At 37.4% G+C, this 128,711-nt stretch overlaps 11 protein-coding genes and 1 long non-coding RNA gene across 14 annotated transcripts; 5 read left to right on the top strand and 7 right to left on the bottom strand.

The window, feature by feature from the left end:
• The first annotated feature begins 27,423 nt into the window (after positions 1-27,423).
• LOC112164073 (putative disease resistance protein At3g14460) lies at positions 27,424-31,710 on the top strand. Its single transcript, XM_024300314.2, has one exon. It carries the CDS (start codon positions 27,640-27,642, stop codon positions 31,708-31,710), a length of 4,071 nt encoding a protein of 1,356 aa, XP_024156082.1. The 5' UTR covers positions 27,424-27,639.
• Positions 31,711-38,150: 6,440 nt separating this feature from the next.
• Positions 38,151-40,108, bottom strand: LOC112179873 (sterol 3-beta-glucosyltransferase UGT80A2-like). Of its 2 annotated transcripts, none has more exons than XR_002927949.2 (3): positions 39,930-40,108; positions 39,539-39,617; positions 38,151-39,134 (listed from the first exon to the last, which is right to left on the bottom strand). XR_002927949.2 is itself a non-coding variant. In XM_040512711.1 (3 exons), exons 1-3 carry the CDS (start codon positions 40,096-40,098, stop codon positions 39,098-39,100), a joined length of 270 nt encoding a protein of 89 aa, XP_040368645.1. In that variant the 5' UTR covers positions 40,099-40,108; the 3' UTR covers positions 38,151-39,097. The 2 variants fall into 2 exon arrangements, 1 of the variants encoding a protein (XP_040368645.1); XM_040512711.1 differs by having other exon boundaries at positions 39,554-39,617.
• Positions 40,109-55,221: 15,113 nt separating this feature from the next.
• Positions 55,222-57,320, bottom strand: LOC112181621 (DNA-directed RNA polymerases I and III subunit RPAC2). Of its 2 annotated transcripts, none has more exons than XM_024319995.2 (4): positions 57,182-57,320; positions 56,670-56,788; positions 56,339-56,415; positions 55,222-55,548 (listed from the first exon to the last, which is right to left on the bottom strand). In XM_024319995.2, exons 2-4 carry the CDS (start codon positions 56,768-56,770, stop codon positions 55,403-55,405), a joined length of 324 nt encoding a protein of 107 aa, XP_024175763.1. In that variant the 5' UTR covers positions 56,771-56,788; positions 57,182-57,320; the 3' UTR covers positions 55,222-55,402. The 2 variants fall into 2 exon arrangements, with proteins under 2 accessions (XP_024175763.1, XP_040368442.1); XM_040512508.1 differs by having other exon boundaries at positions 56,670-56,784; positions 57,182-57,289.
• Positions 57,321-61,215: 3,895 nt separating this feature from the next.
• On the top strand, positions 61,216-66,865 carry LOC112174171 (malate dehydrogenase [NADP], chloroplastic). Its single transcript, XM_024311905.2, has 14 exons — positions 61,216-61,537; positions 61,642-61,735; positions 62,186-62,272; positions 63,081-63,165; positions 64,227-64,408; positions 64,496-64,566; positions 64,667-64,757; positions 64,855-64,929; positions 65,013-65,114; positions 65,204-65,326; positions 65,751-65,819; positions 65,902-65,970; positions 66,346-66,399; positions 66,488-66,865. The coding sequence occupies exons 1-14, from the start codon at positions 61,374-61,376 to the stop codon at positions 66,539-66,541; spliced, it is 1,320 nt and encodes a 439-aa protein (XP_024167673.1). The 5' UTR covers positions 61,216-61,373; the 3' UTR covers positions 66,542-66,865.
• A 1,324-nt stretch (positions 66,866-68,189) lies between these two features.
• Positions 68,190-71,817, top strand: LOC112186176. Its single transcript, XM_024324532.2, has 3 exons — positions 68,190-68,305; positions 68,877-70,015; positions 70,361-71,817. The coding sequence occupies exons 2-3, from the start codon at positions 68,878-68,880 to the stop codon at positions 71,410-71,412; spliced, it is 2,190 nt and encodes a 729-aa protein (XP_024180300.1). The 5' UTR covers positions 68,190-68,305; position 68,877; the 3' UTR covers positions 71,413-71,817.
• A 416-nt stretch (positions 71,818-72,233) lies between these two features.
• Positions 72,234-75,414, bottom strand: LOC112164052 (uncharacterized abhydrolase domain-containing protein DDB_G0269086-like). The gene is made up of 6 exons (XM_024300298.2): positions 74,705-75,414; positions 74,488-74,619; positions 74,071-74,403; positions 73,865-73,993; positions 73,208-73,713; positions 72,234-73,006 (listed from the first exon to the last, which is right to left on the bottom strand). The coding sequence occupies exons 1-6, from the start codon at positions 75,362-75,364 to the stop codon at positions 72,406-72,408; spliced, it is 2,361 nt and encodes a 786-aa protein (XP_024156066.1). The 5' UTR covers positions 75,365-75,414; the 3' UTR covers positions 72,234-72,405.
• A 7,170-nt stretch (positions 75,415-82,584) lies between these two features.
• Positions 82,585-95,563, bottom strand: LOC112181990. The gene is made up of 17 exons (XM_040512873.1): positions 95,381-95,563; positions 93,219-93,315; positions 92,903-92,950; positions 92,501-92,668; positions 92,281-92,388; positions 90,892-91,041; positions 90,654-90,782; positions 90,370-90,415; positions 90,238-90,264; positions 85,654-85,719; positions 84,291-84,374; positions 84,089-84,213; positions 83,932-83,991; positions 83,649-83,825; positions 83,456-83,548; positions 83,123-83,180; positions 82,585-82,936 (listed from the first exon to the last, which is right to left on the bottom strand). The coding sequence occupies exons 2-12, from the start codon at positions 93,301-93,303 to the stop codon at positions 84,090-84,092; spliced, it is 1,035 nt and encodes a 344-aa protein (XP_040368807.1). The 5' UTR covers positions 93,304-93,315; positions 95,381-95,563; the 3' UTR covers positions 82,585-82,936; positions 83,123-83,180; positions 83,456-83,548; positions 83,649-83,825; positions 83,932-83,991; position 84,089.
• On the bottom strand, positions 85,748-86,527 carry LOC112181991 (ATP-dependent DNA helicase PIF1-like). The gene has a single exon (XM_024320414.2). It carries the CDS (start codon positions 86,525-86,527, stop codon positions 86,012-86,014), a length of 516 nt encoding a protein of 171 aa, XP_024176182.1. The 3' UTR covers positions 85,748-86,011.
• A 1,490-nt stretch (positions 95,564-97,053) lies between the features above and the next one.
• On the bottom strand, positions 97,054-98,237 carry LOC121050937. Its single transcript, XR_005804438.1, has 2 exons — positions 98,000-98,237; positions 97,054-97,392 (listed from the first exon to the last, which is right to left on the bottom strand). It is a non-coding gene; the product is annotated as an uncharacterized LOC121050937 (long non-coding RNA).
• A 1,470-nt stretch (positions 98,238-99,707) lies between these two features.
• On the top strand, positions 99,708-102,665 carry LOC112191382. Its single transcript, XM_040514021.1, has 7 exons — positions 99,708-99,847; positions 100,011-100,127; positions 100,336-100,407; positions 100,818-100,916; positions 101,612-101,727; positions 102,011-102,097; positions 102,462-102,665. Exons 3-7 carry the CDS (start codon positions 100,389-100,391, stop codon positions 102,600-102,602), a joined length of 462 nt encoding a protein of 153 aa, XP_040369955.1. The 5' UTR covers positions 99,708-99,847; positions 100,011-100,127; positions 100,336-100,388; the 3' UTR covers positions 102,603-102,665.
• Positions 102,666-107,464: 4,799 nt separating this feature from the next.
• LOC112192205 (putative receptor-like protein kinase At3g47110) lies at positions 107,465-110,723 on the top strand. The gene is made up of 3 exons (XM_040505767.1): positions 107,465-107,480; positions 107,527-110,169; positions 110,344-110,723. The coding sequence occupies exons 1-3, from the start codon at positions 107,465-107,467 to the stop codon at positions 110,721-110,723; spliced, it is 3,039 nt and encodes a 1,012-aa protein (XP_040361701.1).
• A 3,352-nt stretch (positions 110,724-114,075) lies between these two features.
• LOC112192212 (NAC domain-containing protein 53) lies at positions 114,076-118,934 on the bottom strand. The gene is made up of 6 exons (XM_024331871.2): positions 118,593-118,934; positions 118,212-118,489; positions 117,882-118,109; positions 115,137-115,724; positions 114,947-115,061; positions 114,076-114,791 (listed from the first exon to the last, which is right to left on the bottom strand). Exons 1-6 carry the CDS (start codon positions 118,756-118,758, stop codon positions 114,388-114,390), a joined length of 1,779 nt encoding a protein of 592 aa, XP_024187639.1. The 5' UTR covers positions 118,759-118,934; the 3' UTR covers positions 114,076-114,387.
• Between the last annotated feature and the right edge of the window lie 9,777 nt (positions 118,935-128,711).

Genomic DNA, 128,711 nt, shown 5'->3' with positions numbered 1-128,711 from the left:
TACAACAACCCCGTGCTTAAGTGAATTACTGGTAAATGTGCTTCGTGGTGCTTCGTGGTTATGCTTCGTGGTTGTGCTTCGTGGTTATGCTTCGTGGTTGTTAAGCTGTGGGCTCTAGTCCCTTCAGATAGTGCACTATTATACTCTTAGGAAGGGTGCTTACTTTGAGTATACATACTTTGGAGGGTGTCCTTGGTATGCTGCGGCTTACCCATGCTTTGGTATTATGGACCCTAGCATGTGGTTTCCCGTGCTTTGGTATTATGGACCCTAGCACGTGGATTTATGATTTGATACCAGTCAACCTGGTTTTCCCGTGTTTTGGTATTATGGACCCTAACACGTGGATCTGTGATTTGTTACCAGTTAATCTGAAAATTCACTAAAAAGAGAAATGTACTTATGTGAAATTGATCAAATATCTATCCATGATATATTTTGAATATGTGAAGGTGTTAGTGAAATTGATCAAATATCTATCTATGATATATTTTGAATATGTGAAGGTGTTTGTGAAAAGAAAATCAAGCATGCATTACTTTAATGTTATTTCACATATTAATGTTGCAATATTTGTTGGTTGAGATCAAGTATGTGTTGCTCAAATGTTATTTCACATATTAATGCTGCAATATTTGTTGATTGTTTACCTGAGTTATAATAATTGCAATTTAATCAATCAATAGTTCTTTCTTGTTTACTCACGAGCTGTCAAAAGCTTACCGGGTTTTGTGTTGTTGCAATTCCCGGTACACTATTCAAATTGTGTAGCGGGTAATCTCACAGGTCAGGAGAATCAGGGCAGTGATCGTGCGGTTTAGAGTATTAGTATTAGATTTACAGCATTTGTTTTTGTGAGGAGAATTATACTCATTTGAGTTTTACAATTATATTTGGTGAGAGTGTGCTGTAATAAGTAGCTTGAGGATTTGGTTTATGTAATATTAAGAGGTGTAAGGTGTGGTTGTTTCTGAGAGAAAAATTCAGAACATTATTTGTATTGTTATTAGTCATGTTCCGGATTTGAATCCTTATTTCAAAATTCGGGGTGTGACACTTCATCCAGCTCATAGGGCTGTTCTTCAGTGAGACACAGATCCATGTTTTGATTCATTGCCAAATAGAACTCGACTTGGTTCTTCCACTTCTTGTAATTCCAACCAGTCAAAAGCTGAATCTGTCCTAAGGTGACAACCTCAGTTCCTGAAGTAAAGCATAAAACATAAGTGTAAGTCCATATTCTGTGTATTATTTATACTGCATAAATTATGTGTTTGAATCATCAACACTGAAATAAAATAGATGACAAAAACACAACTGAAAAAATTCCATATTCTGAAGATATACCAGATAACACCTTTGTGGCATAAAATCTGATAACTAAATTTTCTATATCATTATTCCATGTTCAACAATTTTACATATATATTGAAAACAGTCAACATCTTTGGATAGAGAAAAGTTTCAACATATCAGAAAATAAAATCATAGAACATGCATAATACTGCTACTGTATTTAAATCTACATATGTGAACACTCCTTTGGGAGCCAAAATATAAGCAATTTAATAACAGTAGCACAGTTTTGATCTTGTTAGGCTGAAAATTTTCTAGAAACAACAGTGAAGGTTACTTTGTGCAACAGAATCAATATCATCTCTAGAAACTCATAAGACCATAAGTTAAAACTATAAGTTCTACTGCGAAGATATCAACAAGACTGCAACTTTAAAAATGGGAGACATTTATACTTAATTCTTGTCAAAGTTCACAGTAGCATAACCAGATAATCATCATATATAAATCATTGCAAAATTTCTGATGAAATATAAACGCACCTGAGTCTCTCCATCATCAGCTGCAGAAAATATTAGCGGAAGCAAAATCGAAAGAGAAACACAGATGCATGATTAATTGCAGTTTACTGTTTTGAAAACATGAAGGTAACTATATAAAAAAAATATATATATATATATTTCTGAATTCTCCTTAATTCTTAACTCAGGAAGGACCGGAAGCTTTATTAACTGTAAACCAGGCAGTGCTAGGCATGAAACAAAATAGTACTGAAGTCTCTTCTAAATAGACGCACAGACTAGTAAAGCTACCAGTACTCCAATTTCTTTAATCATGAAACGTGCAGAATTGTGCTTGCAGTGACAGTACTTTAATTTTAATCAGAAGAAGGGCAGCATTTAAGGCATCAAGATTTCATGTATTAAACGAATAGACTAGAATTAGAACCAAGTCAACCAACTAGCAATCAAGCCTTTACGTACAAAAACATGCATATATAGATAAAGATAAATAAAAGTCTTGTGTCCTTTTATAAGCCATGCTCTGATACCATTTGTAGGACCAAGTGATGTAAAGAAAACAAAACCAATACATCAAGAGAACACAAAGTCAATAGCCATAGGATATAAATTTCATTGTGGTTCATTATGATTACCATTGTTTAGAGGTTCACTGTATTGTCCAGCAGCCATCTCTTCTGTTCTTTAGTAGCAAAACCCAGCAACACCTTGACAACCACAACGTCCCTTGTCTGCACTCTGCACAGCAACTCCAGAAGCTAGGAACTCCAGCAAGGTTGCTAACTCCAGAAACTTCAATGCAGCAACACCGAACCAGAAACAAAACGAGAAGAACAAGTCTTCTATGTTATACTACTCTTAGCACTACTCTTAGCTTTCAAAATGGGACTGAACTCAATGCTAGAAACGTGTAGTTAACACAGGGACTTAATCTGCTATATATAGGGGCCAGTATCAATCTTGTGCTCATCCCATAAGGAGTCCAAGATTTCCTAAAGATTTCATCTGCAGATACTTAATGTTTATCATGTATATATCCTTAATGTTAATCAGGTTCATTAACAGATAAGTCTCCTACTTCAAATGAGACATAATTTCAAATTGATAACAGAATAGAGTTTTAGATATGCATTTCTGTTAATCATCTTCTCATTAAATCAAAACTATTATCTGAATACTTCTAGATAATGATAAGTTCAAAATATTTTCCAACATAAATTCCATTCCAATCATCCCACTTTCTTTTCTCTCACGCCCAAGACCCTTATCACAATTCCATTCCTACTTTTCTCTCTAACACCGAGAACCACACCACGTACCCATTTTCTTATGGATAAAAACCTCAAATGGTATGTGAATTACTGTAAAATGTACTTTTTGGTACTTATGAATTTTTTTTACCTCAAATGATGTCTGAATTATTGCACCGTTATCAAATATGGTACCTCCGTTAACTGAAAGGTTAAATCGCTGATGTGGCATGTATTTGGAGGGGCAAAATGGTATGTGCAGCCACATAAACTCTTGGGTGGTTATAGTTGGACTTCCGAATTTGATATTTGGACATCCATTTTTTTTTAATTATCAATAGATTTTGTCAACTTATATGAAAAGACAAATAAGGATAAAGAGAAGAAAAAAAAAAATCTTCTTACCTCCCCTATAACATTCAATTTTTTCCCGAAATTCCTTATGTTACCTATATAACTTTATAATTTACCTAAAACAATTAAGTAAAGATAATTAATTTCTATACAAGGCCCTATCATTAATACAAAAGTAAATTAAAAACAATATTAATTTAAAATTTTCTTAAACTAAATTTATTGAATATCTTGGTGTAGTTATTACTAATTAAGATCCAAGCTTATAATTAGATTTAATTGATGTATATATATATATATATATTATTTTTCTAAGAACCAAAGTCTTTTCTAGAACCATCCATATTGCAAAACAAACAAACAAAAAACTATAATCTGGATTAATAGAAAAATTTTTGTAATTGTCTACTTGTTCGGATCCTCCAAGAATCATTTTCTTGTTTCGTCATTGAAAGTACACCAAAAATATAGGCAGCTTACTCACACAATTCTTCATGATTAAATTGATAGAGATATGAAAAAAAAACAATAAATGGTTGAAGATACATATTTAATTGGTCAAGGGTGTTTTGGTAAAATTAAGGAGGTCAAGGGTGTTTTGGTAAAATTAAGGAGGTCTACTTAGTTATTTAAGTATTCAAAAAAGTGAATTGGAGGTTTAATAAGTAGGAGAGGTCCAAATATCAAATTTGGAGGTCCAACTAGAACCTCCCTAAACTCTTCCCTAAAAAAAAAAAGTCCTTCCCCTCTAAAATGACAAATTGTCCCTCCAAATTATCACTTCTTGATTTCCCTTCTCACAACTTCCACCAAATTGCACGAGGCCATCAATTGGGGTTAACTAGAACAAATTTCTAAATTAATTTTATAGATAGATATATATATATATATATATATATATATTTGACACATCATTGTTAGAAATTTACTATTTTGCCCATACCTTATTTGCAAAAAAAAAAAAAAAATCCAAATACATGCCACATCAGCGATTTAATGACAAATTTAACAGAGGTACCGTATTTGGTAACGGTGCAATAGTTCAGGTATCATTTTAGATAAAATAAATTCGTAGGTACCAAAAAGTATTTATCGCAATAGTCTAGGTACCATTTGAGGTTTTTACGCTTTTCTTATTCTTCTCTCCTCTTTCCATTTTCTCTCATTATTACTCACACCCATCTATACTAATCCTCATCAATTTGAAGGAAATTCGAGGGGGGAAGCACTTCAAACATAAGGGGCTTAATCACCACTTGGGTAAAAGTGGGAAGCTATAAATCAAGACTTGTCATTTTTGCTCTATAGCAATTGTGACTTGTTCTTGTGACTCCCCACTTCTCTTCACATTTTCCCTCTTTAATTGATGTATATTGAAATTGATGTTGTTTTGACCATGGGTAGTGAGTAGAAATTTTGTTGGGGTCCAGGATTGTATGCCCTAGCCCAAAATTTTATGTGAAGGATGCCTATTTTAATGTAATGATGCAATTTACTTTAATGGATGCTTATATCAATTTTTGTTGGGTTGAAATGCATGTCTAGGAGCCTAGTAAACTCTAGGATATGTATTTTTAGCACGTCTGGGACAGAGTTAGAGGTTTGACTCCATCTAATTCCTAAGCTAGAAACCCTCAATTTCGTATTTGAGGGGTTATAAGCATGGTGATTTACAGTCGTTGCATGATTGCGCGAGCAAGTCGCTTAGTAGTCTAATTCCTCGATCTCTATGCCTCTTGATGTGACTTAGTGACCCTTAAACCAGCTCAATTCATGTCCAATGAGTTCTTACGACTCTTGAACCGGAGTAGGAATATAATGAAAGGGAATTTCGGTCCTTGAGCCTTAAACCGCCTTGGATATGACTAACGCCAAAGTAGGATATTTTCATCTACATTAGATTAGCGTCCGACACATAAGATTTGGGTGAAGGAGCCTCTCTAGCACTCGACATTCCCATCTATTTGGTTACGCTTTAATTAATTTCTTTGCATTTTTTATTAATTGCTTTACATTTCATTACATTTTGTTAATCTAAAATCCTCGCTCAAAATATTTAAACTCCGACTCATTGTAAATAATAATCACTAGGCTATTAGTTTTGATTAGGCTTCAATGAGAACTAAAGCCGAGCATTGCTAATGCTTGGTGCTTTAGAGTAATTTTTTTTTTGTTCTTCTTTTGCATGCTAAGTGTCTTTAGTTCCGACTACCCAAGGATTGTGGGTTAGCCACTAATCCTCGTGGTATGATAATTTTGGGCGTAATACTTCCCTATCTTGATGACGATTCGTACGCTTGCGAGAGTTTATGCATCAAGTCAGGAATCATGTGTTTCAGATCTAGGATAAGAGATTTATACAAGATGCAATAGTAATTTCCAAGAGTTATGTGCTTATTGTTAAAAGTGGTGATTGAGAATAAAGATTGCAAAGAATAATTCTCTATTTTCTCATATATGTTTAGTAGAATGTATTACAATTATATATAAAGAAAAGAAGATTCTAGAGATTGAGAATCAACATAATTACAACAAGATATGACAATATTAATTGCCAGATTTGTAAACTATCAATTACAATAAAATCCCAACAATTAACTTAATGTAATCAAGCTAATAAATCAATGATACTCATTGTGATTTTCAACACTCCCCCTCAAGTTGAAGCATCAATGTCTAGAATGCCCAACTTGTGTGAATGTGAATGGAAAAGTGTAGCACCTAGGGGCTTGGTAAATATGTATGCAACTTGTTGGGTAGATGGTGTATAGACTGTTGAAATCACTCCCATTTGAATTCTTTCACGAACAACATGACAATCCATTTCAATGTATTTAGTGGGCTCATGAAATACAAGATTTGTTGCGATATATAGAACAGTCTGGTTGTCACAAACCAACTTGCAAGTTCTGGATGATGTACCTGTAAATTTTGAAGAAAATATTTCAACCAAGTGAGTTCACAAGTAGCAGAGACCATAAAACGATACTCTGCTTTTGCCAATGAGCGAGATACAAACTTTGCTTCTTAGATTTCCAAGAGATAAGAGAATCACCAAGGAAAACACAATAACCAGAAGCTTTCTCCTTGTTGTGGGGCAACCACCCTAATATGCATCACAATAGCCTTTTAGCTTTAAAGAAATTTGTGATGGAAATAATAAACCCTGACCTAGTGTGCCTTATAAATATTTTAAAACTTGTGGTGCTGCCTCAAAATAGGGTTTTCTAGGTTGATGCATGAACTGACTAAGGATATGAATTGAATATGTGATGTCGGGCCTTGTGACTGTGAGATAAATGAGACGACCAACCAACCTCCTATATCGTGAGGGGTCTTTGAGAATCTCTCTATTTGTTATAGTCAATTTCAAGTTCTGCTCCATAGGAAATTTTGCTGGACGTGCACCAAGTAAACCGGCATTATCAAGAAGATCAAGAGTATATTTTTTTTGGGAGATAGCAATGCCTTTCTTGGAACGAGCAACTTCCACACCAAGAAAATATTTTAAATTTCCAAGGTCTTTGATGCAAAAGTTGTTACCCAGGAAACTTTTGAGATTATGGATGACAGATTCATCATTCCCTATAATGATCATGTCGTCAACATAAATCAAAATAACTGTAAATGAATTTTCATGTAACCGAGTGAATAATGAATAATCTGCCCTTGATTGTTGAAACCCTGCATTTTGTAAGGCATATACAAATTTTGAAAACCAATTGCGAGATGCATGTTTCAACCTATATAAAGCTTTGTTAAGTCGACACACCATGTTCTCCCCATGTCGACGTAAGCCTGGAGGTGGGACCATGTTCTTCAACCAAGTCACCATGGAGTTGGGTAATAGCCAATTGTGAATGGAGGCAATAGTTAAGAGGCAACTGACAGTAACAAGTTTGGCAACAGGAGCAAATGTCTCTTTATAATCTAGTCCTTCCCCTAGTATACCCTTTGGCAACTAAACGGGTTTTGTAGCATTCAATGGAGCCATCAGAGTTGTATTTAATTTTGTACACCCACTTGCAACCAATTGCATTCTTCCCTAGGGACAAAGAGGAAAGTGTCCAAATTTTGTTATGTTCAAGGGCCAAAAGTTTTGCTTGCATAAATTTCCTCCAATTAGGATCAAGCTCAGCCTGAGAAAAGGTTAGACTAGAAATACTAGTAACAAAGGAACAATATGATGGAGATAAAGCAGCATATGAAATAAAATGGGATAAAGGATAACGATACCTGACCCCGAAGAAGATGTTAACCTAGGAGCATTAAAAATAACTTGTGAGTAATGAAAATCACGGAGGAGTACTGATGGCTGAGGTTCGCAGGTACTACGGCGGGGTACAACTTCAGAAGAAGGTGGTGATAGGTCCAAAGGTTCATTTGGAGGAAGGATAGGTACGGGTTCATTGGGAAGGGATTCATTTAGAGTGATCGTAGGTGTATTTATAGGTGGAGGCAGAGTAATAGTAGGAGGATTTGTAGTTGAAAGATCTGTGGGTGAAGTGATAGTTGGAGGATCTGCAACTAAAATAGTGGTAGGAGGATTTGTAGATGGAGGTAGAGTGATGGTAGGAGATGGTAGAGAGACATCAAGTACAGGTAACGGTAACGTTGCATCATTGTGTAGGTCGTGTGGCATGGTGGAATAGGAAAACAAATTTTCATGAAAAACAACAACATGACTATAGAAAATTGCTTTAGATATTAAATCATACAACCAATAAGCTTTTTGAACCCAAAGATAGCCCACAAAAATACATTTTCTGGCTCGTGAATCAAACTTTTGAGAAGGTTTAGGGTTAGTGGCATAACATAAATAACCAAATACACGAAAATGTTGGTACTCAGGTGCTTTTTGGTAAAGTACTTCAAAAAGTGAACGTTTTGAAAAAAGCAATGTGCGCAAACAATTAATAATATATGCAGCTATTTGGACACACTCTCCCCAAAAAGTTATAGGGAGATCTGCTTGGAAGCGCAAAGGACGGGCAACATTTAGAAGATGACGATGTTTGCGCTTAACAACACCATTTTGTTGGGGCGTTGAGGTGTAAGAATGTTGAAAAAGAATTCCCGAATCATTGAAAAATAAACACATAGAAATGAACTCAGCACCATTATCAGCATGAACTTGTTTGACATTACGCTAAAATTGAGTTTTGACAAATGAAGTGAAGGTTTTTAACAACCCTTGGGTTTCATATTTAAAATGCATGAGGTGAATCCAAGTGTATCATGAAAAATCATCAACAATGGTTAAAAAATAATGAGCACCAGTGTGAGAAGGCTTTCGATGTGGACCCCAGATATCACAATGTATCAAATCGAAAGGTGCTCTTGTTGAAATAGAACTTAAAGGAAAGGATAACAGAGTTTGTTTAGCCATGGGACACATGTAACACCCCGTACCCGGAAATACTATCGCTTAACTTATTTGCATTGTATTTAGATATTTCAATTCATCATATCGTTAAATTGGCCTTCCTAATAGGAAATTATTTTTATGGAGTTTCAAAAATGATTTTCTTAGCATGGAAAAATAGAGCACTATAATACGAGAGTGTAGGTGCAAACGGTTCGTTAAACGGAGTTGTAACTAGAAAATTATGAGTATTTTCGTGTGAGGGGTATTTTAGTCATTTTGCCTTACCCTAACTTAATTAGATCAGATCCCCCTCCCCCCAAAAGCCCTTTTTCACATGAAAAACAGAAGGAGAGAGAGAGAGAGAGGTCATGCTCCCCTTGCAGCCACCAAAGAAAACTTCACTGGCACTGAAATTGGTTCTAATCTCTTCCTCTCCTCATGGGTTTTCTATCTATACTAGTTTCATAATTTATTTTCACTTGTGTGAAATGAATCGAAATTTTGATATTTTCCGGCTAAATTTCCGATTACCGACCAAACCGTCGATATTTTAGAGAAACCCCAAGGTATATATAAAGTTGTTCCTTACCTCATGGGCTTTCTTTTGAGTTAGTATTGCATATATATTTGAGGATTTTGGAAATTTAAATTCCGGCCATCATGAGCCACCGCAACTCCGCCACCTCAAGCTACCTTTCATGGCCATTTTTAGTGTTTTTTTGCGTTATTATGCTTCCTAGGATGTGTTAGTACTAGCCCAATTGAAATTTTGAATTTTGGATGATAAATTAGAATTTGGTGTTGGGAATAAATTGTTTTTGGAGGTGTTGGAATTGGAGGGAAGCTAGTGGAAGAGACTTAAGATGATCATTTGATGATAGGAAGACTTGGATGGCTTTACATCGAGGAGAGGATACGATTTCCTAGGACGCATTCAAGTTTCTTTACTTAGTTTTTTGGGATTGAGCTTAATTTATTTATAAATTATTATTGGCTAGGTAATCTGGTTGAGCAAGCTTCCAAGGACATTCCCGAGATGGCTAGTCACCCTTCATTGTGAGTTGGACTTTGTTTTAAAGAAATGCATGCAATTACTTCGATTCTTTGATATTTGATTTCCTTCATTATCTATTTATTATTCAAGAAGTTTATTGTGATTTCTCGTAAATTAATTGTTATGGTCATTATGCAATTTTATAATTTATGTTTTGAAGTAAATTGCTTATTTTTGGGAAAGAAAGAAAATTTTCAAATGGTCTATTAGATATGAAGTTTTGAATGTTGTTACGTGTACAAAAAGAAAGAACCTTCTATTTTGGCAGAGTAAATTGGATTTCAACTTACCTTACGAGTACCCAACCCCAACAAGATACATCGATACTTCATCAGTTTTCCGATTACGTGCACGTATACCCTCACACTCTTCTTGTGTACTGGCGGATGCACAAGTGTATGACCAGTTCCCCAGGTTCTACCTGATGCGCACAGGTGTACGACCAGTTCTTCCCCCCCCCCCCCCCTCCCTCGCTCTGCTCATGTTGAGTTCGCTCAACATAGGTGCATGACCAATTGTCTGCCACGCTCTGCCTATTTTGATTTAGATCATTGTAGGTGTATGACCAGTTTTTGGGTACGAGTTTGGTAATACTTTTTAGTTTTGGAAGTTATGCGAAATGCTTTTGGACTGAGCTACCTTTTGCAAGCAAATATCAAGTTTACTCCCCAGTTATTACTTCCAGTTTTCTTATGAGACATTTCTAAAGCAAAGTGCTTATTTTGTTACAAATTTATCCTATAAGTTGGTATTTGAATGTATTCGTGATTTATAACCTCTAAACTTGTCTTTTTACTATAAGTGGTTAATTGCATGCCAAAGGTTTACGAAAGAGAAATGATTTTAAGAAAAATAAGATTTATCAAAAGTAGTTTCAAATATTAAATTATTTTTGTCCTCTCACTGAGCTTGTCTCACATTTTCTATGTTTTTCTCGGGCTCTTTAGATTTTCGTTTTGCCCAGGTAGTAGATTTCGTTGAGGTCGGACCACACCACGTTGAGGCATTCTCCTTATCCACCGTCATCCATCTCGACTTGTAGGATTTGTTTCATTTCTTACTCTTATATTTCTTACTTAATTAGACCATGTAACTTATGCTCTGATGTAACCATAAATTGACTATTGGATTCCTAAGATGTAATTGTTGGGTTAGAACCCCTTGCTTTTGGTTGGTGGTGGATGTTTTTGTTAAGGACAGGAGGTCTTAATTGGAAGTTATTGGAGATTTACAATTTTAGAAGTGTATTAGGGGAGGTTATGTCGAATTTGCAATAAAATCTTTCTTTAACTTGGTCTATACAGATCCACCTCAGATTCCACCTTAGAATCCGGGAGTGGGTCTGTCAACACATATCACAATAAGAGTTAAAGTCAAAAGTTATACCAGATGTTGATTTTTCCAAAAATTGGGATGGTGCGGTAGATGGATGACCAAGACGACGATGCCACAAATCATGGGTAACAGAGATATTATGTGTTGGGGGTGGTGGTTGGACCGCAGTGTTTTCGGATAAGTAGTACAAGCCATTGTGACGCTTCCCTATGCCAATCACCTTCTTCGTTTCCAAATCCTGTAAGACAAAAAAATATAGATGAAAGAGGATAGTACAACGGAGTTGACGAGTTAATTTGCTAACAAAGAGTAAATTAACTCAAAAGAAGGCATGCAAAGACCATTGTTAATAGACAAATTCGAATTGAGTTCTATTGACCCAACATAAGTGATTCCTACCCTAGAACCATTGGGTAGGTTGACAAAAGAAGATTTTGATGATGATTTGTTAAAAAGTTTGGTTGGTGATGACATAATGTGGTCGGTTGCACCACTATCAATAATCCGATCGTGAGATTGTTGTGATAAAGAGCGAGCGGAATGTCAAGAAGGAAAGAATGTACCATTTTCTGTATCTGATTGAATTAGCTCGACCTCCATGAGATTCTTTATAGCTCCACATGTGCAGGGTAGAACATCATTGTTGAACACCAGTTCCTTCCAAATAGACTTCAATTGGGAAATAAGGGTACTTCTCGAAAGCTTCTGGGTTTTTAACAACTTCTTCAGATAAGACTCTCTCTACGATGATTCCAGCATTAGTTACAGTTTCTACAACTTGTGGAAGAGGTCTTCCAGCTTTATCATCAAGGTGTGCAAGCATAATCCAATCATGAAGTGGATCAATGCCATTATCAAGCGGCTCGCTTGCAACATGAAGTAGGTCTATATAGTTATTTTCATTGACCACATTATTCTTTGCCTGTCTATCTTGCAGCCGCAGCTACATGTTGTAGTAGCAGTATACAAGATTTTCCAACTTCTGATATAGTCACAGACTACACAGTACCAAATCTCTCCTCACAGTCTCACATAGGTTTGCATTTAGAGAATTACTTCTCACCCAAAATCGTCTTTAGGGTATTTCTCCTCACCTAGATTCGTCTTGAGGGGATTTTTTTCCTCACCTTGATTCGCTTTGAGGGGATTTTCTACTCACTTAAATTCACTTTGAGGGATTTCTCCTCACTCAGATTTGCCTTGAGGAGATCTCTCTTCACACAAATTTTCATTTAGAGAATTACTGCGTTTTTTTAATTATTTTTATATCAAAGTTTACAGATATTTCTTCACTTTGTCGGGGATATATCGCAAATATCTAATATATCGGGGATATTTGACGATGTCGGAGAAATTTCGCAGAAACGGTAGAAGATAAGATATTTACCCCCCAAGATATATCAGTCCGTAAAAAAAAAAAAGATATCGGAAATATCGCAGATATTTAAAACCAAGGTTTTAAATATTGGTATCTTCATATGTATCGGTACTTTGAAAAAGGGATATATCGGGGATACAGGGTAACACAATGTCGTTTTTGAAAAAAGTCAATTGATTAGAAATTTAGAACTACATATAAATACATATGAATGTCAACTTCATCTACATCCAAAAAGAGACTCTAGGCGGTTGAAAAGACGCTTGCTGGTCTACTAAAATGCAATAATCAGACCAAGACATATGACTCATATATGGCTTTATCTGCAATGTCATCCATATATGGTTCCTTGACTTCCTTCTGCAATGTCATTTGGCCTTATTTGAATAATTGAACCTTTATGGCTCTATCTTCTTTCTATTATTCAACTATAGAGTTACAAACTACATATAGAGTTACAAACATAGTCACAGACTACATAGTACAAAATCTCTTCTCACACAAATTTGCATTTAGACTTTTAGAGAATTACTTCTCACCCAAAATCAAGGATTCAAATTTCGGTTTCGGTTTTGATTTCGGTACTTCAAATTTAAGGAAATTTCGGAGAAAGTTTCGATTTCGGTGGAAATTTCAGTTAAAATAAAGAAATCATATTAATTGCATTTATAAAATGATATTTTTGAATGAAACTTTTACATAGACTAAACTAATCTATAATAAACCTATTTACAATGTAACCTCTGTAAAATTATACATTATAATAATATTGTAATATTTAATATGGATGAATAATTAACTAGTATTGTAGTATGTTGCTAAACTAGTGTTTTTATCTATGTGTAATTATAAATGTGTTGTATAATGATAATGTGAATGTGATTTTATTTTTTATTTTTTATTTTTATGGTTGGAATTCAGTGAGAGGCTTGGTTATCAAAACTACTACAATGTGATTCGATTTAGCTGGTTGAACTGCTTCCATTTAGTATAATTCAATAATGCTCCCAAATTTTGACTTGAATTTTCTTTAAGTCTCAGGATCTAACTTAATTGTTCAAAAAAATATTTATTTTCTTTTTTATTTAATATTTTATTTTACTATTTATCATATTGCCACTCAATTATTAAAAATTAACATAAGATCTAAGACTTTTACTATCTTTTCACAATCAAAGTGGGTTCTCTTAAATATAAATATAGAGATATAGATAAGTATTGGTTGGTTCACTAGGTTGCTGTTACGTCTACATTAAAAATGAGTATGATGTTTTAATCAACTAGTCAAAATGGGTTCTCTTAAATATAATATAGATGAGTGTTGGTTTGTTGCTGTTACATCTACATTAAAACGAAGTATGATGTTTTAATCATAGTTAATAATTTTTCATATTATACGTGAATAAAACATGTTTTTATTTTTATTTTTATTTTTTATAAAATTAAGTAATTCAACGAACTAATTGATAAAATATCTGAATAATACAAGTACGTATTTTTCGTATACTATAAACGTCCTGTTTATTACTAACTATGGTTTTAATCAACCATATCATGTACCTAATCAAAAAACTATATCATGTATATAATCGAAAAAATCATATCAGTAATGTATTCAAATATCTTAATCTGTAGACTATTTCAAATATAATGAGTGAAGCCTATTATTTTTAAGGAAGTCCATTGAAAGAAAATTCCCACACAACAGTCCACCATCTTAATTTGGACGTAAATAATTGGGCAATTGTAGAACAAATCCTCCACAAGATATTGATTAATTCATGGTCAAAAAATGCTGATTGAGGCACTTGGCAATAATACAATTTTTATTTTTACAATTAAGCTTCTTAACACACTCTAGTTCCGCCATTTTTTCTACATACCTTCCTCAGCAAGTGGGGGACCGTTTTGGCTCTTATAAATGCATCCGAGAGACTTTATAGTCTTCACAAGCATTTCAAGTTCTTTCATTATTCTCAACTCTGCTGAAAGGTGAGTACTCCAATTTTCTCCAAATTTGGTTGGAGATAAATGATATAGATAAGTATTGGTTGGTTGCTGTTACGTCTACATTAAACAGGAGTATGACGTAATACCAAAGCCCATAAATGAAAATGAACAAGTACAACAAAAAGAACGTAAAAGCTACTACAATGTGGTTCGATCTAGCTGGTTGAACTGTTTCAATTTAGTATCATACAATACTGCCCCCAAATACATGAATTTTGAAAATGATTTTGGTACTTCATCACATGGGTATTGTATGTATGTTGATCTCTTTCCACATACAATACATATATCGGATATTGTGAAATTACTCAATATGGTGTTTCATTTTATGAAGCATACGACATTTGAGACAAAGCAAAAAAAGGAATTATGTTGTCACTACAATAGAAATGTTAATTTGCGAGGAACAAATTTGTCGCTGAAAATCGAGATTTCCTCTCCGTAGTGTTTTTGCGAGGAAAATATTTTGGTCACCAGTTCCTCGCAGTAGGCTGGTCAAGAAAAGTTTCCACGAGAAAAATACTATTTCCTCGCTAATCCCTTTTCGCAATGAATATATTTTTTTCTCGCTGTTGTTCTTTAGCTACAATTTTTTTCCTCGCCTAAGCTCATACTTTTTTCTCACTAAAGATTTTTGAAGACAAAAAAATAGCCGTTAAATATATTTCCTGATAAAATAAATTTCATCACTAAAGTATTATTTCCTCTCTAATGATATGTAAATAATTTAGAAATTATAAATAATGAAAAGATTGAAAAAAACATTTTCGTCGTTGTAGGTATTTTTGGGCAAGGAAGTCTTTCCTCACTATAAGCAATCTTTAACGAGGAAATTTATTTTCTTCCTTATATGTATCTTGTACGAGAGAAAACTATTCCTCACCAAAGGTACTCAATGACGAGGAAATATACATTTTTCGATGTAGATTATATGGTGTATTCCTCGCCAAAGGTACTCAATGATTAGGAACTTTACATTTGTCGATATAAATTATAAGGTTTATAACGAGAAAATTTACTTTTGTCGTTGTAAGTTGTATTTGCTATAGTGAGGAAATTTACTTTTGTCGTTGTAGGTTGTATAGTCTGTAACGAGGAAATTTATTTTTTGTCATTGTAGGTTGTATAGTCTATAGCGAGGAATGTTACTTTTGTCGTTGGAGGTTGTAGTCTATAACGAGGAAATTTACTTTTGACATTATAAGTTGTATAGTCTATAGCGAGGAATTTTACTTTTGTCGTTGTAGGTTGTATAGTCTATAATGAGAAAATTTACTTTCATCGTGGTAGATACTATATTTTATAACGAGAAAATTTACTTTTTGTCATTGTAAGTTGTATAACCTATAGCGATGAAATTTACTTTCATCGTCGTACATATTATTTTTAACGAGGAAATTTATTTTTGTCGTCATAAGTCGTGTATTATTTTCATCGTTATACATTCTATAGCCTATAGTGAGAAAATTCTTTTTCGTTACAATTGATTGCTTATTATGAGGAAAATGTTGACAATACATATGGTTTTGTCACCGATTGTTCTCTACCATATTACATGAAAATATTTAAAACTAATTGAAATAGTCAAACCAATAATAAATCTCATAATAATAAAACCAAAGTAACAATCAAAGTGTGTCCTAACATAAGGAGTAACAAAAATAGTCTAAAACTAATAACAAAATCAAGATGATCTAAAAAATTATTTCTCCGTGTTTAAGTTCTATAATAAAGACACTAATTTGATGGATGTTGCCTGGAAAAGTTAGCCATAAACTCCTCAAACTTTTTGGCTTGCTCCTCCAATCTTTGGATCACCTCATTTTGTGCATCAATCTTTTGTTGTTGAGTCCCTACAAGGTGTTAGGTCTCTTGAAACTGTTCTTGCGACTCTTTGTTCTTTTAAGACATTTCATTTATCGATGAATGAGAGACCCTTGATGGTGGAGGTTTAGGGCCAAAACCACAATCCTTGATGTAGCCTGATTTGACTCCGAGGACTTTTGCACAAATTTCATCATCTGTCATTGTCCGAGTTCCATCAGGTTGAGTTGTCTTAGTTCGCATCTTAATCATTTCATCCTACAATAAAAAATATATACAGTTAGATATGATATATAATTTCTCAATTACAACCTGATCAATTTAATCTTATTTAGGGAATTTATATTAATTTCACCTATGGTCATGGTCAACATATATACATTATAGAACTTTTGTCCATACGTATGCATCGTTAACAAGTTACTTACCCACTTTGCTTTTCTTCCCAAGTCTCAACCTGTTTTAGTGCTTTTGTACTCTGTTTCAAAGCGATCAATTGCACCTTGCATCTCTCCAGTCTGTGCTGCCTATTGCATTCAAACATATTTTTTAACATCTACAAATATATATTGAAGATATTGTTCAAGTAAATCCTTATTTGTGTGTTTGGCCCAAACTCTAGGTTACTTGACCTAGTGGTAATAGGGTTTAATTAGAATGATCTAGATATTCCTATTCAATGTATAATTACCTTTCCTTATATGATTCGGATTCTATGCATTGTAATCCTTCATATAAAGATGCCCCTATTATCAATAAGAACATACAACAATTCTCTCTCAAATATCGTTTCCCTAAAACACATTATCAGCACGAGCCCTAACCATAAAAACCTGAAAATCTTCGTCGCTACCGCAAGCACGTAGCCCACGCTAGCCACCTCACCACCATTGAGACTCACCGCCGCTGCTCTCTTGCAACCTTGACACACTTCTGCTACCCATGCAGCACCGCCACAAGTCCGCTTCCCTTGCAGCACCGCTGCATGCCCATTGCATCCTTCTCTTCATAGTTTCTCCTCTCGTTCCTGTGCATATCAGTCCGTTTGCAAGCCCTGAAACGTCTAGTTTGGAACTTCAGATGAAAATTCTTTCTTCATCAAAGTTGTTCGCCTCTGTCTCTTCTATCTGAGTTCCAAATTTCATCCCTATAGGAGCCGTTTTGAGACCTGTACACCAATTGGAGTGGGAGCTGTTCAGAAGCAAATCTGCTCCAAATTTCATCAAGTTTGATTCGCCTAGGACTGAAGCTCGTCTGCAATCCTACAATGAGGATAGAATACGCTCTGCAATCCTAAGAGGTATGTTTTACTAAAAGTTCCCGCTTTTGAAGTTTTTTATTCTTTTTTGCTTCTTTTTCTCGGGGACTTGCAACCTCCCTTCTTCTACCCCCCCCCCCCCCCCCCCTCTTCATCATAGGGGAGACCAAATTAAGCTGCACTGTGGGGGTTCGTGCTCACTCCAAGCTTGGAGCTTGTAGAGTCCTCCAAACTTAGAGTTTGTTGAGAAGTTATGATCGACCACAAACACATCATTGTTTCGATCTAATCCAATACCTCTTGGAATCGAATCTCTTGGAAGTGACTACGCTCGGAAATTCCTTATTTCTTGGAAGCGACTACGCTCAGAAATTTTATATGTTTTTGCGGTAGCCTTTTCTCTCCGAAATTAACCCAAATTTCTTATTCTCTTTCAGGATGAGTAACCTAAACAAATTGGACTTTGCTCCATTGGGAACAACTGGCTCTAGATATCATAGGTGGGTTCGTGATGTCCGCCAACATCTCAAGGCCTATGGAATCCTGGATATGATTCTCGGGCCTAGCCAGGACGTGCTAATTGTTGAGCAAGCTCTAGCTTTGGAAGCAAATAGAGCAGTGTTAGAGGCAAATAAGGTGAAAGCCATCATCCTAATGACTCGTCATATGGATGATTCGCTCCAGTACTAGTGTATGAATGAAGAAGACCCCAGAAGGCTGTGGGTCTCATTCGAAGAAAGATTTGACAACGTCTGTGATTCCCTACTTCCTGACCTAGAAGTGAGATGGCATAGCCTCCGCTTCTGTGATTTCAAGTCAGTTCTTGACTACAGCTCGGAAGCACTTCGCATTAAATCTTTAATGGAATTCTGTGGTAAAGAGATCACAAATACGATGTTGATTGAGAAGACTCTCTCTACCTTCCTTGTCTCTGCATTAATGGTAGCCAAGAACTATCGAATTGATGTCAATGCTAGACGCATCACAAGATTTCATGAGCTTATTGGAGCTATGAACGTAGTTGAAAAGCACGACAACATACTTGTGAAGAACTATAATTCAAGATCCGTGGAAATAGAGCATATTCCGGAACCCAATTATAGTTTCGCCACTAAGAGAGGGCGCCAAGAGCGAAACCCTAATCTTAGGGATACTTCTGGACATCCTAGTCCATATAATCACTCTACTTGGGAAGGTAATCGCCAAAATAGGCGAACACGGAACCGAAGAGGTCAACATGGAAAGGGAGGGGGAGGCAACGCCTCTGGCCATGTTGGTGGCGCCACCAACACTAAGAGCCATCTAAATGACACTTTCAAAGCGCCTCAATCAATGGAGTTTGAGCAAAGAGATGTATGTTCTCGATGTGGAGTGTCTGATCATTGGGCACACATTTTTAGAGCTCGTGAAGAAATTGTCACCGTCTACAAAGCATATTGTGAAGCAAGAGAAGCTCACTATATGGAACAAGAAGATCAAGAAGATGATCTAGAGTGAAGGGTTGAAGACTACAAATCTGGCTGGGATCAATAGATCACCAATTCTGTTTAAGTCTTTATTTTTCTAAGAGATGTAATAGGCAATTGCTATATATTCTTGTAGCAGATGCCAATGGTTTAGTCTTTCTTCAAAGTAGGCTCACCCAAAGTAAGTGTGATGTCTAGGAAGGTTATGAGATTGGTGGTACTTAAGCGAGCTTTGCTCCACCGACATCTCTCTACTCACCTGATCACATTTATTTTGGAATTACCGAAAGAAGTTAGACTACTACCATTGTTTTGCATTGGCTAGCCTTTTGGATTAAATTTTCTTTGATCAAAGAGACAATGATGTAACTCTGTTGGCTTATATTTTGAGTGCTTCTCATGATGACTCAATTTTGATTCTGAGCATATTTCTTTGTGACTACGATGGCCGGGTCATCAGTATTAATTCAAGGACATGGAATAGCCTAAGTTCCCCTTGCCAAAAGGCACCTTGATTACTGTCACAGAAACTCTCTACGCTCTTAGGGCAAATCTTACCCTATGAATAGCCAACGGATTCCATGTGAAAATGCATGTAGAGAACGAAAATGAGTTCCTTTGCAATACCACTAATGATTGTGAACAAAGGTGCATCTCAGAGAAGTTTATGTGTCTCTCTAGTGAACTCTATGTCACTATTCGAGCTATTAAATCCAATGAAGTTATGAGTGAAGATCTCTTGGATTTAGGCACATATTGGCTTTGTCACGACAGGATAGGTCATCCTGGTCATGATTTGATGATCCATCTACTAAATACCTCACATGGACATTCTTTTTCTCGAGCGAAACGAAGCATGAATCAAAAGTTGATTCCTACACTAAGTGTGACCGACGCTGCTGCCTAGGGCACTGCCTCCGTCCACCACTAGCCTAGGGCTGGAGCAGTCCTTATCTATGACACCATGGATGGCATCCATCATGGTGATGACGCTCCAAGTGATGTTGCAATCACCAACTTTTCTTCAAATAGCATTTCAGACGCTTAGGCCTAACCAAAATCCTCATTGGTTGCTTCTAAAGCCTCCTGCTCATTTTACAAAGCCTATTCCTTAGGAAAATTAGGACTGAGACCATCCTATGCAAAAGATATGAAAATACTCATTCTGTTTCTACATAGAATCTATGAGGATTCTGTGGACTGATTCAACCAACCTGCGGACGTTTAAATATCTCATGATGTTGGTTGACACGCAAACATGCTGGTCACGTGTTGTGCCATTATTCACTTGTAATGCTGCTTATGCTACACTCCTAGCACATATCATACAACAACGGGCTCACTCCCCGAATCATCCTATTCAGTCAATTGGATTTGACTATGCTAGAGAGTTTATATCGAAGACTTTCGATAGTTATTGCATTGGGACTAATGTTGGACATTATATTCCTATGAACACACCCAATTGGTCTCGTAAAAATGACTACGATGATAGTCCGAACATTGGTAATGCGCACAAATTTCCTTATATCTGCTTGGGGTGATGCAATATCGCATGCAGCTATGCTAATTCGTCTACGACCCACCGCCACTCAATGTACCTCTGCATTACAGCTAGTGACTGGGTACAAGTATCGTACTTTCGCATATTTGAGTGTGTCTTTATGTGCCAATTGCACTGCCACAGTGCTCTATAATGGGTCCTTACAGACGAATGGGCAACTCAGTTGGATTTGATACTCCAACAATCGTCCACCACTTAATGCCCTTGTTTGGCGATCTTTTTACCGCTAGATTTGCGGATGTAACTTTGATGAGACAGTCTTCCCATCGTTAGGGGGATATAAGAACATAGATGTTCAGTAGGAACGACATGAATTGTCGTGGTCTGTCCCCACTATGTCTCATCTCTATCCCAGTAAAAGTGATGAGATCACACAAATATGCTGCAAACATGCCCGCAAGGATGGACGTCCCTACGAGAGGACATAGCGCCACCCTGCACGGAGGTAGGTATGATGCCAACGCCAAAGAGAGTGGCACTTTGGCGTTACAGGTCATGGCCCCAGCTTGGATGCATGGGACGCCTGTGGATTTGAAGGATACTTTGACACATTCCAATCCTTTGATCATCAAGACTCAAAATCAGTCTCATAAGAATCTTCCGGGTTATGGTTATCGTTGGGGGACGCCTCAACGTCAGAACCTATTCCTGAGAATATAGTGCTCTACGAAAATTACACTAGTGTACATGAGACATGGGATAGAAACTCCATCATAATTGATGATGTAGTTGCGCATTTCGTTGTGCATGAGTTTGTTTGAGTCCTATGACATCGAACCACGCTCCGTTGATGAATAAATGCCAACATAGAGAGATTTTGGCCTAAATGAAAAAATGTGATCCAGGTTAAGTTGGATTCTCTAACGAAGAAGAAGGTTTTTGAGCCAGTGATGCCAACACCTCCTAACATAAAACCTGTTGACTAATGGGTCTTCGTTAGAAAGCGTGATGAGAAAAAGAGATGGCAATCTCGCCTTATGGCGCAAGGCTTCTCACAAAATGCCCTGGAATCTACTACGATGAGACATATTCTCTCGTAATGGATGTCATTGCACTCCACTACTCTGTCAGTTTGGTAGTTTCCGAATAACTGATTATGCAGCTTACAAAATGTGGTCACTACGTATCTCTATGGGAATCTAGATACGGAATATACATGAAGGTTCATGGTGAACTTCATTTACCCAAGTCAAGTGGCTCTAAACCACGGAGCGCGTTTACAATAAGATTGAAATGCTTACTAAAGTGAGTACTTGATTGGGAAGGGATATGCCCACGCGTTTCCATAACAAGTTTCGGATTCTATCGCGGTTCATGTTAGACATGATCTTCATTGGAAACCCTTAAAAAATTAAGGGAAACCGCTAAACACTTGAAATCCGACTTTGAGATGAAGGATTTTGGGAGAACATGATTATGTGTCAGCTTGGAACTTGAGCATTGTGTTGATAGATGCTTAGGCATTTTGAAAAGGTCAAGCCTTTAAGCACCCCCATGATCGTCAATAGTCTTGATCCTGAAAAGGATCCTCTTCGTTCAAAGGATGATGACGAAGATGCGCTAGAGGCAGAAATGTCCTAGTTAAGTACAATAGGCGCAATATTGTACTTAGCTCAAAGCACAAGACCGGACATCTCATTTGTCATGAACTTGTTAGTTAGATATATAGCTTTGCGCCAACGCGACGCCATTGGATTGGTGTAAAAGATATCTTTTGGTACTTGAGATGTACGATTGATATGGGCTTGTTCTATCCCTACAGAGAGATGATGGATTCGGAGCCATCACACACTAGGAACGCCGCCAAGACTGGCCTGCTTCCTCTATCCCCATCCAAAAACAACATAAGTATTTTGGAAGGTTTTGCTGATGTTGGGTATCTCTCTGACCTATACAAAGATCATTCCCAAACTGGTTAATTGTTCACCATGGGAAAAGATCGTGATTTCTTGGAGGTCTACATAACAGACCTTAGTCGCTATATCTTTGAACCATGCAGAGATTATTTCTCTTCATGAAATGGTTCGTGAATGTTTATGGATTGGATCCATAATTACCCATGTTCGAAACAATTATGGTTTGAAGTCTACCACAGATGAGTCTACGAGCATTTAGGATAATGCTGCTTGCTTTGAATAAATGAAGCAAAGGCTACATCAAATGCGACAACACCAAGGGTAATAAGCAACAACAGACTCTCTTCAAGATCAAAGTGAACTAGGTTCAATTTGAGGACAGTATGGCAGACTTGCTCACTAAGTCATTGCCTAAATTCCACTTTCGAGAAACATGTTGGTAGCATCGTTTGTGAAAGTTATCCGAACTCCAATGACCGTAGTCATCAGGGGGAGATGCAGAGATCAGGGGGAGGTGTCTACATGTATGGTCTCGACGTGAAGGGTGTGTTGTGCTCTTTTTCCCCTTCGACCGAGGTTATTTTTGTCCCACTGGGTTTTTGTTACTTGGCAAAATTTTTAGCGAGGCAACGAGAGAAGCACTGCGTATGGGTGACACAAGGGGGAGTGTTCAAGTAAATCCTTATTTGTGTGTCTGGCTCAAACTCTAGGTTACTTGACCTAGTGGTAATAGGGTTTAATAAGAATGATCTAGATAATCCTATTCAATGTATGATTACCTTTTCTTGTATGATTCGGATTCTATGCATTGTAATTCTCTATATAAAGAGGCCCCTATTATCAATGAGAACATACAACAATTCTCTCTCAAATATCGTTTCCCTAAAACTGGTATAAATTTATTAACAAAATTTATAATTATCTTACAATTTGCTCTTGGTGAGACATAAATGACTTTGACCCAGCTTTGTTGTGATGTGTCAGGTTTGACCTATTTATAGCATTCTTCTCTGAACGAATCTAAAAATTATTATGAAATATCAAACAGTTAGTTGGAATTTGAATGAAAAAGAAAACTAATATAACAAAAAAGTGAACTGTGCTGAAAAATAGTTAAAAAAAATAACAATATTATACCTGAAACTTTTCACTAGAAAAGCAAGCATAGAGAAACTCCCATTCTTCCTGAGTCTTGACATCATCGTGTTTGTTTTCAATTGCTTCCTCGATTGTTGAAAATTTCTCAAAATGTTTCTTCAACTTATAACGAAAATTATAAAATACAGTCTGACATGTTGTAATTACATATCTCTCGACCCAAGGGAGAGACATGTCAATGTCAAACTTGTTCTGCATATAAATAATTTCATGTCTAACAAAATATTTAATTAAAGCAATCAATGTAAACTTACATTTCAGAAAAACAAACCATCACTCACTGTTTTTCTTTTAACCAACTTATCCGGCCACTTCAATTTTCGGAATCTTCTTCCATCTTTCCACATTTAGTGGGTCATGGTTTCGAACTGTGAAACCAATTTCATTGGCCAACATTTCAGCATATGGGCCTGTAGGCTTGCCATTTTGTTCAGTCAGAGTGACAGGTATTTTAGCATTTAATTGAGAAAGCATTTAATTGACGAAATCGTTATTTCCTCATTAAATATTGTTTTCGCGATAAAAACATTCCTCACCCAAGTTTCATATTTCCTCGCTAATAACATGATGATTTAGAAGACCAAATTATGGCCACCTTTAGTGATGAACTAAAATATTCATCGTACAAAGTGGTGTTTAGTGAGGAAAATATGTTTATCGCAGAAAACTTAATAACATTTAGTGAGGAATCTAAATATTCCTCGTAAAAAGTGACATTTACTGAGGAAAATAAATTCCTCGCAAAAAACTTAGTCACTAAAAAGCCTTTCTGTTATAGTGGTTGTTGAAGCATTCAACTTTGTAGCAGATAAAAGCAAAAATGTGTTTTTGTTATATTCAATTTTTTTTTGGACGTTTTTTATTCAACTTGATTGCAAAAACAAAAAACAAAAAAAAAGTTCAAAATTTCATATTTCTTCATGAAAGTATGAAGTAAAAAAATCATTGTTGGTGATATACAAATTTCACAAAAATTTAAGAGAAATTTTGGACAAATTTTCGGTGTAAATTTTTAAATATATTTTTTATGTGTAGATATTTCGGAAATTAAGAATTTAGCGGAAATGTACTGAGAATTTCAGAAAATTACAGGAAACTCGTGACGGAAATGATATAGCATATAGATTTCGTTTCGGTACTTCAAAATTAAGGAAATTTCGACAGTTTCGGAGAAATTTGAAACCTTGCCCAAAATCGCCTTGAGGATATTTCTCCTCAGCTAGATTCGCCTTGAGGGGATTTTTTTTCCTCACCTAGATTTTCCCTGAGGGGATTTTTTACTCACCTAAATTCACCTTGAGGGGATTTCTCCTCACTCAGATTTGCCTTTAGGAGATCTCTCTTCACAAAGAATTTTATTTAGAGAATTACTGAGTTTTTTTTTATATTTTTACCTCAAAATTTATAGATATTTCTTCACTTTATACAGATATATCGTAAATATCTAATATATCGGGGATATTTGACGATGTCAGAGAAATTTCGCAAAAACGGTAAAAGATAAGATATTTACCCCCTAGATATATCGGTCCGTTGAAAAAAAGAGATATCGGAGGAGATATCGGAAATATCGAAGATATTTAAAACCTTGTTTAAAACCTTACTTTTTCATTTACAAAAAAAATAAAATAAAATAAAAAATAAAGAATAATAATAATAATAATAATTTCAGTTTCATTAGGCTTTTCACTATTGTGTATGATGGCCCATCCTTCTTCCTTCCTTCTTCCAACATGCTAACTATAGATTTGACACTACACATGTAGTCATAAGTTTGAAATTGATCGTAGAGAACCTACAATATTTATTTAGTTACTAATTTTTTTCACAAGTTATGTTGCATAATAAACTACGATGCTGTATCTTTTCAGGTTACTTTGCGGTAAACCAGGTTGCCATAGGCCAATATAATGCAGTTATAATAGATTTAAATGGTCTAGCCACTTCATTTATTGATAATCAAACAAATTGAGACTAATAAATTCATTATAACAGATTTACTAAGTTCATGATGATTTCATAAATTTAAACGGATTGAATATGAATATCAGCTCTAGCTAGGAACACATGTATGGAATTATGGAATATGAGGGAGAAGAAAAGACGGTATTCCAGAAAAAAAAAAAATTAAAGAAGGGCTAATGCATTTGCATAGACCTAAAAATTTGATGTCCTGAATTACCTTTTCAATAGTTGGTATGCATACTTGTTCCCATTTCTATCTATCCAAATCTTGAAAGAAACCTGAAAGGTATTTTTCCTTTGTATGAAGTGTATGCAGTCTACAATATGCTGCCCGTACGTATGTAATTCATTACACAAAGCTGGCACTTTCTTGTCTGAACCTTTTGAAGCAAGCAATCGTTCCTAATTTTTCTGCAATTAATCACATCTGGCACCTCCTATGGAGTGCACTTCTCATGTCTTTTGCGTTTACTTGATGGCCGGCAGTCAATTTTTTTTGTTTGTCAGGATTGGCATGCATTACGGTTCACCGTTTGTTTGTTTGTTTTTTTTTTTTTCCCTTTCTCGACAGATAATAGGGGCAACAACTACTAGTAGTCTAGTACACGTTTCGGAAAGCTGTTAGGAATGGAAAGCTCAAGAATCTTTGTCTTCCCTTCTCGTTCTGGTTTGATTTCAAGGTACTGTTCACTTATTCTAATTCTGCTGCACACAGTGTACTTGAAATGGATTAATCCCTTACTAATCATAACAGATGAATCACTCGAATGTGATTCAATATTGTGATTTATTCTTTTCTACTTTTTTGATCCTTTTGCAGTTGATTAGAGTAGTGCCTGAACAGATGATTGTCACTATTTTCAGAATATGGTGGCGTTTTCCTTGATCTTGATACAAAGTTCTTCTTCATGTATCATTTAATATTTTTATTTCTGTTGTAAAGAAATATTATTTGGTTCATGTAGATGTGTACAACTGTACAAGTACGAATTAGCTGATAAATAAAAGTGCTATATCATTTTTACCATCTGTTTTTTATGTACCAGATCAACCAAAAAAAAAGATATATTCTACAATGACTCATAATTATCCATGTCATCACCAATTCACCATTTAAGTTGAGGACTACACACGTGACACGCCCTTATTAATAAAAAAGAAAATAAATAAAAAATATGAGATTTCTCCGGTATAAGTTGTCCATAACTGTGAATATTTTATATCGATCATATGGACGTACAAGATTACTTGAAGTCAGAATTCCCTTATCTTCAAACTCATCAAATTTAGGTTGATTTTTTTTTTCGACTTTGTCAAGGGGAACCCAAACGCTTCCTAGACCCAAAATAAACCTCTTCGGTGCATGTGAAATGCTCCAACTCAGTGCCTCACCACTTTGACAGCTTCGGTGTTCGAACCTAGGTTGGGGAGCACACCCAATTAGGCAAGAATCACTAGGCCACTTGCAGTGATTCAAATTTTGTGTCGGGTGTCATTAATTTTTCATTCCGTTGAATTGTGCATTGGCCAAAAAAAAAAAAAGAGTGGAAAGGTCACAAGGGTCATGCTGAAGCTAAGCTTAACGAAGAAACTTGGACGTTGCCTTGCGCTGTTCAACATATATAGCCACATGCTTCTTATCCCCAGCTAATCACTTTGACTTTATCTTTCAACCTCCTAATTCTGCAAAGATTTCTCAGTATCCTTCTTTACTTCATTTGCTTTGCTGCTTTCTTCTCTATTCTCTTTGCTCTTGCTAAATCGGGCCTTGATCATGACCATGGTGTTGTTGTATTTGACTCCCCTCCTCCCCATGTTGCTGCTGCATTTCTTGATGATCTCTGTGAAGTTTCCAGATCCAGGTCTTGTGTTAGACTTGTAACTTAGCTTTCCTTTTTGTCTTGCTGTACTCGGGTCTTTTTAAGACCTCCTTGTAACCAAAAAAAAAAAAAAAGTTGTACTTAATTCCTTTCAACAAAAGAATGGCAGTGGGAGAAGTCTTTCTTGCGGCATTCCTTCAGTTGCTGCTGAACAGGTTAACGCCTCGGGAGATCCTGGGCTACTTTGGAAGCTTGGGAGGAGTTGGTAAAAAGCTGCAGAAATTGAGGGAAACACTGTCCGCAGTTGCAGCGGTGCTTTATGACGCAGAGGATAAGCAGCTGTCGAGCAAGGCAGTGGATCTGTGGCTGAATGATCTCAGACACTTGGCTTACGATATCGACGATCTACTCAACACCTTTTCTACAGAGATGTTAACACGCAAGCAGCTCAAGGTTCACCAAACTGGCACAAGCAAGGTACGAGGCTTCTTTACCAAAGTTCCTCACAAAGTTAAGTTCAATTTCAATATGAAGTCCGAAATAGACGAGATTGCTAACCGCTTGCAAGACATATTTGACCGGAAAGAGAAACTTGGTTTGAAATATATTGAGCATGCCTCTACTTCAACATCATCATTGCAAAGGACACCAAGTTCGTGTGTGTTGGATGGACCTGTGGTTGGGAGAGAGGAAGACGCAAGAAAAATAGTGGAGTTGTTGTCCAGGGATGCAGATCCTTCTTCTCCCACAAATTATGAGGTTGCTGCCATTGTTGGTATGGGAGGACTGGGCAAGACAACGCTTGCGGGACAAGTCTTCAATGATGTAGCTACAATGGAACAATTTGATCTCAGGATCTGGGTTTCAGTATCCGATGACTTCGATCTTCAAATGGTGACGAGAACTATTTCTGAAAACGTCACATCTAGGCCATGTGATGATTTCAGTCGACTTCAAGATAATCTGAGCAAGGCGATAGATGGTAAAAAGTTTTTGATTGTTTTAGATGATGTCTGGAGCACGTGTGGTTATGATTCATGGACAAAACTGCAAGCTCCCTTCCGTGGGGGAGCTAAGGGAAGTAGGATACTGGTGACAACACGTGATGAAAAGGTGGCAGCATTGATGGGAGCCCCAGCCGCTGAAGTTTATTATTTAAATACTCTATCGGATGAAGGTTGTTTGCAACTATTTGAACAGCATGTTAGCAATGACAGGCCACCGAATTTTGACTTGCTTAAGAAGAAAATTATTACGAAATGCAATGGATTACCATTGGCTGCAAAAACTCTTGGTGGTGTTTTACGCTGTAAAGAAACTGACAAATGGGAGGAAATACTGAATGACAAGTTATGGAGTATATCAGATGGGAGTAATATACTCCCAGTACTCAGACTGAGTTATAATTATCTCCCTTCAACTTTGAAGAGGTGCTTTGCCTATTGCTCAGTACTTCCCAATAATTATGAATTTGGGAAAAACCAATTAATCCTTCTATGGATGGCAGAGGGTTTCCTTGAGCAACCAGAAGGAACCAAAGCAATGGAAGATATTGGTGACGAATATTTTGGGGAGCTATTGTCTCGGTCATTATTTCAGAATTCGGGCAAAAACAGTTCATACTATGTAATGCATGACCTTGTTGGTGATTTGGCACGATGGGCTGCTGGAGACACATTTTGTAGATTAGAGGATAAACCGCATGGTAGATGTTCTCCAACGACTCGTCATCTGACTTACATTTCTGGTAAGTTCGATGGGATAAAACGATTTGAGACACTTTCTGAAGCAAAATGCTTGCGGACTTTCCTTCCACTTTTAGTGTCCAATGGTTATGAGAATTATCTAACTCGTTATGCTACTTCTGATTTATTGTCACAATTGAAGTACTTGCGGGTGCTCTCCTTCAATGGGTATAAACTGATCGAGGTACCAGATTCCGTATGTAATTTGAAACATCTACGCTACCTTGATCTTTCTCACACATTGATAATGAGTTTGCCTGAGTTAATATGCATGCTTTACAACTTACAGACGTTAATATTAGAGAATTGTTCAAAATTGAAGACACTACCTTCAAACATGAGCAATTTATCTAATTTACGTCATCTCAACAATTCAAATACGCCTTTATTGGAAGAAATGCCTCCCCAATTAAGTCGGTTGACTCATCTGCGAACTTTGCCTAATTTTGTGGTGGGGAAAGGTAGTGCATCAGGCATTGGAGAGTTAGGGTCATTGCATCTTCTTGGGACCTTGAGACTTGCAAGATTGGAGAATGTGATTGATGTTGAGGATGCAAAGAGGGCCCAAATAATGAACAAGGAAGCGCTGGAAACCTTGCGATTGGAATGGAGTGGCACAAGTGAGAAGGAGTCGGAGGTGCTCTGCAGTTTAAAACCTCAGAAAAAGCTTCTAGAGCTCACCATCAAGGGTTACAATGGTTTAGAATTCTCAAAATGGATTGGACATCCTTCATTCTCTGATATGACGTATGTGAAGTTACAGAACTGTAAAAATTGTCGATTCTTACCTCCTCTTGGCCAATTACCTTTACTAAAAGTCCTTTGGATAAAAGGACTGCCCAATGTTGAAAGTGTGGGTGCTGAGTTTTATGGAGATTGTAGCTTGCCTTTTCCAGTGTTGGAAGAGTTGAGGTTTGAGGATATGCAAAATTGGAAGGAGTGGCTTCCTTGCAAAAGAAATGAAGAAATTCGAATTTTCCCATGCATGGGAAAACTTTTCATCCGTAGTTGCCCCAGTCTGAAAGGTTGGTTGCCCAAGAACATGGATTCATTATCAAAGCTGCGTATTGTTGAATGTGAAGAGTTAGTGGTTTCAATTGCCAATTATAAACATCTTCGTGAGCTGCGCATCGACGGTTGCAAAAGGGTGGTGCACAGAAGGGGAGTTAAGTTTAAGTTACTGGAGGATATGCGGCTTCATAGTACTTCAGAGTTCAGACTCAAAATAGATGGGTTCATCAGAGGATTGACAAAGCTTCAAAGATTGTGGATTACTGGTTGTGAAGAGTTGACATGTTTTTGGGAGAATGAGTATAGATGGTTGCAACCTCGGATTTCTAATATTATTGGAGGCAACATCTCTGATTCCCCTCCTCACTTTATTCAAGAGCTAAGAGCGCTCAAGCAACTTGTGTTAATTGGATGCTCAAATCTAATTTCTTTTCCAGAAGCTGGTTGGCCACCTTGTCTAGAATCTGTGAAAATGGAGTCGTGTAATTCTTTAAGGCATTTTGTAAGGAATCAGATACCGCCAAGCATAAGAAGAATAGAGATAGCAAAATGTCAAAATTTGAAACGATTAGTCAAGGATGTTGGGCAGCTAGAGGGTTGTCTGGAGAAGTTGGAAATAACAGGGTGTGCTTCTTTGACATCCTTAACAAGGGAAGGAGGCCGACTGCCCAGAACGCTCAAGAACATTTTGATAAGTGAATGTGAACAATTGGAGTCCATAATCAAAACATTCCACGATGATACTTGTCTTGAAGTTATTCAGGTATGCGAATGTGCAAATCTCAAATCCTTTCCAGAGGGGCTGTGCCATCTCTCCATTCTTCGCAAGTTAATTATAAGCGAATGTGGAAGTCTCGTTTCTTTCCCGAGAGGAGGGTTGCCATCCAACCTGACATACTTGTATATCTACAATTGTGATCAGTTGGAAGCCCTCCCCAGAGGCATGGACAACCTCAGCTGTCTTCAGACTTTGAAAGTGCAATGCTGTGGAGGTAATTTGGCATCTATTCTAGAAGAGGGTTTCCCACCCAACCTAATTCAACTTGTTATTATGAAACCCAAAAGCTGTAAGCCTCTCTCAGAGTGGGGGCTTCACCACTTGGACAGACTCACCTCTCTTAAAGAATTGTGGATATGTGGTGTAGATCCAGATCTGGTGTCCTTTCCGCCAAAGGAGGTGCTACTCCCTAAATCTCTCATTAAACTCAGGATTGGAGACTTCCCAAATCTGAAGCGCCTATCATCACTCACTTCTCTTGAATCCCTTGCCATTTGGAATTGTCCGAAGCTAGCATCTATTATTGGAGAACAAGAGGATCATCTGCCTCTTTCACTGACACAGCTTCGCATCTTTAAGGGCTGTCCGCTGCTCACAAAGAAATACAAACCAGGTAAAGGACGACACTGGTCCAAAATAGCCCACATCCCTTACGTTTATGTTGGAGACTTCTTTGACGAAGCCGAAGCCGACCACTGATACCTACAAATCAGGTACTTCAACTTTTACTGAAAAGCAAAACCTTGATTCATTCTACTACGATGTTTTAATTGTCAAAAACCCCAAAAAGAAATATGTTTATACTATAGGTACTTTTGGAAATCTATCTTCCATTGTTGAGCATGTACTTAATTTTTTTTAATATTTTTTTTTTCCAAATCACGCCGGTTATTTCTAAAATTTTTGAAAGTTGTCGTGCATAATGACTACACAGATGTTGTGTTGGTGCATGAACATCATGGTAAATTCAATGGTTTGATTGTATGCCACGTGTTGGTGGCATCACGGATATGAAAAATATGTGCAAATTTGTGTGATGTTACTACCACAAAACTGGCCTAACACCACCATTGAGAATGGTGTGTGTTGATCCTATAGACACCAATGATTGGTGTGGGGATAGCAATAGACACGGGCTTTGCCACTATTACTTGATGGTTTCTATTGCTGCCGTGACATATACCCAAGAAACAACTATCATTTTTTTGGTGACTGAAAAATGTGGGCGCCATCACCACCAGCAATCTCATTCATTTTATTGGTCACTTCATTTTTGCATTATTTTAATATAAAATATGTGACTCCATCTTAATAATGGTGACTACCAATATTATGAATTAAAAAAAAAAAAATTGTTCAAGGAAAAACATATTATGTGTCTTCGTCAAAGCGACTGACGGAGAGAGAATCAAGGAATCAGTAATTACCATCAATCAACACGATTACAGATCAATCATCATTTAATGTCATCATTGTAATTGATATTTCCGTTGTAATTCTCTCCCTATATAAAGGTGCTATGAAATGAAATGAGTAGACCAATTCCAATCGTCAATTTACTTTTACACAATTCTCCCATCAATTCTCTCTGCAAATTATATTTTCCTTAAACACGTTATCAGCACGAGTTCTAACCAAAAACCAAAAACCCGAAAATCTTCTTCATCACCGAAGCTCCTAGCCCTTGCTAGCCATACCGTACGCTACTCCTGCAGCCCTTGAGCACCCGTCGCACGCCTGCTGCCCCTGCACTGCAACATAGCAGCATGCTCGTTCCTGTGCAGATCAGCCTGTTTGTACGCCCCGAAACTTCTTGATCGGGACCTCAGATCAAAATCTTTCCTTCATAAAAGTTGTTTGTCTCTGCCTCTTCTATCTGACGTTCAAATTTCAGCTCTATTGGAGTCGTTTTGAGACCTGTACACCATTCGAAGTGGGAGCTGTTTAGAAGCGAATCTGCTCCGAATTTCAACAAGTAAGTTTTAAAGATTAAAGTTCCTGCTTTCTTGTCTTTTAAATTCCTTTTATTTTCTGCAGGATTTATATTATACGAACATGGTTCAATTATTTAAATAAGCGGAATTGTGGGGATTCACGCTTTACGAAGTAAGAGCGTTCGTGATCATAAAAATATTACGGACTAAGAGTGTTTGTAAGCTACGGACTAAGAGTGTCCGTGAGCATGAGAATTTGACCATATCAACATCATTGTTTCGGTCTAATCCAAATATTCTTGGAAATCGATTTTTTGGTAGCATTAAGTGTCACACCCCGAATTCTGAAATAAGGATTCAAATCCGGAACATGACTAATAACAATACAAATAACGTTCTGAATTTTTCTCTCAGAAACAACCACTAGTTACACCTCTTGATATTACATAAACCAAATCCTCAAGCTACTTATTACAGCACACTCTCACCAAATCAAATTGTAAAACTCAAATGAGTATAATTCTCCTCACAAAACAAATGCTGTAAATCTAATACTAGTACTCTAAACTGCACGATCACTGCATGATTCTCCTGACCTGTGAGATTACCCGCTACACAATTTGAATAGTGTACCGGGAATTGCAACAACACAAAACCCGGTAAGCTTTTGACAGCTTGTGAGTAAACAAGAAAGAACTATTGATTTATTATGTTACAATTCTTATAACTCAAGTAAACAATCAACAAACATTGCAGCATTAATATGTGAAATAACATTTGAGCAACACATGCTTGATCACAACCAACAAATATTGCAACATTAATATGTGAAATAACATTAAAGCAACACATGCTTGATTTTCATTTTACTAACACCTTCACATATTCAAAATATATCATAGATAGATATTTGATCAAAATAACACAAGTACACTTCTCTTTTTAGTGAATTTTCAGATTAACTGGTAACAAATCATAAATCCACGTGTTAGGGTCCATAATACCAAAACACGGGAAAACCAGGTTGACTGGTATCAAATCATAAATCCACGTGCTAGGATCCATAATACCAAAGCACGGGAATCCACATGCTAGGGTCCATAATACCAAAGCATGGGTAAGCCGCAGCATACCAAGGATACCTCCAAAGTATGTATACTCAAAGTAACACCCTTCCTAAGAGTATAATAGTGCACTATCTGAAGGGACTAGGGCCCACAGCTTAACGTCATCATAACATCAAAACACATTTACCAGTAATTCACTTAAGCACGGGGTTGTTGTAATCACCCGGCTTCATAATTGTACTTTTCAGACATAATCAATTTCACAACATACAATCTTTATAATTTTTAGATTGTATAAATGTATATGTACACCCATATAAAGAGACATATTATTTCAAGACAAATCTTTACTTCTTAAAATAATTTCCACATATTCACAATTGGGCATATAAAATAGCTTTCACAGCACATGATCAACATTTCATTATTCAACAATTAAATGGGAGATTAATAGCTTGAATAATATCCAATCAATTCTCAATCATTTCATCATACCAATCACACGTCAACCAAAATATATATTCCACGTAAATATATATATACGTAATCATCCGCTCAGGAATGACTACTAATACCAACTATAGTTCAAGCATAAAAACCGTGAAATTCATTTGTATAATAAAATCATTTTACTTACCTATTGACCGTAGTTGATCAAGTCCATATGATTTAAAACAAATATTTATTCCACAAATATTTTCACATAATTGCGATATTTTCACACAATTGCAACAAAAATAAAGTAATTAAATTTATTCGGTTCGAAATATGAACCGTGTGAGGTTTACTCACCTCTAATCCAGCTGCGTCTTCTAAAAAGTCATATATAACAATATTCCAAACGCTCGTCAACTCAAACCGTCAAGTACCTAATCAAGTACGGTCTTTGCTTAGTAAACGAAACACGAAATAAACTTAAACGACAATCCAACGGTCAGATTCTAAAATAAAGACGATCCAACGGTCGGATTCAAAAATAAAGACGATCCAACGGTCGGATCCTCACGGATCACCCTTAGGATCACCCTCTAAAATTATCACGAAGATCTAACGATCGGATCTTCCTGAATCGTCCTTACAAACATCTCCACAAAATTTCATGAAAATCCGACTGTCGGATTCTCACAAATCGCCTGCCGAATCACTATTTCACAATTATACGAAGATCCAACTGTAGGATCTTCGCCCGTGACCTCACAAAGTCATCAGGACAGTCATACGATCAACATATTAAAATTTGAAGTAAAACCGATGGTCTGATTTTCACAGATCGTAAACCGAAGATAAAACGTAAAAACGTTAAATAGTAACGTCAAAACGTAAATCCACTATTTATCCATTTTTTCTAAAATAACCTTGTAATATATCAAAACGCTCGTATGGATGCGTAAATCATCGTCCAGATAATATAAACTCAAAATATGGTCCGACGCGCCGCCACAAGCAGTGGTCAGTGGGTGGTCAACGCGGCGGTCAACCACCTCCGATGCAAAAGTTGTCAACTACAAACTTCTTCATTTTAACATGCTGATCATTTTTCATAACTAGCATAAGATCAGAAAATAACGGGAAGAGGTCGAAAAGAACCAAAATAGTCTCGGTGGCCGGAAAATTTCCAGAATCCGGCGAGGCTCGATTTCGACTTCAAAACTTCAATTTCAGGCTTCGATCCCTTCTGGAGAGTTGTTAAGAAATTCAAGGTGAACTCACTGGTTCAAGAATCACAGAAAAATATGGTCTGTAGCTCGAGATACACGGATCGAAAGGTTTTGGTGTTCGATCGAAAACCGGTCGAGCTCCGACGAATGTGAATCCGGTCACTCCAGGTGCGATCCTTCTGGGATGATGATCAGCAGGTTGAGGCGAGTTCATAGAGCTAAGGATCGGAAGTTTTGGTGGCCGGAGCTAGGAGAAAACCGGCGTTGACTAAAATCGAACTCAAATCGGCTCAAGCTTGCCGCCGCCGCTACAGGCCGCGCCGCCGTGAAAGGTCACCACATACAGGTGCGCAAGGACCATACGAAGCCAATGGAAGAAGTTTGGTGAGGATTGGTGGCCGGAGGAGGAAGATATGAGGAAATGAAAATCAAGGCCGATTTCCGGCCGAGAGAGAGAGTTGCAGCATTTTCGGATTTTTCTGAATTTTTCGGAAAAATCCAATATTTATACTAATTTGGGACTTTTTCAAAAAATCATAACTAATTCATACGAGCTCCGATTTTTACGTTCTGCATATGCACGTGATCGTATCGACGAGCTCTACAACTTTTTGAGATCCCCTAAATAACGTTCGATTTCGACAATAAAATCGTTCGAACTACTTCCACAACTTCTCCAAGCTTCGTACTCGCTCCTATTACCGTAAAATCAATTCTAAAAATCCACGGAATTTAATTTGGATTTTTCGGGGTATTACATTAAGGCTCGGAAATCTTATATTAGTTGTCGTGGAAGTTTTTACTCCGAAACTAATCTATTCTCCTTTGTCTTTGAATGTCGAATGCAAACGTGCAAAAACTCGACTTCACTAAACCAAATTCAAATGACATTTGTTATCACCGATGGGTGAATGACGTCAAGAATCACCTCACTACTAATGAGATTTTGTGGAGAAGAGCTCACAGACTAAAGATTAATTGAGAAAAATCCTCTCAACCTTCCCCGTATCAGCGTTAATGATTGCCAAGCAATAAGCTTGTGTGCAATGCTAGATGGATTACGAGGTTTCATCGACTTATGTCAGTTACTGAGAAAGCTAACAACATACTCATGAAAAAACTATAATTCAAAGGCCCGTTAGAACTAAGAGCGTTCACGAGGTGAATTATAATAGCGCACCTAAAGAAGGGCGCAAGGAGCGGAACCCTAAAAGTTAGGGGCCAACGAAATGGACGTGTGGGTTCATACAACCGCCCTAAAAAGGAAGGAAAACCGCGAGATTGATAAGCGGACACGTGGCAACATTGGCCAACGTGGGAGAGGCAAAACAGGCGCCGCTGATAGTGGTGGTGTCGCCACCAACGTCCATGGAGGATGTCCAAATGCACAAGGTGCATCTCAATTAATGGGTGAGGTAATGCTATCGATGTGGATCTTTAAAGCATTGGTTTAAGCACTAGAATGCTAGTGGAAAAACAAAGCTGAACAATACAAGTGTATAAAGATATGAGAGAGCATGAGGCTCATCTCGCAGCTAAATGAGATGATGGAAATGATAATGACGTCAATCTCATCATTACAGACTTCAAATCTGGCGAGGAAAACAACCATGTTGATGCCGCAGATTTTGATTAAATAGTCTCTTATTTTTCCAAGAATTATGCAATGGCAATTATGCCTTAATTAATAAATGACAATTTTGTATTAACTCTTTCTCAAGTGGCACATCTAATAAAATATGATGTCTAGGAAAGTAATTGAGATTAGTGGTACTTAAGAGAGCCTCGCTCCACCGACATCTTTCTCTACTTCTCTGGTCATATTTGATTGGAGTTACCAAACGGATTGAGTGACTACGATCTGTCTAAGTTTGACTTTTATTTTGGATTACACTTTGGTTAAGAAACTTTCATGTAATAATTGGCTATTAATAAAGTGTCGATTCTTTTACTTAATGTCTTGGACATACCTCAATTCGAACTTTATTTGAAAGATATAAGAGCCAATGGTTTTCATGTGGAAACACATTGTAAGAATGGACAAGAGTTCCTTTGCATCACCTCTAATGACTACAGACATAAACGAGTATTGGAGAAACTTATGTGTCGTTCTAGTGGGTTATATGCAACCACTATTCGAGTCATTGAATCCAGCCATGTCATGAGAAATGATTTATGGGATTCTGACACACACTACTAAAAAAAATTGCTTTTGCGATGCCTATTTTACGATGGCAAATTGGGCTTTTGCGACGGAAAAAACTTTTCGCGACGGAAAATTGAGCCTTTTGCGACGGAAATGTTGGCGTTGCAATAGGTGGCGTCACAAAATCCATTTGCGACGGTAAAATGCCGTCGCAAATACTTGCCGTCGCAAAAAGTATTTGCGACGGAAAACTGTTGCCGTCGCAATGGCTAAACTATTTGCGACGAATACTTTGCCGTCGCAAAAAGATATTTCATTTTTAAAAAAATTGGGGTGAATTTGTTGCGACGGATACTTTGCCGTCGCAAAAGAATATTTCATTTATAAAAAAAAAAAATGGTGTGAATTGCACACCAAAGCTAGTACCATCTAAACCACTCCAAAGAAACATATTACATATATACAAGAGTTGAACTATATAGAAACATGATCAAAACCCTTACGGCAAGGGATAATGCCTAGTAGCACCAAAACATCAAAACTAAAGAAGGAAATTTACAAAGACAGAACTCTTAACACTCGGGCACTCTTTTCACAACCCTGCTACCTAAGTATCTGCAAAGAAACAAAAAAAATAAAATAAAGGAGGCATGAGCACAACTAAAGCTCAGTGAGTAGCTAAACAAAAATAAATGAAAACGTAAAGACTAACAATCAGTACTCCAAATGAAAAGTAAACAACACCAAAATTTATCACTCAAGTCATGATCAACCCACTGGTATTAATCACAGAAAAATCTACACTCCAACACAACCAGTTGCCACAGCAAACTCAGACATGAAAATAATCAAGCTTCCAAAGCCCCCGAGCTACCACAGCTCAATGACCGTGCCACTAATCATGGTCACGTCATATGTAATGTGCACATTGCCAACACCACTCTCTTGTTGACTAGAGGATTGAAAACACAATTAATTTTTAGGTAATTCTCAAATCATGATCCATAACAATTGCAGCACAATAAAACCATCAAATTCACAATTCGAAACACATACTGAGTTGATGACTAACAGAACATATAATTAGGATCCAAAACCCAATACTCCAAAGTAAAAACAAATAAGGAGATTAACAAAACAAAGAAAATAGATAGAGGATACCACAAAGTAGAAACATGAAACCCTCACCCTTGACTTAGTACCCGAGCTTCTTAATACCCAAACCAGAAACAAGCTTAGTTTGTACTCTCTTTCAAAACCAAGGTCTAAATTCCTCTCTTCTTAATACACACCGACACGTGTTTCCCCCTCAACTTGCCTGCAAAAACACCAACTTACATTATTGATTAGCACTTGGGACCTAATAGTGGGTTAACATTTTATTCTAATGAGCAGATAGAGAATTCTGTTGTATTACCAGTGGATTATATCATTGTATTAATTTAATAACAATTGTAAATATGATAAAGAAATAAGTAATTTTGAAAAGAAAAACAAAACAAAACAAAGTGGAACTGCCCAGTCGGACATTGTTAATCTGGAGTACCCCAGATGGAGACTATTTCTTGCACCCACAATTCGAGCATCAAATTCTAAACATATTATTACTAGTTGGCTGGAACCCAGAAAAAAATCTTGTCTAAATTTACCAGAACAGTGAAAACCAATACAGAACATTGAGCAACATGCAAGAAAGATTACAATTCAGAAAGATTACATTACCCAGACAAGACTTACGTCCATGGCATTGTAAAAAATATATGAAGAGGTATTTTCAGTGCCTCCGCCACATGAGTATGCCCTGAAAATGTATTCATCAGGTTAGTGGCAAAATATAGACAAATCAAAGCAAGTGCACGTAAAAGTTCTCTTTATAAAATACAACTGAATGCAATTAACAATAATATGCATAAGTATCTTGGAAGTTAATAGTGCAGACAACCTACAAACTCTGCTAGAGGAAGAAACAAAATAATATGTCTATTGGAGTATTGGATAATCATTTACCACACGGTATCCCATCCTCCAACCCCAAATTCAGTAACCAAGAAATTCAAAACCAGAAAAAGATCTAGTATTACTTAGAATTAGATAGATGGTGTTGAAAGCTAACCATATGCTGGGGGGTTTGCAATAATTGCATCCGCTTTAAAGGGAATACCAGAATCTACATCAGGCTCTTTGCAAGCTGGAAGTAAGGAATATATAATTTCCTTTATTTGGTTACGCTGAATAGGAATCTCCGAAGGACCTGACGGCAAGAAGCCTTTATTTTTAACCATATCTGCTCAAGGAAACAGAACAGAAAATAAGAAACAAGTAATTAGTTATATGAAAATGAATGATGGGGTATTCAGCTTTGACAAATATTTCAAGTAGCAAGACAATCAATACACAAGACACACACAAGTTTTACTAAAATACAAAACCCCTTATTGCCACAATTAATCATTTTCAACGAACCTTTATATAAGAAACTTCGGGAAAAATTCACCAACGGTGTCTGGACACTTAGGGGACTTTCAGAATGATACCTGAACTTACAAAGTTATCAATGTGATACCTGGACTCATTTTTTCGTATCAACATCGTACCTATGACCAATTTCCGTAACGGCTCCGTGACGGAAATTGGCCGTAGGTATCACATTGATACGAAAAAATGAGTCCAGGTATCACATTGATAACTTTGTAAGTTCAGGTATCATTCTGAAAGTCCCTAAGTGTCCAGACACCGTTGGTGAATTTTTCCCAATTTTGCACGTGAGTCACTTAATGAAGACAAAATGACCGATTTACCCTCAAATTCTTTCTTTCTTTTCTTTTCTTTTTTTCTTTATTCTTCTTTCTTTCTTTCTTTCTTTCTTCTTCTTCTTCTTCTTTTCTGGTTTCTTCTTCCCCTGATTTGAATCATCAAGATTCAAATCATCTTGCTCGTCCGATTCCCACTGCCGATCGCCGATCAAACACCGCCGCTGCGTCTCAATCCACCTTCATGCACCACAGATGTTTCTGGTTCCCCCAACTTCAAATCCTATAGCAAATTGAAATTGTGGATTGAGGCTTCACCGTTCACTCCGAGTTCATCCCCGCCGCCGCCGCCAATGACTTGACCACCACCACTCTCGTTCTCTCCTCCGACCCCCTTTTATACACCATTGATCAGAAACTCAGACCCCGCCAGCCCTGCACTCTCAAATCACAGCTCCAATCACACCCCTCCATCCTCTCCTTCTTCCCGACATGCAACACCACCTCCACACCATCCTCACCTGCAACTTCATCGGTTTAGCCGACAACTTCGGCCTCTAGCCCAACTTCGATCAGAGGCAATTTTAGGCAGACAAAGATTAACAACTTCGGCCTCAACACCATCCTCACCTGCAGAAAATTCGAGTTGTTCTTATTCACCAGCTTCGCCACTCCGCTGCTACCCACCATTGTGCCTCGCCGATTAGTAAACAAAGGACTCGGAGCCTCCACCATCGAGAAATTGAGGCTCACGTTCTACGTGTCCTGCGCGGCCAATCGACGACCTGGCTAGGCTGGTAGTATCCAAGCCGGTCCTGCATGTTGTAGAATTGAATGGCGGTGTGGGCGACGAGCCTGATACTGCGATCCCTGGGGCCTTTGGTGGTGCAAACCTTGCTGTGGCTGTCCTTCCGGCCGGTGGCCCTTAGAATGTGGCCGTGAGCCTCCACGATTTCGCTAGCGGTGGAGGAAGAAGCAGTCCTTATCCCCAAACCCAATCGAGAAGCAGCGGAGGATGACGTTATTGTGCGGTGGTGGAGGTTGTTGTGGTCAAGTCATTAGCGACGGCGGCGGGGATGAACTCAGAGTGTGCGGTGAAGCCTCAATGCACAATTTCAATTTGCTATAGGATTTGAAGTTGGGGGAACCAGAAACATCTGTGGTGCATGAAGGTGGATTGAGATGCAGCGGCGGTGGGAATCGAACGAGCAAGATGATTTGAATCTTGATGATTCAAATCAGGGGAAGAAGAAACCAGAAAAGAAGAAGAAGAAAGAAAGAAACAAAGAAACAAAGAAGAATAAAGAAAAAAAGAAAAGAAAAGAAAGAAAGAATTTGAGGGTAAATCAGTCATTTTGTCTTCATTAAGTGACTCACGTGCAAAATTGGGAAAAATTCACCAACGGTGTCTGGACACTTAAGGGACTTTCAGAATGATACCTGAACTTACAAAGTTATCAATGTGATACCTGGACTCATTTTTTCGTATCAATTGGTCATAGGTACGACATTGATACGAAAAAATGAGTCCAGGTATCACATTGATAACTTTGTAAGTTCTGGTATCATTCTGAAAGTCCCTTAAGTGTCCAGACACCGTTGGTGAATTTTTCCCAAGAAACTTCACATATTGTTTGATGCCAGGATGAGCCAAAGAGCATCCGTGGTAAAAATTACAATATTATTTAACGCCCAATCTCATTAACCGAGATAAATGTATTCAAATCATAACTGAAACTCGAAAGCAGAAACTTCTGTGATGACCCAATTGCTAGGACTGTATTGCTGAATTGAATTACAAAGTGAGAACCAAGTCAACCAGTGCCATCGTAAAATTAAGAGCAAAGTTTTAAAATATCAGAGGATAAAACGAAGAATGAACAAAAACTAATAGTTGCAACAGCAATCAGATTAGTTTGAAAGAGTTATTTGTTTCAATCACAAATTAACCACCGTATTTCATTCACTACGGATCAAGCAGACCCATCCCTAAACGAAAACACAATGCATGGAATCAACTCAAAACCCCAAAACCCTCATTCTTTGTCACCAAACAGACCATCAAAAACCTGCAGCTGCTTAATCTGCATCAGAATTGCATCAATTGCATCTCCGTGCTTATGGTATCACTACCAAGTTACAAATGAACAATTAAAGCTAGCAGGAACCATCTGACCACATGTGTTATAGACAGTAGATCTACAATATTACCAACCAACAAGTGTTTGAAACTTTGCTCCCAAAGATAACACATATAATAAACAAAAAGATACTGATAACCTCTGCAGTCCACTACAAATCGCGATCAAAACGTTCAATATAAAAAATAAATAAAAAACGAAAATCAAATCAGATCTGGAAGCTAAAGACTCAGATACAAACAGTAAACGAGCTATCAATTCCATCCAACTCAGTTCATACCTATCAGATCGACAGTGATGAATCCCTAATAGCAGCCAAATCAAACCCTAGAAATTGAGAAATTGAGAGAACTGAAAATGGAGAAACTAAAGTGAAGGACCTGTTTGGGGAGCATTGAGGCGTGGGCCTTGCTGCCCATGATGTCATGCTTGTAGAAGGCTTTGTCGAAGGAGATGGACTCGGTGAAGGGCTCGACGGTGTCGGTGAAGCGCTCGATGGCGTCGGTGATGCCCTCCTTGAAGCGGCCTCCCTAGAGCTTGGCCTCCTTGGGTTCGGTGGCAGCGCAGTGGAGGTCGAGCTTGGGCATGGATCTGTGAGAGGAGGGTGTGATCGACAGTTGAGGTTTGGGAAGGGAGTGGTGGTTAAGTGAGGAAGAGGAGTGATAGGGAGTTGGTTTTTTAATAAAATAGATATGTATATGTTTGCGACGGCGACATGAAAATGCGTCGCAATTAATAACTAATCCTACTACGGTAAGGATTTGCCGTCGCTAATAATAAAAATTATTCTTTACGGAACATTTGCCGTTGTAATTGATATTAATTGCGACGGAAATCGCTGCCGAAGTGAAAAACCGTCGCAAATGCAATTTTTTTTAGTAGTGACATATAGCCTTTGACATGACCGCTTGGGACACCCTGGTCGTGATATGATGATCCGTCTATTAAAGATTTCACACGGACATCCATTTTTCAAAACGAAGAGAAGTAAGAACCAAAAATAGGTTCGAGGAGAAGCACATACGCTTCACGGCGCTAAGACTGTGCATGACCGGCCACTTAGGGCAGGTGCCGTCTACCCCCTACGGCAACAACATGGCTTTGATGCCATGGACTCCTCTTTGACTCCTTTTTCTACTTCTAAAGTCAATTGTGACTTCGTGGCTCAACCAAATTCTTATTTGGTTGCTTCTAAAGCCCATCTTTTGTTTTGCAAAGCCTGCGCTTTAGCAAAATTAGGATCGAGACCATCCTATGCAAATGACACTAAGGAAATAATTCCATTCTTACAAAGAATCTAAGGGAATTCTGTGGATTGGATCAACCAACTTGCGGACCGTATAGATGTTTTATGGTGTTGGTTGATGCGCAAACACGCTGGTCACGTGTTGTGCCATTATCCACTCGTAATGCTGCTTATACTACACTCCTAGCACATAACATATGGCTACGGGCTCACTACCCAAATCATCTCATTCAGTCAATTTGACTTGATAATGCTAGGGAGTTTACATCGAAAATTTTCGATGACTATTGCATATCATTGGGTATTGATATCATTCGATGACTGGTCAAGTTTTTAGTCAAGAACTCGACTAAAAACTTGACTAGTTGTGACATTTTGTGAACAGTATCTGACCTGCCAGCCTCGATAGTATAAATACAAGACAAAAAAATAGTGAATAGTCTTGACCGGTCAAGCTCAACGGGTGAACTTGCTCTAAATGCATGAAAATAGAGGGAAGATTAGAGAAAAGCATGACAAAAGCAACTATAAATGAGTAAATGCATGCTAATACAATAACATTAGAATATTGGTACAAGCAATCAACCCAGGTACTGTACTTCCTCAAATAACAAAACTATATTTTGTTCATTCAAAAAAAAAAAAACTATATTTTGAAAAACTTTGACCCAATCACAATGAAAATCAAAATAAGCTAAGCTGCAAGTCCCAAACTACTAACGAAAAATCAATCAAACTGAAATTTCCCACAAATCTTGATGCTACAGGGCTGTCAATTTCGACATAACCCGATAACACGACCCAAAACCCGCACGAAATAAATCGGGTTGAACTCGCACGATTAAAAAGAGGGTCGACCGTGGGTCAATCTGTTGTGACCCATTTAATAAATGGGTCGGCCACGGGTCAACCCGCCAACATGAAGTGAACCTGTATAACCCGATTATGCTATACTTCTTCTTAAAGTTTTGGATGATGGGGGTATTTGATCATATGATTAGACAATTTGAAATATTTTGCTTTATAATTATTAGATTTTATTATTTATGAGTTATATATAATTATTTATATTCTTCGTCTTGTGGAGTTTTTAGAAAATTTAATCAATTTATGCATTTTTTTAGTTAAATGTGTCGCATTGTTAACCCTTAAATGAGTCATTTTGTCTAACACGACATGACTTATTTATTAAATGAGTTAAGCGGGTTGGAAACGGGTAACCTGTTTAATAAATATGGGGTGTGATTAAACATATTTATATACGTGTAATTAGATCTAAAAATACTATAAATAAGCCAATCCTTATGTCAATTAATATGTAATTAATTCATTTTTATTTATTTTATAGAAAATAAGTGGAATTACATAAACAAGAAAAAATGGTGCGAAATTGGAGCAAATTAGAGTTTCCGACAAAATGATAAAATAGTCAATGTAATCAACACTATCAAGGGAGCGGAATCCAATAACCTTTGATAATATGTTGTGGAAGTGCATTGAGAACTGAGAAGAGAGAAGAAAGAAGAAAGGAAAAAAAATTTGAGGAAAAGAAGAAAAAAAAAAAACTGTGTCATGATGACATTACCATGCAAGCATCCTTTAATGAACTGAGCGATTTCTTTTCTTTTACTCACGTGCACAGCAGGACCCTATCCTTTTCTTTCAATTGCTTTCACTCTTCCCAGCCACTTATGTCTCTCTTCTTCCCCTCTTCACACCAGCACGACCTCACCCTCCATAAATTCCATTCCAATTATCCTTCATTCTTTTCTCTCACGCCCAAGACCCTGATCACAATTCCATTCCTTCTTTTCTCTCTAACACCGAGAACCACACCACCTACCAATTTTCTTATGGATAAAAACCTCAAATGATACCTGAATTATTGTGAAAGATACTTTTTGGTACCTTTGAATTTTTGTTACCCCAAATGGTGCTTGAATTATTGCACAATTACCAAATATGGTACTTCCGTTTACTGAAAGGTTAGATCGCTGATGTGGCATGTATTTAGAGGGGCAAAATGGTCTGCGCAGCAACAAAAACTCTTCCCTTAAAAAAAAAAAAAGTCCTTCCCCTCTAAAATGACAAATTTTCCCTCAAAATTCTCACTTCTTAATTTCCCTTCTCACAAATTCCCACCAAATTGCACAAGGCCATCGATTGGAGTTAAATAGAACAAATTTCTAAATTTATTTTTATTTTATATAAAAATATTTTTGAAACATCATTGTTAGAAATTTACTATTTTGCTCATAGCTTATTTGCAAAAAAATAAAAATCCAAATACATGCCACGTCAGCGATTTAATAACAAATTTAATGGAGGTACCGTATTTAGTAACGGTGTAATAGTTCAGGTACTATTTGAGATAAAATAAATTTGTAGGTATCAAAAAGTATCTTTCGCAATAGTCCAGGTATCACATGAGATTTTTACCCTTTTCTTATTTTTCTCTCTTCTCTTTCCATTTTTTCTCATTATTACTCACACCCATCTATACTAATCATCATCAATTTGAAAATTAAACAAGGAGGATGAAATTCACACTTTCTAAATTGTAATCCACACAAAAAGTCTCTTCTCTCTCTCGTCTCTTTGTGGAGACGGAAGTGGGTTAGGGTTCCTTTTGCTTCGTTGACTTACGCGCAAAGGTTACAGTTGATCCTTGTCTTGCGTTGGGTCTCAACGCATGCCAGATGTGGTGTCTTCGGTGTGGAAAGGGTTGGTATCGGTGGGGTCGGGGATCTGCAGGATGGAGGACAAGTTGGGGGTTCTGATTAAGCAGTTGGTCTTAACGGAGGAGGAGGCGAAGGAAATCATTCTTCCTGAGGGCCCGGAAAAGTGGAGATCTAGGAAGTTTTTGGTGGTTGGACGTTTGTTGACAAATAAGAAGTATAGCATGGATGCATTGATTGGGACGATGAAGGCACTTTGGACGCCAAAGAAACATCTAGGGGAAAAAAGTAGGGTTACGGCGATGGCTCTTGAGGGGAGTGACAGGGTGGTGTTTTCGTTCTCCCATGAATATGATCCGAACCGGGTGTTATGGGGTTGTCCTTGGCATTTCAACAAGTCTCTATTCGCAATTGCAGCTAGCGATAGGTTGGATGATCTGCGCCAGATTTCATTAAAGTGGCAGTTCTTCTGGATTCGGGCCTGGGGTATCCCACCTCTTTACATGGAGAAGGAGACATGGGTCAGGATTGGCAATGAGGTAGGGCGTTTTGTGCAGATGGAGGAACCTGAGCATGGGGTATACCGGGGTACGAGTTTGAAGGTTCGGGTTCTCATTGATACTGATCTACCTTTGAGGAGGGTGGTGCATGAGACTCCCGGGACAGAGGAAGGGTTCTTCTTTCGAGCTTGACTATTTGAAGCTTCCTATGTTTTGTTATTACTGTGGTGTGCTCCACCATGACTCGAACAGTTGTGAGTTTCATAAAAGTGGCGTGATTCGCGAGAAACAATTTGATTTCCTGCTTTGTGCAGAGAAGAAGGATCGGTGGTTGGCAGAGAAGGAAGCTCGGGAGCGAGAGGCTGCGCTCAAAAATATGGTTCGGAATGGACGTCGTTTTGGTATCCTGGAAAAAGGTAAGGGCGGATGGTCGATGCAGGTGCCGGAGTTCCCTCTTTCTGGGATGGTTCGGAATAGGGAGGAATGGGAGGAGATGGTTGGTGCGGCAGCCTCTGAAAACGGGATGGACCTTGACAGGGATTTGTCAAAGGAGGACAGCGGTCGACAGATCAAACAACGGCACCAAAGGACGGAATTGATGGCAGAGTCATCTTCGGGGTTGTTGCCTTTTCGGGCTTCAAGTAATAATGGTGATGGGGATTCTACGGTGACATTTAATGGCGTTGGTAGCAATAAGGTATTGTTATCGGGTAATAAGGCGGTGATAGAGGGTTTGCAGCTGGGGCCCATGATTTCGGGTAATATGGAAGTGAGGGCGGATAACCAGCCGGGGTCCAAGCTTTTTGGTAGAGAGATTATTATCCCACCTTCTACGGGATTAGTTGAGCGGGTTCCGGCGAGTTCGAGGGAGTCAAGGGAGACTGGGCCACCTGGATTTGATTTAAATTGGCCCAATGAGGTTAGGGAGAAGGTGGGCCCCGTGAATGTTGAGGAGGTTAATGGGCTGGGGGCTTTGGGGCAGTAACAAAGTCACGTTCTTTCTGATGGAGTGGAAAGTGGGCAAGGAGGGTTTGCTGGGGCTGGGCCGATCTCCAAGTCTACGAAGGCAGTCATAAGGAAGAAGGGTGTGAAGAGAGGTTTTGTGGTGGGGGGCCATAGAGGGAAAGGTATGCAAGGGCTGGGGACGCGCAGAAGTCTACTTGATGGAGCTGTGAACGTGCTTCCGAACATTCGTCAGTGATGGGTCCGGTTTCGACCCATCACGAGCCATGAATGTTTTGTGTTGGAACTGCCAAGGGATTGGGAACTATTGGACAGTTACAGGGCTTAAAGGGATAATTTCCCTCAACATTCCCAAGATAATTTTTCGTAGTGAAACTCGGTATACGGAGGATGACATCTCGAGGCTCAGGAAGCAGATCGGTTGGAAGAATGCTTTGGTGGTTAGCTACAGGTTTGTTCAGAAAAGGAAAGGGAAAGGGGTTAGCCGAGCGGGGGGTCAATGTCTTTTGTGGAATAAGGATATCAAGGTGTCACTACAGTCTTTTTAAGAGAATCATATTGATGTGGTTATAGGTGAGGTCGGGGATCCAAAACGGTAGAGGTTTACTGGGGTTTATGGTCACCCTAAGGCGGAGGATCGGATTAGGACGTGGAATTTTTTTGAGGCATTTGAGTCTTCAAGAAAATCTTCCATGGGTGGTGGGCGCTGACTATAATGAAATATGCTCTCGAACGGATAAATTAGGTGGTGCTTTGAGGAATTTCAGACAAATGAATGACATGCAGGACGCTTTGAATTTCTGTGAGTTGGGGGACATTAACTTTGTGGGTCCTCAGTTCAGGTGGAGTGGGATTCGTAGTGGTCAATTGGTGAAAGTTAGACTTGATCATTTTACGTGTTTGTCTACATGGAGGCAGTTCTTTCCAGCGTCGAGGGTCCTCCACCTGGACCCAAACTCTTTTCTGATCATCTCCCCATTCTTCTTGAGGTCAGAGAACAAATGAAATAGAGGAAAAAGAGGTTTCGGTTCGAGGAAGCTTGGTTGGTGGAAGACAAGTGTAAGGAGGTGGTTGAGAGATGTTGGGTAAGTACTACTGGAGTGGGTCCCTTTCAAAAGTTATGGAATAGATTAGACAGAACAAGGGAGACGTTGGAGTCTTGGAGTGTAGAAAGCTTTGGGAATATTAAAAAGGATATTGATAAGGTGAAAAGTCAATTAGCTTCCTATTATGATGGGTCCTTGTCGACGGCTTTTGACAACAATAAAGCGGCTCTTCAATCTAAGTTGAATGACTTATTGCACCAGGAACATGTCTTCTGGAGTCAGAGGGCGAAGATTTTATGGTTAAAGGATGGGGACTTAAATACATAGTTTTTTCATCAGCGCGCAAAGAACAGGAAAAAGAAGAATGCTATTACAGGGCTTTTCAATAATGCTGGGGTTTGGTGCTTAAGGGACAACGAACTTGAAGCTATCGTCCTGGATTATTTTCGGGATATTTTTTCGTCGACACAGCCTAGCAAGTTCTGGAATATTCTAGAAGCGGTAACGGAGGGGGTGATGGAGGACGCTAATTTGGCCCTTACGAAACCATTTGAGAAGGAGGAGGTGTTGTCAGCACTTAAATGCATGCATCCCTCGAAGGCTCCGGGGCCAGATGGTTTTGCTCCGTGTTTCTATCAGTCGTTTTGGGGGTTGATTGGGGATGACGCGGCAGAGGCGATCAGGGAGTTCTTTGTCTCGGATCGGTGCATGAAGTTGGTGAACATGACTTATGTGGCTTTAATCCCGAAAGTTGACGTTCCTCAGTCTATGTCACAGCTTCGGCCCATTAGCCTGTGTAACGTGGTGTATAAGATCGGCTCAAAAGTTCTCACCAACAAATTAAAACCATTTCTGGATGCATTGATCTCACCGTACCAGAGTGCTTTCGTGCCTGGTCGGCTAATTTCTGATAATTCGTTAATGGCGTTTGAAATTTCACATTGTTTGAAGAGGAGGAGGTGTGGAAAGATCGGGCTTTGTGCATTGAAGCTTGACATGAGTAAGGCTTATGATAGAGTAAAGTGGAAGTTTTTGGAGGCAGTGATGGTGAGGATGGGTTTCGGGCCAGTTTGGGTGAAATGGATCATGAGTTGTGTTTCCACGGTTTCGTATTCTTTTATCATCAATGGGGATCCTAGAGGCTTGGTCATACCGTCGAGGGGATTGCGGCAAGGTGATTCATTATCCCCATATCTTTCTTACTGTATGCAGAGGTCTTCTCTCATTGTATTTTGCATGCAGAAAGGAGGCAGGTTCTGCAGGGGGTCAAAATCTGTAAGGAGGCTCCTAGCATAAGTCATTTATTTTTTGCGGATGATTCTTTCATTTTTTTTCAAAGCTGGGAGGAGCAATATGAGGCTCTGAAGGGTATCCTTGTAGACTATGAGAGGGCTTCTGGTCAACAGGTTAATTACTTGAAGAGTTGTATCTCTTTTAGTAAGAATGTACACATGCTTATGCAGGAGGGAATTGCGGCGATTTTAGGCGTGAACAGAGTGGAGAAACATGATAAGTATTTGGGGCTGCCTACTGAGCTGAGTTATTCTAAGGAGGAGGCTTTTGTTTTTTTGAATGAAAAAATTAGAAACCACACTCAAGGATGGAGGGAGAAGACACTAAGCACAGCTGGTAAAGAAATTTTGATTAAAGCAGTTGCTCAGGCAATTCCATCTTACGTGATGAGCTGTTTCGAGCTCCCCAAACATCTTTGTTCGGAAATGCATAGATTGATGGCTCAGTTCTGGTGGAGGGATGAGGGTGATGCTAGAAAGATTCATTGGATGGCTTGGGAGAAGCTGTGTCGGCCGAAGAAGGAAGGTGGCTTGGGGTTTCGAATCATGGTGAATTTTAATCTAGCACTTTTGGCAAAGCAGGGTTGGCGCCTTATCCAGAATCCCGATTCAATTGTTGCTAAGTTACTAAAGGGTAAGTATTTTCCTCACTGTTCCTTTATGCATGCTGAGCTTAAAGGGGGGAGTCTTACACGTGGAGGAGTATTCTTTCAGGGAGAGTAGTTTTGAAATTGGGGTTGAGGTATCAGGTGGGGAATGGCCAAGACATCTCGGTGTGGAATGACCCGTGGGTTCCACATCCTTGTCAGTTTAGGCCATATTCGCCTAGGTTGGAGGGTACTGAGGAGTTGAGGGTGATGGATTTGATTGATGCCGATACAAATGAATGGGATTTAGAGTTTATGAGGGAGCTTTTTACGGAGGGGGAGGTGGAGAAAATTGCATGCACCCCTCTGAGCTTGCGTGGGAGGGTGGATCGTCTCATATGGCATTATGATAGGAAAGGCCTCTACAGTGTGCGTAGTGGGTACCTTGTGCTTAACAATTTCATGTGCAGCAAGGACAAGGCCTCCACGTCTCTGAATGGGTGTGGCAGAGTGGACCATGATTATTGGGTGGCTTTGTGGGGGGCCCAGGTGCCTCCAAAGGTGAAATCTTTTGTCTGGAGGTTATTGCATGGTATCCTGCCAACTAAGTCATCACTTGTGAGAAGGAAGATTAGGGTGGAGGACCCACAGTGCCTTTTTTGCATGGGAGAATTGGAAACAGGTACGCATGTATTCAAATCATGTTCTGCTCTTCTTTGCTTTTGTCTTTTTGGGCCTCTGAAGTTATATGCTAGGCTTCACCCAGCGGGTAATGTGGTGGACTGGATAATGGAGATGATGGATTTTCTCACGGTGGATCAACGGGATTATTTTTTCATGGGACTTTGGGCAATCTGGTCCGAACGTAATAATATATTGTGGAAGGGGGTTTCTTTTCAACCCATGAATTTGGTGCAGTGGACGTCAAGTTTGTTGGAGGATTATCAGAAATATCATCCCAAAGCAGTTAAGAAAAAGGGCAGGCCAAAGGTTAAGTGGCAGTGTCCACCGAGTGGAAGACTTAAAATTAATGTTGATGGGGCTTTTTGCTTGGAGGATGGTCGTGGGGGATTGGAGTAGTGGTAAGAGATGACTCTAGCAAGGGTATTGCTGCTTTAGCTAGACCTTTTGTACATGGACACTCGATTCTGAATATGGAAGCGGAGGCGTGTAGAGCTGGTCTACTTCTTGGTATTTACCAAGGTTGGGCTGACGTTGACATTGAAAGATACTCTGCCATCTTAATTGCTGCTCTCAAGAGTGAGGAGAAGAATTTCTCGGAGGTAAGTCGGGTCTTGGATGACTGTAAAGAGTACTTTAATGCTTTCCAGTCTATCCGAGTCCGACATATTTACCGTAAAGCAAAGCAAATAGGCTTGCACATCTTGCTAGTAGTGGTTCTTTTGATGATGTTTGGTTAGGGGAGACACCTCCTATTATTCAGGATATTCTCTATGAGGATTATTATCATTGTTTATCTATAGCTCAGGGTTTAGGTGATACGTCCCCCCCCCCCGGATGCAAAATTTTACTATTAATATAATAAATGGAACCGGGCGTGGGGCTGAGCCTCCCAGCTAGGCTGGGTTCCAAACCCCTTTCAAAAAAAAAAAATCATCAATTTGAAGGAAATTAGAGGGGAAGCACTTCAAACATAAGGGGCTTAATCACCACTTGGGTAAAAGTGGGAAGCTCTAAATCAAGACTTGTCATTTTTGCTCTATAGCAATTGTGACTTGTTCTTGTGACCTCCCACTTCTCTGCACCTTTTCCCTCTTTAATTGATGTATATTGAAATTGATGTTGTTTTGACCATGGGTAGTGATAGAAATTTTGTTGGCGTCCAGGATTGTATGCCCTAGCCCAGAATTTTATGTGAAGGATGTCTATTTTAATGTAATGATGCAATTTACTTTTGGATGCTTATATCAATTTTTGTTGGGTTGAAATGCATGTCTAAGAGGCTAGTCAACTCTAGGATATGTATTTTCAGCATGTCTATCAATTACAATAAAATGCCAACAATTAATTTGATGTTATCAAGCTAATAAATAAATGATACTCATTGTGATTTTCAACGCTTAAGCTAACTTAGTTCCTACTAGAAGCGGAACACCGATACTTATGCTTGTTTTAGGAAGAACGCTGCCAATCATGTGTTTTTGCAATCTTCATGGTTAAATATTCTTAGACGTTTTATTATTTGCAAAGTTGGCTACTTTTCCCTAATATTTATTTATTTCGTGATCGAGTTTTTCATTGCTCTCTCTTCAGGAAGCATAATTTAAGTTTATTCTAATAAATTCGTTCCTTGATAGGTCTCATTTTATTCGATTGTCAACTGAGTTTTATATGATGGTTTATTTCCCTCCAGTTCGCCAAAGCGTGGCTCATTTATAGATAAATGAAATATGCACGTATAAATAAGGGGATTGAACTTAACCAAAAGAACAAGAGTACCATTCCTATCTCTTAACTGAGAATCATAGAAACAATTAGAAGTACTCTTGAATTAATAGGTTTTTTTTCCCCTGATGCATACAAGCGAAAGTGATCAATACTAAAGGCTGAAATTGCATCTGCAGTAGTGAAACTTGCCTGACTTGAGCAGACAGGTTTGTGTTTGCGAGATACTATTCAGAGCTCATTATAATCTCAAACAACGGTTGGTTTAGCCAGCTAAGAACCAGTTTTTCCTTTTCTCCTCAAGTCACATTGTCACCGCAACAAACTTAAATTCCACTCGTGAATGTAATCCCATTTCATATATATTCATCATTTTGCTATCAGTTATTCAGATGTCTTAGAAAATAACATTATATATACTATAGGGAGAGGCAGTTATTACTATGAGTTATGCTTTTACAGCTTAATTATCCAATAATTCATCGACGACATGTATTTGGGGGGGGGGGGGGGGGGGGGGGGGGGGTGGGGGTGGTGGGTGGGGCATTTTTCTATGACTGTTGCTGAGTACAGAGCCATATAATCCTTACAGCACTACCCAACGAAGAGAAGAAGGCATGTGATGGAGATTTTAAAAGTTCTGACATAATTCATTTGAAACGCCATGGTTAGTTCGAAAGCTCTGCTCTTTTTTCTTTTTTTTTTGATACAAATGGGACCAATCATCGCAAGAAGAAAACAACAAAAGAAAAACCTAGCCAGCACTGCAGGCCTTAAAACCTCTAGCTCTAGGAGTCCCAACTATATCATCTAACAAAGTTTCAGTGACCAAGGCAGGAGGATCATGAAGAATGCAGATTCCTTAGGCATGAAGGATACTGTTCTTAGCCAGTAGATCTGCAACCATATTACGCTCGCCATGATTGTGTTTCATCTGAATAAACTCAAACTCCTGCATCAGATTCCTGCAGTTCATAATTAATGTTCCCAGGGGATGAAGATCAATACTGTCACTATGAATGAGGTTAATAAGAACAGAAGAGTCAGACTCAACTTCCAACCTAGTGATCTTTAAACTCAAGGCCAGGTGCAGACCAAGAGAGAGACCCCAAGATTCAGCTTGCAAGACCTCACCAGCACCAACATTAATCATAAAACCACCACACCAGCACCCAGAATCATCCCTTATAACACCACCAGCTCCAGTAGCTCCATTACTGACTCTTGAACCATCAACATTAAGCTTATAATTACCAGAACCAGGTTTAAGCCAAGATAGCATTTCAACATGCCTAAACATCTTCACATTAGTCTTGGCAACAGAGAAAAATCCCAGAAGAGAAGTTCCACCAAATAATCTGATCAGGTAAATCAAAGTTAGCTATAGGAATAGCAATGATTTTATCAATAATGACTTCTGGAAGATTGGCCTGTAACATAGGCAAGTTCCAACTTCTATCACTCTAAAAGTCTTGCACAGAAGAGTTTAAATCTATGACATCATGATGCAAAGCAAAATTTTTAAGGTTACCACAGGGAGACCATTTATCAGTCCAGAATTTAGCCTGATCACCATTCCCAATTCTCCAATTCGGACCTTTCCTTAAGAGATCAGCACCATAGACAATACCAGACCAAGTGCTAGAACAATTCAGAGGCTTTTTATAACTCTCCTGCAAGAGAGACTCAGAAAGCTTTGCTCATTTTTAAACACTTGATTTGTCAATTTTATTGCTAGTATGTATAAATGCAAAATGTTACATCAATTCGGTACTGAAACATCAAGTCCGGAAAAAGAGAGAAAAAGGATAATCAACTTTTTTCATTAGAAGAACAAAGTAACTGACATCATTTTGCTACAACCGCCGGCCTGGATGCATGAAACCGATAATTAAACTTGTACGTTCATAATCATCCACCATAACCAACATTTGTAATCAAAAGTAAGCAGATAAACGAGAATCTAAGATGAGCAATTTAACTATCTGATTCAATATCCATGCCCTCCACAGAGTTGCTCAATTTGAAATCAACCACAGCCTTGTTAAAAGTGTTGCTCACATGCTGGCACATCACCATGAGATCCTGGCATGCATCTTTGAATACATCTTTTGCTGGATCACCTGTACAATTCATGAAATGGCTAGGTTAAGACTAAATTCATAATTGCAATTCTTAACAATATGTCGAGAAGAACATGAGCATCTTTTGGATTGTAAATTGAGCAGGCAATTTTAAGTTACATTACTGATTGGCCTGAAAGACAAAGGCATACACATAATCTAAGCAGTAATCAACCACCTAAGAAAGCAGTAATCTTTCGATGCATTACATTTTTTCTTGAATATATAATCTATCAGTCGATGTGGGGATATGTGCTCTATCTTGGAGCTGCAACTCCCCACCAAACTAGAATTTTAATTCCCCCAAATGTCCATAATTATATATAAGAAGATAATAAGTTTTTTCTTGTTTTTCTTAAAAAAAACTGCTCAGGTCACTTTATGCAGCATTCTCAATTGTTCTACTAAAGAAGCTAATAGAACCATCTTTCTATAGTGCACTGATGAAGCAGTTCTTTCTGTAATCAAACTTGTTCAGAATCTGCAGACTCACAACTTGGCTCTAATTCACATATATGATTAGGCAATAATATCATCTGCACAACGGGTGCATTTTGGAGATCCAACCAACTGAATAAAAATTAAAGTTGACCAGTAATAATGTCAGCAAATACCATTTGCATCAACCATTTCTACCAGTCTCTCTCTTAAAGGGGGAAACTAAAAAATCAGAAACAATCACAAAAGTTCATGACAGAACAAAATCATTTTATTGATATCTGATATACCTATATATATATATATATATATATATATATATATTGCAAAGAAAATATACACATATACACACCTGTAGTCTGGATTCTAATATTAACTCGGTTATCTGATGGATGAGGAATGCTGTACCCACAGAATTTCGTCCTTGGACTGCAAGATAACATTAAAGCATCTTAGTTTACCATAAGCATAGAGTATAGTTTTTCCTTTTATTACCAGTACCACTACTTTTACTACGTCATCATTCCCAAGCACGAACAGTAAGAGTAGTTCACCACAGAAACATCAATAACAACTTTCTATTTATAATTCATGTTCTGACGTGTAAGAACTAGAGCTAACAGTATAATAGGTAAATAATTTAGTTCTAGTTATGATAATGAACTAAATTAGAAAGCACTTACTCCTGATTCAAAGTAAACCTGATAGCATTTGCGAATGTATGATCCTCATCAACTAAAGAGAATGTGGATTGGGTGGGATCAGAAAGGGACCCAAGTTCCATTTCTTTACAAAACCCTACCTGCCAAAGAAAAAAGAAATCCCAATTACTATGTCAAGTTAAAAAATTATTATCAACATCTGGGATCCTACATTTGAATCATTTTATTTTATTTTGTGCCAGGAACTTTGAATTCTCCATTTGCATTGAACTCTACCCAACCCAGAATTCACATTCCCAATCAGAAATACCATATCAAACCTAGGAGATTTCTGGCACTAGAACTAGCCGGAGGAGAACCAACATCCGTCATCTCAATTCTTTATCTAACTAATTCAATATTCAAATATATTGAAATTAGAATGCAGAATACATACATCATACCCAGTCAGAAAGAGCATACCCAACCTAGCTAGGAAATCTGAAGTAAGAAATTAACAAGTCATAGATTAAACCAAAAAAAAAAAAACTGACCCAAACTTGAACAAGAGTTGAGAAGAGTGAGTAAATATTGAGCAAAAATTATGAAGAGATGAGCCGAAGAGGAGTTGCTGCAGAGATGTCCAACAGACGATCAAGTGACGGCTCTGTTTTGGACAAGGAGAAGAGAAAGATTTATAGGTTTAGAAAGTCCAATATACCCCGTGCGTATCCAAAACATGTCGTTTATACACGAGTGTGAATGTGACTAAATCGTAATTTGCCCAAGAGAATATGACGCTGCCAAACCTAGTTTGGGACTTTGGAGTAGCATGCACAAGTACAATTTGGTATGTCGATCAGGAATCCATGGTTTAGATATCAGTTACTAATTGCCTAATTGGAAAGTAACCTATGATTTGCAAGTTGATTATTTTCCGGCCTGCAAAACTTTTACTTAGTATCGCTAGAAAATCTTAGTCCTTCTGGCATTGCATTGTTGATGGTGTCTTCTTTCCTATCATATTAGTGCTCTGAAAAGAAAAAAAAATTATAAAAGCAAGTTCACTTGTTGAGGGTCAGATACTGTTCACTGTTTTATTATGTTTATTTCCACCCGATAGATCTAGATCACTGGGTCAGTTTGGAAACTGACTTGGATCACTCTCTAGATTATGAAACTGACCTATAAATGTATGCAGACCCAAGTAGGGGCAATGGCCCCAAGTCATTTTTTTTTTTTGATTAGATGGAGCTTCATTTTGATATTATTTCTTTGTTTGGCTCTTAGACTCGTACACCATACATCTAATGAAATTTTTATTTTTGTTAAATGAGGCTTCATCTTGATGCTATTTTTTTGTTTTGTACGTAGACTCATACACCATACACACTTATCTTGATCCTAGTAAAAAAAAAAAAAACAAAAACAAAAAATCTGCAACCCCCACTACTGTTAACCAAAATCGTAACTCCGTAACCCCAATTACCCAATTAAAAGAAACTTATAATTTGTCATTTCTATAGATTAAATTAATGAAGAGTAAGCTACATCTCTATAGATTTTCTAGTTTATTTTTGTTTTATGCTTGTTTTTTCAGAAAAATTTATTGAATAAAATAACTGGTTACAAGAAGTTTTGCGTATTGAGAAATGCATTGATTAAAAAACAATCTTTTTATTTGCTAGGAAATATGCAGATTGAAACTTTGTCTCATTCATTGAAGTTTTATTTTATTATATTTCAATTTTGTCTTTTGCCCCTCTATAAAAAAATAAAAAATAAAAAATAAAAACCTCAGCGTCCGCCACTGCCTACAAACTGACAAAGTGATCTAGACCTAATGAGGGAAACAAATATAAAAAAGCAGTGAACATTTTCTGACCTAGTGACTAGTGACCTTGATCCAAGGACTCAACAGGTGAACTTGCTTTAATGGTCTTCTGCTTGATCCCAGTGTATACTTAGATTGAGGGTACAAATGACGCTAGCTAGTCTATCAGTGTCTTAATCAGATGGGTTGGCATATTCTTTTGTTTATGTTAGAACCTATGGTGTGCCCTGTGATGAACCCAAATCTATCATCATTTTCAACTAGGGAGGTAGAGTACCAAACAAAACCCTTAATTTCTACTAGAATGAGTCCCATAGTTTTTTGCATGCACTTCATTGATATTTGATATAATATGTCAAATCAGTGACTTTAAATATCTCTTCAAATTGAGCCATGAAATTTCAAATTGAGCCCTTTTCTTTTTTTAATTTGGTTGAACTTTATTGTATGATTGAATTTGCTTACTCTGGTAAGTTTAATTGTGTAGGAAAACAGACCAAGAAGTCCAGAACTGAACCAAATATATTGAGAATGCATACAAAATTTTATGTGACAGTCTTGTCTTGGTCCCGTGGATGTTGAATACACAAGCAACAACTAGTGGTGGTACTAAATGGAGATGGATACCCTTAATTTGGGGCTATTCACTTGGTTAATATTCATGAAACTGTACGTGTCCAGAACCAAAGCGAATTTGGATTCTTAGCTGGTGTCTATGTCAAATCTTGGACTTCGGCTGTTGGAAAACCACTGCTCTGTTCTTATTCTTCTTATTGGCTTGTAACTGTTCTCAAACTCATACGGGATGCCCATAAAATTCGTTCTTTCTCTCTCTTCAAAAAAAAAAAGCAGTAAAAGAGAGCAAATCAAAGATCCATGGTCCAAGTCCCAAGTCCAAATGCATCTCCAAGACTCCAACAAACTATGTACGAACAAATAAATTAAGAAAAGTAAAGCTCCACGTACACATGACAGATGTGAGCTTGAAGTACAGATGAGCGAATGTATATATAATTAGCACCAGAAATTCCATACAGCAGCCTTACCAAAAGAAACACAGATACGAACAATCTTTATTAATAAACAACTTCATCACATGTTTCTCTGTTCCATATATATTTAGTGCCACATCTTTTATGATTGTTATTTTGTATATTTAGTGCCACATTTTTTATGAGTGTTATTTTGTGTGTGTGTGTATATAAGCAAGGATCAAGAGAGGACATCTTTACTTTAAAAATTTGAGAATTTTTATTTTCTACAATACATAATTACGTATGACTTAGTTCAATGATTTCAATCGTTGATCATTTAGATTTCTATGCAATAATTGTGTCTAAAAAAAAAAAATCATAATCATTTGGTCACTCAAACTTGTGTAAAGAAATGTGGTGTCCGTTAGATAAAATTAAAACTAATATTGTGCTAATCAAATGATTAAACATTTTTTGATTAAGCTAATTTTTTGTATGATTCATATGTGTGTATGTAACAAGAGAATGAATGGTTTATATTATTAAATAAAAACATCCTCACATTTCAAGTTTGAGGACATCCTATCTTGATCCTCCCTCTATATGAGGGAGAATTAAGAGAGGACATTTGCATTGATGTTTAAGATTTAGAGAGGGGGAACATGAGAAATAATGTCAATTAATTGCATAATCGGACAACAATCGAAACAGTTATTACCCCTTAACAAGTCTCAAGCTCTATATTACTGTCTACACTCTCAAAAATATTATCAATAAGGTCATCAGCAACATATTCATGAAGGACTTGAAGCTCTGTTTATTTTTTGCACTCTTAAGTCTAAGAAGGTATGAATAAATCTGAGTCGAAGTCGAAGTTAGAATGACTCCTGTGTTGTATTATAATTCATGTATGTAACTCCAGTTTCTAACGTTTTCTTCTATTTGATTTTTTTGTGATAAAAGATAAATTAAAAAAAATAACAATCTCAAGAAGTAATTTAGAAAGTAAGGATTAATATAAATGTTAGTAATCGGAATACAACAACATTGTCCTAGCTTCTACCCAATATTGATAAATTGATTGAAGAATTAGGTGCACATATTCTAGTTTTCTTTGACATTAGAAATTAGATTAAAAGTTTGAAGTGTTTTTTGTAGGCCAACATTTATGTGTTGGTTTCAGAAATCTACAAAACAAGAAAACAAGCATGTACCAAAAGAACAAAGAGAAATTCTTGGGTGGGGGTTTCCCCCACCATGTGGATTTAGGGCCACCCAATCAGAAGAAATGAAATTTTCCATCTTTTTCGAAACTGCCCATGCTCTCTCAAGTACAATACCCAAAACACCCCCCTGCTGGGCAGTAATTGGTCATCTCCACCACGTGTCCTTACTATTGCCCCACGCAAGACTCTCTCAAGAACAAAAAAAGAATGTCAACCTATGAATCAAGGTAGTCTTTTTAAGTGATATGCCTATGTCACTCTACTTCGATGCATAATCCCTATAGAATATGAGATTTAGAGTTTATAATAACTACTAAACATTCTTCCCCTTCGAAAGCAACGTTTATGTTCCTATTAGATTCCATGGTTAAATAATGGAAAATTAAGAGCTTTCCCTCTCACACATGGGTATTTTTCTTATTTTATATGCACATATTGCCCAACTGAAAGTCAGTGACTCTTGTCCACCAAAATTACCCAGCTGAATGAAACCCCAACCTAAAGGAATGGGAGAAGATTTATGGATATGAGGCAGTGACAAGTGTCATTTGCATGGCCTCTTCATCCTTTTCTCCACTTCCTCTTCATCTTCCAACCTCTCCCTCCCTCCAAATCAGTCTCTTTCTCCTTTTCTCTTCTCAAACTTGGAACTTGGAAGTTCCTCTCTTTCTTTCTTATCTCTTTTACCCAGCTTCTATCTTTCTCTGCTGCCATGGCAGTAGCAGAGCTCTCAACCCCTTCATTCATCAACACCCGCCTCGTCCACCCATCCAAGCTCTCCTTCTCAACCACCCATCTCCACTCTCACCGCCGTCTTGCTTTTCCACCTCTCTCTCGCACCCATAATGCTAGAATCTCTTGCTCTCTTGCACCCAAGTATTGACCTTTTTCACTCTCTCTAACAAACCCTGCTTTTTCTTTTGTTTAATTTTGTCTCTGCTTGTGGTAATTAATTGAATTCTGTTGTTCTTGATCTTCAGTCAAGTTCAAGCTCCTGCTCCTGCGCAAACTGAAGAGCCCAAGAACAAGCCCGAGTGTTATGGCGTGTTTTGCCTCACCTATGATCTCAAAGCTGTAAGCTTTCTTCGTTTTCTGATCTGGGTTTTTGCTCCTTTTATGATATATGGATTCATGGTTCTGTTTGTTACATGAGGATGCACTTATGGTGTATGTCAATATGCCTAGTCGAGTTGGAGTTACCCAAATGCATTGACTTTCTTTACCAATTAGTACAACTTTCTCTGTTTCGTTTAGTTTGTTATTCTATGAGCTGAGGATCATTTGCTCTGTATATTAAGTTTAATTCTGTACTGTTTCTCTGTTAATGACACCAATTAAATACTTATATGCTAGTTAGTACTGCCTTTTGCTGAAACAAAAACCATGCACTTTGAAAATATTTGAAGTACGAAGTTTAGTGATACATTTACGACTACATGATTTGTTGATATGTGCATTCGCTATCAAGATCGATCTTTTCTCTATCTACTTGTCTAACTAATAACTTCGGTTCAATGAGCACAGGAAGAAGAGACAAAATCCTGGAAGAAATTAATTAATGTTGCGGTCTCAGGTGCAGCTGGAATGATTTCTAATCATCTACTGTTCAAAGTAAGTGTTTGTTGCAACTAAACTTCAGAGTTTTTTTTTTTTTTTTCTCCTTTTCTTTTTCGGTGTCCTGATAAGTGTCAATTCTGGAAGTCATTGACTGGAAAATAGAAATTGGAGACAATATAAATATGCCTAGCATGTAGCATGTGGTTTCAAAGTATCTGTTGCAACTAAACTTCAGACTCTTTTACTTAACTTTTGTGCTTTGGGGGTCCCTGATGAGCGATCATGTCTGGAGTTTATTACTGGAAAACAGAACATGGAGAGAGACTGTAAAGCTTAGCATGAATGTATGAGTCGATTTAAACTGACAGAAGTCGGATCTTACTTTTATTCACTAAGGGGGCACTTGACGAATGATGTATCTTCAGTTGGTTCTCAATTAGTAGTTAGTAATTAACACCATCTTGCAGCATGGAGCCTTGGCATATGAGCAACTACAAATCATGAAAGACAGATGCTGTCAGTTTTATTGATGGCTGTTCCTGCCCAGTGACTCCAGACTAGAGTCTTCAAAGGCCATGAATTTTGGATACACAATTGAAAACTAAAAAATTATCTTTGAGTTGTAGGAAGATTGTTTTATCTGATCCATTAAATTTACAGTTTATAAGTGTCATATTCTAGACTTTCAAAAAGAAAAGAAAAGAAAAGAAAAGAAAAATTCTACCTCTTCTCATAAAAAAAAAAATGATGACAGTTGTGCCACTTTATATTTGAGAATAAGTTCATAATTTAAATAGAACTCTTATTATTTTCTATGAGAATCTGTATTCAACATTTGCAATATGAATTGGTTATGTTCCAGCTTGCGTCGGGTGAGGTTTTTGGGGCAGACCAACCTGTTGCATTGAAACTACTGGGATCTGAAAGATCATTTGAAGCTCTCGAAGGTAAGGTTCTTACACAGTCATGTTTAATTAAAGATTTATGTAAATGTGATTACAAAAAGCTTATTTGTTTTGTACTGCATTATCTAAAATCCTAAATAAAATAAAATAAAATAAAAAATGATGAAATATGTAAAATTAGGTTGTTGTGCAACTGCTTATAATTGGTCTCGGCCTTAAGAGTTGTGAGGCAAGGTGCATACAGGCATGATGTGCTATCTGAGTTTAAGTATTAATATGGTTCAAGTAGTCGGAGTATTAACTGAGAGACTAGAGAAAGTAGAGAGGTAGAGTTAAGAATGAATACTTGAATCTCTTTAAATGATCCAACCACATAAAATAGAGAGTTACATAATTTAGCTACCAGTCGACTGGTTTTGTGCTCCATGCATGAGAATTCATGTGCACTATAACCTGTTCAGCAAGTCCCCTGTACTCAGCTTAGTGGATCCCTCTGCCACTTTAACCTCTTTTGCAGCACAACTAATAAGATCAGAACCAAAAAACAATAGAAAACCAGTACCAAAACCTCTCTGATGGATTACTAGCTCAATCAACATCTGCATTGCCATACCAAAACCTTTATATACCAGCATTGAGGAATAGTGCATACAGCCCTATTGGATATTGATTACATTTTTAAACATAGGCTTTGACAGAGTATTACTAAAACCCTTATTTTAAAAAAAGAATCAAAATGTCAATGCATCATGGTTTAGATTATTAAACTACAAGCTAAAAATAAAAACATCCTCACTTTTCAAGTTTAAGGAGGTCCTCTCTAGATCCTCCCTCATATATATATAATATATATATATATATATATATGTATATATATATTTAAGCCTTTACTGATCTTAGAAGAAATTCGTCTAGAATTACAGTGGAAGAAGAGCTAACAAGTACCTAGATTTATAGTAACTTGCAGGAGTTAAAACTGAGTTATGCAGTGTTTTTGTATTCTAATTATATATGCTTCTTTACCATCACTACTAAAAGTGAAGTCATCTAAAGTATCAATACCATATTCCCATGCTGATTGAGAGGATAGTTAATTTGTACAGGAGTTGCTATGGAATTGGAGGATTCCCTATTTCCTCTGTTGAGGGAGGTGATCATAAGTATTGATCCATATGAGGTGTTCCAAGATGTTGACTGGGCTCTACTAATAGGAGCAAAGCCTAGAGGTCCTGGAATGGAACGAGCTGATTTGTTGGATATAAATGGGCAGATCTTTGCAGCGCAGGTGTCATTATGATACCACAAATGCTTCTCTTTGATACGCAAATGGCTCAATGATTTTTGCTAATATATTATTAATTTCAATAAACAGGGAAAGGCTCTTAATGCTGTTGCATCTCGTAATGTCAAGGTGATTGTGGTTGGCAACCCTTGTAACACAAAGTATGTCATTTATTTTCAATTCTTCTCAAGTAAAGGGATGCAATGTCCTGGAGTATTATACTACGCCTGTTACTGATGACTACATTTCTCTATTATGTAGTGCACTAATTTGTTTGAAAAATGCTCCGAACATTCCTGCTAAAAATTTTCATGCTTTGACACGGTTGGATGAAAATAGAGCAAAATGTCAGGTAAAACATAGCTCCCAAACATTAGTAACATAAATGATATTCGCTTCTCTTATGAACAAAAGGAAAAGCTATCTAAATGTGTTTCTTGTTTATTCAGCTGGCCCTCAAAGCTGGTGTCTTCTATGATAAAGTTTCAAACGTGACCATCTGGGGAAATCATTCTACCACTCAGGTAATTTGAAAACATTCTGTTGTAAAAGGACAGTTAATTTTTTGTTGCTCTTGTTTGAAGACGAATTCTGTAACTCATAACAGGTCCCAGATTTCTTAAATGCTAGAATTGATGGCTTGCCTGTCAAAGAGGTCATCAAGGATCACAAGTGGTTAGAGGAGGAGTTTACACACAAGGTCCAGACGGTAAGGATGTCAAATATGTATTTAAACATCGTTCTGCAGAGATGTCCAGCCCCTCGTCATCAAGAACTAATTATAGATTCAATTTGCAGAGAGGAGGTGCTCTCATAAAAAAGTGGGGAAGATCTTCAGCTGCATCAACTTCCGTGTCGATTGTAGATGCCATAAAGTCCTTGGTTAATCCTACCCCTGAGGGCGACTGGTTTTCTTCTGGTGTAAGTCCATGTTTGTATGTTAACACATTATATACTGTTTGTCTTCAATAAACCCAAACCTTTCTTGAGCAACCATACAATCACTTCTGTTTCTGAAGTGACAGAAAACTACAATATTGAAAATTTTTCGCAACTCATTTTGTTTTTCATCCGTAGTTTTATTTAATTGAATGGATTCAGTCCTACACATGTGAGGAAGGTAATCAAAAGAGAAAGATGATGACTTCTTTTTTCTTTATCACTTGGCAGCTGTGCGAGATGAAGGTCTCTCATGCACAGTCAATATATGAAATGCCACAAACCGATAAGAAGTCTATTGACCAATTAAGTTGATTGATATTAGATGATTGCAAACAAAGTTATGATGTTTTCAATTATTTTGGGTTTCTTTTGATCTCCAGTTTCTCTTGTCATTCTATTCTAGGTTTACACCACCGGAAATCCCTATGGTATAGCAGAGGATATAGTATTCAGTATGCCATGCAGATCCAAAGTAAGTTTATGTTGGGAACTTTCTTACCTGCTGTTAATGATTATAACATGGGCACTTCCAATAATTCAACTATATTCTCCAGGGGGATGGAGATTATGAACTTGTGAAGGACATAAAATTTGACGATTATCTTCTCAAGAGAATAACAAAGGTATTCCCTTTTTCTCATCCTTTTAAGGACTGCATGCAAGGCAATAAGAAACGTTCTACCTTATGAGGTTGAATGAATTAGTGAGGATAAATTATAGTGATCTGAGAAAATACATTACCTAATTAGCTGACATCAATTCTCGGTAAGATATGAACCAGAGTAACTCTTGGTATTATTATGCTCTTGGATAGAAAATCTATAAGAGAGACTGGTGCAGAAATAAAACATGTTTCATCTTCTCTCTCGCATGAGAGAGAGAGAGAGAGAGAGAGAGAAAGAGAGCACTACTTCCAATTCGCATGTTCAATCAATCGGCTGCTGCCAGTGTTTTCATGCTTTGGATAAATGACCTGATTTGGCGTTATAATTTTGCAGAGTGAAGCTGAGTTACTAGCTGAGAAAAGATGTGTTGGTCACCTAATTGGGCAGGTACATATTTTGTTGCTGCAGTATTTTACCTTACATTGATACACTTGCTCATCTCAAGTTCTTAACTTCCATGCTTATTGCTTTCCAGGGTATTGCTTTTTGTGATTTGCCCGAGGACACTATGCTTCCTGGAGAGATGTAATCGTAACCAGATAATTCTATATCTCGAAAACTTCCACAAAAGCTACAACAATGAGCAAATGGATCAAACCATACGGTATTTGTTTATGTAGAGTAAGTATGAAAATAAATTAGAGAGGAATAACATCAAGTCATTTGTCAAATTTTGAGGTTGTAATAAGTTTCTGTACATTGTGCAGGATAGAGCTTGAACTAATACATATACCTATTTGTAATTGTATGATTGTTTAGTATCTTGTGGCCTAAATGTAAGTAGTTGCAAACGACTGTATTGACTCCAGAAATGATATATGATTCATAAGATCCATTTTAAACTAGAGCAAAACATGATAGGTATTTTCGACTGCCCCCTACTCATATATTTCAGCCAACTGGCGTATCAAGCGTTGACATGTTCTTCTGATTTTTATCACTGTCATCTACGCTGGAGCCTTTGACGGTGATTACTGCCCAAGTTTTCAAACACTGACTGCAATCTGCAATTATGCATAGAATACAGAAATTATGAGAAGACCAGAAAAATCAACCTGTCACTCCGAACAGCAACCGTTGATCACAAGGAGTAAGTCTACTCCGGAGCTTGGTCAATCGTCTTTTGGACTTAAATGTTCTCCCGCAAATATTTACATAGGGAACCAAAAGCTGTTCGTGCTGGTAGCAAGTTAACTAGTTGTCCTATTTTTTTTTTTTTGGTGTGTTCCTCTTCTTTTTGTGCTTGCAGTTGCTTGCTTTTTAGATTGCACATGTGAAATAATGCTTTTCTCCATAAATCATGCTTGTTTTCGACGTAGTATTAGATATGTTGTGTGTTATTCTTCCCTGCAATCAATTAATCAAGTTTTTCCCTAGCTAGTAACTTCTAGCAATCAGAGCTCATTGACCACAAAAAAAGAAAAAGAAAAATTGATAACTACAGAACTACTAGCTAGCCTTGAAGAGAGAACTACACATGGTCTTGGATTAAGAGCCGATAAGAGGGGTTTGATTAGTTGTGGGTTTGAGGTTGAATGAGGTCCGCCATTGATAGAGGGTTTTTGGGGACCCCAACAAGAAAAGGAATAAATATGGGAACTTCTCTGCCATTTGGATCGGAGAATTTATGGAGGAATGGGTCCTTCAAGCCCCCAAACCGCGGCACCCTGCTAACGGTCCGCTGTCATGATATAGGTTTGTTAGTTCAGGGTAGGGCTGTCAATGGGTCGTGTCGGGTTGGGTTCGTGTCGGGTCAAGATATTTGTCGTGTCGCAAGATACAAACCCAAACCCAACCCATTTAATAATCGTGTCAAAAATCTAAACTCAAACCCAACCTATTTATTAAACGGGTTACCCGTTTCCAACCCGCTTAACCCATTTAACAAATAAGTCATGTCGTGTTAGACAAAATGACTTATTTAAGGGTTAACAATGCGACCCATTTAACTAAAAAAAATAACAAATTACATCTAAGTTATTGACAGAATATTGTTTGACAGATACATCCTTAAAAGATGAAATTAAACATCCAAGGACAAAATCTTACAGATAAGGACAAGTTGATCTCCACTTGCCACCTGTTATAAGGTTAATTACTTATTTGCCCTTAACTTATTTTTTGGGAATATATTCCCTTACTGCTACAGATACCGTCTCTCTCTCTCTTTATCTTTCTCCTTCGTCAGCGACAGCTTCTTCTTCTTCTTCTTTAATTTGAAACGCAGTGAGAGAACCCGTCCATGGAAGCTTTCCAATTTCTCTTCTCCTATTGAAAGCGATCGAATTTCCATGTAAGTTTTTTGATTCTTCATGTCTTCTTGCTTCAAATTCATGCTTCTGTGTCAATTTCATGCTTTCTAAGATTTTGATCATCTACTGTTTCATCCAATTTTTTGTGAATTTCTTCTAGTTTTGGTTCAATTTGTTTCGTTTTGAATTATTGAACTCGTTTTAGGTTGAATTTGATTCTTCTTTTTTCTTTTTACTTTTCTATTTTGAATTTGTCTGTTGATTTTTTACCTATAATTGGAACGGGAATATACTTCGAGGCTATGATATTCAATCCTGAAGTTTGAGGTCTGAGTTGGTTTATAATTGGAGTATTGTGATTTTAGTGTCTGATGGTTTATAATTGTGTTATGATTGTAGTAGAGCAGTAGCAGGTGTTTGAATTTGTGTAATAGCAGTAGCAGGTGGTTGATTATTGTATATTTGAGGTTTGATATCTTGTAGAGCAGTAGCAGAGTTTGATGTGATGTTTAGTTTTACTATTATCATAGTAGCTGTTCTAATATTTTGGCTTTCAGGTTGTGCAGTAGCAGTATATAACATTAATAATAGTTTTCTACATGTGTTTTATAGTATGTCAAAGTCAACATTTGGAAGATTTACATATGGGACAGAGACTATTCTTTTACCGTTGTCATCAAGCACCACGTATGAAAATTTGTGTGCCAAAATTTCCTCAAGGTTTCGAAACCTCAAGGATGGTCAATTTGTTTTTAGATATGCACTTAACGATTGCCCCAATTGCTACTTAGAGTGTGACGATGATATTTTGATCATGTTGGATATCTTCCAACTGCTAAATTTTCCCTTTATAGATATACATGTTCTTGATGTTGGAGCTTGTTCCAAGATGTGTGTCGATAAACAGGAAATTGCTGCTACTGTGGATACTGCTATTGTGAATATCCCTGAACTTGTTGATGAAGATCATGCTAGTAGTGATGATTCAAACCTTGAGGATGACAACAACATGATAATTGGAAATTTTGTGAGCAACAAGTCTAAAAGGAAGTATATGTCTAGTGATTGGAATGACAATATATATAAGATTGGTCAAGTTTTCATTGGTGGTGCCGTCGAATTTCGGGATAAGTTGGGCAAGTTTGCAGTTGAGAAGGGGTTTGAGTTTAACTATGTTAAGAATGACAAGTGCCGTGTTAGTGCTACTTGTGCCAAGAAAGATTCCGATGGGTGTGAATGGTATGTTTATGCTTCCTTAAACAAGGCTAGTGGTTATTTCCATATAATAAAGTTGGTGAATAATCATTCTTGTGTTGGTGTTGTCCGGCATCAAAATCATAAGAGGTTAGGATCCAAAGTTATTTCCACTATTATGGCTGATAAAGTCAGATCCGATCCTTTAATTAAGCCCAAGGATATTGTCAAGCATTTCAAGCATGATTATGGGTTTGATATTCCTTATCACATGGCATATAGGGGCAAAAAGGCTGCTAATAAGATGTTACATGGTAGTGAAGCATTTGGGTATTCTCTATTGCCTTGGTATATTGACACATTAAAGAGAACTAACCCCGGTTCATATTGCATTCTTGACTCTCTTGATAATCGTTTTCGTCGATTGTTTATATCTTATGGGGCTTGCATAAACGGCTTCAAATATTGTCGACCTATGTTGTTCCTTGATGGGACTTTTATTAAAAACAAGTATAAGGGGATGCTATTGGGTGCTTGTGCTAAAACAGGGAACAAAGGTATGCAAACTTCTTCTAAAGTGAGTTTTCTTTTATGATTTTTTTTTGTTTTGTCCATGTAGTAGCAGCATATGTAAATTTTGATTAAATGTGAATTTTTAGTGTAATTTATGAGAACCTGGCAGTAGCAGCCCTTATTGTGTTTTCTTGTGATCTTCACATGATGATCGGATGTGAGTTTGTTTTGCATGCTTTCCTATTGTCAAGTTGAATTTCTTTAATGGCAATAGCAGTAGCAGTAGCAGTAACAGTATCAGTAGCATTTTAAAGCAGTAGCAGTTCTTATATTCGATCCTTTTTTTGTCTTATTTATTCTTGCTTTTGTTTTTGTTTTTTGTTTTCTAGATGTTTTCCCATTTGCCTTTGCCATTGTTGATGCTGAAAGTAAAGAGAATTGGAGGTGGTTCCTTGAACATTTGGCAATAATCTTGGCGAGCGACTACCGGACTATTGTATTCATGACAGACCGTGGAGCTGGTCTTTTGGATGGTGTGAAAGAGGTGTTTCCAAATGCGCCTCACTCCTACTGTATCAAGCATCTAAAGGACAATTTGAATGGCAGGTATCCAAGTTCCTATGGTTCTACTTTTAAGGAACACATTGTGAGATTGTTTACACAAGCTGCATATGCTAGGACTTTAGATATCTTCAATGAAAAGTTGGAAGAATTTAGGAAGCAAAGTCGTGGGCAGGGTCAGTCCTTTCTTGCTAACTTGCCACCCGAAAACTATGCTATTGCTTGCTTCCCTGCTAAAAGATATGGCGAAATGAGTAATTCTTTGGCAGAGAGCTTCAACAACATGGTCAAGGATGAGAGATGCATGCCGCTGCCTCAGTTGCTTGAAGGCATTCGTGTGAGAGTTATGGAGATTTTTTGTGAAAGGAAGGTTCAATCTTCTACTTGGAGGAGTGTGCTATGTCCTAAGCTTGAGAAAAAGTTGTCGAAAAGGATAGAAATAGGGACAAATTGGAGAGTTAGCCAGTCTACTAATGATATTTTTGAAGTTTGTACAGAGGATAGCAATGTCATGGTGAACTTGGTTGAGAGGGAGTGTTCTTGTGCTTGGTGGCAGTTTAGGTGCTTCCCATGTTCTCATGCAGTTCAAGTAATGCAGAAGGCGAACCGTATCCCTTACCGTTACATTGAAGATTACTGGAAGACCTCATTCTATAGAAGTGCTCATGATCTTCCTATTTTTCCAGTCCCGGATCTTGATAAGCCCAATCCTAGTAGTTTTGGTGATTCAGCTTTGCAGCCTCCCAAGACTCGAAAACCTCCCGGAAGACCACGGACAAGGAGGATCAAGTCGTTTGGGGAAGAGTCCAGACCAGTGAAATGCACACGGTGTGATCAACTTGGCCACCACAATCGCAGGTCATGCAATGTGGCGATCTGAGACAGTAGCACATTCAACAGTAACAGTAGCACATGACATGATTCAGCAGTAGCAAATTGATTCAACAGTAGCAGCAGATGGCATGATTCAACAATATGACATGATTCAGCAATAGCACATAACATGATTCAGCAGTAGCAGATTGATTCAACAGTAGCAGATGGCATGATTCAACAATATGACATGCAATTTTTTGATTCATATATGTTCGCACTGCAATTTTATATAGTAGCAGTGCCTCAGATTAATTTTTTGAGTTTTTGAGAAGTTTCTATGTCATGAGGAACTGAGTATTATAGGGATAAATGGTCATGGATGATCGTTTTCAAGCAATAGCTTATTCAACAGTAGCATATGACATTGTTTCGTTGTAGCAAATTACAGAAAAAAGTTTAATTTCAGTGATTGATATTTTTGGTTTCCAGCAATGAAGTAGCAGATTTGTTTATGTTCCCTCCTAAACAGGTGTAGTAGCGAAGTGTTTGTGTAGTAGCAGGGCCTGTTGGCGGTGCAGCGGCACGCTGCCTTGTTTTATGTTCAATCTTCTGCCTCCGTGTATATTCAATCTTTTTCATTTTATGTTTGGTCACCAAACCCGAAAACCACAATCAAATGCCTTCCAACATTACAATTCCCCAAGAAAATATCACACCAACCTAACATTAAATTTTGGTTTGGCTTAGAAAATCTGAATCAATTTCAACCTTTTAAGAACCTTTGCAATTCAAGATTTTGATCCCCTTCCCATCCTACTTGTTGAAAGATCAAAAAATGATAGGCAATAGCAAATCTACAAACATATCCCTATCTTTTGCACATGAAAATATATACTAACACCGAATCCCATACGATTATACACAAAAAATGAAAATATATACAAATATATACCAACACCAAATCTACAAATATATACTAATTTGGATGACTGACTTAACACCGAATCCCATACGATTGGTGCACCAAAATAGACTACTAATATGTTTGTTAAGTCCTTTAATTGCTCTTCTTCCTCTGTTTCTTCGATGGTTTCTGCACCTCAAAACCTTCTAGTTGCTTCTCTTTCCGATCGGTTCTTTCTTTGATTCTCTTTATCGCTGATCGTGTCCTTGGTTCATTTGATGGAGCAGTAGCATGAGCAGGAACAGCAGCAGGAGCAGTAGAATGAGCAGGAACAGTAGCAGGAGCAGTAGCATGAGCGAGAACAGCAGCAGGAGCAGCAACAGCAGGAGGAGCAGTAGGAGCAGCAACATCTTCATTGGCCTCTTCATCTTTTTCTACCCTTTGCACTATCATCATTAGTTGTTTGCATTTGTTTCTCCATTTTCTAAGCTCTTCTTGCTTCTTCTTCAACTTTGTCTTCAACTTTTTGTATTTTTTTGACACTTCTTCTTTTTCATCCCACAATCTCTCTATATAAGCTTGCTTCCTTATGCAGCTCTCGATAGCACTTCCCGCCATATCTTGTTTCAGCATTGCTACATCTTGCCAATGCTCCACTGTATTGATCTGCTCTTCATCAGTGCTTGGATAGCCAAATTCATCGTACTCACTTTGCAACAAGGCTTCCCATTCATCGAACCAAACTGGATCATTCCTGCACACAGTAGCATACAACCTCACCCAATTATGAACTTTCTATATTCCAACATCAAAACAACCAGCATTGCAATCCACACAACATGAATCAATATAAATGCAAACCATATAAAACAAAAAAATAAGCTTAATAATAAAATAATAGAGATACATACAAATCTGTTCATTCACAATCATACCATATAAATGCAAATCATACCTGCTCTTGTACTCTTCATTCACAATCTCTTCTACAATGTTGTGCAAGATTTGATCAGCAATATTTGCACCAGCCTCAGTAGCATCTTTTTCTTTCCTTGCAGCTTCATTGGCCTCAGTAGCAGCTTTTTCTTTCCTTGCAGCTTCATTCACAATCTCTTCTATAATACTTTTCAGGGTTTGATCCATAAAATTTGCATCGGCCTCAGTAGCAGCTTTTCTGTTCCTTTCAACATCATCAGCCTCAGTAGCAGCTTTTCTATTCCTTTCAACATCATCAGCCTCAGTGGCAGCTCTTTCATTCCTTTCCATTCGATCTGGTTCTCCTCCGTCAGTTCCATCCCGATCATGATCGACCTCAGTAGCAGCTTTTTCATTCCTTTGCATTTGATCTGGTTCTGCTCCTTCAGTTCCATCCCGATCCTGATCGACAAAGTTTGTTTCATTTTCCTGCCCCCCAAATCCAGTGTCAAAGCTAAAGTCATCTCTAATACCATCCGCAACATCCTTAACCAAAAGAAAATGATAATTCAAAAAAATTAGAAAATAATGCAGTATCACATTATTACCAATCAAATTACATCAAAACAAGGTAAAGATCCAAAGTGAAGTAGACCAAAAGAAATCTGCATAAACCGAGAAACTTAAATTTATTTACCTCTTCTTCCTCAGTTGCACCCAAATCTATGTCATTGACATTTACTCCACTTGTGGTTTTTGTTTGCATTCCTTCCTCTCCTTTATTCTCGTCAATCTTTTTCGCAAAATTCATGCTGTTCATATCCACCTAAAAAACAAAGCAAAGATGATTTTAGTAAAAATGTACACGTAGCTGCTATAAATGTAATTTTTCATTGTAGTTACCCAATCTCTTAATGTCATGTCTTCATGTTCATCTTCGAAACCTTCTGATTCATTATCAGCTGTCTCTTCTTCATTTCTACGTTTTTCCTTTTCAGCTGGTGCAGTAGCACCCTCATTCGAGATCTTATTTTCTTTACTTTTTGCTCTCTTTTCGGCCACCCGCTTTTTGGCTGGGTTTTTGGCAGCTACTGTGGCCTTCTTTTCTTCTCTTTGTCTTTTCTGCCCCTTTGCCTGTGCAGTAGCAGCATGCTTTGATGGAGGGTTCTCAAAGTCATTGTCACTGTTTTCCTTGCCATGTTTGCTTCTATTGTTGTCGGCAACTGCATTATCAATCTGCAATAAAATATTTTTCAAGTTAGTAGCATATTGCACAGTATCATAACCATATATAGTAGCAGACAGTAGCGTATCCATCACCTCTATGTCATCAACTTGCATTTTCTGCAATTCTTTTGTGAATTGAGGGAGACTCCACTTGACGCACCCTGGAGTCATTGCTTCTCTGCCTTTAATTTCAACAAGCATAGTACTCCTCTCGCATATCCAATACTATAACAAAAACAAAACAGATATAAGTAACACATAATTTAACTATACAGTAGCAATAGGAGTAGCAGTAGCAGTAGTGACTTACCGGGATTAATGCTACACACCCACTGATTTGCCTTGCTTTTCCCGTTGTGGCAGCTTGCAAACACAATAACAAATAGTCTCTAACAGCTCTTGCCCAGTTATATCTCCTCATTGTCTCAATATCAGTGATGCATTTCACAAAGCTCCATCCTAAGGTAGACCCCGAGCTTGCAAACAGTAGTGTGATGAACAGATGCAGTAGCAGCAACTTTGTCATGTTCTCTATCCACCCAGGAGCTTTTTCCCTTAACTGCTCATCAATACAGCTCATGATTCTTGCTTTTTTTATCCTTCGGTCATTTGCAAAGAACCTTTGAACAAGAGGATGATCAGTCGGCTTCTTAGGATCATCTATTGGGTTTGGCACCGTGAGAGCTGATTTTTGGTTTGGCAAACCCAAAATGTAGTGCACATCCGATACACTTATTTCTGCCAACTTGTTTCCAAACTTAAATTTCTTCAAAGCCGGCTTGTAGCATTGCACTAACCTATGCATCTCTCGATCTGATTTTGCAGTTGTGTTCTTAGTCATCAATCCCTTGTCATAAGCTTCAATCAAGTTCCAAAATGGCGTCTTCTTCAACTCAGCTTTCAATCTCATCTTTTCTTCACGATTGAGTTGCTCATACACTTTATGAAGCACATCATGGAAGGCAATCATATTGCACCTGTATTGGCAATATGATTGTTTCTGGTCTTTGCCATTGTTCCTTGCTCCATCATTCTTTTCTTCTTCCTCCTCCTCTTCTTCATTATCCGGTTCTACCCCGTCTTGTTCTTCTTTGTCTTTTTCATCCTCAGCTTCCTCATTTTCTTCATCCTCCTCTTCTTCCCTATCTTGTTCCACTTCTTTATGCTTTTGTCTCTTTACTCTAGTACTTGGAAACTTTATCCTACATGCCAGAGCTTTTCTTCTCACCGGTTTTGTGTGATTATTCCTTGTATCATCACCCTTTTGCACCTACACAGAGTAGCCAATTTGAATTATAAACAAAGTAAACTACAAAACCTTTGATTAACAAAAAACCAAAACCTTCAAATAAATTTCACAAATACAAGAAACTGCACACAGTAGCACATAAAATAAATTGCACAAAGAAACTTCAATTGAACACAGTAGCACATAGCAATAATAAACAGCAGAAATAAACTTCAAATAAACACAGTAGCACATAGCAATAATGCACTGCAGAAACAAACTTCAATTTAACACAGTAGCACATAGCAATAATGCACTGCAGAAACAAACTTCAATTGAACACAGTAGCACATATCGTAGTTATATGCACTGTGTAATTTTCTATTTTATAACAAATTACATCTAAGTTATTGACAGAATATTGTTTGACAGATACATCCTTAAAAGATGAAATTAAACATCCAAGGACAACAAATCAACGGCAGCCCAATGAAACAATATTACAAAAACTGAAGCAAAATCCTGTGACTAGTTTGTACTAAAGCTTTGATTCTTTATAATCCATTATTTCAAGAACTGATTTCAATCGATTCTACTACTACTTTCGAAGACACATAAATTAAGGCAGCAAAATTTGAGTAAGAGCTTACCTTATCAACCTCCATTGGAGCCAGATTCAAGCAGAGTGCTACTGCTTCGGATCTCTTGCAGTGCGTTTTGGATCCGTCAGAGATTTTAGGGTTTCTGACTGAGTGCTACTGCTTCCCCTGAGTGCTACTGCTTCCTAACACTCCAAACTGAGTGCTACTGCTTCCCCACACTCCAAACTGAGTGCTACTGCTTCAAACGGCACAATCCTTAACGTTTTCTGAAAATTTTCAAGGTTATGTCAGTCAATTGTATAATTAGCCATAGTGATTTCCACATCCAAGAACCAACTGAAACTACCGTCAACTATGAAAACAATTAGACCAGAAATCTTTAAACCCTAACTGAAAGGAATCCAGAAAATTTTCTCAAGTCGGTGCCAGTAAATTGTCAAATTAACTTCGATTCATTTCCAAGAAATAACTAATCTTACAATACTCAGATAATTAAGCGAAAACCCCAAGAAACTCGAAATTAGAAAAGCGGTACTGACCGGAATTCACGGTCACGAAGCCCATCAGATCGTCGCCGTCGTCTTCGTGAATGGTGAGCGCATCGTCGTCGCCGGCGCGATTCAGATTAGAATAAGAGGCGAAGGTCGATTCCGGAATCAATTTGAGTGCTACTGGAGATTTTTTTGCAGTGCTACTGCTTCGGAGATTCAAGCTAGATCCGTCGCCATCGTCTTCGTGAATGGTGAGCGCATCGTCGCCGCCGGCGCGATTCAGATTGGAGAGAGAGGCGCAGGTCGATTCCGGAATCAAGCTGAGTGCTACTGAAGATTTTGCAGTGCTACTGCTTCAAGCCAGATCCGTCGCTGGAGAGAAATTCACGTTTGGGCTTTTTTGCGTTTTGTGTTTTGGGATTTCAGGCTTAGGTCGTTGGATTGTGGCAGTGGCATAAGCGTAAATTTTAATAAAAACTGAACATTTTAGTCATTTTGTAACATAATTCGAAGCCAGGCCCAGTTACATTTGGTTTTGGACCTGAGCTTGTGTCCTTATTTGTATAAAATAAATTGAAGGTGGGTTTTCTGTGTTTATATATTTGGTCAGGTGCTACTGTGTAATTTTCTAAAAAAAAAATGCATAAATTAATTAAATTCACTAAAAACTCTACAAGACGAATAATATAAATAATTATATATTCATAAATAATTAAATCCAATAATTATAAAGCAAAATATTTCAAATTGTCTAATCCTATGATCAAATACTCCCAACGTCCAAAATTTCAAGAAGAAGTATAACATAATCAGGTTATACGGGTTCACTTCGTGTTGGCGGGTTGACCCGTGACCGATCCATTTATTAAATGGGTCATGGCGGGTTGACCCACGGCTGACCCGCTTTTTAATCGTGCGGGTTCAACCCGTTTTATTTCGTGCGGGTTTCGAGTAGTGTTATCGGGTCGTGTCAGAGTTGACAGCCCTAGTTCAGGGTTACAATGTTAAGACCTACATATATTCACGGCAATTACACCTGTTTGAACTCAAAATTAACATTTTTTCCCGATAAGGGAGACTCGAAGAAATCCGGGCCAATATCCGTGGCCCAAGCGATATATTTCCTACAAGTTCGGAATATATTATTTAGAGGCTAAATAAAGCCTACTTGGAGGCCAAGCAATCTTGAAGCAAATCTGAATATTCCTTGATCAACTAGTAATTATCAAATATTTGATAATTAAGGATAGTTGGTTTGCTTACCAAGATTGAGCAGGAGGGAAGGTTGTGGACGTAAAAGCAGGGGCTCTTATTGATTAAGGAATAAATGGCGTGGACTTGCAGTTGAAGGTATATATTGCAATTAAAGAGTCCTCGCGAAGATATAATCAAGGATGCGAGCGCGGACGAGTTGGTTGGCTCGCGAAGGTCAAGTTGGCATGTATATATACTTCCCATGCAATTAGGGCATGGTGAGACAATAATTAAGGAAAGAAAAATGTGTCATGCATGAGAGGGAAATATCAAGGGACCCACATATATTGCACCCAAAAGATTGCTGGAGATTGAGCAGGATAGGAAGGGTATAATTATCCTTGCTTACAAATCAACAAGGAATATATATCATGCAATTAAAGATTGCAGCCAATCAAGCAATTATCCTTGCTCATGCATGGGCCAGGCCATCTGATATTTGCAGCCAATCAAGCAATCAATGCTTGCCCATTTAATTAAGCTGAACGTCAACAAGAAGACATATATATATATATATATATATATATAATTGCATGGAGCTACAAAGTCTTCGCGAAGGCATATAAGACGTGCATATCCAACAGCTCGCGACCAAGAAGATTACGTCTAGTACTCCAAAAGGTAATTAACTTTGCCTAGAAGATTGCTACGACAGAGTCAATCTATTATTGCTTACGATAGTTATCAAAACTATTAAGAGTTTTGATTTGATTCAAGGCCAATAACTGTGGCCTAAAATATAGTATTACATTCCTATTTGGAAGGTGAATCTACAGCAGTAGCCTATATATAGAGGCTAAAGACGATACAACAGCGGCAAAAACTCTCCAATTAATCTCTACGATTACCCAAGTCTCCCCGGAGCAACCTCTCTTACCGGTGACCACGTTCCAGTCCCAGTCTCCTCGAGAGCCGACTGTCAGCGCCACCAAACCAACCCGGCAACCGTGCTTCCAGTCCTAGTCTCTCCAAGAGACGACTGTTAGTGCTATTGCCACCGATACTACCAGCGAAGCAAGGGTAACGCCCTCGCAACCCCAGCGAAGCTAAAGTCACGCTTTAGCAAAACCTGTGCTTTCTCTAACTTCCCAGTGATTGCTCTGCTTAGTCTACAACACTAAGTATCGATTCGGTGAACGCAAGAGATCACAACCAAAGTCCTTACCAGTAAGGCGAAAAGTCCTTTTCCGAAAGGCAAGAAAAGAACCTTGTGACGAGGTTGGTGCTCTCCTCGTCCACATCGTTTGATCAAGAAGTCAGGTCAATGGATTCTTCGACGACTGCACCCCACGGTGCTGGCACGCTTGCGCAATCACATCAGCAAAAGAGACAGTTTGTACTACACAGGATTTTCACGTCAAACATTTTGGCACGCCCAGTGGGACCACGCTAGAGTCTTTTGTGTTCACCATCATTGGGATGCTAGGGGAATATCTTTACCGAAGGAACTCCTAAAGTGAAATGATGACCAATGTTGCCACCATTGACGACACTACGACAAGAGAGGCTTTCGTTCCGAAGCCTATTCCAGAGGGAGCGACCTCCGAGGTAAGGTTCGCGATCATCATGGTAAATATTGAAAATCATCGCAAGAAGATAGCTGCTGACTTTGACAGGGAAACCGCGAAAACAGACCAGCTCATACGCGAACTAGACGAGCATATCGCCCAACGGATTGAGGATACCAAGCGACAAAAGCAAGCCATGGAGGCCATCCCGAACCAAAACAAGCAGACCTCATCGGAGTTCGCGACCTTGCGCAATTAAGAATCAGCACGCGAGGAGGTTGTTTCTGAGACTGAATTGCCTATAGGTGGCAATCAATTCAAGGGTCTCACTGGTGAGTCACAGCCTTACACAGAGGCTGTGCATGGAGAAGATGATCCACGAGATTGTTCTTCTGACAATATAATTGTCTCAAAGCAAATATGTGATTTCTCCACTGATCAGGCCAAATATGTGGCTACTGATCAGATGCATGGGGGACAAGATATTGCACAGATTCACTCCTTTGATAACCAACAGCAGATGCATGATCAATTTAATTATGACTCTGCTATTGGACGTCATGGCCATGCAAAGGAACAAGAGCATGGTCCACTTAATTATCAATTAAGGCATGACCCACCTTACTATTATCAATCAAGCCTTGACCTTGCTACTGGACGTCATGGTGAAGGTGGCCACAATCATGGCCAACTTAATTATCAATTAAGTTGTGGTCTTGGGAAGCCAATCTGTGGCTTTATTAATCAATTCAAGTTGAATTTCTTCATCAGTGCTTCAAGGCCAAGCGGTGGCTTTGATATATGTGAAGGATACATCTGCAACCCACTTTGCAAGAATGGCCAGAGTAATTATTCTAGTGGCCAGTTTGTCCTTCGCGACTGTAAGTTTGAGTATCACCAGTACAAGTTAGCTCTTGTTTACAATTATTCAACTTCAAATTTCTTGCAAAAGAAATTTATATATGATGATACTATACAGTCCATAGAGGCGTCTCAATATGATGTCTGGAAAGAAAATGGAGGCAAACAAATATTAGATATGCCTATCTTTGAAGAAGAGATCAATTCACCACTCTTTGGTGATTCTAAATATGATCTCAACACAGAGCCAATATATGATGAGTATGATGAGAATTACAATTTAATTATTGGTTCCAAAAATCATATGCAAGAGTTCAAGTTCTTTGAGGCTCTTGATCATGAGAATTCAGACCAACAAGTGGTCAAATACAAAAGCCAATTTGTGGCTTATTCTAGAGACACCATGTTCTATGACATGGTAGTTGGCGACAGAGCCGATCTTGGGACACCTTCATCTCCAAAATTGCAATTGAAGATCATGCTTTGCCAAGCAACAAAGATACTTGGGGGGCAATATTACTCCTTCTACGAGCCAAATTTCTTCCAAGTCTTTGACGCGAAGTGTCTTTGTTGCTCTCCTACAAGCTCTGACAAGAGAGGTTTTTGTGCTATGAATTTTGATACATCAGAGCTTGGAGTGAAGCATAGATGGCCTCCCCCGCGACATTCTAGAGGTTAGCCAAACGAATTGCCGCTAGCTTCTTTCTTTGCTTTTAATTCTTTGCCAATTTTCAGTTTACATCTTTCTTTTCGTTAGTTTAAAAAAAAAAAAAAAAAAAAAAAACACAAAAAGAGAGTTATGTGTCGCGAAGGAAGCGGAGACATCAGCGAGTGATCGCGAAGGAGATAGCTGCGAAGCGAGTTCGCGAAGGACGCCAGAGATTAGCGAACGTCCGCGAGGCCGCACGACCGCGAATGTTTCGCAAGGAACATTTTCGCGAACGCTTTTCTGGCAAGAGATGACTACGCGGAGCTAATCTCTAAATTCCCGTCGAGGAAGCGGCGCTTGCCGAGTGCACTTGGCCTAAGTCTCATCAGCGAGATATGGTCCGGCGAGGCGCTGCGCCAGAACGATGTGCACGCGCTGAGGCAAAGTCATTCTAAGGGCCAGCAAGTGGACCTTAATGGATAATCTTCTGCCAACCACAGTGGTAGATGTCAAGCACTACAACAAAATCCGGCATTAGTGACCAAATTGTCAGTGACCACATCAATGTTTGTCACAAATGCTATTGAATTAGTGACCACTACTATATGTTGGTCACTAACACTTTTATGACTAATTAAATTCATTTACCCACCCATCATTCAATTTTTAATGACCAAAAGTTTTAGTATTAGTGACCAATCATATTTGGTCACTAATGTTTTTAGACTTTTTAAGGTGTGATTTTGGTTTAGTGACCAAAATTTTTCAGGAGGGAGTTTTTCACTTAAATCTTAGAGTAGCGCGCGTTTCTTAAAACACGGCTTTCAAGTTTCAAAATAAAATTCTTTTCCAAAGCGCGGCATTCCAAAGCGCTATTTTAAACCCGGTATAAAGATAAAATTCGGGAGACAGACCCCTCTTTTATCTTCATCGTCCTCCTCCCTTACTCCTCTTCTTGCCCAGTCGCCCTCAACACCCTCCCTCACATCCCTCTTTATCCAAACCAATCCTTGCCTCAATTCGGACCATTTTCGACAGCTCGTTCGAGTCTCTGACGGTGTCGCTCGACCTTAATTTGCGCGATCGTCAATTCGCTGGACAGCACTCCCAGAGTTAGCTGTTGTGTTATGGGCTTCTGGCAATTACGATTGGTGGATATCATGGATTACAAGTTTGTTTTTGGCAAGTAAAGCTTTGAGATTTCGGTATGTGGTGGGATTTAAGAATTGGGGATATTTCGTGATTTTGAATTTTTGGGTGTTTCATTGATTTTTTGTTGCAGGTCCATATAGAGGAAGCTGAGATATCACTAGTAATGGTGCCCGCGCTTTTGCCGCGGGATTTGTTGTTGTCACTGAAAAGGATTTGATTCTTGAACACAATGCTGTCTAAAATTGTTTGGTTTACATTACTGCAGTTTACAATGAGATTATATCATAGCATACTATGACAGCATCAAGTATTGCAGGGAGCAGAGGATGCTAAAATAAACGGATAGACATGTTGTAGCAGCTGTCCTAAGATTGAAGTAACTGAATTTCAAAAACAAAATCGTTTAATGCAGAAATTACAATGTTCTAGCAAGTAGATTGACATATATCAAAGAAGCAAATTCTAATGACATCACATAAAAAATGATGCCCCCACGATGCAGCGGGTATCTTATTCATCCATTATAAGAGAGTGGTTACAAACATTGATGCATCATATAGCTAAATAGTTCTTTTATACATTCCAATTCAAAGTTAGGTGGAAATACATGTGTGGTACAAAATCTGCCAACTACACATTGTGTCACATAGTTAAATCGTAAATTTCTGTATGTTGATTTGTTTTTTCTTACTTGGGAACAGTTGTAGTCCTAGTTGGCCCCGTTTGCCTTGCCATAGCAATCAAGCACATACGGTTGTAGAAAACATGTAGTGGTCCTATATATTACAACTTATGATCTGCAAAAGATGGGTATTGGAATTCAGGAAAAAAGGAAGACATATAAAAACTGAATACACAAATTGTCAATACAAAAAAATTATTTCAGTAGTACGAAAAAAGTCAAAATATTATTTTTACAGCTAGGTTGAACCTAATATACAACGATTTAATATTAGATTAAAAGATAAACATAGACTTCGTACCTCATCAAGATTAGTTAATCTTCCATCCAAAGTAGAAGTATTCATGTTTAACCCCAATCTGTAAAAAAAAAACATAAAAAAAAAATGGTGTCAATAAGTGCAGCGTGTAACACAGCAATAATGAAGCATCCAACACAGCAATAACGAAGCACATTAGAGAAGAATCCATCACATTTGACATTTTAATTAATCAATTTTAATTGTAGACAAACTTTTAAATAAGAAAGAATACATCAACAGGCTATTTTGATTGTTTTTTGACCAAAGGAGGTTGAGATTTCAAATCAAATGTCAAGTTGAATTGAACATAGATTGTTAAATAATGATATGTACCTGCAGCTGCAGCCTCTTCGCAGTTAACATTATTTTGTCCTTGATCTTCGAAGTTTTGACTTTTGCTCTATCCTTTCTCAATCCAAATCACCACTAATAAGTTACATCAGATGATTGTGAAGATGATCAGCATACAATATATAAATTATCAAGAGATTGTTGAAAAACATGCAAGTGATAAAAGTCCACTTACTTTAATCTTGGTCTTGAAGAACCTCTTTGTTTATCTAAGCCATTGATTCTTGAATCTGGGCTTGTGCAGCAACATTAGCAATGATGTCTCTACATGTGTTTTCAAGATGTTTGATTTGTGTAAGGTTATTCTAAATGGAATGGTTTCTTGTTGTATGATATATTGCAAGCCCTTGATCTGTTCTAACAATGTACAATTAGAGAATAGCATATAAGGTAAGTAATCACAGGAAAATGATTAACAGATAAATATGGAAGTAACAATGCTTGGTAAGAAGACATACCCACGCATGACACGCAGCTCTTCCTCATGTGAGCACAACTGTGTCTCTCTTGCTGAGTTGCTAAACTGAACTAAACTCAATAAGTAGATATTAAATTTATTATACAGAACAAAAGAATTGATGTAAAACTAAATGAAGTAGTCACATGCACTTGTACCTCATGCATGTTTTGATATATCCCTGCGAACTGTTTGAATCGTTTTAGCATCAAAGGAACTGGAATTGGACTCATAGTCCTGAAAAGACTCTTCCCTAGTGTGGCATTTTAGAAGAACAACCATGCTGGAAGGTAGGTGGAGTATGAATTTAGCTAGTTAAAAAAAGAATGAAATGCAAAATTATGAAAGAAGTTATCTTGCCTGTACTGTGTAAGTCCTGAATACGAAATCATGTCCAAGCAAGCCAAACTTTGGCATGTAATTATTAGCAATCTCATATCTTCGCTGAACATATATAAGCAATTGGTTGTCAGTAATTCTAATACAAAGTAATTGAAAAGAAATGATCCCCTGAGCATATATATGAATTATAAGAGAAACAAACAATACCCTGGGGTATCATTGATATGTTTTGAATGCTTTCTTTCGGTTGATGACTAATTTCAAAAAATCCAATTCCCATTTTGTTTGAAACTGCTTTAACCTATTGAAGTCAGAATGTATATATAAGGACAAACTGTTAGTATTTATGCATGAAGGGTGACCCTAGCTTGCTGTGAATTCCAAAACCACAGTTGGTTTAACTCACCAAACAGAGCTGTGAATTCCAAAACCACAGTTGATACATACATACATATAATTTCTCCATTTTTTGTTTTCCTCTATATTTCAGCCTTCAGGATACAACTCTTAATGCCTTTGCTGAATTTTTTTCAGACAAAGACCATTAGTTTCTATATTCTCATGCTTGATTTCCAGCGATGTAATACTGCTGAGAGGATGGTGGGGTTTTCAAGAAAAATGAACTCAGAAAAAACTTGTTTAAGTTGATGAACTCTCATCTGCAACATATAGCTTTGCTAACTTTCAACCATTGATCCAGATGATAAAACCCATGCCAACTTCCATAAATTTTAGACACTGATTTTTAATGACCTTACAGCTCCCTCTTTAATTGGAAGTGATGAGAAATATCACATGTTCTGGAATGAGCAATCCCATAACTACTGCAATTTCATTTGAACAGTGTATATCACATGTTCTGAACTGTTTTAGTTGTAAAAGGAGTTCTACAGCTCTGTTTTATGCATGTAAGAGAAACTTGTGGTCATAGATGTTGCAGAATTACAGAAAGCAGAACATGCAAAATCACAGATGTTCTAAGCCACAAATAAATTTCTTTTCCATTGCTATAGTACATGTTATCAGAATTAAATGAAAACCCATAATCAAGATTTCATTTTTTCGTATTCCTTCACTAAGCCACTAACCAAACACAGCTCCACACACAATTAAATGCCTCAAAACAGATGAGAGATAAAGTAGTAGCAAATTGATCAAAACTTTCTCTGTCTTCACTTGTACGAAATTGATGAACTATTGTATGCATTTAGCCATTGATGTTTGAATTAACAGATACAGTTTTGTTTTCTAAATCTTTAAGTAAGAATTGACTGCATATATAAATACTATTTAGCTAGACCGATTGGTTTACTTGAATCACAATTTTCTTCATAATTTCAGCAAAATTCCAGAATAAAAAGAATGAAAGATAGATACATACCTTATTTCGAAGGCTGCTGGTTCTGGTCGTCTGGCCTTCAATTGGTTTGATGGGAACCAAATTAATCTGTATAAAAAAGAAAACCAATTGGTTAACCATTAAATTCAAGACATGAATAAAGTGTCAGCAAAACACACATATATAATAGAATAAGAGAGAATCAAAAGATTGATTAAATCAAGTGATTCTATGAGAACCAAATTTTACCCAGTTTTTGGCGATATCGCAACAGTAGATGTTAAGCTTAATGGAGGCTTTCCTAATTGAAAGGCATATATCAAACGAAAATATATCAAACTTTCGTTTGGTATAAGAATTTCAAATGAATAGATAAATTTTTTGTTTGTCTTGTTTCTATTTATAAATTTTGTAACACATCTTTGTAAACAATATTTTTAGTGTATTTATTTGGCATATCGTTGTTATTGTTTATTAAAATTTTTAACCCATTTCTTGATGTAACTCTTGAGAGCGCTACATATAATTGTCCATGTGTAAAAACAGGTTCAGGTAAATATATGCCCACTTGATTTAGTGACTGACCTTGACTTTTGTTGATAGTCATAGCATAACATGGTCTTATTGGAAATTGTCGTCTTTTAAAAATAAATGGCCATTTGTTTTCAGATGCAATAAGAACAATTCTAGGTATAAAAAATTTTTGACCTATGTTGTTTCCTGTTAATATTTTTGCTTCTATTAGTCGATCAAATAATTGTGTTATTATTAATCTTGTACCATTGCATAAACCAGACATTTGATTTAAATTTCTTAGTAACATGATAGGCATTCCAATTTTTAAAGTTAATTCATGTGATGGTAATCCGTTAAATTCAAGCTTATTCAAAAATTCTATTGGATATAATAGATTCATATTTTCATTATTTCCGGAATTCAATAAGATACTATCAGCACTTAAATAAGTTGTTTTGTCACCTGGCAATAGATTAATAGCATAATCATTTATATCTCGAACTGTGGCATTTCACGGTGTAACAATTGCACGTTCTCTTAGATAGTTAAAATTATTGTAATTAATGTTAAAATTTGAATAAGTTGCTAGAAAAATTGCTTCTATCGGATTTGTATAAGTATGAATGAGTATATCATTTGGAATTTCAACCCAAGATGCATCTCTATCATTTTCATCGTTAATTGAACATATACGACCTTCTCCTATTTGCAATAACCAATTTGCAAAAGTTGAAATATTTGTTTTATCTTTGTCAGTTAGATTTTTTTTTGATAACCTCATATTCTCTGTTAGATGAAATATTTTAAATGATGGCCAAAGATATGAACTATTTAATGAAGCTTCAATTATTTGTTCTTTAGTTCCTCCTGTAATAACGGGTAAAATTTGTCTGAAATCTCCACCTAATAAAATAGGTTTACCGCCAAATGGTTTGTTAATTTGCATATCATTTGGATTTGATAAGATGTCACGTAAAGATTTATCTAATGCTTCAAAACAATGTTTATTAGACATTGGAGCTTCGTCCCAAATAATTAATTCTGTTTTCTCAATTAATTTTGCAAGATGTGTACCTTTTTTTATTGGACATATCGATAAATTATTAATTGTCAAAGGTATTTTAAATCGAGAATGAGCAGTTCTACCATTTGGAAGTAGTAATGAAGCTATTCCAAATGAAGCAACAGCTAAAACAATTTTTCCTTCAGATCGTAATTTACTTATTATTGTATGCCATAAAAATGTTTTACCAGTTCCTCCATGACCATGAACAAAAAAAATATTAGATGTTTTTTCTTCAATTCCTTTAATAACTTCATCGTACACAATTTTTTGACATGTATTTAATTGAGCTACTAAATTTGTATGCTCACGTTTTAATTGAAGACAATCATAATCTAGTTCTTCTCTTAATAATTTGTTATTTAATTCTAATATTTTATCTGTACTGGGCATTGGCAATCGATGATGTTTTAACGAACTTGATGATTTATTGAATATTTGTTCTAATTCAAATAGTAATTGATTTTTTAATTATGTTTCTGATAGAATTAGATTTGGATTTCCGAGTTGAATTCTAGCTTTATGCAAAATATCGTCACACATATTTGACCAATGTGAATTTAATAACATCTCAGGATTTGCAACATCACAAAATAGAATAATTGTGACAAAAAGTTCACGAATTTCAAAAGCTGTTGCAGTATGTAAAGAATCTGTTAATGCTTCAATCCATTCATTATCATCGTCTAATAAACCTAAAACTCGGCAAGCTTCTTGATAAAAAGTATATGTAATACCATTAATTGTTTTTATTGAATCATAATTTTGGCAACCTTTTTGAATATTTAATAACATTCTCATAAAATATAATTCACCTAATGCAGGATGTACATGTGCTATTCGACCGATAGTTTCGTATTGTTTTCTACGTGTCCAACATTTTTTACGATCGTCCCAAACAAATTTAGTTGGAAATTCCGTATAAGTTAGTTCAGATGCATCTGAGTACATTAAATTTGCTTTAAACCATCCTGTAAGCGTAGTATCTTCTCCACTTTTTTCTTTTATTATTGATTCAAGAGATTGGAATTCATTAAAAACAATATTTTGTTGTGAAGGCAAATGAATTTGTAAATGTTGAACAGCAGGATGCCGAGAATGAATTGAATATTCAAATAATCTCCATACAGATTCATGAGGAGTTAAATAACGACAATTTAGATAAGTTGTTATCTCATCATTTAAATTTTGATTTAGTAGAACTCGAGCTCGATCTGGGCCTTTATTAATGTATTTAAATAAATATTTTATTAACATGGATTGAGAACATGATTCAACATTAATATGAGCCTTATATTTTAATAATAAATTTGGATTATAAGGTACAACAAAATTATTTCCAATATGTACATTGTTTTTTACTATGAATTTTGTGTGATCATCACGACGTCTGTATATTGGAGGTGTATTTGCTTCAAACGTAGTATTTGTATTATATGGTTTTGGAAAAAATTTGGAACATTTTCCATTTTTCATGCAAGGAGATTTTGAATTTATTTGTCCACAGGGTCCATGAATCATAAATTGACTAACGATTTCATAAAGTTCTGGATTATTATCTTTATCTGGTAATTTAGCTGAAATAATTGAATCTATATCAGTTGCTGTATAACATTTATAATCTTTTTTTAACCAAAATAACATATGAGCATGAGGAAGTCCTCTTTTTTGAAATTCTACTGTGCAAACATTTGCATCAATTTGTCCGAAAGGTTCACCAGATTTAATATGAGCAATCATATTTTGTAATTTTATGTTAAATATTCTTGCAATTATGTCAGGTCTATCTTCAACTTTATGCTCAGATTTGTTTTTGAAGTATCTTTCTATTTCGGGCCATTTAACATTGCAAGTAAAAGTTATAAATAAATCAGGATTACCATATCGTCTGCAAATTGCCATGGCATCTTGATAATTATTGATCATATCTCTAGGACTTCCAGTGTGAGAGCTAGGTAAAATAATTTTTTGTCCTAAGTCAGCCCCTTTTTTAATTCCAGCTAAAGATGCAGTATAAATATCTTTATAAGCTTCACTTCGAAAATTCTTTTGATTTTTTCTAATCCAATCCAATCGATTTTCTTCAACAGTTGCATAAGCATCAACTAAAAATTGTTGAAATAATCGTCCACCTTTTAATAAAGTACTTATTACATTATTTCTATCTTGAATCTGATATGTAATATAAGCTCGCATCGACATTCTTTGTCTTTTTTTTGTAGAATTTCCCGTAATTTGACGAATTACCAAATTTAGTGTATATCCATCTTCACCATACGGAAAAAGTATTGGATATTGTAATGACATATATTTTGGATGTATTTTAGAGATACGTTGTAAATGTCCATTGTTTGATTCAATAATAATATCCTTATTTGAATTATGTTCTCCAATATCGCCTACTATTAAGCCACCAATTTCTTCAGTTGTCGGTTCTTCATATTGCTTACTGTCAGTAGGTTGACGATTGAGTATAGTCATATTTAATGAAACTAAAGATTCATCTTCAAATTTATCTCTCATTGTTCGGAATTCTTTCACTAATTCATTGGTTTCATCAAACATTTTAATGAGTCCTCTAACAATATCTGGTTTAATATTATTATTAATATGAGTAGGGTCAATAACATTAATACGATTCGAAACTTCATTTTTTGTATCATATATGTATAATTGAGCATATTTAGGACATTCTCCATCAGAAGGTAATAACGAACCCATTAAATAGTGTACTTGGCCACTAATTTTAAAAACATAAGGACCTGTTCCAATGTTTATTTTACGATCAATTGTTGCTCCCATTGATGTAAAAGAAAACATTGAATTATAGACTCTGATATTTTCTCTAAAAAGCTTGCTTTCTGGACCATTATTTGGATTCAATAATGTTTCAAGAAAAGTTGGTGTTGGTTTTGATTGTCGAATTGCAATTTCACCTTTTTTGCAACAATTTGTATAAATAAGAGGCGCATTTGAAGATGATCTCTTAAGAGCTTCTCCAAACCAAAAAGATGCATTGCAATGATCACATGTATAAGTGTTATCACCTGAATCTTCGTATTTCACGATTAATCCTGCAATCAGAATTTTTCTCTTTGGTAAACAATTCATACGATTATAACTATTTTTTCAAAACAGTACAAAGGAAAAAAAAAAAAAAATCAGAGAATTCACCTTGCTTGCTTCTTTGATATGATGCTTGACCAAATGAATGTGAGCATTCACCTGTGGATGATGTTTGAAAACAGTTGGTCAAACTACTTATTCAAAGTATAATTACATCATCAATACTTGGAAAAACTTTCAGACTCATATCATGAGTCTGCAGAAATTGGGAGTGATCATTTCCATTTAAATCCAGCAATACATCTAGTCATCTACATGTAAAACTCACAAAAACAAAGAGTGAGATTATACACATATTATCTAATCTTCTTCTGGGTAAATCACTTGTTGAACTTACCAGTTGTACCTCCATTATTAGCATGCAAGTTTTGACGAAGAAGAAAATTTTGGTTCACAGTTGCATTGGCATTCCCACATTCAGAAGTCGATGAAATCTGGTTCTTATTTGTTATTCTTAACCTACACACTATAAGCAAAATTTAACCAGTGCTTAATTAATTTGAAATTGTAAATGAATGATACATTGTGCTAATATTATTTGTTGAGATCAATGTTGCTCAAAGTCTAAAACTTACATTCTCTCCATCTCTCTGATCTAACTTGATGATGTCCATATTGACTAACTGCAGTAACATTGTCACAATTATCCATTTGTTGCATTTCGCTTTCACTATCATGACCTTCAGCGTAATCCATTGCTGTCCAAGCAGCTTCTTGAGGGATAACTGTATTCAAAAACATAAACCAGTTAATACTTCAAATACTTATCTCATATTTACCAGATGTTACCAGCAACAATCACAATAAACCATTCTCATTCCTAAACAAACTATGACTTTGTTCAAAATTCTTTAAATAGCTCAAAAGGGCAGTTCAACCACAACTTCCCAATCTCATCCTTCAACAATGGCAAATGAAGCATCGAATTGGATTTACTACACTGGCTATTCTATAAGACCATATAGAGCGTTGTGGGTGATTGTAAACTACTGGAAATTCTAAGGCACCAACCTTTTTGGGTAATCAAGTTTGACCTTTATTAAAGACACTGAGATTCATTTAAATAGAGAATAACATCTACTATTGTATTTTCAGGTATAAATAAACAATAATTTTCAATCAAAAATAAACCCCTGTTCTTATTTCCAATTAACTCATCATATTTTTTTTTCATTTCTTAGCAACGAAAATAAAACGCGAAAAAAAAAAATAGATGGGGAAATTAGAGTTAGTTAAATAAACATTTAAATGAAATCATCATAAGAATGTTAGCAACTTAAGCAAATATAGCGAATATAAACAATATCAGGATCATCTAAATTAGGATGCAGACTGCAAATTTAATATGCCTGTGGTTAGGTTTCTTCTAAATTAGGATGCAGACTGCAAATTTAAAAACATTGAGAGAGAGAAAAACAGATCAGGTTAGTGCTCTTAGTTTGTCTATATTTACAGCTGTATTTATAAATCACTAAACTTTTGTCTATAGTAACTAACTGAAAATCAATATGAAAATATTTACAGAACATTTAGTACCAGACTATCTACAGCTTATTTACATGTAAATGGATGACTCATTTTCAACAAATGATAAAGACAATACTGCAAAAGCAGATAGCTTGATTTTTCTTTCTGCAACAAAACAGAAGAAGACTACCAAAACACACAAAATATATGGAAACAACTATGACAGTGTCATATCTAGATATTCCAAATTGCAAATTATTTAAACTGAATGCCGAACAAACAGTAGACAATTGTTGCAAACAAACAAATACGAAAACATTAGTATACGACAGCACCACACAAAATAAAATTTGATTTAATCAAGATAAATAAAAAGAACAAAATCTATTGATATGCGGAAAGCAAACAATAGGAACAATAAATATCGATCTCAGACACAATATAACAAACCTATTACTAAAATTGAGTTTGTATATTAAATTATCTAAAAAATTTACCTTCTGTAATATTTTGATCGTCACCTCGAAATAGTTCCTCAGAGTGTTCAAATCCATTGACATTCTCACATTCATTTGATGCTTCAGGAATTTGTGCAGCGTGACACACTATTACAAAAAATCAAACAATATAAATCAGTTTACATTTCTAAACAAACCAAAAATTTTCCTAAAACTGTTTAGATAGATCAACAGTTTAAAGCACATAAAATATACCCACTTGTTTTCCATCTATCTGATTTAACTTGATCACACTGATCTCCGTCAAGAGAGACACGATTAGATTTAGGCCTTCTCTGCTCAATTGCCTCTCTAGTTTCATGACTTTCAGTAGCACACTGTTTTAACAACCTTTTTGTTCCTCTTAGCACACTTTTCGGCGCCATCACTGCAATCAAGTATATAATTCAATTAACAGGTTAGATCATTATCCTTCATAATAATAATCTGTAAATCAACTTGATAATAACAATAATGTGTAAGCAGACAGTCTATTTACAATAAAGTATCACGTCATGCAGCGTTATTAAATTATCTAGCTTCACTCAAAAACAATAATCAAATCACAGAACGCATACACAATTTTTGAATCTCATTAATAACATCAGCTAAACATCCATACCTGAATTCAAAACACTTTCAAATTCAGATACCTCACTACTCCCAATATCTGCACAACAAAACAAAAACATGTCGCATTGGTTAAACAATATTGAAAACAACATTGCATAAATAAACCATCTGTTTACAATAAATCACAACATCAAATTTACAGAATGAAGAAGAAAATAAAACATTACATAAACTACAGCCACACAACCCCCAGCAAAACATACACTTTATTTTAATCGCCAATCAAGAAACACCTTCTGAACACAAAACAAACAGTTACAATTATATTTCAACAGCCAAACAATTTCTATAAAAAAATGCCATACCTGGATAAAAACAGAATGCTGAACCAACACCAAATAACAGAATCAGGAGCAGTGCCAAAAAAACAACCCAGATACTCCTTTGCATAGAACCTAGGGACTGAAAACCAAAAAACCTATCACCATTCGAGCACCAAAAAAAAAAAAAAAAACATAGGTAAAACAGACCTTCAACCTCCTCCAAATTAAATCAACTAAAGTTTAAAAAACGACCAAAATATTATCATTTAGTAATGATGTTGTAACGTAACCGGCCATTTGTAGACTTTGAACAAAATGCACAGTATTTCTAAACATTGACAAACGATATCCAAGAACAGCCAAATAATTTTTATTTAATTTTGTTTAAATATCAGATTATTTTATTTAATGGAAGTTAATGAGATGTTTCTTTCCTGATCCATAAGTTTCTTTGAAGTTTCCAATACTCTGTTTCTAATGCTAAGCTATACATACATTACATCGAAACTAAACAAACAAAAATAAACTGAAGTACATTATTGTTGACTGAAAAATGTAAAGAATTAATTATGTATGCACCAATTACCTTCACAGGTGGTGATTATGCCCCTGAACTTTACAACCATTAAGTTAATGTTCTTAGTTTTCCCCTCTCAATATTCTTAGATGTGTATTTACAGTGTAAGTGTACAACTCAAAATTTAGCACCTCAGAATAATTGCTTCAGCTGCGATTCTAGCCTGATAGTTAAGGTAAACCTTCACCTATTTGAAACTCAATCTTTAATCACAGATTAATAAGACCAATCCAATTGTTTTAAGATTAGTATCACATGATTAGTCAATGAGAATATGAGATCATCCAACTCTATATAGCAACCTATCCTTTCCTAGGTTTATCCATTTGAACATTTTCACACTAAGTCAAATTTGAAAATTAATCCTTAAGCTGCCAAAAAAACACAACCAAGAGATCATCATTTAGTCATCACATTGTTACATAGCCATTTGTAGACTTTGAACAAAACTGCACAATATCTCTAAACATTAACAAACAATGTCCAAGAACAGCCAAATAACTTCTATTTATTTTGTTAATTAGATTGCTATACAGCCATCCAATCGTATCAGATTATTTTGTTTAATGAAACTTAATGCAATCTTTCTTTCCAAATCCGTAATTTTCTTTGAAATTTCTAATACTCTGTTTCCAGCGCTCACGTATATACAGTAGATATTCAAACTGACCAACCAGAAAGAAAAAAAAAAAACATAAAAGCAATCAAAAAATTTTAAACCAAAAAAAAAAAAAAAAAACTGAAATCTCTATCTTCTAATTTTTTCAATCAACCATCAACATGATCCTAAAAACTATAACCAAAATTGGAGAAACCAAAACCTAAACTCAAATTCAACTTAGAAGACGTGACTTGAATGAATAACATGTAACATGACTAAACTTGACAAAGATTGCCTCTTTCGAAACACATTCCTAATAAAAGTTTTGACACACTGTAGATTGCAGATAGTGAAAATCTTTGCTTCTCACAGTAGTAACAATTAATATGCTGCTGCTGCTTATAATATCATATATATATATATATATATATATATATATATATATATATATAATCCCACAATCACATCCCTATACGTTCTCATTATGATAGTCATATAACACCAAAGTTGATAAAAAAAGTTCTTAAGTTACCAAAATTGATAAAACCATTCCACTCAAATACCTATATCTCTAACCCCAGAACAAACAAAACTAAAAGAAGAAGAACACAACAGCAAAAAACACAAATTTCCGAACCTGCAATCCCTACTCTCCAAACTAAACTCATATCTATTACTCCTCTTCTTCTTCTACCATTTGAACACAGCACTGAACCACATTTGGAAAAAAAATTATATTGCTATTACAATACTTAAAGGCCTCGGCAGATACTAAATCTTAGCCAACTCTTAAATAAAGTATAAACAGAACAAACTCAGAATCAAAACTCTGAAATTACAGAATCAAATTCAATCGCCCAAAAAAAAACCCCAATTCAGTAACCCTAACCGTAGAAGCTAATCAAACTCAACACAATCAAACTCAATTCCCAATTTCCGAAACCCAGAGTCAATAACATGAATCAAAAGAGAAAACAAAAACCCAACAAAAACGAAAAAAAAACATAGAAATCTGGGAAACAATACCTTCGATACAAAACGCTTTCTCTCCACCGATCTGAATCTTGCAGACAGATTCGACACAGATCTTCTTTCCCCTCGCAGCAAAATGAAATCACCACTCTCTCTCGGTCTCTCTCTCTCTCGGTTTCTTTCTCTCTCTCGGTCTCTTTCTCGCTCTCTCTGTTTCGACCGACTGTACTTCCTCCAGAAACCACGAACGAAATCTACGTGTATTTGACTTGATTATAGAACGATGGCATCCCGTAAATCAGAGAAAAATAAGGGCAAAAGCGTCACTCCACTTTGTGAACAGTGATGAACAGGAAACGGGGGCAACTGAGCTTTAGTATATTGTAAACTAGCAAACTTGCCCGCACTTTGCTGCGGGAATTACTGTTATATGTTATTGGGATAATTGAAGTTTATTTAGCTAATGTTATTGGGATAATTGAAGTTTATTTAGCTAAAGTTATTGGTGGAGGTTGTTGAAAAGAGGAATTGCTTTAATAGATGATAATACAATTGATCTTATAACATTACATAGCAGAATGTATGTTAATCAACTAAGAAAGCAACTGACGTAGAAGACTCCGACAGTAGAATTACTTATACGTTGTAGCTGCACATAAATATATGAAAATATGTCTTGGTAAAAGGAAGAGAAACCAGAAACCAAAAGTTATATGGCGGTTGTGAAAAAAAGTAATAAACCAGACATGTCTATCCTAATTATATCGAAAAAGAAAAATTTTTAGCTACTATGATTCATTCTCTATTGTTGTCCCCAGTTAACAAAGTAATTTGCTTTTTGGATTTTTGCAAGCTTCACTTGCTTCAAATACAAAGACATTGAATAATCATTAAACTTATGTATTTCAGGTCTTTCTCTAGTTATAACTTCTCAAAGTTTAGGTACTTTTCAACATCCCTAAACAGCAACAACAGGTAATACATTAACAAAAAGTACAGTTGTTGTACATGCTTTTCTCAATTTACTCTATTCAACCCTAAACCCAAAAGTAAAGAATAAGCAGAATGTCTCTTTATTCACAATTGAGAGAAGTAGGCTTTTCAAGGCGTAGAATTTACTGAGATCTTCTTATTCACATTTGAACTTTGATTTATTCATTCACAGCTCTACCTCAAACACAAAAACAAATATAGTATCATTATTCGAATTTTTATTCATCATCTATAATACAGTGACAAATGTAGACCAATAAACTCGTAGTTAAAGACAGACAAACTCTATTAAATTGGAATGTCAGTATAGATAGGTTTTCATTAAGTCTGCTGTTCTTCAATCCTAAGATAACTATGATATTAAAGATATGAGGAAATGACCCTGAAGCTCTTTATGAGTTTCGCTTGTCGATGCGCAGCTCTGGCAAGAATATGTAATTCTGCTCTAAAGTTTTATACTTTGATTTTGGCATCTGAAACCCCATTTTGACCAGTGATAAAATAGACTCAGTTGCCAAGCGTGTCTGCAAGCTATAGTGGCACATGAAGTTCCGATGATCCAGAATTCTTTATCCCAGAATTTAACACAACATGAAATCATTGAAATGCTTATGTCATATTTTTATCAATATCCACCTAACTGGAGGTAAATATACTTTCAATGAAAACTAACAAAGTTAGATACATGATCACATACTTTTAATGTGAAGAAAGTGGAGAAGTAAAAGAGAATATATTTTTACTAATCAAAGGGGCAAAATAGTTTGGAGAGAAAACTCACCAGTTGAAATTCACAGATTTAGTTTGAGGGCAAAGTCCAGAAAATGATCCTAAACTCAAAACTAAAACCAAAATTGCAGAAATAGCTTCCTTTCAAATTTTATCTTTTTCAATACTAAATGTTTAAAGTTCAAACAATTTTGACATTTTCTTTCATGTTACCAAAGATATACCCAAATTAAACACACAACTCTTCGAAAACCCAGCAACCTCTTCGAAGACAAACCCAAACCTTCCTCCAAAAGTCGACCAAAATCTTCAATCTCTCCTCTTCTTTTTCTTATCCCAACGATCTACCATCAAAATCAAAAACCTTACATCAAATCCATAACTCGAAATCCCAAATGTCAACCAAATACTCTCAATCAATTGCATTTTCCTGCAGGACATGTTTACTCATTCTTCTATTTCTTATTTTAAGAACAGACATCACCATTACATGTTGCTATTTAGACTCTTTGGTGAAAGAGATCGAACACATATACTGATATATATGGGTAGAAGGGAGACTACCATATTATTATCCAACAAAAAAAAAAAAGGACACTGCCATATTACAAAACTTCACTTCAATTACCATTTCAATTAATCATATTAGCCAACTCTTCATTTAAGCATAAACACAGCACAGCGACAAAACTCAATTCCCAGCTTTTCAGCAAACTCGGAATCGAAACTCTAAAATTAGAAGTCAAATTCAATCACCCAAGAAAACCCCCAATTCAGTAACCCTAACCGTAAAAGCTAATCAAACAAAATCAAGGCCCCAACCACAACACAACCCAACCCAACATAACTCAATTCCCAATTTCCGAAACCCACAATCAATAACCCGAATCAGAACAGAACAACAAAAAATCCAATCAAAACGAAAAAACATAAAAATTTGGGAAACAATACCTTCGATAGCGAAGCTTTCAAGATCAATCCAAACAAAATGCAGACTCTCCCGATTCCAACAGTATATTATCGCCTTCCACTGCTCCAGTCTCTTCTATTCTAAAACACCACCATCAGACTAAAAAAAAGGGTCGCGTAAGAAGCGAGTGGAAGAATGGCGAACTTGTAATTGAGTGAAACAGAAAGGGTAAAAGTGCCACTTCATTTTGCACAGCGAGGAACAGTTAACCGGGCTTTAGATATATGTATAATAATTTGCTATGGGAATCTGAGGTATCCATCAACACATGAATCTGAAGCTTTATTTCTTCATTTATTTTTTTGTTATATTCATGCATGGGTTTATTTCATCTCTTTCAGAAAAGTTTTAATACTTTTTTTCTTTTATTTTGTTATCATAATAGGGATTCATAGTGTGCTTATGTGGAATTCATTGGAATTAAGTGACTTGAGAATTATTAGTTATTGAGGAAATTTTTTGACTTGAGGTTCCATCAGATTAAAGATTTCTCTAAACTGTCAATGAATTCCGTTTTTTTTTTTTTCAATTATTTTGTGCTCTCAGAATCAGTGGATATATTGATTATGCTTTTGTTGATATTTGGTTGTGATTGATTTTGCTTGCAGGTTTTGCTTGCTGCTACTGTTTTTCTTTGAAGTGATTTATCTGTTAGATCGTCTGTATTCCAGGTGAGCGTTTTTTTAAGGTTTGTAGATAATTTCATAGCATAGGTGGTTAGATATTGAGTTTCTTAAGTGAGACTCAATTAGATTGTGCTGTTTTGTATTGCAATTAACAAGAGAAGGGTAAATTGAGTCAAGATACCTGCACGGCTGCACCATCGATGTCATTCAGTTTATCTAACTGGGGCCATGGTTGATTTAGTTGTTTTACACAAGAAGAAATACGATTTTTGTTTTTGACAATAAACAAAAAAGTATGAGTCGAAAGCTTAAACTCATCAGTAATTTTCTTTGGAGCTGGCTAGAGAAACCCAGATAACAAGGAAATTGTAATTACCAGCATGCTTAGGCAGAGCTCGCCAATTTCCATGACCGTAAGTTTGGATGTAGGAGATGAGAATCTGGTCTTCTTCAGTAGTCCATGGCCCCTTCTTCAACCCCATTTTCTCGCAGCAAGGAGCTCTCACCATGTTTTCTAGTTTGAGTGAAAGATGGAATGAAGAACTATTTTACTCTATTCCAATGTTCTCTTTAGTTTCTCAATTCTCACACTGCCAGAAAATAATCTTGGCCATCTATTTTGGTCAAGAACAATCAGGCCTATCTATGCAGCCAGCTATGCTTCAAAACTGTCCTGCATGATTTCATAAAGTTATATAGTCAACCCACTTTACCTAGAATTTTGATGCCAAAAGATGGCTTTGGTAGTCCAACATTCTTAGGTGGGCAATGGTAACTAAGATGTTGAGATTATTCACAATGTTCTTTTACTTTTCAAGATTGATAAAGTTCCTTGAGTGGCTAATACTATTTCTAAGACTCAAGAGATTCTTCTACCTATAAAATTTCTATTTGTACATATTTTGATAGGGCAATAGAGTGATCGATGCTTTTATTTAGTTGGCTGCAACAGGAAACCTGAGCCAAAGTTGGTTTTTGTAACAGGGAACTGTCCTATAATATTCCTAAGAGTTAAAGGATATTGTATATTAATTAAAGACTAATTGTAGGATAAAAGGGAGCATTTTTTAGCCACCCATATACTTCATTTGTTTAGCCAGTTGTTGATATTACTTCTAATGTTCATGTCAGGGATTCAAGGCAGCTTGCATTCAAATGAAAATCTCTCTCCCTAGGTAAAAGTCTTCGCTTTCTGACAGTAAGGTATTCTAATCTATTAACTGATTTGATTTGCTATGTTTTTGTTCTTTTTATCTGAAATTTTCTGAGTGATATTGTTTCTTTCAATCATTCTGTGCTCTCAGAATTAGCAGATGTATTGATCATGCTCTTTTTGATATTGGGTTGTGATTGATTTTGCTTGCAGTTCTATTGGTAAAGGTGAAGATGCAACAGAAAGTTGATCAATATTTGACAGCAACGCTGATTGTGAATCTTTGACAGCCCAGTTGACAGAACAGCTCCTGTTGTCAACAACGCTGAGGTGAAGCTTCAATTTTTTCATCGTATAGATCTGACATATTATATACCTTTGTTTTATAAATAGATTCAATATTTGTTTGATCTATGAAAATGATATAGGTGTTTTTCGTTCTTTCTTTTGTTATAGGATCAGCAAATTTCATATATACAGATCTGCATATATGAATTGGTTATAAGTATTTTTTTTTTCTTTCTTTCTGTTTATGCAGAACTGGAGCCAAGGGGAAGAGAAGCATTTGGGTCTAGGTTTTAATCAGGTGCAATGATATTGATCCAATTAGGTGTGTTTTTCCTTCTTTCAATTCGATCTGAATTAAATCCTTCTGCTGTAAATTCAGAATATTAAAATACCTATGTCAGCTTTAGATAGTGCTTGAGAATGCAAAATTAGACCCAATTATCATTTCTTATGAGTATATTCTAGGTGGATTGTTAGCTTCTTTGTTGGGCTCTGTTTTCTTCATGATCATTAATACTACATTGGTGGAAACAAAAAGGTCAACGATTTAAGCGGATTAGTGAACAATAGTGAGTTTGTAAGTGGTATTTGAGAAGGCTTAAGAAGTACAATATGTGATTACATAGACATTGTCTAAAGTGGCAAGTTTAGGTTTCAGCTTTCTATGTTGTGCCAGCTTGACCTTTAATATGTGGTTTTTGACTTGACCACACATTTTGCTTATTGTTACAGGAACGACGCCGTGTACATGTTATCGTAAGAGACTTGACTGTGCTGGTGAGCTATTGCAGCTTAGGGGTTATCTCAAATTGATTGAGTTGGGTCTTAAGGGTAAGCAATTTAGAGCTCCTTTATTGTTCTTGCAATAGTTTCTCATAGTTTATGCTCTTATTGAACGTTAAGTCAGCAGACATTGGTTTTTAATCAACAATATCTATTTGTAGCTGTAGATTGTGCAAATGTATCTACTTTTGATTATCTACTTTTGATGTTGTTATATTATATATTTAATAGTGAGTCTACTTGCTGGTGAAGTAAGTTGGTGAAAATTCAGTACTTTATAATATGTAGTTAATCTTGACAATGCATTTGACCTTTAGTCAAGAGTAACTTTATCATACAGTCAAAACTAATATACCTTAATCCCCTCCTACAGCTAATTAAGTAATGATTACATTTTCAGGGGGTTGTGCACAAACTTCTATTGTTTTCATTAGATGATCCTCATTGGAAAATCTGTACAGCAATTAGTATGGTTGTAGCATCAATAGCAAGTTATGATTGACCAGAAGATTGGCCGGACTTATTACCATATCTAATGAAGTTGATTAACAACCAAACCAATATGAATGGACATAAGCCTTTCCAATTCATGATCTACCAACTCTATCTTGATTCTATTTGTGTGGCCAAAATGAGTCTATCAAAAACATTAAGTTTTTTAAATTGTTTGTTGTGCTTTTTCATATTTGTGACTTTGACAAGTTTCTTCTGCTTTAGATTTACACATTTCCTAAATTTTGCAGTGCATGGAGCTCTTAGATGCTTGGCTTTTCTCTCTATGGACTTGGATGATATAGTGGTCCTGAAACTAATTCTCGCTTTGTTCCCATGCTTGCTTACAATTGTATCATCTCCTCAGGTTAGTACCCTCCGTCTTCTTTTCCAATTAATTGTCTTCAAGCTCTGTTCTATTTGAAAGGCAAGTAAAGCTCCTTTGTAGAATGCCTGTTGTTGATATATTTGAGTCTCATATTATTCTGCCTATGAACTGTGGTTATTTTAAGAGGAAAACATTTCATGGCATTTGTCGTACCTGATTGTTAATGCAGTTTATGTGTACTTTTCTGTCATGGCATCTCAGTTGGATGATTTTTGTTTCCATCAGTTAACCATGTGGTCTATTGTGGGATTTGTATGTGCAGGTGTGTGACAAATATTTACGCACAAAATCCTATTCAATTGTTTATTCATGTATTGCCGTGATGGGGGTGATGAGTGGTGTATATAAGGTATTTGATTTGTTATCTATTCTGGGAAGTTACGATCTGAAGTGCGTTAAATTAAGCTTCTTCTATTATGAATTAACAGATTAAGATGTTTATGTCATAATTTGATAGTTTTCTTGATTGTGTAGTGAAGGTACAACTTCACCTATCAAATTAAAAAACAACTGAAGAAAGAACATTGCATTATCTGCTGTTTTCTAGTTTTCCATTGTAATGATTGATTGTGTATGTTGGTATCATCGATGTCAGTTACTTCAGTTGGACAATGTCAATGTCTGCTTCAATAGTTTATATTTTATCAAACTTAGCCTAATGCCTTCTCATTTACAGTGCATCATGTTGGTCAATATGTGATCTTATAATGCAGAATGGTGAAGAGGCTGGGTGTCAGTTCAGAGGTAGAAATCTCAATGCACATCAATTACAACTGTTACATGTGAAGAGTTGCAAAAGCTTGTCCATCTTTCTCATGGATTTTGTTGTCATGGAAGTGTTGAAATTGTTTTAGGCTTTTAAATTAATTTTCAAGAGACATGTACTTGTGATCATGATCAGCAAGTGATAATGTGGATTGTTTTCAGCAATACAATGTATTTACTTTAATACAATTTCTATTATATAGAAGTTTCATTACTATTAGAGTTCTATTTTCAGCAACTTATTATTCGATTATTATTGTAGAGATCAAAATCAAAAAATTTATGAGGTATTATTATTAATTTTTTTCTAGTGATCAAAACTTTAGTGGCCTATAGTTTGGTCACTAATATAGGCATGTTACTTGGGTTTTAGTGACCAAATCATGTGGTTTAGTGACCAAATCTATTACTTTCAGTGAGAAACTCTGTGGTCACTAATGTTTTCATGATGAGTGACCAAATAATTATGGTCACTAAATCTTTTCACATTAGTGACCAACAACCATATTTTGGTCACTAAATAGAATTAGTGACGAGTCTATAGTGACCACTCAGTGACCAACAATATTTGGTCACTAATCATATTTAGTGACCAAAATGGCTATTTTTAGTGACCAATACGGTGGTCATTAAAACCAGGTTTTGTTGTAGTGAAGGTAGATCCAGGACGACGGCTATCGACGTTAAAGTGGGTTCAGGAAAACTGAATTGCAAATATCCTATCAAGGCAAACTGAACTGCAGGAGATGGCATACCCAATCCAGAGCAATCTCCCATTGTTTCTACGAAAGATTGAGCTTAATAGCTATTGGTGGTACCCTGTTTGTTGGTAAATTGGTCTTCTGTGGGCTATTCTGTTGAAGCTTTCATCAAAGATCCGAGAATCTGAAATATGCACACAAGGTGTTTGATGGAATGTCTGAGAGAGACCTTCGAAGATGACATGTGTAGACTTGGGGGGCAGAACTATCAATCCTCAGGTGTCTCTGAGAGATTACAAGAGAGTATCAGTCCCAAATGATCAAGTGCAACGAATAGAGGCTTCTGAATATTTACCTAACGCACACTGGGGGCATCAAGGGATTGGTATTTTTCACTGTTTGTTTGTGTAGCAGTGTTCTGCAGTGTTCTCAATGCTAGAATAAGACTTTGAGTGTCTTGATATAACACAGGGCCAATCCCTGTGGCCTTAAATAAATTGTTCAAGATTTATGGAAGCCTACTTTGTGGTTCCAAGAAATACCAGAAGCAGTTGACAGTAGTAGAGTTATCTATTCAAAGAGTCATGTGCAGTAAGTGTATCAGGAAGAACAAGCTTGGGAGTAAGAGCACAGAATTTCCAGGACTCCAAGAAGAGCTGTTGCGAGAAAGAAGAGCTCGAATTAATTGAGATTCTTGGAGTCAAAAAAGAATTCATTTTGTTGAGCTCATTAATCTAGTGGAGGAAAAGACCACAATCGACTCCAGTAGAATGATGATGATCACCTTTTGAATATGCAGTGGTGAAGAGGTGGATGTTGGTTCATATATATGATTAATTTATAGCATGCAAGATATTGCTTGTGTGGTCAAAGAATTCACGCCTACAGCAAGGAGGAGGTGATCTAATTTGGCTTTATATATCAACATAGGGCCTACCCGGTGGCTAACTTGGCTAAAAGCTTTAATCCAAGCCTTTGTTATTAAACAAAGATAGTGCAGGAGTAAAAAAGAAGTGTAGGCTTGATGTAGATTTATTGTTGCCGGCTGGTGGCATAAAGAGGAGTGTTGTGAGGTCATCATGAATGTTACATGTCAGGTACATGAATAGGTGTTTTCCCATAATGTGATCATGAATTCGTAATGCCGGGTTACCAACTTTTGAAAATTTGAGAAGGAATCTTCATGAAAAAGCTAGAAGTATCTTTTCTTGGTCAAATTCTGTGGCCATAAGCTTATGGCTACTTGCAGCATGCTTTGTGCCATGATAATTCAGTAACTGGTTGCAGCATGTTCTTACCCACTGGGGAACACAACAGAGAGGCTTAAAACCAAATTTTTGGTTGGTTAGCCTGATGATTCCGGATGTAGAGAAGCATGATGAGGATTTCATGCCTAAAGTCCAAAGGCATGCAGAATCCAGAGGAGGGCGAGTTCTATTGATATCCTGTACTCTTTCCAAGTTTCACCACCCTTAGCTCTATTTCTGCTTCGCCTCGAATAGCAAAACTGGGGGGCACATATGGGGCATGTGTTTCACACTTTTGTGGCATGATTTTAATGCAAACTTCACACTTTAAGACTTGTTTGGAGTGTTTATTGTCACTGGGGCCAAGACTTGTGGCCTTAAATTTTTTTATGTTTTTTACTTCTTGAGTGGCAGAACTTGGTTTATGCCAGAAAGTGTGTAACTAAGGCTTACCAAAAGTTTTAAGTTCTGCAAGGGCCAATGCCAGTTGCCTAAATATTAAAAAAACATGAGATTGTATTGCCTTGCTGTTACCATAAAGTTCGAAAGCATTTTTCCATTAAAATGTCGGTATTGAGAGAGCTCTGGATTCTTTAAAGCATGAAAGCTCCTGCCAACATGGAAGTCTCTCAAGAAGTCTGCTTTCCTTGGCGAGTAAACCAATTCCAAGAAGTCTAGTTTTGCTTTAGAAAGATTATACATAGACTAATAATTGTTCAAACAGTCTCTTTAGCCTATTCATGAGGCTAGTGTACAACGTGGAGAAGTCAGCAACAGGGTTTGACAAAATCAACTCATAAAGAGAGGCCTTGACTTTTGGCCTGGACTTGAAGGACAGAGTAAAGCATTGCAGCAAACATGCCCAGGCCAACATGTGACGCATAGTTCATTGCTTGTCAGGGAGTTCAGTATATCAATGGCCTAACTATTAGCACTTCACAGGGAGCCAGCACAGTGGCTTGATGGCTTTTAATTAAGCATAGTTGAAAGCAAGGAAGGCTGACTCAAGACCTCTTCAGTCAAGACGGGGAACTTTGACTTCGAGGTCTGGGGGGCAATGTTTGAACCCAAAATTAACATTTTTTCCCAATAAGGGAGACTCGAAGAAATCCAGGCCAATATCCGTGGCCCAAGCGATATATTTCCTACAAGTTCGGAATATATTATTTAGAGGCTAAATAAAGCCTACTTGGAGGCCAAGCAATCTTGAAGCAAATCTGAATATTCCTTGATCTACTATTAATTATCAAATATTTGATAATTAAGGATAGTTGGTTTGCTTACCAAGATTGAGCAGGAGGGAAGGTTGTGGACGTAAAAGCAGGGGCTCTTATTGATTAAGGAATAAATGGCTTGGACTTGCAGTTGAAGGTATATATTGCAATTAAAGAGTCCTCGTGAAGAGATAATCAAGGATGTGAGTGCGGACGAGTTGGTTGGCTCGCGAAGGTCAAGTTGGCATGTATATATACTTCCCATGCAATTAGGGCATGGTGAGACAATAATTAAGGAAAGGAAAAGGTATCATGCATGAGAGGGAAATATCAAGGGACCCACATATATTGCACCCAAAAGATTGCCGGAGATTGAGCAGGATAGGAAGGGTATAATTATCCTTGATTACAAATCAACAAGGAATATATATCATGCAATTAAAGATTGCATGTATAGTGGCTCATGCATGGGCCAGGCCATCTGATATTTGCAGCCAATCAAGCAATCAATGCTTGCCCATTTAATTAAGCTGAACGTCAACAAGAAGACATATATATATATATATATATATATATATATAATTGCATGGAGCTACAAAGTCTTCGCGAAGGCATATAAGACGTGCATATCCAACAGCTCGCGACCAAGAAGATTACGTCTAGTACTCCAAAAGGTAATTAACTTTGCCTAGAAGATTGCTACGACAGAGTCAATCTATTATTGCTTACGATAGTTATCAAAACTATTAAGAGTTTTGATTTGATTCAAGGCCAATAACTGTGGCCTAAAATATAGTATTACATTCCTATTTGGAAGGTGAATCTACAGCAGTAGCCTATATATAGAGGCTAAAGACGATACAACAGCGGCAAAAACTCTCCAATTAATCTCTACGATTACCCAAGTCTCCCCGGAGCAACCTCTCTTACCGGTGACCACGTTCTAGTCCCAGTCTCCTCGAGAGCCGACTGTCAGCGCCACCAAACTAACCCGGCAACCGTGCTTCCAGTCCTAGTCTCTCCAAGAGACGACTGTTAGTGCTATTGCCACCGATACTACCAGCGAAGCAAGGGTAACGCCCTCGCAACCTCAGCGAAGCTAAAGTCACGCTTTAGCAAAACCCGTGCTTTCTCCAACTTCCCAATGATTGCTCTGCTTAGTCTACAACACTAAGTATCGATTCAGTGAACGCAAGAGATCACATCCAAAGTCCTTAACAGTAAGGCGAAAAGTCTTTTCCGAAAGGCAAGAAAAGAACCTTGTGACGAGATTGGTGCTCTCCTCGTCCACATCGTTTGATCAAGAAGTCAGGTCAAGGGATTCTCCGACGACTGCACCCCACGGTGCTGGCACGCCTGCGCAATCACATCAGCAAAAGAGACAGTTTGTACCACACAGGATTTTCGCGTCAAACAACACCCCCAACACTTTTTGATCTGATCTGAAGCTAACGTTGAGATTGAGTGTTACTTCACTATATAAGGCCAAAGTACTAATCACAGTTTTAGGTCCATGCAAATATCAAATCAAGAGATAAGACAAACATGAAATTGCCATGAAATAGATGAGTCGCTTTCTTTTCTTTCGGTGTATTCCCAGTCAACTAATAGTTCTTAATTATTAGCTTGACTTGAGGTCTTCATTGGCCTGGAAAAATGGTGATCACTTTGGACTTTTACAAGATTCTCTCCCCTGCCCAATTCAGGTCTTATATTCATTAAGGTTCTAGCTCTTGCTTGCTAATTTTATGCTTTGGTGATTTGAAATGAAGCTTGTCCCCGTAAAATCATGCCTACTTTTCAAGGTAGTGTTATGTTGTTTTTGTTTCTTGCTATCAATTTTTTCCCTAGCCAGTGCCACCAACCCCACAAGGTTGAGAGGAAAAGAGACTGATCGAGTTGCACTTCTAGCCATCAAGGCTCAACTAAAGCATGAACATATCTCGGTCCTGAGCTCCTGGAATGAATCCAGTCACTTTTGCCAGTGGGAAGGAGTTGGTTGCAGTCGCCGACATCAAAGGGTCACAGTGTTGGACCTACAGTCCCAGAAATTGGCAGGATCCATATCCCCCCACGTAGGTAATCTAAGCTTCCTCAAGGAGCTATATTTACAAAACAATAGCTTCACAGGTGAAATCCCACCACATATTGGTCACTTGAGGAGGCTGCAGATTTTAAGACTGGACAATAATTCCATCAGTGGCGAAATCCCTGCCAATATATCTAGCTGCTCCAACCTCATACGACTAGATGTCGGGTTCAACAGGCTGGTTGGGAAAATTCCTAGCACAATTGGGTCCTTGTCAAAGCTCAAGAACATTAGTTTTTACAATAACGGCCTAACAGGAACGATCCCACCTTCATTTGGCAACCTTACATCCCTAACCAAGCTTTTGGCAATTGGTAATTTCTTGAAGGGAAGTATTCCAAGTTCTGTAGGGAAACTTACAAGCTTAGAAATCTTTGCTGTGGGACAGAATATGTTTTCTGGTGCTGTTCCTGCTGTGATTTTCAACATCTCATCTCTCACTGTGTTGGACTTGATGGGAAACCAATTCCATGGCAGGCTTCCCTCAGACATGGGCAACACTCTTCCTAATCTCCAAATTATAGATGTTGGCCTCAACGGATTCATCACCGGACCCATTCCCATGTCCATATCCAATGCCTCCAATCTTAGACAATTTATTGTTGCAGGAAACAGAATAACTGGACAAGTTCCCTCTTTGCAGAAGCTACACGGCCTCTGGGAATTTTTCATTTGGAGTAATCATCTTGGAAATGGGAAATCGGGTGACTTGAGCTTTCTCTCGGATTTGGCCAACTCCACGAAACTGGGGGGTGTTGAGATAAGTGGCAACAATTTTGGAGGGATGCTGCCCACATCTTTATGGAACTTCTCAACAAGTCTTTACCTTTTTGGTGCGTCGACCAATCAGATACATGGAAGCATCCCAAATGGGATGGGCAATCTTGTCAACATGCAGTATCTGGATATGAGCAACAATGAATTCAATGGTAGCATTCCTGCCGATATTGGGAAGCTTCGAAATTTAGGGAGATTGAAGCTTTACAACAACAAACTATCAGGAGATATCCCCTCCTCCCTTGGGAACTTAACAGAGTTACTCGTACTTGACTTGGAAGGAAATGATCTTCAAGGCATCATCCCTCCAAGTTTGGGGAGATGCCAGTGGCTACTTCAGTTGCAACTTTCTCAAAACAATCTCAGTGGTTTCTTAACTCAGCAAGTTTGGAGTCTCTCATCATTAGCAGTGGGTTTGAACCTATCTCAAAACCACTTGACTGGTTCTCTCCCTAAGGAAGTTGGGAATCTGAAAGCTCTGGGTTCTTTGGACCTTTCTGATAACATGTTATCCGGGGAAATTCCAACCAGTATTGGCAAGTGTCAAAGTTTAGAAGTCCTCCACTTGCAAGGGAACTCCCTCCAAGGGACCATTTCTTCATCTTTGGAAACGTTGAGAGGGCTTCAATTCTTGGATCTCTCTCGAAACAACCTCTCAGGCAAGATTCCACTATATTTGGAGGGGTTTCAATTGCTAAACTTGAATCTCTCTTTCAATGACTTCGAGGGTGAGCTGCCAGTTGGAGGGGTCTTCAAAAATGCGAGTGCAATTTCCATTGTTGGAAACAGCAAGCTCTGCGGCGGTGTTGCTCAACTCCAGCTACCCAAATGCAACTACCCTTCCAAAGATTCCAAGAAAAGGAGCTTCAAATTGGTAATCTTCATAGTCCTTGGACTTGTGGTGGTAATCTTGGTGGTGCTGGGTTTCCTATATTTGATTCCATTAAGAAAGAAGCTAAGGAAACAACCTGCATCAAGCAATTTGGAGAAACTGTTGCAAGTGTCATATAATTCTCTTTTAAAAGCTACTGATGGGTTCTCTTCAGCTAATTTGGTTGGTACTGGTAGTTTTGGGACGGTCTACAAAGGATTTCTGAATGATGTTGGTACTCTTGTTGCTGTCAAAGTTTTTAACCTGTTACGCCAGGGAGTTTCTAAGAGTTTCATAGCCGAGTGTGAGGTATTGAGAAATATCAGGCATCGAAATCTCGTCAAGATTATAACTGCATGTTCAAGTACTGATTTTCTTGGTAATGATTTCAAGGCTCTGGTTTATGAGTTCATGGAGAATGGAAGCTTAGACGAGTGGCTGCATCAAACTACTGAAACTGAACAAGTGACAGAAGCACCCAAGCATTTGAACTTTCTTCAGAGGCTAGACATAGCCATTGATGTTGCTAGCGCACTAGATTATCTTCATAATCATTGTGAAACGCCAATAGTTCATTGTGATCTCAAGCCAAGCAATGTCCTTTTAGATAAGGAACTGATTGGACATGTTTCTGACTTTGGACTAGCACGGTTTGACTTTGGACTAGCAAGGTTTCTCTCTGAAGTTACAGATTACGTCTCTGCAAATCAAACACATTCACTGGGACTAAGAGGATCCATTGGCTATGCTGCACCAGGTGATCGTCATATTTCTATTTTCTCTGAATTTCTTTGTTCTCTTAACCTTGCTGGATTTTATTTATTTTGCCAATAACACTGACACTTCACACGTAACAGAGAGAAAAAAAAATAATAAATAAATAAAAACTAATATTTGCGACTATAGTGACTCTGTGATTTGTGAATGGTAGAGTATGGAATGGGAAGTGAAGTGTCTACATATGGGGATGTGTATAGCTTCGGCATCCTCTTGTTAGAGATGTTCACAGGAAAGAGACCCATTGACGACATGTTTAAGGACGGCTTGAACCTTCATGGTTTTTGTAAGATGGCTTGCTCTGAGGGCGTTGCCAAGATTGCAGATTCAAGGCTTCTTCAAGAAGACATGGTTGCTACAGGCATCAACAAAACTCCCAATCAGCGCTGCGTGAGAGCTGAAAAACTTGAAGAGTGCTTGAGTCTGATCTTTGGAATTGGGATTGCTTGTTCTGCTGAATCACTGAGAGACCGAATGGGCATTAGAGATGCTGCATCAGAATTGCATTCCATCAGGAACATTCTTGTTGCATAGGGTCGCCTTGTCCCAAATTATCGTTTTTCATAGTGGGAAGGTTTGCCTTGTTTTTATGGGTGGCAAAAGCAGAAAATAAAAGGAATGCCTCTTTTTCTTATCTTTTAGTACTATGTTTGTTCAGGAAACGGTCTTGGCCGGCCTAGTCCCCCGCTTCTCAAGGATCTTTTGTACTCCCAACTCCTTGGGAATTATCATCTATACTGTACAATTTTGTATTTTCTCTTAGCAATGTTTGGTCCTCCTTGCTATGTATCTTTTTTTCTTGATTATTAATAAATTCGGATAAGGGCTCTGAGTTAGCTCTTACACCACTTCCTTAAAAAGAAAAAAAAAGAAAGAAAAAAAAATTCTTGTTTCATAGGAACTACTTTATACTTATGCTACTATTTAAAGTGCACATCAATATTACTACTCCATTATTAATCTTCTTATTTAAGGATATATAGACTATGTGTCTGGCTCAAACTCTAGTAACTTGTTTCAATTGTAATAGTGTGGATATCTACAAGATATTTTATTCAATGTAAGATTGCGTTTCCTTGTAGAATACAGATTTTGTATCTTATAATGTTCTATATAAAGAGGACCCATATTATCAATGGAATACACAATTCATTCTCCTCAATTCAAATTCTCTACAACATTGATAGGCATCAGTTCCATTTTTGGCTATACTGCAGACTGACTTAATTACTACAGTTTTCACCACAGTGGTGACACTACCCAATGTCATATACAATTTATAAATCTCTTATGAATCTCTTAGCTTAACTATGAGTACCTTTTTTTTTTTTTTTTAACTAAAAAAACTTCATTAATAGACGAAGATTACAATGAGAATGGATACAAGAGTTTCCAACAACACCAACAACGTCAGAAAGAAAACTCTACCCACTTAGACTAAACACTCAAAGTCCATATTGACACACTGGTGGAGCTAACTTGGCCCAGACTCCAAAAAGGCTTCTTTTGCTAGGCGGTGTGCAACCTTATTGCACTCGCGCCTCACAAATCGCCAATTACAAACTAAAAACGACTTAACTAAATGTTTAACTTCATCTAAAAGATGACCCTCCCAACTAAGATCTTCACCATCATCATTCAATGTATTAATAACTGTCAAAGCATCACCCTCTACTTCCAATTTAGTAAAACCATCATCTCCCAACTAAGATCTTCACTGTCATCATTCAATGTATTTAATAACTGTCAAAGCATCACCCTCTACTTCCAATTTAGTAAAACCATCATGTAGTGCAAACCTTGTTGCACTCGCGCCTCACAAATCGCCAATTACAAACTAAAATGACTTAACTAAATGTTTAACTTCATCTAAAAGATGACCCTCCCAACTAAGATCTTCACTATCATCATTCAATGTATTTAATAACTGTCAAAGCATCACCCTCTACTTCCAATTTAGTAAAACCATCATGTAGTGCAAACCTTGTTGCACTCGCGCCTCACAAATCGCCAATTACAAACTAAAATGACTTAACTAAATGTTTAACGTCATCTAAAAGATGACCCTCCCAACTAAGATCTTCACAATCATCATTCAATGTATTTAATAACTGTCAAAGCATCACCCTCTACTTCCACTTTAGTAAAACCATCATGTAGTGCAAACCTGCTGCCGTGCAGCAAAGCCAAAGCTTCCACTGCCCTTGGAGGGAAGTTGCCCACTTGAGGAACTGCTATTGCGCCCTTTAGATCACCTTGGTCATCTCTGAACACAGCTCCCCATTGTTTGTATCTGTAGCTCCATCAAAGTTCATTTTGAGACAGTCCAATACAAGTGGTTGCCAGGTAGTCCAATCACCTTGAACAGCTTCTTGACACGGTATAGATGCCTTGTTTACATCCCCACACGAAAGGTACTGTGAACGCCATTTCCCTGCTGCATTTAACAACTCTTCCGGTCTCATTGTTTTCTCACCGTGTCTGTGTAAGTTTTGATTCCTCCAAATCCACCACACAAGAAAACCAAACGTTTCCAAATCACTTCCAATGGCTATGCTACTGACATGAGAGAACAGATCAAGAAAAGATTTCCAAGTTTTATAAACTTCGCTCAAGAATGAAAGCTTCCAAACACCCTTCACTTTTGGGCAGTGCCGAAAGACATGAATAACCGATCCTAGGGGCACTACATTGCCAACAAGAAGCATCAGAGGCAATCGTTCCTTTAACTGGAGTTTGTGCACAAGGCAGAAAATTATGGGCAGACCGCCAGATTAAAAGCTTGACCTTTTTGTGGGACTTTCAAACCCCAAATTTTCCTCCAAAGTACCGAGACAGTAGAAGAACTAGAACCAGCCACATAGGTGTAGTTGCTTGCAAGTCGCGTGCTACCCAATAGCCAATTTTAATAGTGAAGATCCCATTTTTTGTAAAATGCCATACCAGCTTCTCAGGGACAGTTCTCAAACCCATTGGCATGCTAAGAATCATCTCCGCTTCATGTGAAAGAAATAAGGACTTAACCAAAGGGACATTCCAAGCACCGGATTCCGTAAACAGCTTATCCACCTTCCAATCCACAGGAACATTCTCAAAGGAGAAACAACTTTGAAACTCGTTGGGCATGGCATCCATCTATCACCCTTAATGCTAACTCTCTTCCCACTGCCAATACGCCATCGAGTTCCACCATCAATAACCTGTTTACCCCACAACAAACCTCTCCGTACCACCGGAGTAGTCCCCAAAATATCATTCAGGAAGCATGTATCTGGAAAATACTTAGCTTGCAACAACTTACCAAAGAAGTTCTTCCCCAAAAAATTCTCCAAACAGTCTTCGCAAGCATTGACTGATTAAATGCTCTTAGATTCTCACCTTAGATTGGAATTTTTTGCATACACCAATTGGCAATTGGAACACACTCATAGAATAAGTCGGAATAGCCTATGCAACTGCTTTGATTAAAACAAGCTTACCGGCTTTAGAGAGGAGCTTCCCTTGCCAACCTTGAAGATCAAAATCCAACCTTTAACTCTGAATGCTCCTGCAATCTGTGTTCGTACTAAATGAACTCACACTCCTGCATTTTGTTTTCGCACTAGACCAACTCCATCTTCATTTTGGGTTACATGATAAAGCCATCAAATAGTTTACCAACCCATATTTGAAACTAAAATGTGAATTAGTATAGGCAATTGCATAGCTCTAAGGTCATTTACAAGACCACCTTATCACCACTATATATCATCTTGAACTTGACAACTTCTAACAACACATGAACAAGTACTACCAGACTCCATCCATTCACGTTCTCCCAAAAAAGAAAAAAAACGGAAGAAGACTACATCCATTCAGAGCATTATCACATATAACATGAAACGCGGGAGAAAATGCAGACAAATCATCTGCAATAAGTTCGTAATTCGCACCACCAAATAAGGCAGAAGTTATAGAACACACCATATATGTTTGTAAACTCTAATTACAATGAAATAAATATCTAGAACAAAAATTCAGTTTTACGTTGAGTAAAACAAATTAAAACAGTACAGTCCTGGAACTATAGTATAAGAGAGGAAAGGAAAATAGGAGTTCAGAAGTTAGTATATCGATTTACTAAATTGAATCATTCTGCACTAGAGCAAGTTTGCTACCAAGTAAATAGTCCAGGCCTGGTGCTCCCAAGGAAGCATCATCACTTGGCATATATATAGCTCCCGATTTTGAAACTGATGGAAATAAATAGGACCCAGAAGAACATGAACAGAAACCAGCCCCGCATGACCACAGATCCTGTCTTGCCAGAGACTGAGCCACCCATTGGTACCAGGTTGGAAGAAGTGACATCACTTTGCGGCAGCTGAACAGAAAACACAAGGTTGACAACCCCATCCTTACCAATAGACCACTCCACCCTGTTGTCGCTTGAAGTTATGTCTCTTATTCTGATCATGCCAGCATGAACTGAACTTGAGGATGCTACTTCCGAATTCAACCGACGGATTGCATCTTTAGGAGGGAACTCTGAAGCAAATGCAGGAGGAGCAGGTATACTGCCCAACATGTGACTCGCCTTTGTGATGAATGGAAACTTGCCATCTGCACCATAAAATACGAAACAAATCCCAGAGAGTAAGGAAAGAAAGTCCAACGACAGGATGTGGAAAGTATTTCAATATATCTTGCTTAAGCTTTCAAAGTCTTTATATGTATGAGCTAATATGCTAGCCTTCTAGGCTCAAATCAACAAATACCTGATACAAATTTCATGTCCGGCTTTTGTTTTGATGAAGATGCATCATTGACATCATGTGCCTCTACAAGATGTTGGCTTCCTGTGGATAGTGGCTGCGTTTCACCCATAACAGACTGTTACAGAATAGTGAGTGAGTTAAATGTCGCCACTCAAAATTCAAACTGGAAAAACAGAGTTCGCAATCTTACCTGCTCAACCAGAGGTTCACTAGGAACAGTATTTTCATTCCCCAGCATTCCACAAGAATCAAAATCAATGTACTGAGAGATGTCATCATCCGCATCAAAGTATGTAAGGTACTCATCAAGCATATCAAAGCCTGCAGAATTTGGCTCAACTGGATTGGCTGGAATTGAAAGATCATTAGTTTCTAAGAATTGCCCGTCACCGAATGGCGGGTTTTCAGTAGCATTTAAATATGGATCATTGAGTGAGTAGCTAACATCCACAGGATTCATATTATGGCTTGGTTCAACATATTCATCTTTGACCTCTTTTGTTTCTGTCTCATAATACTCTGGTAAGTTGAAGAAATTCTGGTTGTCATGGTAGTCCGAAGTTAAGTATTCAACTTTGACAGGCTTTGCTTCCATCTCATACTGCTCTGGTAAGTCAAAGTACTTCTGCTCTTCGCAATATTCCAGAGTTTCCCCAGCGCCTACTGCAGTCTTTGCAGCATCTTCAACTAAGTCCCCAGATTGCTCAATATAATTGCTTGTCTCCCCATGATAGAAGTTCAATGGACGAGGACCACTTTCAGGAACACCTGTGTCAATCTGGGGAAAAAAAATCATTGTTAAACATAGAAAATACAAGCGTAACTCATAACCAAGAAGTTTTGACCAAAAAAAAGAAAATTCAAGAATTTGAACATAAACAGCACCAGCTGCAGTAGGTCATCACTAATTAAACTAGTGAATCCTGGCAAAAATGGGGTGCGCTTGACATATTCTATAGTATATTACTAATGCAACTACATAGTATATCATATACTACAAGGTCACGATGGAGAAGTTACGCTCGACTAGATAGCAAGGAGACGTGGCAGATCCTTTTCAGTTTTACTTTCCATTTTCCTTAGAGGTCATCGCACTTAACGGACCCTTTTAATCTTATAAAACCTGTTTTTTTTTTTTTGGGCTTTCACAGTTTTGCTTTGCACAAATTTACACTAGTGAATCCTGGCAAAAATGAAGCGTGCTTGACATGTTCTATAGTAAATTACTAATGCAACTACCTAATATATCATATAATACTACAAGGCCATGATGAAGAAGATACGCTCAACCAGATAGCAAGGAGAGGTGGCAGATCCTTTTCAATTTTACTTTCCATTTTCCCGAGATAAAGGTTCAGATCCATACTCTGTTTTGTTGGTGTTTAGTCAGTTTGAAAATCATGCTGTCTAAATAATCAGACCGATAAGTCCAATTTTTTCATGTTAGTGAATTGTGCGCGCCACACACACACACACACACATATATATATATATATATAGAGAGAGAGAGAGAGGAGTTTAAAGGTATCACATGCTGGATGCGCAAACCTTTCAGGGAAATCAGCTTCTCCATCATTGGACTATTCTCAGGTTCTGATTGAAATTAACCAGTTACTAAAATAATGATTGGAGGAAGACTACAGCTGACAAAGCTTTTCTAATTTAAGGAAAAGACTGCTGTACTGAGAGTTGGATCAACTGAAGGATAAGAATATAAACTCCAAATAACCCAGAGCCCCATATATTTAACAAATCATATCCTTGATAAATCTGAAAAGTGAACACTTAGCATATTTCTCAAGGTTATGAACCCATCATGAACTTTGACATTTGCACGTAAATATATAAAATGACCGAGATCGAATGGGAGGAAAAAACTGAAACTGAAACCTCCCGTTAAGTCAATGAAGCCTAATGATCACTTTTCTTTAAAAACACAATTGTTTGACTAAAAAACAATATGGAGATTGTATGTCGGTTGGAACCTCAGAGACTACTAACATATGAGACACAGTATGTTTAGTGATTATCTAAATATTAGTTTGTAGCTGACTTGTGTCAATTTCGCATTCCACCAAAGCCTCGTCTAGAAATTATATTCATAACTGCAACCTTGAATATTCAAAGACACTACACAAGTGATACGCTTGACACCTCTGAAAAGTGAAAACAGTGCGAAGCTGCGTATAGTGGGCATTTAGTATTGTTATGAGGCATACTCTGATATCAAGAAAAGCATTAAGCACTACATGTTACACCTACTGTAATATTTCAACATCAAATACTCATTGGATAAATCTCACTTCTGAGTGAATATCACAGGTTTTAGTGTTTGAGATTCCTATTGCCCATTGAATTAAATTTCACAACGAAAATTTTTTCCTCAGATATAGGAAAACAATAGAAATTAAGTTGCAGACAATATGAAAATGCAAATGAGACTTCAATTAACAATAAGCATACAGAACTACTGCTTTAAGTTAAACAAGCCAAGTTTCAACCTTAATTGGGAAAGCCAGCTTCAGAAAATCAAATTGGATCCCCAAAGCTCTAGCATATACAACGTAAAAAATGCACTTATATCACTATTGGGACTGTGCTGACTGTGTTAAATAAAGAGCCAGCCCAAATTAAAGAAAAGCAGCAGTTAAAAATCTATTGAGCAACTTGGTAATTCTTTGCCCAAGTGATGAAAATTTCGTCAAAGAGCTTCTGATGATAGCATGCACCTCCCCGCTAACACTTAACTACAACAGATGCACACAAACTCTAAATCTTCATTATGCATTATGCTTTTCAAACACATGAAACGGTTTTCCACAACGCTTAGCTTTATTTATATATTAGTTCAATAATTTAATTAAAATCTAGTTGTCCCAATATAACACAAGTCACTATCTAATATTAACTGCAAAAGTTGAAATGAACAACAAACCTGATCAAGGTCAATTGCCTCAACATATCCCCCATCGCTGAGCTCATTTGCTTCAGTATACGGCCCACCGCTGACTGCTACTTCATTAGCAATAGCCTCTTCACCAGGTCCATAAACCTCATCTTCTTCATCCCATTCCTCCTCAATAAATGGAGCACCATACTGCTCCCCATTCTTGGGCCCAGTACCACTCTTCTGGAATATCCTACAGAGCACATACGCATCTTTCTGTACCAAACACAACCAACTCCCAATCAATCCCACGCAATAAACATCAAACACACCAAACTATACACATCAACAACAACAATAGGGAACAAAAGCTCAAACCTCTATTATTCCAGCTTTCTCCAATTCCTGGTTATCGAGGCGGTACTCATGCATAACCCAATTGGTCCTGGCACCTTTGGGGGCCCGGCCACTGTGGAAAACAAGGGTCTTCTTCATCCCCACCGCCCTGGAATTATGGCAAACGGGTCGATCCTTCCCAGTAGTCTTCCAGTACCCTTTTTCGGTAGCCCGATTCGTCCTCGACGAATTTCCATACTTCTTGTCCAGAAGACTGAAGAAGTACCACTCCGTGTCCCTGCTTTTCAGCTTCGACTTCCCTAAAATACAAACAAACCCACCAAAACAAATTGAATTACCAAACACAATAAACCTTCATCAAATATTGCAAGGGCAAAAAGGGAATAAAAATAGGATCTTTACCAGGGAGGTCCCAAGGCTCGATCTTGTAGATATCGACGACGGAGATGGCGTCGAAGCGGAAAGATTTTCCGGCGACCTTGCGCTTCAGATAGTACCAGACAAGTTCTTCACCGGTGGGGTGGAATCGGAACCCGGGAGCGAGCGATTGCGAAGACTGACGGCCCATGAATCAAAATCGGTAACAGAATTAGGGTTTCCAATCCAGAATTAGACACAAATTAAATTAAACTAAAATCGAATTGGGGTTTAATTAGGAAATTAGGGTTTTCAAATTGAGGTGGAGACGAAGGAGGAAGAGAGGTGTTGACGACTCATTTTGTTGGTGGGTGTGCGCGACCAAACCTTTGGTGGGAGTAATATAGTCTTTGAAGAAGAAAAGGCCTCGTGGGTGAGGTAACCTGGGTCACAGGCGGGTAGTTTTATGACGACGTCACCGATATTACTGTGGGGGTTCTAAGTGACTGATGTGGCGGGGATATTTAGGGTCCACGTGGCTAGTGCTTTCGATTTCGCTACGGGCCTTTGCGGCTGAGGTAACTGCTTCCGTCAATTACTTGGTGAGGAGACAACTAGAAAAGACGATAGAATAATGGAGTGGATGCATGAACCGTGTCAAAGGGGAAAAGAAACTAAACAAAACTTTATATAGATTGGTCCTTCCATGGATGGATGAATATGGAGAACCACACAACCATGTTTCGATGTGGACGTTTTCAGGTTCCTTCAAGGGTTTCAACGGTCTCTGTTTGGATATGAGTCTAATTTTGGTACGTTGGTGTCACTTCAAGTCATTTGATAAGCGTTGTGGATTGTTGTTGGCCTCGCGGGAGTAGAAACAGACCCTAAGAGGATGTGCTTTCTCCACATGATCCAATTGTACGTTGCTAGCAGTGTGAAGGAGAAGAAACCGAGTTTTAAGTTCATGGTTCAGCGTTGCAGGAAGTCATAGTTATGGGTTCGTCTTTCATTTTAACCCTCGAACCTAAGACAAGTTTTGGAGTAGATAATAATATCAACAACATAATCTTAGTGGAATAATGATAGACGGACCACATACTTTATTACAATTAACTTGCTACATCAACAACACAATCTTAGTGGAATAATTCTCTGATTGGATATGGATCTAACTTTGGTCCGTCAGTGCCACTTCAAGTCATTTGATAAGTGTTGTCGATTGTCGTTGGCCTCGGGAGAGTAGAAACAAATCCTAGGAAGATGTGCTTTCTCCACATAATCCAACTCTTGCTAGCACTGTGAAGGAGAAGAAACCGGGTTTTAAGTTCGTGGTTCGGCATTGCAGGAAGCCATAGTTCTGGGTTCGTCTTTCATTTTAACCCTCGAGCCTAAGACAAGTTTTGGAGAATATAATAATATCAACAATAAAATATAATATAATCTTAGTGGAATAATGATAAATGCACATGTTCTCTCAAAAATCATCTCAGCCACGTGTCACTGGGTCAAGGGCTTCTTTAGCTTACACGTGTCCTTCTAGAGTGGTGACGCGCGTGTGCACGGGTGTGCCAACTCACGGCCAGGAAGCCAAGCGAGGTTTTGTTCTGTTTGTAGATCTTGCGCTGATTTAACCTCTTGATTGTGGGTCGAGGAAGGATTGATCTCTGTCATGGGGTTCTCTTTGCCTTGGATGCAAGGACTTTACACTAGTCGGCTTTGCTAGCTAGAATGTTCCTGCTATGCAACTCGGTGAGTGAATGTGAAAGTGTGAGTGACAATTGATAAATCTATGGGATGGAGATACTCACAAGTCATTGTAAACACAAAATCTGTGACGTCCCGAACCCGAATTCACCGGTTTACTAGTCATTTGAACGATAAACAACTTTTATTTTCACTTTTACTGTCGTTTCAATGCTTTTAGTGGGCCCTAAAAGTTGACTTTTTGTTCGGGTCAAAATTTGAGAAAATTTCCTTCATGAAAGTTGTAGAGGACGTACCGAGCGCGTGCATATGTGGTACGTAAAAATCGGAGCTCGTATGTGGAAGTTATAAGCGAAAATGTAAAAATTACTGTTCACAGTAAGTAATATATATTTGAAATTTTTACTGTTAGGGCAGGTAACTTTCTTTTCTCCTTCTCTCTCCTCCCGCACGCTCTCTCTTTCTCCTCTGCGCATTTTCTCTCTCTCCTCTGCAACTCCGGTTGCTTTCTCTTTCCGACCACCAAAAAGCGTCAAATCGGTGGCTACGGACTCGTCTTGACCTCCTCTTGGCCCCTACGGTGGTGGCTCACGGCGGCTTGGCCGGAAAACGACGTATCGGGTCCTTGAAGTTTACTGTAGCAGGTGACCGTTGACCTAAATTCCGGCCACCTCTGGCGACAAAGTCAGGCTTTTTAGAAGCGTCTTGAGGCGTACTTGAAGCTCCCCAAATATCTTGAAGCGATTTGCAGCGTGGAGGAAGAAAGCATAATTAGAAAATTTTACTCTACTTCGGTTTGCTTAATTGTTCGGCCACTTAGAGGTATTTTCTGACTTGGCCACAGTTATGAAAGATTCTTAGAATATTGAGTTGTTGATGCTGGTAAAATTTGGTAGCCAGATATGGTGGTTGACCGGCGGCTCGTGGGCCAGGCGCAGTTGCCTGTGGCGGCGCGTGAGAGCGCGTCCGGCCGATCCTGGTGAGTTGTTTTGGTCTATTGACTAGTATATATTGTTATGAATTTATGGATATGTGTTTGGTGGAAATTGGAGGAGGTTTGGATGTTAATCAGAATTTCTGAAGTTCAATAGTTTGGTTATTGGTTTATGAGAAATTCCACTATCGGATTTCTCTCATTTTTGCCCTAGAAACCTTCAATTAATGAATTGGTACTAATGGTGAAGTTTGGGTTAAATTGGAGTAGAAATGAAGATGTTGATTTATGAGGATTTGATGTGGGAATTGTATTTAATTTCCGGATTGTTATTCGCGAATTATAATTGTGTACAGGGCGACGTATCGAGCTATTGCTCGACGAAGGAACTCGTATGCATGGTCGCCTAAATAGTACTGTGAGTGGACATTTATTTTAAATTAATTGTGCATGCAGTATATTAGCATTTTCCGATTGAGATTTAATTTATAATTTGAATTATTGAGTTTATGGTTTTATGAGATTTAGTCTACCGAGATTTATTTATGAATTACGAGATTAGTATTGAAATTCCTTCCCGAGGACTTTTAGTAGATTTTTGAGATAGTCATTTATGAGTTATTGAGTTGAGGAATGATTTTCGGAAGTGACTGATTCAGAAAATATTATGAGAATTTTGGATTTCGAATATCAGTTTTTATGAGGATTCACGAGTACGAATGTTTCATCGAATATTTGAGCATGATTGATTTATCGAAATTTATTGAGCTATGAGCCCCGTACTTATCAGCTTTGAAGTTAGATTGAGTTTTATTTCCGAAAGCATTTATTGATTTACAGAGTATTTGATTTTATGCTTTCGAGGATGCTTTCGAGGATTTATTGAGATTTTGAGATTATTTTCAGTTTCTTGAGGAGGCTATTCAGTTTATTAAGGAGGCCAGTTTTGGCGCATGCGTATCTTATCTAGTTGGCAGTCCCTTCTAGGTAATAGTCTGGTTGGCAGTCCCTTCCAGACTACAGCTCGGTTGGCAGTCCCATCCGATGTGTCACCTGGTTGGCAGTCCCTTCCAGATGACATGAGGTAGTTAGTCGGCAGTCCCGTCTACTACCTGTGGTTAGTCGGCAGTCCCGTCTACTACTTGTGGCTAGTTGGCAGTCCCTTCTATCCACCGCCTCCTATTCCGGTTGGCAGTCCCTTCCGATGCGTCATCTGGGTGGCAGTCCCTCCTAGATGGCATGAGATGACTAGATAGCAGTCCTTTCTAGTCATCAAACGAGCCTCATGAAAAGGATGTTTTTATAAGGATTGAGAATGAGATTTTAAGAGGTTTCAAGATGTTCTTGTTACGTGATTGAGATTTCAGTAAAGAGGATGATTAAGAGTGTTTTCAAGATTGTTACTGCATGCGCGATTTTAGAGAATAACTTGGGAAAGCATTAAGTTTTACTTATACATTTGAAAGTACTTATTTTTCGTCCACTCACTCTAACAGATTTTAAATGTTTTCCCCTGGGCCCTTCGGTTTTAACTGCCCAGTTTGCAGGCCAGTTTAGCTTGAGGTCGAGCGTACTTGGGGTTGAGGCATAGCTGTCATAGCTTCCGCATTATAAAAGCATCGGTCATTTATCTTGCTTTCTATTCTCTTGTTCGCCTGTACATTAGATTGCTCTGATAACCTATGAGATTAATATTCTTAAATTCAGAATTGTTTATGGAATGAGAGATGTGAGATGTTGTGATACAGGGAGCAGGGTGGCTCCAGGAGAATAAGGATGGATGATTTAGAAGTGTGGATGTTTTTCTACAGGTTTTGGGTTGTCCATTTTTAGGGGAAGTTCTGTCAAATTTTTGGTAGAATTTCTTCTATAGTGGGCCCCGCAGGGCCTCTTCGGATTTCAGGGTGAAATCCGGGGCGGGTCCTGTCAAAATCGAAGTATAAAGTGTTACCCTGATGCCTTGAGTCAATACAGGTACGAACAAAGAAACGCATGAATGCTAGAAAACTCGTTGTCCAAACGTTATGGTGATGTCTCTTTTGGGGATTTTCTTAATGAGTGTAAGAATGTAAATAACGCGAATAAATAACAGGAATATAAAAGTGCAACAAATAAAGATAAACAATGAGAATGTAAACCGCGGGAAATAAAGTGCAACAAAGTAACAATCAAGAAGATAAATTGCAGGAATGTAAAGAATGACAATGTAAAGCGCAGGACAGATAAATACCGGTAAAGAAAGCGATAAGATAAACACGTAAAGATTGATAACTGTTGTTGAAATATTGAAATATATTGAGATAAGATTTGTGTAATCATGTAGAGCGTTTGGTTGAGGACATTTAACAATGATGCATATGGTCCTTTTTATAGTGGAGCTAAACTACTAAATGAAGAAAAAGACACACTCTCAGCCTTGATAGCTAAGACCGAATTGGTTCCAAATAAAACACTATTTCACGATTCCGATCTCTTTGATGTTGTCAATGCTTTCATGGATAATCAATCAGATCCAATAACTGATGAATGGCAATAAAACCCCTTAATGCACATTCAAGTTGGTTGCTCTAAACTTTGGTAACGGCCTCCTTAACTCGTTATCTTCTGCCATGAAATTGACAATCAACTTTTATAGATCTTCAATACACCACGGCTATTCAACTGCAATTATTCATTATGTCTCGTGGGTCCTTTTATTTCTCCAAAATTACTCTAAACACATTATCTTCTGCCATATATGAAGTTGATAGCTAACTTTGTAAATCTTCAATAAACCGTGGCTGATTATCATTCATTACTCCTAGTGGATTAGAGCCACATGTCTGCCACGTGGGTCTTGCCAAATTTAGGTGCAAATAGGACCTCATTTTTTTATTACAACCTGCTACCTCAACAACATATCTTAGTTGAATAATTTATTGATTAATAACGAGGGGGTATTGAAAAAAGTTGTTTCTCCTAGAGGTGGCAAACGGGCCGGCGCAGCCCGACCCGGCCCATTTAAAGCGGGTCTAGTCGTGCTTGGGCCGGCCCATTTATTATCGTGCCGGCCCATTTACTTAAACATTAAGCCCGGTCCGGCCCATGGCCCGAGCCCATATCGTACCAGGCCGTGCTCGTGCCTACCCACTATAAAGCACGATTTTAAAATCTTAATTTGAATAAATAAAAATTAATTTTATTTAACTATTTAGAAAATTAAAATAAATTAAGTTCTCCAATATTTTTCTTAATCTTAGCTTTTTAAGATTAGTTTTCTAATATTTTTTTAATATTCCACTACAAGAAAGAAAGAAAGAAAAAAATAACTCAAAATATATTGCTTGTAGTATATTATTGTGAGATTAATCTTTATTAATATAATGATAAAGATTTATTATCATATTATTCTTTTCTTCATTCTATAGTTGTATAATTATGAGATTAGAAAAAATACTTTATGTCAAAACAAGGATATAATGTTTTATTTCACTATTTTGACAATATAAAGAAATAGCATTAGTGGAATTGTCATGAGATTTTAAATAAAGAGATCTTGTTACACCCCACATCTGATATACCTTTTTACTGAGTTACGTGAAATTCGTTATGGTTACCGTTCGCGGTTATAATTTTAACGTCTAGGGGGTGGTTAAAAATTGACTTTTTATGAGTTATTAATTTGAGAAAATTTCCTTCATGAAAGTTGTAGAGGGCATTAAACCGAGCGTGTGCATATGTGGTACGTAAAAATCGGAGTTCGTATGCAAAAGTTATGAGTGAAATACAAAGTTACTGTTCATGGTAAAATTTGAATAAGGGCTAAATACAAATTACTACCTTGTGGTTTAGGTCCAAAATCAATTCAGTCCCTGAACTTCTAATTTCATCAAAAACACCCCTACACTTTCAATTTTGATCTAATAGGTCCAATTTGTTAGTTTTCCGACAATTGAGTTATTTAACTTGTTAATGTGGCTCATATATGGCCTATGTTTTATGATGTGGTGTCGAGGTGGTCTGCATAGTCAATTTAGGAGTGAGTCCTACTATTAAAAATAAATAGTTTTTCAACAAATAATCCAACTATAACTTGAACCCATAACATAATATTAACGAATTGGATCTATTAGATCAAAATTGAAAGTGCAGGGGTGTTTTTGATAAAATTAGAAGTCCAAGGACTGACTTGATTTTGGACTTAAACCATAGGGTACTAACTAGTATTTAGCCCTTTGAATAAATATGGAAAGTTACCCGGGTAGGTTTCCAAAACCGGAAACCCACCCCTCTTTCTCTCTCCTCTCCCCCGACTCTTCCCCCTTTCCCTTCGGGTTTTCTTCCTCCCTCCGATTCTTCACTTTTCGGCCACCATCCGGCGTGCAACCGGTCGCCACAGGGGCGCTTCAACCCGCTCTTGACACCAATGACCTAGGATTTTGGAGTTTTGGCCGTGAAAGTCCGGATCGAAGCAAAGATTGCTCCGGCTGCAGTTTTGGGATTTCGCCGATTTCAGGCCATTCCGGCCACCTCCGGCCACCAGGTTAGCATCGAAGGTTTAGTTTTTGATGGAGATCATTTTCCCTAAGGTAGTTCGTTCCAATTTGCATTGTAGTGATCGAATTGACAATTTTTCATTTCTAGGGTTCTTGAGGTTTCGGGGCATTTCTTCACCGGTTTGATTCAGCCACTTCGAGGTAAAATTGGATAATGTTGTAGTTGGGAAAATTGTTGGGCCTGTTGTGTAGATGCTAGTGCCGGACTTTGGTGGTCATCGAAGGTAGTGGTCGCCGGCGCGTGGACCCCACGCGCCGCCACTGTAGGTGGTGCGTGGTGGGGCGTAGAGCTGCGTTTTAATTGTAGTTTTAATCCCATATACCCTATAACGATTGTAGAATGTAATGCATGAAGTTTGGTGGAAATCGGAGGAATTACGAATTGAGTTTAATTGATTAATTATTGATTTTCGCGAATTCGATCGCCGATTTCCTTTTGGATTCACTTTAGATATTACGTTGATGAAAGATTAATGTTGGAGTATTAAGGGTGGATGTTGTAGAGAGTTGATGAGTCGGATTTTAGGAAGGGAGATGTTTTGAATTTCCAATTATAAGTATCGTAAAGTTAAAATTCCGTCATGTGAATTATATATATTTATGAATGTTATTCGTACAGGACGAGAGGAGTCTCCATACGAGGAAAATACCGAGCGACGTCAGGATTGAGCATATATCGTGAGTGGACTTTTATTTTTCAAAGAATGATGCATGCATTTATTTAATTGGTTCCGAGCTTATAATTTGTTTATAGTATAAATTTCCCGAGTATATGGTTAATTTCAGGAAGGGTTTTGGTTATTTGATTATTTGAAGATTTTATGGCGTGCGGGGTCACGTCATTGGTTTATGCCTATTTTTCCTTTATTTATTTATTTCCGGTATGATTTCCGGATTTATACTATTTATATTATACTTATATTCAGCGATTTGAGATTTCTATGAGATTCGATGAAATTAATCTTTATACTTATTTATATCCTATTTATTTTGATGATGAGATTATCTTGGCGTGTGGGACACGTCGTGGGAAATTCATTTACGAGAATTGGGGAAGTTTTATGGATTTATACAGTTTTCGGATTTTCTTTTGCCATACTTTGGGTGACTTATCATTGCTAGCATTGATCTTCCGCCTTTGTGGCGAGGTGATGGGATCACCGAAGCCCTCCGCCTTTGTGGCGCTGATTACTGTCTCCGTGACAGTGATTCTGAAGCCCAGTATCCTATCGCTATACTTAGTGGCGTAAGGGTATATTACGGGAGTAATGGGAGTACTTTAGCTTGGGAGGCTATCACCCGAGCCTGGGTGGCTCACTCGTATGGCTATCATCTTCCCCTACTCTTTATACTATTTTCGACTAGCGGGGCTAGTCCGATTTATTTTAGCCAGCGGGGCTGGTTCTATTTCTTTGAGTATCGGAGTTTCCACCTTTTCTTTTATTCGTATGTGACTAGCGGGGCTAGTCGGCCTTCAAGAGTGAAACTCCTCTTATTTTATTTTTGTTAATCATTGCATGCATCGGGAGTTTTGATTGATATAAATGTGGAAAAGTATAAAATCCTTTTCCTTTCAATTATTTATTTTTGTCCACTCACGCTAACGTTTTTATATACTTTTCCCTGGGCCCTTCGGTTTCAAATGCCCATATTGCAGTATTGCTGCTCGGTGTACGAGTGTGAGCCATAGTGACCGTACCTGCTTCCGCCATCACATTCTGTAGGTTACCTGTTTAACCTACTGCACTCCTTGTCTATTTATATTCCTAGAATGCTCTGATTACTAAGGGATATGTGACCCAAACTTGTATGAATTATATTTGAGGTCTACGACCTAACTTTGGTGATTGTAGTAACTTTTAACTTTTGGAGATTGTGTATGATGTTATTAGCTTTGAGATGGGATTGGTTGAATTTGGGAGCAGGGTGGCTCCAGGAGTTATGGTTGGATTATTAGAAGTGAATTTTGGTTTTCCGCATGATTTTGGGTTATCCATTTTTAAGGGAGGTTATGCCGAAATTTTTGGTAAATCTCTTTTAAAGGTGGGTCCCGCAGGGCCACTTCGGATTCCATGGTGGAATTCGGGGTGGGTCTTGTCAGATCTAATATTCAAATCTCATCATTGTGGTTTTTAAATATTTTTAAAAACAAAATGAAATTTTGTATTTGTTACGGGCCGGCCCACAATATGTTGTGCTCGGGCCGGGCCGGGCCAATGGGCCAATATTCCTAGGCCCAACCCGGCCAGTTATTCTAACGTGCTCGGGTTGTGCCGGGCCACTAATGGGCTTGGGCCGTGCCAGGCCTCTTTTAAACGTGCCGGGCCCGTGCCGTGCTCGTGCTTAGCGACCCGTTTGCCACCTCTAGTTTCTCCTATGCTATGAATAAACCTTTTTGTAAAATCTCACCTACTAATCTAATCAGGTTCTATTCTCTTTGATTGGATATGGGTCTAACTTTGGTCCATCAGTGTCACTTCAAGTCATTTGATAAACATTGTGGATTGTCATTGACCTCGCGGGAGGGATTTCTAGGAAGATGTGCTTTTTCCACAAAATCCAACTCTTGCTAGTAATGTGAAGGAGAAGAAACCGGGTTTCAAGTTCCTATTTGACATTGCAGGAAGCTATAGCTCTGGGTTCATCTTTCATTTTAACCATCAAGCCTAAGGCAAGTTTTGGAGTACTTAATAATATCAACAATATAATCTTAGTGGAATAATGATACATGGACCACATATTTTATTACAATTAACTTGCTACATCAACAACATAATCTTAGTGGAATAATTCTCTGATTGGATATGGGTCTAACTTTAGTCCATCAGTGCCACTTCAAGTCATTTGATAAACGCTGTGGATTGTCGTTGGCCTCGCGAGAGTAGAAACAAGTCCTAGGAAGATGTGCTTTCTCCCTAGGATCCAACTCTTGCTAGCACTGTGAAGGAGAAGAAACCGGGTTTTAAGTTCGTGGTTCGGCATTGTAGG

Source organism: Rosa chinensis, chromosome 1 (assembly GCF_002994745.2).
Source record: "Rosa chinensis cultivar Old Blush chromosome 1, RchiOBHm-V2, whole genome shotgun sequence".
NCBI lineage: Eukaryota > Viridiplantae > Streptophyta > Magnoliopsida > Rosales > Rosaceae > Rosa > Rosa chinensis.
Note: the sequence above shows the minus strand (reverse complement) of the source record. Positions and strands in the feature narration are given on the sequence as shown.

Coding starts and splice junctions, on each gene's coding strand:
- LOC112164073 (XM_024300314.2), top strand. CDS start 27,640: ATGGCAGTGGGAGAAGTCTTTCTTGCGGCATTCCTTCAGTTGCTGCTG.
- LOC112179873 (XM_040512711.1), bottom strand. CDS start 40,098: ATGGTTAAAAATAAAGGCTTCTTGCCGTCAGGTCCTTCGGAGATTCCT. Junction 39,618..39,929: donor TGCAAACCCCCCAGCATATG/GTTAGCTTTCAA, acceptor ATACATTTTCAG/GGCATACTCATGTGGCGGAG. Junction 39,135..39,553: donor TTTTTTACAATGCCATGGAC/GTAAGTCTTGTC, acceptor GTGTTTTTGCAG/GCAAGTTGAGGGGGAAACAC.
- LOC112181621 (XM_024319995.2), bottom strand. CDS start 56,770: ATGGAACTTGGGTCCCTTTCTGATCCCACCCAATCCACATTCTCTTTA. Junction 56,416..56,669: donor AGGTTTACTTTGAATCAGGA/GTAAGTGCTTTC, acceptor GTTATCTTGCAG/TCCAAGGACGAAATTCTGTG. Junction 55,549..56,338: donor TATTAGAATCCAGACTACAG/GTGTGTATATGT, acceptor TGAATTGTACAG/GTGATCCAGCAAAAGATGTA.
- LOC112174171 (XM_024311905.2), top strand. CDS start 61,374: ATGGCAGTAGCAGAGCTCTCAACCCCTTCATTCATCAACACCCGCCTC. Junction 61,736..62,185: donor TCACCTATGATCTCAAAGCT/GTAAGCTTTCTT, acceptor CAATGAGCACAG/GAAGAAGAGACAAAATCCTG. Junction 64,930..65,012: donor GAAATCATTCTACCACTCAG/GTAATTTGAAAA, acceptor AACTCATAACAG/GTCCCAGATTTCTTAAATGC.
- LOC112186176 (XM_024324532.2), top strand. CDS start 68,878: ATGTCAAAGTCAACATTTGGAAGATTTACATATGGGACAGAGACTATT. Junction 70,016..70,360: donor TGCTAAAACAGGGAACAAAG/GTATGCAAACTT, acceptor TTTGTTTTCTAG/ATGTTTTCCCATTTGCCTTT.
- LOC112164052 (XM_024300298.2), bottom strand. CDS start 75,364: ATGATTGCCTTCCATGATGTGCTTCATAAAGTGTATGAGCAACTCAAT. Junction 73,994..74,070: donor ACATGACATTAAGAGATTGG/GTAACTACAATG, acceptor TTTGTTTTTTAG/GTGGATATGAACAGCATGAA. Junction 73,007..73,207: donor AATGAAGAGTACAAGAGCAG/GTATGATTTGCA, acceptor TACTGTGTGCAG/GAATGATCCAGTTTGGTTCG.
- LOC112181991 (XM_024320414.2), bottom strand. CDS start 86,527: ATGAATCTATTATATCCAATAGAATTTTTGAATAAGCTTGAATTTAAC.
- LOC112181990 (XM_040512873.1), bottom strand. CDS start 93,303: ATGCAAAGGAGTATCTGGGTTGTTTTTTTGGCACTGCTCCTGATTCTG. Junction 92,389..92,500: donor ATCAGATAGATGGAAAACAA/GTGGGTATATTT, acceptor TTTTTGTAATAG/TGTGTCACGCTGCACAAATT. Junction 91,042..92,280: donor CGATCAAAATATTACAGAAG/GTAAATTTTTTA, acceptor TTTTGAATACAG/TTATCCCTCAAGAAGCTGCT.
- LOC112191382 (XM_040514021.1), top strand. Junction 100,917..101,611: donor GATTGAGTTGGGTCTTAAGG/GTAAGCAATTTA, acceptor TAAATTTTGCAG/TGCATGGAGCTCTTAGATGC. Junction 101,728..102,010: donor CAATTGTATCATCTCCTCAG/GTTAGTACCCTC, acceptor TTGTATGTGCAG/GTGTGTGACAAATATTTACG.
- LOC112192205 (XM_040505767.1), top strand. Junction 110,170..110,343: donor CATTGGCTATGCTGCACCAG/GTGATCGTCATA, acceptor TGTGAATGGTAG/AGTATGGAATGGGAAGTGAA.
- LOC112192212 (XM_024331871.2), bottom strand. CDS start 118,758: ATGGGCCGTCAGTCTTCGCAATCGCTCGCTCCCGGGTTCCGATTCCAC. Junction 115,062..115,136: donor GTGAACCTCTGGTTGAGCAG/GTAAGATTGCGA, acceptor ATTCTGTAACAG/TCTGTTATGGGTGAAACGCA. Junction 114,792..114,946: donor GGACATGAAATTTGTATCAG/GTATTTGTTGAT, acceptor TTTATGGTGCAG/ATGGCAAGTTTCCATTCATC.